This window comes from Chamaea fasciata, unplaced genomic scaffold (assembly GCF_029207755.1).
Source record: "Chamaea fasciata isolate MVZ Bird 193981 ecotype frontalis unplaced genomic scaffold, bChaFas1.0.hap1 SCAF_6, whole genome shotgun sequence".
Lineage (NCBI taxonomy): Eukaryota > Metazoa > Chordata > Aves > Passeriformes > Sylviidae > Chamaea > Chamaea fasciata.
Genome location: NW_027094091.1, coordinates 61,609,643 through 61,752,010, shown reverse-complemented (window position 1 = coordinate 61,752,010; position 142,368 = coordinate 61,609,643). Strand labels below are relative to the sequence as shown.

The following is a 142,368-nucleotide window of genomic DNA, read 5'->3' as shown; positions in this document are numbered from 1 at the left end:
CTAAGATACAGTCCCATGTGTTTTCCCTGTTCAATCAAGTGTGCAAAGACCTGTCACAATAGTCCTTGATGCCAAGAAAATAAAATTTAGGGTAGAATAGAAAACCTGAGTTGTATTTTAATGGCACTGTGTTTGCACCTGCGTTTTTTTCTACTCTTGGTGTTTTATTCCCTTTTTAATCTTTATTGACAATTCATTAAAACCTCATCATCCCTCTCTACACAAAAAGAAGAGCGAGTTGTTATTGTAACTGTCTAGATAATTGTTACTGAATTGTCAAACTCTTAGAAGCGGCTATATATCTTTCATGTCAGACAACTGGGACTGATACAAAAAACATTTCCAGGCTTCTGCAGTGTTTTGTGGTTTCATTTTTTTTTCCCTCACATTTAGAAGAAGACATAAAAAGAATAAGTCAAAATTATAAATTATGACAGAAAAAAATCAACATTTGAATTGCTTGATGTAAGAAAGACCATGGGGCTTGAGGAAAGATTAGAGCAGCGTCAAGCAAGAACAGAAGTGAAAGTTATTTAAAAGTGATAGAAACCCTCTAGGATCTGCAACCCCACCATTGTTTCTGTGTGGAAAACCAGTTATCAGAAGTTCCAATTAGGCTTAATTGAATTCTGCCTTAGCAATACCTAGAATTTTAATTGACTGGGAAGGTGATCATAAATCTCTGCTCAAAACAGAGCTGGGCCACAAGAAATCCCCAGAAGAGCCCAACAAAGTGCCCCGGAGAAGGACCTGCTCATTCTGCAGGCAAGGCTGCCTCTAGACCATAAAACAAACATTCAGACGGGAAAATCCCAGTAAAAAAGCCAGTCCTGCAGACAGTCACATTCCCCAGTGCAGACAGTCATGAATCACCAAGGAGTCCTACCACAAACGTGTTCCTTGTACACACTGCCAACAACATCCTTAAAGGTTGGTTGTTCCATCTCTCATTTGCCTTCCTCTGCTCTTGCACTTTGCACTTTTGCTGGGTGTTTAGTTTCTACTCTAAACTCATTGACACACCCTTGCTACTCCCATGCTGGCCTCTGTTGTGCACATGCTTGTCTCTCACTCTGCTTGTTCCCATTTAGGTCAGGTTACTTCCAATCTGATATTCAGCTGTTCTAGAGGTGTGGAGTTTGCAAACAAAACTCTGCAAGGTCACTGCACTCATGGTATTGAACTGCAATGGTTTTCACATGCTTAATTCCTTGTCAAAACCTGCCCAGTCTCAGATTTAGATAGGAATAACTGAGTAAAAGTTGTGAATTGGGATGATTTTGCTGAATCTGAAATTGCTAAAGTAAAGGAAGCAGGGCAGGTGAGTGGCAGAGCTGGAAAACATATAACAGGGAAGATAAGCTTGCAAGCAGCTGTACCAATCAAAGAGGCCAGCAAAGAATAGAAACAAGATTGGGATAAAACTAAGAAGTTTTAATTGACTGAGGGAACTAGACACAAAGGAAAATTCAAGCATCAGACCTAAATCCTTTTTCAAGATCAAAATGGTCCAAAGAGGAGACAGAAGGAACCTAACTCCAGTTATCTCATCTGGAGATAGACAGAAGATCATCACACAGCTAGGACTCAGGGCTTAGAGAGAGATAGAAGCAAAATGCCAACAAGTGTGGAGAAAGATAGTTCATGGCCCAAAATAAAAGGCATTGCAAAGATGAGCCCAAGGCTGAGCTCATTCATGGCATATATGTGGTACAGAGGCATCAAGACTCATTAAAGCAAAGTTCATCTCAGAAAAAGCAGAACTGCTACACCAACCAGTGAGCAAGAGACAGGAATCATTCTCAAGTCCTCCATGTTATCACTTCACAACAGAGGGTTTTCCCCTAAAGAACTGGGACTTTGTAAACTCCTGGCAATGATGCCTCCACATGTCTCACAAGTGATGGCACTGTCAGGGTATGAGCCAATGGAAGCAACATTTATTTACCATTTATTTTCTTTTATTAAATATTTATTTGTTTTCTATTAAATAAATAGGAAAATCGAGGCAAAGAGTGAATTGTTCTTTGCCACTTCCCAAGCTGAAATTGGACCCAAGAGATGTCTGACAGCAGTGTCACCCAGGATCCACACACCTTCCCAGACACCAGGGAGATGCTCTGTAGTCAATAATGAACCTCAAAAATCCACACCAAACCTCAATTTTCCCTTTCCAAAAGGAACAAGGAAGACTCAAAATGGCCATACAAGTGAAAACTTCCTCTCTTCAAAAGGTTGAATTTTAGAGTGAAGAATTTGGCCATAACATGATCTTTAGGTCAAGACTGCATGCAACAGAGCCATGTATACTGGTTTTGGGAGCAAATTAATTACCCGTCTCCGAGGTGACACTATAAAAAAAGGGCATTACAGTGAAAGCTCTGGAAATGATCAAATGGGTTACAGACAACAGCTAGAGGATGCTCCAGAGTGAGAGTTTGGAAAGTGACTGTCAGCAAAAGTTGAAAGTGACACTCATGGCAGACTGTTTGATGTTACAACGAGCTCTTGGACCCTGAGCATCAGCAGTTTCCCTATATAATAATTTCCCAGCATTTTCCCACTGTTTTCTCTCCAGGAATCATCAACAGCAAAAGGAAAACTGCCCTTGTCAAGAATGCTGTATGCTCAGGAATCTGCCAGGTAAGTCAGCCCCAGGCAATGAAGACAGGCACCCAGCAGGCTGAGCAGGCCACTGCAATGTGCCAAAGAAACAGGCAAGCCCTCCAGGGGTTTAGTCCCCACCAGGCTCTGTGTCACCACACCTGCACTGCCTGAGGGGCTGCAAAGCTTTCTCCCAGGCTGACTGCCATGGGAGTCTCTGTCGAAGGAGGAAGCTGAGGATTGGGAAGATGTCTGTAGCACACTCCGCCCTGCATGCATCAGACACCCACCAGCCTGTGTTTCATCCCAAAGCCAGGGAAGCAGGAACTCAAGTCCCAGTGGGAACTCCCACTTCAGAAGAATAACAGATTTTGAGGCCTTTTATCACGGTAGCCTGGCAGGCAGCTTCCACAGCCGGAGAAGGCAAAATGGGAAAAGCCAACCTCAATGCCTGCCTCCGCCACAGGTACGGGGGTGCAACCACAATGGGCTGCAGTGTCCACAGAGGAGATCAGGCACCACACAAGTGGTGGCAGCAGTACAAGAGCTCAGCCTGTGAGAGTTAAGAGATTCTTCTGACTCTACTGGCCAGCAAAGGCAGCCTACGAAGTAAAAGCAATTTTCCGGTTGAGTTTTTTTTGTATTGCATAAAAGGGTGCCAAGGATGACCTTGAGCCTCTCAAACCTGCCAATTTCTTGCCAGATTTTTAATGTGTTTATACATAACCTGTTTCTCTTAGAAGGCTACTGGAAAAGCAACAGAGGGGAAGGATCTGAGCTACTCCTACTGAAAGCTGAGTGGCTGTTACTGAGACCATGAAGTGCATGTTGGGTGCTTTGTGTGTTTTCCTCACCCCTTCCCTAAACCGCAGAGACAAGGACAAGTGCTGTCTCTGCACACCTTGGCTGCTACTTTGAGAAATGAAACACCTCTCTTGCCTCAGGGGAAATACACCAAATAGCAGCCTTCATATGTGTGGTGTTTCTGATATTACAAAGACAGAAGGACATTTGCAAGCTTTCCTCGTGTATCACAAGAGATACACGAAAGACGGGCCTGTTGTCTCCTCCTCCTAAGTGTCTTCCAGCCCTCAAGGACATCTATGTGCAGGACAAGCCAAGGCACACACAACAAGTCTAACCCACCACGCATTAAAGGACATCATGGAGGCACAGAGCCATTGGATGAGTGATCTGGGAAAAATCCCTGACAAGACACAGGTGGTGTCCCAGGCTTTGGACAAGCATGAGAGGGAAGGGCACAGGGACAAAAGCACCTGCCAGCTCCACTCTCTCCCTATCCCACCACCCTGCTGGCATTCAGAGCTCTCTTTCTCTGGGAAGCATTGCATTGTAAAATATCTAGATTCAAGCCCAGATAGCTTTCAAATATTACTAGATGGCTCCATTTTATACAGTATCTTCCATAAAGCGAGTTATTATTTTTCTGGCGATTCACTCACGAGCAGTGGGCAGATTTTCCCATTTGATGGTAACAGCCATAAATTGACAATACAGACATATCAATTGCATCTCCTCAGCACCCAGATACAGACCTCTAGAGGTTTTGTTGTTGTTTTCCCCAGCATACCAAGAATGTTTCTTTTAAAATATATCTAGCCTGTTTGATGTCATGGATGGTCTATTTCTCCAGGAGCAAAATATCCACTCTGTCATCAGATTCTGAGTTGAAATCAATCCAGAAATACAATGTTAGTGCAATAATGATAGACTTTAGAGGAATAAATCATTGCTTACCTCACCACAAGAGTGGCTCAGGCTACAAAGAGTCACCTATTTGGAACACATCTCCCTGTAATCAGCAGCATGGCTCCCTTCCCTTCCCACACGGGACCAGGCATGATCTCTGTGTACACTCCCTTTTAAGCATCCATGGATGTTTGATGCTCACCTCCAGGGGTTGCATAATGGAGGCAATACATCTTCAGAGAAGAAAAATGACAGCCAGAATAAGAAGACTGAACCAATTCATCACTTAATGCAAAGCGTTTCTTCGCTGCAGCCAGAGCACTGCGCCAGGATTGATTACAAACAAGATGACACCCTCCGTATGGACTGTCTGCTATATTATTATAAATAAATACCCATTCATTTTGGAGCCTGCATTACTGCAGAGAATAGATTATATCTCAGGTACACAGTAAATAAATACCCCATTGAGTACAGTGTCTTTTCCCAGCCAGCAAATGAGTTTTGCCTCGCATAACAAGGTTTTGTAAACAAGATAAGGAAGCAGAGAAACACCAAGAGATGGGGAGATTTGCCAAAAGCTCAACTGATAGCTGTTTCCATGAAAGACATGCTAAAAATTCAGTGAGTTGATGTTAGAGGGCGATCGAGGTGGGGGAAGGCAGTTACAAAAGGCTTGTCCTTGCTCCTGAAAGGGAGAAAGCCCTAAAAGATTTCCCAAGACCTCCAGATGTCACTGAGACCAAAGCAAACCCTTCTGGTTTCAGAAGTTTAGCTGGTTCATGATGACCAGCTCTACTCAGGCAGGCTGCAGCATTCAAAAAAACCAAACCACAGCAGTTTCAAAGGCTGCAGACTGCAAAGTGAACACACTGGGAGAAATCTGGCTTGGCCATCTCCAGGTACTGCTGGAGAACCCCCTGCTCAGCACAGCCCAGGTTTGGTGGACAAGGGGCATGCTCCTCTGAAAAAATTAAAGCTTCTAACATAATCCTACCCTAGAGGGACTGGGAAGCTCAATATTTCCTCTCATTTTGGCTACATGAGTCCAGATGAGTCTGTGGATGTGCAATAAATAAAATATATTTGCCATAAATGGTCAAGATGTGGGGTTGGGGTTTTCCCTCCTTTTTCTTTTCAGTCACTGGAGTGCCATATCTATGGAAGAAGCATAAAGAAGAGGCAGATACATCTATGGGAGCCAGCCCAGAAAAGATCCTCACCCAGACCCAACATTTTTCACTCCCCTTGATGCCCACACCTTCCATCCTTCCTTCTTCAAACTGAACAAGTAAAAACTTTTGAGATAGGTTTTTCTGGGATATGTCAAAAAGAGAACCATCCTTAACCTTCCTACACCATCTACAAAACAAATAAGGATCATCCCGTTTCAAGGATAAGGAGGCTGAAAAAGCAACCCTGTTTTTTCAGGGCTTTTTCAGATTGGAGCTAGATAGAACTGAGTAATTGTGGAAAATTGAAGAAATTATCCAGATTTGCAGCTTCCAGAGCTTCTGCCTTGCTGTGCTTCCCCAGAGAGGCCTCACACATGTGGAAAAACAGCTCTGAAAAGCCACAGTGTTGTTTGCTAATGTTGGTAGCAGAATATAAAGTGGAAACAAAAGCAGCATTTTTATTTCCCTCTCCTTTTTCACATTTTCCTTCGCTTCACCACCAGGGGAAAAGACTTCCCTATGCAGGCACAGAAAAAGTGAAGATAATCAAGCAATTTTCCATCTTCAATCAAAACGGTCACTTCCCCTTTGATTATAAATTCCAAACAAAATTACTATTATTCCATTTCCTTTGAGGGCATTACAAAAAAAAGCAATTGCCATTTTTCGGTTGACTCTGCGGCCACCTTCCTTCCCTATGCATTATTTTCACTCCAGGTCTTTCCAGACACCATTCACAATGAACTGAAACTTAGCTGACATTAAGCTGATCTTTCCATTTCTCTTTTGGTTTAATAGAGCCCTACAGACCACAGTGAGGAGAATTTCAAGCAATCACATGGTTTCCTGTTCCTATTTCCTGTGCAAGAGAATGCTGTTATGGAAAGACAGGGCATCAAACCCTGTGCTGGCAGCACCTTTCAGCTCCCTCTTCACATGGAGCATATCCTCCCAGCCCACAGATGGTGTCCGTGGCTCTGCTGTGCCCTTAGCAAGATTTAAGAGGAAAGCAGAGGCAAGTTCAGAGGTTGCATGGCTCATTGCACTGCTGTGGAAAGTCCCCCTCGTGGTTCTGTCATGCCAATGGAAGTGGAATAGGAAAATTGTTCTAAGTAGCTGCTGTAAGAACAGGGACAAACTGTAGTAAAACACGTGAGTGCTGTGTGTCCTTACATGCAGTTTAGAAACAGACACAAATATTGCATTAGATGAAGGATTTTCCTTGCATCCTAGTAAACAAAGATATAAAGGACAACATACCTCTTTGCTAAGTCTGCCAGTGCCACAGTGAGGGTTTTGGTACCTGTCCCCCATCCCAGGTTGGATGGGGCTTTGAGCAACCTGGTCTAGTGGAAGGTGTTGAAACTAGATGATCTTTAATGTTCCTTCCAAGCCAAACAATGCGATAATTCTATGATCATTCTGATGCCTTAAGTTTTAGCTTTCATGTTTTTCAGATTCTGTGCTGCCAAGGGGTGTAGTTCTGTGCCTCATATTAAGTGCTAGTAAGCTTCCTTCACAGAATAGGGAGACAAAACAAATCCTTTTCCTGCTGGAGACCAAGGACAACTTTCAGCCCAACAGCATTAACAAGGGTGGGCTGAAGGGAGGAATAAGAAGGATGGGACCTCACAACCTGAAGCTGTAATTGGACAATTAAACCCCAATATGCAAATGGACTAAAATTTATAAAATGTAAGGTCTCATGACCAATCAGCCATTTTTGTGACCATTCTCAGTCCACCTTGGGTGTAGCCCTGGTCAGGCTCTTGTCCTGCCCAAGGTGAACCCTGGAGGCCTTTCAATGAATATCTTCTTTATTCTCTGGCTCTGTCTAGTCTCTGTTTCAGGTCAGCCCTCCCAAGGCACCAATTCCACTACGGAAGGAGCAGAGTTGCTGAAGAGATCAATTACATCACATATGCCCAGAGATGCAATCCAAGGCCAGAAGTCCCATCCAAGGCCATACTGAATGGATAGGACTGCTTGGTAGATTTGCATTTGGGTAACAGTGTTGACTATTTCCAAACTTCAAAGCATGCAAGTGTCAGGATATCAAAGAGCCTTCCATGAGACCTGCTTACTCTCTTGCTGTGTATATTAGCCAAGTCACAGGAAAATAAGAAATGATAAACCACAAATGCTTTCTGCTCTGCACCCAGGGTTGATGTGTGACACAGTCAGAAATAGTCCATTGTCAGGCAAGGAGAGATGCAATACCCTGGTGAGACCTGATAAGGCCATGCATATCTGGCACGGCAGTGTGTTTCTATGCTCCATCACCTGCCAAACCCAAAGGAAATAATATTCCCATTGTAGCAAAGCCCAGCTGTCCATGATCTCTTGCAAGGTAAAATCTTTAAGCAAATTCTCTAATTTCAAGGACATCTGTGAAGCTAAACTCACACCAGAATGAAAATATAAAGTAGCAAAATCCAGATTTGCCTTGTTATCAACACTGCCTGAAGCACTACTCATACTCATAATTAGAAGGCTGAAGCATCCTTTGAATTGGTTAAAAAACTGGAGGAAAAGGAGGATCAGGACTGGGATGATGCCACACATGTAATATTTCTTCTTCCAGCTAAGACAACACCAATACAAAGGTGTGTTTGTGGCTAAATGTAGCCAGCAAATACTGCCCATCACATGCACTTAATAGCTTTGTAGTCTATTCATCCTGTCTGCTTCATTAAAGGGTTAATTAAAACTCTTCTCAACCCAGAGATGTTTTTTGTAAGAAACTCCAGAAACTGGGAGAAAACTGTTCCTTCGTGTTGATCAGTGGACTATTTTCTTATTTGTACTTGCTTTTGGTCTGTGCCCCAAGAGAAAGATGAAAACAGGGTCAATCCCATCACGTGCACCTTGCAGAGGCAGGGACAGATGAAGAGATGGCCACTAGACCCCCGTGCCTTCCTTGGAAAAGGCTCTTAGGGCCCTTATTTTCTCAGGCAGCACTGAATTCCTCTCGTAAACTTTAAAGACAAACTTTAGAGAGAACAATTGCATCCTTATTTTGGACATAATTGAAAACATGATTTTCAGTCCCTTAAACACCCCTTCCAAATAACTTCCTTCCCCCTTCCCCCCCCCAGTTTAATCATCTGTTCTCTCAATTTACTAAAATTCTCTGTAAAGACAGGGACATCTAGTGCAGGAAACCTGAATTTGTGTGGATACAGGGCTGCACCTGGGAGAGCAGAGATGCGGGCAGCAAAATGCTGGCAGGAAGATCACCAAGGGTCCCTCACAAATGAGGCTGAACCCCTACCCAGCAGAAACTTGTTTATTCACCTAGCAAGAAAAATAGAGGGCTCCCACTGCACTTGTCTGAGATTAAAAGAATTGAAACTGGAAGCATTATTATAAATATGTAACTCTTTAATCAAAAATAAGCTGCTGCAGAGTTCACCATCTCTCTCAGTGGAAGTCACTAAAGGATTTGGAGATGATGTGCTGAAAAAGATGCAATGCTCACTAATCTATGTGTTTTGGAAAAGCCCCTGCTTTGCCATACACCTATAGGTGCAGCTGTGGAGTCAGCCCAGCTGTGCTGTGCTCACTGAGCCAGCTCGGACTGGACACCATTCAATTAAAGCAATGCAGAGTTCATGCTGAAAGCTACAAAACCATATAAAAAACCCCATCCATGACCTGAAAACATCAGGCATATGAGTTTGTGAGGTTTTTCCCTTTCAAACAGGCCAGGGCTGTGTTTACTTTTCTGTCAAATCCCACTGTTTTCTAGCTAAGGAAATAAATATATGCAGAGTTTTTGTAAACAGCTCTGCCCTTTGCTTGATACCTCACCTGGAGATGCAGGGGCATTTCATTTATCTTGCTTGTCTCGGGGTTAATTTTTGCAGCAGCCAGGAAGAGCATAGCCCTGCAATTATTTGATGGCACCTGACAGACACAGGGTGGTGCCATTTCTTCGGTGCTGCGTGGTCACATAACCATCACCCTGGATTCCACATCGTGAGTAGTCACACATTAATTGTGCACCGATCTGCACACTCTGCTGTTAGTATCGTTGTTACTGTTTTTCCTGTTTCTTTGCTTTTTTCTAGTAAATTGTTCTTATCTCACCTTTTTGTGCCTCCAGTTCTCCTCTGAGTCCCGCTGCAGAGGGAACGGGAAGGAAGCGAGTGAGCAGTTTGTGGTCTGGGGTGTTCCAGTGGGAGCACTGAATCGTGTGGTGAGCAATCACATGTAAATAGTTTACAGCCTATCTTTTAACTCTGTTATTAGTGTCTTGTTGCTACTGATAATTTTCTTACTCCATTGCTGGTTTTAGTAAATTGTTCTTATCTCAGCCTGTGATCTTTAGCTTTTTGTGCCTTCAATTCTCCTCTCCATTTCACCACAGGAGCAGCAGAGAGAAATTGAGCAAGCAGCACATGGTCTGGGGTGTGTCAGTGGGAACATTAAATTAGGGAACACCATTTCTAAACCATATCTCAGAACCTGGAAATGGAGTTGGTCTTCATAATGACACTTAGCCATTTAAATGAAGGTGGCAACACAGGAGGAAAGTTGTTTGAGAGAGGCCATGACAATTGAGAGAGGTACAATCATGCTGTTTCATGAGGACAACCAAATGGTAATTTCCTACATTTACAAGAACAGTCAGTACAGCAATTACAGAAGGTTTGGTGATAATGTGAACTTGGCTACCACTAGTAGCCAGACAGGCTTACAGCCAGCTGTGGTGAGGGCATTTCTCTTCTTGCATGTCTGCCCTGAACTGTACAAAGAATAAGTCCTTCCAGAATTTCTATATCCTGGCACCAGTCCAGGATGCTGCCCATTGGCAGTGCCCTAAAAGTGTCCTGAGCTGGAGTGAAAATCAGACCTTTGCTTTGCTAGACTTTGGATCTTGAATGGCACCACAGGAGGGATGCTCAGTTAGGTCACAGATTACGAAACAGCCTTTCCTCTCCAGGACGCACATTCAAGCCTTGTTGGAGTTGCTAATGATCAACCATCCAGGCTTCACTGCGTTTGCAAGCATGTTTTTTGTTTCACAGGTTTGCTCTCTGCTGCCTTGCTGCTGTACTAGGTCACCAGGCTGCCTCTTAGTTGCCTGGACAGTCCTTTCACCATGAATTTTAGTGCCCAGAGCTTGTTGTCCATGTCAGGGGGAATTTTCTGCTAACCTGGACTCAGCTCAATGGAGGGGAAATGGATTTGGTGTTGAACAAGGTCCTATTTCCTAAGGTGAATGGTCTTTCATAAGGCAGTCTCTGCTCCCTTGCACAGGACAAGTTATCCAGAACTGCCCCTTGCCCATCCAACAGACAGAAACACTGAAATTACCCCAGAAGTATCTTTGGGGATTTTTTAACATCACATTCATGGATCTATCTATTGCCTGACTCTTTCACTGCCCTCACCTTGTCAGTCACTGAGTGCATCCCTACTTTATGTCGAGAGGCCAAGGATGTTTAAGTATCATTTAAACAATTTCAGCAGGATCTCAGAAGAGTCCTGGGCAACTCACCAAACAGGCAAGAGATAATAAAACCAGTATTTCTTCAGATCATTGCTGCCTTGGAGCACTTCTCTGGCATCAGCCAGGGCCAGTCACGGGCTGCCTGCTCCATGCCATACACCCAGGAGCAGGAGACGGAGGTGGCACATGCTCCAAAAGCCAGATCTGAGCTGTGGTGACACAGTGAACCCCAGAGCAGTAAAGCACCAGAACAGGTTGAAGAGAGGGTGGAGGCACTGACACATACATGGCAGTGGAGGGATTCAGAAGACAGACCTGACAGCTCCCTGAAGACAGGAAGCATGCCATGCCATGCCATGCCAAGCAGAGCGATGCTTTCACCCAGCAGGGATCAGCTCCCCATCAGACTTTCTCTGCAAACTGTCTTCTGGACCTAGAGCTACTGAAAGTCTGTTAGGAAGAGCCCTAATCAATCCCCTGATATCTCTGGATAGAGGTGAAATTAGAACTTCTTTCAAGAAAAGAAACTAGAACACAATAAAGGCAGAAAGTACAGCTGTTCTCTGAGGAAAAAACAGATTCACCCAAACTCTGGGGTGTACCCATGGAGGGAAGAGAACCTTTCCATGTCTCCTGAAGCTGCCCTGGAAGGACAAAAGATTTATTCACAATTAAATCTATGCTTGATGCAATTCAAGTAGGGAATTTGCTATGGAATAAGCAGATCATTTTTGCAGAGTGATAAACCTAGGCACAGCCCAGGTGGCCTTAGCCATGACTTGTTTGCATTACCTCGGGAAAGCAACCCCTCTGGCACACAGCTGGGGACAGGACACAGCCCAGATGGCCACCTGGGAAGTGGCCAGTTCCCAACCCATGTCTTCATGGCCGGGACTTAGCAAAACCTTGAGCTTTGCCAACTCACTGCCTGAACCAGGGCAGAGGGGTCAGGGACTGCTCAGCCACTTGCAACCTGGTCCCCTGAGGTCAGGGTGGCTGCAGATGGCACAAGAAGCCCAAAACTCCACCAAGATGCCCAAAAGGAGCTTCCAATTTTGTGTGTCCAGCAGCACCAAGAGCTTCCCAGCCTGAATTTTGGGCTTCCCAACTGCTGCTGAGGCTGGTCAGAGCTGAGCAAAGCCACTGGGGAAAGCCAGGGTCCAGGTGGGATAGAGGGCAGAGCCTCTCAGAGCCCTGCCAGCACGGTTATGAAACACATTGCGGGTCACACTGGTAACAGGGGCACTTGCACAACCAGCAGGGCCAGTGACGCAGGCACAGCTGGATTCTGGCCAGGGCTGGATGGCCACCAGGAGGTGGGAGCTGCCTTAACTCCTGTCCCCAGGCAGCCCAACCAGTGTGCCTCCACTGAGCACACCCCAGGGGAAAGTCCAGCCCTGGGCTTGGCTGCCAGCTCCACTGTGACAGTCCCGCTTCAATTACAAATTTATTGCCTGAAAACTGATGACTGGCAGGTTTCTTCACCGAGGCACCAAGGTACCATGAAACCAGGGTAAGAGACCATGAAAACAGAAGTTGTATTTACCTCCCAAGATGAAAACTAGCATCATTTTACATGAGGATCACAGTGCCCAGCCAAGGGTCCTTGACATCCCTTTGTCAGACCACAGTTCTCCATCACTTTGCTTTTCAACAGGAGCCCCGACAGCAGCAATGAAAGAAAAATGATGCTTATGTCAAGAAGACTGTCCTTATCTTAGCCTAAGATATCCCAAAGCAGTCATTGGGAAGGAGGATGGATCTTCAGCCCCTTGTGTCAGAGAGCAGCAGTTGCAGATCACCCCTGGATGGGCACCAGGGAGGACCAGTGACAATGAATGGTGCTGCTGTGCAGCCTCAGACCCACTCCTGTTGCCTCTGCTTGCCTGTATGCCAGGCTAAATGTGCTAAATGGAAATGAATGATCCTCCCCTTGTTCAGATACAGGTGAGCATTGCAGTGCAATGGTTGCACTGGCTCCAAGGAGAGCTATTCACTGGTTCCTTTCAAAGTCACTAACACACATAGAAAGAAAATAAAATGGCTTTGCCCAAAAAAGTCATCTAGCAGGTCCTTGGAGCACAAATAAGTATTCAAAAAATTACAAAGTGGCAGAAAGTAGATTCAGAGACATAAGTCAAGACAAGATAAAGTCAAGTTAAGACAAAGTCTGGCTGCCTCATGTAGAAGTCTTGGAAATGTTGATTCCACAGGCAGACATCTCTTAGACAGACATCTATTTCTAAATATGAAGTACTCTATTTAATCATCCCAACCGTAGTGTATATTCATATTTGAGATGAAGTGACCTGCATGTTTCTTTAACAAAATGTCAGAAGTGTCACTATCATTCCCTTTTCCTTAACTGCATGAAACACTTTACCATCTGCTACCCAGACTTGCTGCTACTCATTTCTCAGCAAGACAGATACTGGGTTCAAATGGCAGAGCTCCACTTTGTGAAATGCTTGAGTGACAAAAATGCTTGACAAATGAGAGCTGAGGGCTTTGGAAAGCTACCTCAGCTATCTCAGCGATGCTGCCTGTTTTAAACACCTAAATCTCTGCCCTACTTCACCTCAGGTGAACTTGTTTCAGGGCAGCCTCCCTCAAACCTACCATGATCCCCTTGTTTGCCACTAGTCCTGGCTCACAGCTTCTTCCCAGGTGCCCAAAAGCAAGGTGAGGCAGGGAGGGGAGAGCAGGAAAGCACTCCCAGCCTGCTGCCCAGGAAGGGAGGAAGCCCCACAGTAGATTAATGGTGGGGAGGTGAAGGGCTCCTGGTGATGTGACAGGGGAAAAGAGCATCCTCAGGGGCACAAGGCATCCCACAGGAAAGCATCCAGCCCTCCAGGTGATGGCATTGCTCATGGGAGAAATCAGGTGTTGGGATGTGTGTGCACCAGGAAGTTCAAACCCATCACGCTCACAGCCATGTGTGCTGCGCAGAATCAAACTGCCACATACCTTCTCCTGCTAATCCACTGTGACACTCCAGTGACTGCTGTCCATCTCCCCAGAGATGGCAGCTCCAGAGCATGCTTTTCCAAGCTGAAAATGTTGGCAGTTAGAGCAGCAGTGCCAAACACAGCACAAATGCCTTCCTGAGACATGGGATGACTGGTTGAGAGGAAGTGACTAAGGAGGTGGAAGGAGCATTATCCTCAGATCATTATTAATCCCAAGGAAGGGGAGTTTGAGGAAATCATTGCTTTTGTTAGATGCTGGGAAAACTCCAGTCAAAGACATATTTTTTAGTAAGTAACAACAGTCTGCTGGTCCTGAGATTTCCACAGCGTTTGAAAAGGATTAACAGTCACGGCAGGATGTTTGAAACATCAGCATCTCCAGGGTAAGATCAGGTAAAAAAAACTAAGAAAAAGGCATTTCTCACAGCCTATGCTCCCTTTCACCTGGACCCCTTCTCTCCATTTGCTCACTGTTCCCAGCTTGTGGAAACATCAGTCAGATGCACATGGGATAGCTGGGATAATTCCTGAAGAAACTTCTCTCTTTTCACTAAGTCACATGCACCTAAAATTAATAATATATTTTGTGTATTTTCAGAAGGATTTTATTTTCCATAGAAGGCTAGTAGGGCTTTTGAATCACCCCAAGGAATGCAAGCAAACACTGATTCACATTTTGGAGCTAAATCACGACTCTTCCCAATCCTGGGAACAGAGAGGTATGTGTGGAAAACAGCTTCATCAGGGACTTCTTTTGCTTTCACAAATGCTTTTTTTATTGTCGTGCAAGCATGGGCACACTTGGCTAAGGAAAGCCAACACTCAAAAGAGCAGAGAAAAGCACATGCAGTACAGCAGGAAGCAGGAAACATTCTGTCCTTCCTCCTTGGAGATTACATGCAGAGGTGGTTTGGCTTAAACCCAACTACTTGAGTCACCAGAAAAATAAAAAGAATAACAAACATTGCACTGCCATTCATTAGATACTTAAGGACTGCTAAGCTCACTCAGACGTGAGCAGTTCCAAGAAATCTGCTGGAACAAGAAGTGAGGAGGATGAGCAGCCAATTCCAGGGAAAACCCAAGGTTTTTCCACAGGGCAGGAGGGCAGAACAAAGAGCCATCAGGAATGGCACCTGAATGCCACCAAATTCCCAAGAGGAGCTGAGGACTTGGAGCTCAGAGATGGGCCCAGCTGCCTCGTCTCCTGAGCAGGACACAAAGCCAGCAGCTCCCCTGTCACCAAGTGTCTAATCTGTCAGCAGCAAAGCCCCGGCTACCTGTTCCCTTAGCCACTACTGTCAGGGATTTTGCCAAATCCTGCCAGAAACAGCAGGGCCATCAGGACAGCTCATGGATTCACCAACTGCTCTTTCCTTCCAGAAGCATCTGGTCTTCTGAAAGGGGGAGGAAAAGCTGGTTACAGAGGTTCATGCACAACAAGCATAGACATAAACTCTTAGTCACAAGTTTGTCCAGACTTGAGAGCAGACAAGCCCAGTCAGGTGCAGATCCCACAAGGAATCAGGGCTCCCAGTCTTGCATGGCACTCAAGCCTCTGTCTCTTCTATGTGTATTTAAAGTGGAAAGGATATGAATCAGAGCTGAGAGATCTTCAAGGAATGGTCCAGAAAGCAGAGAAATCCAGGCTCCAGCCTTTTCCCTCCCAGGCTCTCCAGCTGCTTCTCCCCCAGCACTCTCTGCTGAGGCCAGGCTACCTTATTTTACAGAAAACAAAACTGGTAAAGTTAGTGAGGTACTAATTACCTACCCGTTGTTTAATCATCTTTCTCGGGGTACTTAATTTGTTTGAAAACATTTACATTAGAGTATTTTGCTTAGGAAGGGCTAGACGAGCCTACACACAACCAGGTGTTAGTTTAAGCATCAAGATCTAAGACCCACCCTTGAAACTGCAGCTGTTCTACAGGTGTCTTTTTGAAGAGAAAAGCAGCATTGAGAGAAAAACATCATCAGTAGAGAACTTGTGAGACTATCATCATTTATGCTTTGATAATCCAAAAGGAAATGAGTAACAAAGACAAATAGATAAAATTACAGATGAGAATAACAGAATTAGCACAAGCCTCCAGGGATGAAACTGGGACAAAATCAGTCAGAGTCAAGAGGGTTCAAAGCATCAAAACGGTACAAAGGATCAAATCCAGCTCTAGAAATGAGACAGAAAAGTCTGAACAAGGAAATAAAGCACGCAGAGGATGGGCAGAAAGAAAAGCTAACTCCATCATCCCAGAAGACTCTAGATATTCTCCCAAGTTGTCTCTGAACCCCTAACAACTGCCTTCCAAAATCCAGGCAAGAAGAGTGGTACCAGGTGATGAAAGAAAGACAAACCATGCACCTGCCTTCAAAGGGGAAGGAAAAGCTCCTTGCACTATGAAAATTGTGGTGACAAATGACCTGACAATGACAAATGTGGCTGGAACAGAGGGTAACACAAAGAAAGACGAGCAAATTTGTGGTGGGCTGTGTGCAGGAGACAGTGGGGAAGAGCTGGGGCAAGGTGAGGCTTGAGGAGAGAGCAAGAAGAAAATATTTAGAAGACATGATGTGAAAGAAGTATGGTTATTTTTTATAGGGGAAAATAAAACCAGCACCATGAAAAACAGCCTGCAAGATTAAAAGACTGCCAGAACAAGGACATGGATCAACCAGTGTTGCCCAAGCCAAGACACACTTCCTGCACTGGGGAAAGCAGGATCAGCTGTTATGCTCAGGAAAGATAAGCACCTACAAAGTCAGAGATCTTATGACATACCAGTGGAAAAGACAAGTCCCATCTTTCTGATAGCATCTTGCATTTACTTCCAGCCCTGAAGGCCAATTTAGTCACTGGAGAGGTCAGAACTCCCTTTCCCCTGTACCCAGAGGCACGCCAAAACCAAAACAGACAGGAGGTTTCTGGGAGATCAGGGAGGTTGTGAAATCCCCTTTGCTTGCAGCTTAGAACAAGGTCACACATCACCCACACAGGCAGCCTGCAGGTAATTCATCCTGACAGCACAAAGAACAGACAGAACTGACTTCTGCTCAGCAGTGGAGCCCAGCCTGTGATGCTGCTGAACTGACACAACTCTTCTGAGGCTGCTCTGGAATGGTCTTTTTTAATGTTTGCACTTTTGAGGATCACTATTCATTCATACTGATCATGAACTGCCTGGCAGTTGCAGAGGTGGGTTGTTGGCTCCATCTGGTTAATGTGACAGGACTAGAAGTGTCCTTAGCCTCCCCCAGTGTCCCTTTTCCTGGGTGTCCCCCATCCTGTTGTACTGTTGGTGCAGTGGGCTGCTGAGGCTTGGGAGCCCACCAAGAGAAGGACGCCCCCAGCACTCAAATAAAACCTTCCACCCTGAAGATCCTGGAGGTCTTTTCTCACCTAAATGATTCTACTGTTCTCTCTTGTTTCCAGAGGACGGCTATAACCACCCTAAGCCCAGTAGGCAGCAAGCTGGAAAAAAAAAAAAAAAAAAGAAAAAAAAAGAAAAAGAAAAAAAGAAAAAGAAAAAGAAGAAGAAAAAGAAGAAGAAAAAGAAGAAGAAAAAGAAGAAGAAAAAGAAAAAGAAAAAGAAAAAGAAAAAGAAAAAGAAAAAGAAAAAGAAAAAGAAAAAGAAAAAGAAAAAGAAAAAGAAAAAGAAAAAGAAAAAGAAAAAAAACCCTTGATAATAAACACTGGAACACCAAAACACAGGGATCAGCTGCTGTGCCCTAATGCCATCTTCCTGGTAAGGGAAAGCCAGAGAAAAAGAGGGATGAGCCAGGGGCGTTTAAGCAGACCCAGGTCTAACGCCATGCAGCCAGCTTGTCCTAGCTCCTGCAGCAGCATCCCTCACAGAAGACATCTGCCTCCCCCAGGCCCCCTCGGTAGTGTAACAAACACAAAAAAATCAAGTATTTCGGGGAAAAAAAAAAAGATACTTTAAAAAAAAATCACATTTTCAGAAGGTGCGGGCACTGCCCTAATTTCAGCACAGGAATTTCGGGCTGCCCTCGGCCTCTCTGGCCTGACACAAGGCGCTGGAGCAAAGAGGACACGGGAAGCGGGGGAAAAGGCCCCCGGCTCCCTGCTTTGGGGCCCAGAACCCCCCATCGGGGCTCGACCCCCTGCTCTCCCCGAGCCCAGCGCCTCGCAGCTCCCACAGGGAATGCCACGCGCGGAGTGCTGCGCTGGGAGAGCGTCCTTCTGCCCCCGCGGTCCTGGGGACGTGGCGAGCGTCTGGAGGGCGATGTGGGTCTCCCAGCGGGGCCGCCTGGTGCCTCTCCCCGGCGGTGCCGAGCCCTGCACGGCCCAGTACGCGCTCCCACGGGTGCCCGCACCGCGATCCCGCACCGCGATCCCGCACCGTGATCCCGCACCGCGATCCCGGGGGGGCGGGGTGGGGCGGGGCGGCCCCTGTGCCGTGACGTCAGCGGGAGCAGAGGGCGCCCCTTGCTGACGTCACCAGCGGGAAACCTCCTCCGGGCCACACCACTCCACGACGGAGTAGGGGAGGTGGGAGAGGCCGCGGGGCGCGTTCTTCCTACCGCAGCATCCCCCGCCACTGGCAGCAGGAGCGGCGGGAGAGTGGCGGGAAGTGCCGCCCCGCTGGTCTTCGCGGGCGGGTTCGGTGTGCGGGCGGGGGTGCCGGGAGGGTTTGTTTGTTCCTCGTCTCTCCCCCTCGGGTGAGGGTGGTAGTGCCCAATGTAGGCGCCGCGCGGGGCGCCGCCGCCTCTATAACCGCGGCCGCGGGGCGGGCGCGGGAGTAGCTGCGCCACTGATCCCTCCCGGTCCCTCCCGGTTCTGCTCCGTCCCGCCCCGTCCAGCCGGGAGCATGTACCAGAGTTCCGCGCGCTGCCTCTGCTCGGCCCTTCCCGGTCTCTGCTGCGCTCCCGCCGCCGCCGCCTCGGCCTCCCGCCTGCCGCTGCCGCGGCCCCGCTCCCACCCGCCGGCCCCCGGCCCCGCCGCCCCGCGGGCAGCAGCGGGCGGCCCGCCCGCCCCGGGGACGCCGCCCCGCACAGGTGGGTACTGACCGGGCCGGGAACCGCGCGGGGCCGCAGCCGGGCGGCCGGTGCCGGGCTGCTGCTGTGGGAGCGTGATCTGGGCTCTCCTGGCCGCATCAGCTGTCCCTTGTCCCTTCGCCAGCCCACTCTCCGGGACTGCCCCGGCCCTTGGGCTCTACGGCAGCGGCCGTGATGCTCGCCCACGCGGTGTGAGCGGGACAGGTGCTGCCGGACGGCCCGCCGGAGCTGGGTGGGCGCCCTCTGGGCCCACGCGTGGGCTGGGTGCTTGGAGTGAACCCAGGCATCCGTGGGGTGATCTGTCTGTGAGCCAGAGGGTGCCACAGTGTCCACATGCCGCATCAGGAGCATGCTCTCGGATAGCCGAGCTGCCCTCTTCGGCGTTGCACTTTGCGTGGGATAAGCTTGACTCACAGCGGGGGCCTTTCACTCACGACGACGTGTGGGAGCAGCCCAGGTTACCTCTGCCAGGCAGTCAGATCCCTGCTTGCCTGTAGCGTTAAATAATTACAGCCCGTTCTTCATCCCTCACACGGGAAGTCTCGGATGCCCTTGGTGCCTGTACGGACACCGCCTTGGCGTGTGCCCCGCTGCTGCGCTCTGACCGCGGGCAGGGCTGGGCCAGGGCAGGGCTGTACACACCGCTCCTGCGGCCGGAGCCAGCCTGGAGCCGGACCGGGATCGGGGCAGGGCTGTACCCACCGCTCCTGCGGCCGGAGCCAGCCTGGAGCCGGACCGGGATCGGGGCAGGGCTGTACCCACCGCCCCTGCGGCCGGAGCCAGCCTGGAGCCGGACCGGGATCGGGGCAGGGCTGTACCCACCGCCCCTGCGGCCGGAGCCAGCCTGGAGCCGGACCGGGATCGGGGCAGGGCTGTACCCACCGCTCCTGCGGCCGGAGCCAGCCTGGAGCCGGACCGGGATCGGGGCAGGGCTGTACCCACCGCTCCTGCGGCCGGAGCCAGCCTGGAGCCGGACCGGGATCGGGGCAGGGCTGTACCCACTGCTCCTGCGGCCGGAGCCAGACCGGGATCGGGGCCGGGCTGTACCCACCGCTCCTGCGGCCGGAGCCAGCCTGGAGCTGGACCGGGATCGGGGCAGGGCTGTACCCACTGCTCCTGCGGCCGGAGCCAGACCGGGATCGGGGCAGGGCTGTACCCACCGCTCCTGCGGCCGGAGCCGGACCGGGATCGGGGCAGGGCTGTACCCACCGCTCCTGCGGCCGGAGCCAGACCGGGATCGGGGCCGGGCTGTACCCACCGCTCCTGCGGCCGGAGCCAGCCTGGAGCTGGACCGGGATCGGGGCAGGGCTGTACCCACTGCTCCTGCGGCCGGAGCCAGACCGGGATCGGGGCAGGGCTGTACCCACCGCTCCTGCGGCCGGAGCCGGACCGGGATCGGGGCAGGGCTGTACCCACCGCTCCTGCGGCCGGAGCCAGACCGGGATCGGGGCAGGGCTGTACCCACTGCTCCTGCGGCCGGAGCCAGCCTGAAATCACCGCTGTTGACTCTGGCCGTGACTCAGAATGCTCACCCGGATCTGTTCCTGCTGAAAACTGGGGCAGCCTGGCAACAGCCAGCATTGCTCCAGACTGCTGCTGGTGGGAGGGGTGATAAGCCAAATTCTTTATCATTGAATGGTTTGGGTTGGAAGAGACCTTAAAGGTCGTCTGGTTGCAGCCCTCCTCTCACTAGACTAGGTTGCCTAAAGCCCTATCCAAGCTAGGCTTGGACACTTCCAGGCATAGAGCAGCCACAGCTGCTCTTACACTGCTTGTAATACAAGGCTGTATTATATACCTGGCATGCAGGAGATCCACTTTGCCCTACTGCCTTCAGCTGGGATTGGGGTGAAGTGAGTTCATCCCCTGTTGCTGCTGTTACAGGAGGAGCGTAAAAGCCAGGCTGGGGCAGGGTGCTTCCCTTCCTCCTGTTGAAGCTAGGCCAGGATGCCATATGGCAGGATTGAAGCTTCATGGCACTACAGGGAAGAGGAGCATATGCATCTGAGAGCTGGCAGAATCGAGCTCATGATTAATAAAGCACTCCTGAAGATAAAGATTTCCAGAGCTTGTGCCGAGTACTGATTCTCTATATCACTGGAGGCTGGATTTGAGGTTCTTTCTTCTTTCTGGTGTTGCCTGTTGAGAACAGGCAGCTTCTGCCTTGCTCTGATGAACTCTCATTGCTGTCCCAAACAGGGCTGTACATGTAGTATGATACCTTGGTAGCACAGATTTTGTCACATGGGGATGCCTGTCAAGTTGTTCCTAGAACTGGGGTTCCAGGGAGGGCATCTCTAGCTGCTGCCAGCCTCTGGGGCTGTGGAGGCTGATGCAACTCCAGACTGCAGGTGTGTGGGGTCATTTACCTGGCAGGAAAGGCCCTGTGCTAAACATACACAAACATACATACACAAACATAACCTGTTTGTCATACACAAACAGGGTAGGGCTTCTGGCTGAAAGTGGGGCTGGGAGGTATGACCTGAAATGAAGGGAAATGAGAATGTTGTTCACCTTACCCAAAAGGTCACGGCCCAATACCCTTCTGCAGCCCTCATCTCTGAGGCAAAGCCCTTAAAGTAAAGTCTCTGATGGCTCATTGCCTGAGACCCTGGAAGTTCATCTCCTCTGTGCTGGATGATGCAAGAAACCTTCCAACTTTACACCCTGTTCTTACATTTAATTCACAGTTTGAATTCTTCCTTGACCTTACTATGCAGAGGTACCACCCTTGCTGAGAGGAAGAGCTTTTTTATTTTACACACCTTGAGTAGTAATTGCTGAGTCGATGTTCCCTGTTACATCACAGCAAGGGAATCACTTTCATATGTGCTACCAACTGCTACAGTGCAGGCTCAGGAGTCTGCCTGTGCCTCTGCCCACACCAGCACCACAGTGTCACAGCACTGGCAGCACACATTATCCCAGCAAGTTACAGGTCACTTAACTTGCACTGCAGGATTTCAGAGTGGTGACCTTGTGCTTGTGTTGTACAGCTGGGCTGCTGTGGACACAGTTCAGCATTGCAGAAACAACAAAATGGATTTTGTGTTTGGAGTTTTCGTGTTCAGGTCGTTGGTCTGGCCCCTGTTCTGCAGAGCACCTCAGTGTCTGTGTTGTCATGTTTTCAGCACTTTGAATACAAAGAACTTGTGCAGATAAGCAGTCATCTTAAGCTGGAATCTTCCCAAGGAGCCCCCTCTTTCAACCAAGAACTTTCAAGCCACTTATACCAGGACTGAAAGTGCTTAATTTATAGTCCAGACCCTCTTTCACACAATCTTCTCTGGGTCCTCAAAAGAAGACTGAAGCTCTTTTTCCTTCCTGAGACATGACTGACTTTAAAAGCTGTCAGATCAGTTCTGGGCCATAGCACAGGTTAGGTAGGCTATGTTTTATGCTCCATAAAGAGCTGGATACACCATGATCCCAGGGATGATGAGATTTATACAACACCCTGGGTTTGTTTGCAGTCTGGCAGGTGGAGGCTGAACTTAGCCTTGATCCTGCTGTAACAGCTGTAAGCTGCTCAGGGCTTTGCCAACAGACCTTTGCCTCCAGCTGTGTTACACCCACCTTGTGCCTCTGACTCAGGTGAAGCCACAAGCAGCCTAAGAGCTTGCTAATGGCTTCTTGGAGGGTAATTATTTCCCATTATTCCTTTGGAGAGCCCCACATGAGCCATGTTCATCCATGGCATGGCAGACAGGGGCTGTACTCAGCTGCTGACAACAACCCTGATGCAGCAGAAAACACTGTGCTTATCTCCAGTTGCAGCACTTAGCTATGGGTTGTACCTGTCCTAAAAATAGGTGAGTTGCTCCCTGTGGAGCATCTATTAAAAGCTGTATTAATTTCTTTGGGTTGCTACATGGCTGCCTGGCAGCCCTGGTTGTGTGTAAACTGCACCCTTCTGTATCCAACACAGAGCGTGCTTTCATTCCTTCCCCCTCTCCCCTCACAGCTGTGTCGGGGTCCTGCTTAGGGATTTTGTGTTTTCCCTTGCTATTAAAAGCCACTTCTTCTACTTCAGCAGTACTTGGCTTCTTGAGAAGAATTGTAAACAGAGAAAGACCACAGAAACTGAAACACTACGCACAGCTTCCCTGGAAAGACATTCATGTGTGTGAGCTCAAGATCACATCTCAGTTTGAGAACTCCTAGTACTTTAACTAAAAGGATGGAGATGAGGAACAACATCCTATATCTAATCTAAATTCCCATTTCACAGCTTTCTTTGGAACTGTTCCATGGGCTTACACATACAAGACACACATTATAGCAAGTACTTTCTAGTGTCTTTTAAATGTATCAGTTTCCCTAAATACAAGGACATGAGGCTTATACTGCAGTCTTTCTTTTCCTCCTGAGTATGTTCATTGAACTGTAAGGGTGTCCATCTTCCTGCCTGCCCCTCTAGCCTGTCATTATCGTACATCTGTCACCAGCTCTTAAAATTGGTGGTGCTGTAGTTCAGTCTGCACATGGAAGTGTGTTGGGTAGCACCCCAGATCTGCCACAAGATGTGAGCACAAGATGATTTCATCCTCTTCCTTTTTAAAGTAACTTAAATGCACAAATAAACTTACCTAATAATGACTGTGGGCCAACAGCAGTGCAACACTGAAGTTCTTTTGCTTAAGATTCCCCTTGTAAAAGGCATTGAGAGTAAATAAGTAAGTTGAGACAACAACAGAACTCAACCAGCATTGCCTCTTATGCAAGTTGCTGTGGTGCAAGCACAGTCCTTCCTGCCCATGTTTGAAGGAGCAAAACCCTCACCCTGAAATAGGGTTGGAGAGCTCTTGCACACAGAGTGTAGAAATTCCACAAACTGCATAAGCCAAAGAGCAAAACAGCAGGGACACACGTGCATCCTCATCCTGTGGCAGCTGTGACCCCATGTGGGATGGGGGGACCTCCCTGCAGGAGACACAGGGCTGGGTGAGGGCCAGCTGCATTAGCAGGGAGAGCCAGGGACAGCAGCTTGTGTGCAGGTCATGTGGGTGAGATGGCCAAGGAACAGGAGGTGGCTGGGGCCCAGGGAGGGCTGCAGGGAGTGCTGGAAACTGCCAAGCTGGGGCACAGCACAAAAGAGTGAGGAGATACAGGGAGAGAGGAGGGTGAGGGGAATGAACATAGGGATGTGGAACTGGGAGACACTGCCTTCTCCACTCCACATCCTGAGGTCTAAGCCAGCAGAAGCATCTGGCTGCTTCATTGCTTCATGCTCATGACAACGTTACTGCTTTGGGGATAAATGAAACTGTGATCAGAGGTTCCTATTAAATACTAACCTGAGGGAATGAGTCACCCTGCTGGCTGTCCTGCAGCCTGGAGGCGTCCCAGATGGGCACAGGGTACCAGGCCATACAGAGTGCCATCTCCATCAGAAGCAAATGCTGCACATGAAATAAGGAGCAGGCAGCATTTGTCCACCTGCTGGGCTCTCTCCTCTGTGAACAGGGAAAACGTGTGCTCTATTGTGTCTTCTACAACATGTGCAGAGTTAATCTTAGCCCTGCTGTTCTGGCTGAAAGACTTCTTTATTGCCTTAGAAGACAGCACCATGATGCCCTAAACCAGGCTGTTTGCAGGCTGCAGGCCCTGGTGACAGACACAGCATGGGACAGGACGAAACCTATCTCTGCATCCTTCTTATTTTGTCTCAGACTCAGGAACAGGCTCCTGCACAAAGCACCAGTGGCTGGCACTGCAACGAGGTACCCAAGTGATGACAAGAGTTGTGGTGGACCCTCTCTAACAGCAGTTTTTCCCTTGCAGTGTGTTCCATGGGCAACAGCACCAGCCGGCTCTACAGTGTGCTCGCCAAGACGCTGAGCAGTGGTGCCGTGTCCCAGCACCAGGACTGCCTGGAGCAGCTGGACTCAGCACAGCTGGATCCTATAGACCCCAAGGATTTGCTGGAGGAATGTCAGATTGTTCTGCAGAAGCGGCCACCCCGGTTTCAGAGGAACTTTGTGAGCCTGAAGAAAAATACTGCCAGTAACCACCGCCCCATCCGGGTCATGCAGTGGAACATCCTCGCCCAAGGTAGGAGATGCATGTGAGCTCAAGGTATGACCTTGAGACCAAATGCAGCAAGGAAAACCCTGGCAGAACAAAGGGAGAGGAGTGAACTACATGAGATACAACTGACTGAATGCTAGGGGGAATATTTCGAGCATTTTGAAATAGTGGCATTCCTTCTGTCCCTTAGGAAAGGAAAAAAGGTCTCTCCTTGCAACTTTGATGCCAAAAGTAGCCCTGAATTCCTGTCCTAACTGAGCACAGTGTATTCTAAAAGCTGTGACCCATCAGTTTTAGAGGGTTGTTAACCCCAGAGAAGACTCATCTTTTTCCTAAGTTTTATTTGTAAAGTTTCTCTTCTGATTACCTTATTGGTGAACTATCCAGAAATTCAGGTCTGCTATGGGGGGAATTCTTAATGATTCAAAGTAATTTTAACTGGTAGTTTTGAATCAAGGCTCTAAGTTGAGGAGTGCAGCAGCCTCATCTTAAAATCTTTTGGTGTGGGAAGTTTCCCTCATAGGGACTGCCTTAACCTTCTGCAGTTAAGTCACTTTTAACCCACATCATTTTATTTTGGCTTAAGCTGCAGCAGCCACATGTGGAAGTACTTGCCCTTGTGTAGTGGGCAGAGAGGGAGAAAGTCTTTAATGTGTCTTTTATCTGCAAAAGGAACTTTTTTTGGAGTGGCTCCAGTGACTTGAAAAGGGGTTCTCACGCCCACTGGCAAATCTGGTACCCTTGAAGTCACCAGCTACTCCAGAAAAACCTGTGACCTGCACTTAAACTGATAAAACCTGGAGGCTGACAGGCTGTTTCGGCTATTGGTAACTTTTCGGCTTTTTGTCCCCCCTCCCTGCTAATTCCAGCTCTCGGGGAAGGCAAAGACAACTTTGTCCAGTGCCCCATGGAAGCTCTGAAATGGGAGGAGAGGAAGTGCCTCATCCTGGAGGAGATCCTCGCGTACAAGCCCGACATCTTGTGCCTTCAGGAAGTCGACCACTACTTCGACACTTTCGAGCCGCTCCTCAGCCGCCTGGGCTACCAGTGCACCTTCTTCCCGAAGCCGTGGTCTCCGTGCCTGGACGTGGAGCGCAACAACGGGCCGGACGGCTGCGCCATGTTCTTCCTCAAGGAGCGCTTCGAGCTGGTCAGCAGCACCAACATCCGGCTGACCGCCATGAAGCTGAAGACCAACCAGGTGGCCATCGCCCAGACGCTCAAGTGCCACGAGACCGGCAGGCTCTTCTGCATCGCCGTCACCCACCTGAAGGCCCGCACGGGCTGGGAGAGGTTCCGCTCCGCCCAGGGCTGCGACCTCCTCCAGAACCTGAAGAACATCACCCAAGGAGCCAAGATCCCCCTGATCGTCTGCGGAGACTTCAACGCGGAGCCGACCGAGGAGGTGTACAGGGAGTTCTCCAACTCCAGCCTCAATTTAAACAGTGCGTACAAGCTGCTGAGCCCCGACGGACAGTCAGAGCCCCCCTACACCACCTGGAAGATCCGGCCCTCCGGGGAGTGCCGGCACACACTGGATTATATCTGGTATTCCCAGCATGCCTTGAATGTGAACTCAGCCCTGGGCTTGCTGACTGAAGAGCAGATCGGGCCCAACAGGCTGCCCTCGTTCAATTACCCTTCCGATCACCTGTCCCTTGTATGTGACTTTAGCTTTAACCAGGACCCTGACAGACTGCTGTAGTGTCTTGGAATGCCACCTGGTATTGCAGTGTCTGAACTCACCAGTCTTTTAGAGAAAACCCTTGAAGCTAGATGCTACTGAAAGATGAGGAAATACTGTTGACTAACCATTATTTCAGGCACTTGTTTGGAGCTACACTTGCTGTTCAGCCCTCATTAATGTGCAGCCTTCGAGGGAGGAAGAAGGAAGCCAGTGTGCTCGTCATGTTCTTCTTGCCATGTCATGGTTTGGAAACTAGAAGGCAAATGAGCTTTATCCTTTCACTAAGCCCCCTGTTTTAAGGATTTAATCCTCTAATGAATGTGGAGGCCTTAGTATTTAAATCAAAACACTTGTGTTTGTAAAACAACTTGCCCTGACAGCATGCTAATTTTATTTATTTCATGTTAAACTTCTGCAAGTACCAAAGGGAGTGAGGTTCGACTACCCAGTGAGATTATCTTAAATCTTCTTGTGTTGCAATATGAAGGAAGTTTAATGCAGTTTAGACAAAAAGCCAAGCTCACAGTGTGGTCTTGTCATTTTTCCATGACCTGAGATGACAAATTCATTAGAAGTGAGGAAGGCCCCCTCCAGTAAGAGCAGGTGAGGAAACAGAGGCTGAGTATGACCTAGAGTAATACCCTCACTTTTCCAGAACAATGTGCATGTGTCTGTCACACACATACAGCCTGTAGGCTCTACAGTGACTGTACCTTCATGTCTTCCGTGCTTCCCTCTGGAGGACACAGATAACCAGGGACTACTTCTTTCTCTGCTTTGAGTATTACTTTTCTAAATGGTTAAAATTTGTAGTCTTGTCAATCTTGCTGTTTCAGTAAAGGGCCAGTCTTAATGTTGAAAGATTTTCCTTTATTTATGTTCAGAACCTAAAGCTACACTGGAATCTGTTATAAGATAAAATTTATTTATTGAGAGAAGTTGGTGATCCTGCATCTGATTGGAAATCATAGAGTAACAGTGTTCAGGAGCCTCTTCCTAGGACCCAGGGAACCTCTGGGCTACAACAGAGGTCTGTTAGTAGAGTAACTCCTGTGATGCTCACTGGTGACACAGGAATTGCATATATGGATTGTAAACATGCCATTATACCAGAAGCTAATGTAGGAAGAGGAACAACAGTTGGAGTTGGGCTGACATTTAGATAGTTGGGAAGATATGGCAGGGCAAATAAAGCAGTATTTCCATGTGAAGTAGGGTGCACAGAACTCTTAAATGTTCCAGGTGTTTATTAATAAAACTCTTTGGAAAAAAGTAGTATCTCTGCAGCTGTCTTTCTCACTTTGCTGTCCCAAGTTCCTGTTGCCAAGGAGGTGACCTGTCTCAACTAGTTTGAGCTTCAAGTTGGTGCTGATGCTTCCCCTTCCAGACCTAACCGTAGGTGGGTTTTCCCCCACCCCTAACCCTGATCTCAAAGTGGCATGGCTGCTTTACCTTCACAGCACACTCTTTCTCCCACTTGGAATGTCCAAATTTCACAAGTCTGAAGGGAAGGGAGTTATGCTTAGCTGTTAAGCTGCTCACTCTTCTAGTTAGAGAGGACACCCACACCGTAAATATTCCCTTTTCCAACAGTTGTGTGGAGCTACAAACCTAGCTAGTCCTGCAAAGTGACTACAAAGTGACCTGCAAAGTGAGGTGCAAGAATTGCTCCCTGAGAGCTGCAAAGTGTGCCTGGGAAGGCTGACCCCTTACAAGATGCAGCTGTATCTGCCACTTTCTTCTAAAACCTCATTTGAGGAGAAGAAACAGCACAGGTGTGAGCTTCACACAGCCCATAAATTACTATATTGCATTGCAGAGAAGGCAATTTCAGAGCCTGGTGAGTGGAAGTCCCAAATTCCCACACAAACACACTCCTCATCAGGCAAACAAATGAAGTGCTGTTGTGCAGCTGTAACACACTCTGCGTGTGTTCCTGACTCTTGCAGGATGAGGGCAATGGTCTGCTTCCAAGCAGAGGCTCCTTTAACCAGCCTGGGATTTATGTGGATTTGTCTTTTCCCAGATAGAAAGGATTTTACCACCAAAGAGACAATGGCCTCGGTGAATACTCATACCAGGCACATGCAACATGCCAGCACCTCCTTTGGCTGGAATTTCAGAAAGAGCAAACTGTGTCCCCGGAAGCCAGAAGGATGGCATTTTTGGGCGAGATTTTAGGCAAGAGATGCAACACTCCCAATGCCTCACAAAAAGACAGACCTTTGAGCATTGCTGCCATGTTTCATACCAACTAGGCACTGACAGCTTCCTTTTTCTGGTGCTGGCTGCCCTCAGTTGTGCAGAAGGGGTGAGATGCAGTGCTTCTCCTTCAGGATTATTTTCTCTTAGGACCTTCCCTCCAATGGTCTTGCAAGGAGAAATAATACAAGTGCCCGTTAATTAGTATCTGTAGTCATCAACACTTCTAAAATTAACATCACAGTGTAGACCTGTAAGACCTACCTTTAGCAGGTCAAATCCTTGCTCATCTACCACAAAAACTCACACCAGAAGCTGGAGCTTCCATCCAGACTCCTTTTGGCAGTTTCCGGAAGAAACTACACTTGTGGTAGAGAAAGCCCTGACTTGAGAGCAAAGATCAGGTCTGTATTAATTAAACCATAACCAAAAAAACCCCCACCACTCCCACCAAAAAGCCTATGATTTCATTTCACTTGTATAAGCAGCTCCCTTTTCCTCAGGCCAGTCAAGGTGTCCATCAGTGTGGCACCTGTCCCACTGCCAGAGCATAGAGCCACAGGCCCGATTATGGGAGGCTTTTTACCAGCAGGAACTGAACTATCACAGCTGCAGAATTCTCACTCTCACAGTGGAGTATATGGTATCTGTATGGTTCTTAAGACATTTTAATTCATGTCCTTGCTTGCAACGCTTAATTCTCATACACAAGAAACCAAACAAACCATGATTTGTATGATACTGTCATCACTGCAGAACCTCTCCTTAAGTGGAAAGGGTTGGGATTCTTCTTTCATCCTGGACATGTTACAGTAGATGTTTACTGCTTCAACTCCTTAAAGGGTAATTTTGAAGGCAAGGGGGGCTGGAATAACTGAAAAGGCTGGACACTAATCATCTTAAGGCAATTCTTAAAACTGTCCTACTCAGAAAATCCCTGCTACAGCCCAACGATGAACCCTTTCTGCTGTATTTTAATAAAAAGGCTGCAGAAATTAACTGGTAAGTTCCCAGGCAGCTTCAGTACATGCCATAATTTATTTTGCAGACAGACTCTTTTGGAAAACTTAAATGGATTATTGCTTTTGCTTTGCTTTATGCAGCAAGAGGCAAGCCTGCAGCACTGAAATACATTTGCCAGCTATAAATATCAGTACACTGAATATTTTTTCAGAAGAAGCAGAAAGGATTTTTTTTCCTATATAGCAGTACGACTCTTACAGTAAAAAATGTCTTCCAAGCTCTTCTTATGGATATATGCCTTATAAGCACACCAAGGCTAAAATAGTCTCCACAGATCCCTTGCTTTCATCTTGAATAAAGGCTGCCTCAGCTTTGGCAGTGCCACTTTTCCGTCATTCTCAAGCAAGCTGCAGGAAGAAGTGACCCACTTGTTTAATTTGCTGAGAGGCAGAAGCTGTTGCAAGCTTATTAAAACACTATCTCTCCTGGAGAACAATTAGATTCCAAATACATTTGGATCTTGTTAATAAGCTTAACACCTGCTATTTGAACTGTCTGTACAAGGCAGAATGCACTCAGCTGGCTCTGGCAGTAACAATCTCCACATGCAGCTGAGATCCCTGCTGTGCATGTCGTGCTGAGTACCAGCTTGGGGCTTCACGCACCTCTCCATTTTCTCCTCAACTTCTGACTGCCCCTGGCTCACTCATCCCTGAGCAACCCAGATGCAGCTCTCCAAAGCCCTAAAGTTGATGAAATCAATTAGCAGAGAATGCCAAGAGCTCAGCCTTCGTTTCAGCACACTTTACCCAGACAACCTGAGTTGTGTCGAGGCCCAGAACCCTTCACTGGGAAAGATGTGCAAGAGAGGGTTAACAAACAGTTCTCTCTGCAACAGGATTCCCCTTTAAACTTTTTCTTATTTTTTGATACTCAGACATTTATTCTGAGTTGCAACTCACAGTTAAGACTTTTTTCCCCTGTGGATTACACAGCATCACCCTTTTCATTCTGTAACTTAAACAGTGGATTTGAAAAATAGAAATAGCTTCTATCGGCAAAATCAGGGGTACCAAGTCTGCGTACGTCTCAATGCCTTCTGTATAAAGCACACTCACTTCACACAAGTTTTATTCGACCCACACATCTACGAGTTCCTGCTTGCCAATGATGGACTCTTCTACATTAGCCACCAGATTCAGATGTAAAAGGGAGTCCTGCTTTCACACGTGTATGAGACAACACGTTTTTCAATGAGATTGCCAAAGCCTGGGAGTACAGCTAGATACTAAGTATTGCAATGTTCTAGTGTTCATTTCAGATGTTACAAACCTGACCAAAGTGCCCTCATCCTGAGGTCACTTCCTCCAGTACCACCAGTAAAAACACACTAATTTACAGAATCGGGTTAAGTCCCCTTTTGTTTCAGTTACAGCACATCCTCACACAGACTGGGATTCTCACAGCACCCCATGAACTCCAGGTAAATAGCCTCTGGCAGCCAGCATCATGTGCCACTCAATGGTGGGCAGGGGAGAGAGCCAAAGGACCATCACTGGCTCCATGGCAAGGCACAGCAGTGGCAGTGTCTCAGAGCTGGCCACCAGCTGACTATCCCACCACTAGTGGAGTTGGGTGCCTTCATTCCTCTAGTTTCTGCCATTACATAATGAAGTCTTGGCATTAAGAGAAAAAGGTCATCAGCTGGAGATCCTTATCCAATTCCAGGAAGATAGTTTGTCCCCATTTGACTTCAAGTGTATCTAAATTAGGTGTTGGAAAGGTCTTAATTACAAATACTCAATACAGATAGATCATGATCTCTTTCAGACACACTCAAACAACAGCCATTTAGAATAGGGTTTCTTACAGACTGGACTTACAATCATAGGTTTAAAGAGACTTGTTTCTCTCTTCCTGTCTTTTGATTTGTTTCAGATTTGGCTCAGATTTGTTCCACCTGCCTCTCTTTACACTGCTCCATTTCCCTTTACGCAGAACATTAGTGAGTCTCAGACTGCCAAATTAATCAAGTGATTGCCCAGCTTCCCCCACTTCCCTTTCCTACCTCTTTCTTAGGAAAAAAAAAAAGTCCTCTTTTCTCTCAATTTCCTTGTGTGAAGGGGTCTTTGTCCTCTACCCCATGCCAGAAACACAGTTCATGTGTAAGAACCTTTGATTTATTAGATTGCTACAAATGGAAGGGATTGCTGCCTTATACACATTTTTTTTTATCTGCTTCAGTTTCATTTTGTTCCTAAACTCCACTTCCCTGTTGAAGAGGATGAAAAGGAACAGTTTTTCCAGAAGCCTTTCATAGTCCCCCACATGCTGGCCTGGCTGTGTGGAGCTACTTCTACCTTTCTTACCAGCTGAAGGGAAGGATGGGCCTTGCTGCTAGGACTCTACAAGTAACCTGGTTCCCAGCATGTAAAGTATTTCATCCTGGTGTCTTTTAGCATTACAGAAGACTTCAGCTCCAGACAGCTGTTAAAACTGCTGCACCAGGCATGAAGTACTTGGATGACCATTTAGACTTCAATAATTTCAAGATGACCCAAGTTCCTGCCCTGAAGACTTTTCAGGGCTTATCAGTAGGAAGTGGGGGTGCACTGGGCACCTGACTACCCACAGCCTGATGTGCCAGTGTGGTGCCCATGAAACCAGGGTAAGTAAGGTACATTTCAGGCCATGCACATGGACTGGAAATACAGAGCTAATATCTGGTGTAGTTGGAGGAGCAGTCAGGTAGTTCACAGAGCTCATGTGTATGCTCACCATCCTGAAAATGTGTAAGAACCAGACCCCTGCCAGAAGTTACCTCACCAGCTACAGCAAGCTTCACAGGTATTTAAACCGAGTGAGAGAGCTGGTCAGCCCTCTGAAGCAGGGAGAAGTCCCAAAATTTCACACTGTTTCATTTATATTAGGATGAATGCCTGGAAGATTCAAATAAGAAAAGAAGGTTAACAAGTTAGCAGAAAGGAAGAAGGAAAAAAAATAAAAAGCACACCAAACACCATTAAATTTTCTTTCTGTATTTCAGTAAAACCTACTTGAATACACTTTGAAACAAGAGTACAACAAAATAGAATATACTTCAAATGTTGAATATACAAACTATTATAGTTCGTTCTGAACACTGGTACTTCCCTCTTAACTTCAACTAAAAAAATTTACAGGTTTAGAACTACCTGACAAAAGCTCATGCTGGGCGTGACCTTTGAAGAGAGAGTAGAGCTGAAACTGAAATGTATGCACAGATGTCAAGGCTAAGTGAGAGAAACAGGCATGGTACAGCAGAAGGCAGAAAACCTGCTGCTACTTTGTCCACGATTAAGAAATTTAGACAGACTTTTAACTACCATACAAAATATGTTACATGTTATTCTATAACAATACTGTGCTAGGTACAAGGTTTTTAAAAAATTTGTTTTAATAAAAAAGCTTTACACAAACAAGCCATTAGCTTATTTCAAGAAAGATAACTGAAAATCAGTCTAAGGCTTTCAATTTGAATCTGCTTAAGCTGTATGATACAAAAAAACCTCTAGGCCTCTGTCTTCTTTTAGAAGCTCTTTAATCTCCTTTATTTCACTTCCTACAATAACTAGTAGCATAGTTTTTCACATAGCACCAGTTGAGTACTGTGGGCACACAGTAGTAATCGCTGGTATGCACATAAAATGCATCAAATTTGCCATTTGTGTAACAATGAGACTTTCCTCTCCCCCTGAAAACTAAAAACCAAGGCAAACCTCTCACACAGCTCTCTCTTAGTGTTTCAGGTCTTAGTGTAACTTGGTAACCGGTAGCGTAGTGAAATTATTTGGTCCCTTTTCAGTCCCTCTCTCTTTCCTTCTCCATAGGTTCAGCTGTTTCCCAACTGGAAGAGGCAGTTCTTATCAGCATATCAGTGTGGTTTAATTCCCACTGAAACAGGGGAAAGTATTTTTTTTTCCTAGTAAGTCTTCAGCATATGCATGTTTATTAACATTCCAAAACTCGCCTTTATGACTTGGGGGTGGCATCCACACCCTTCCCCAATTATGTCAGTATATTCAAAACCGTAACAGTTACAAGTCCGTGCTGGAAGAAACCCATTCTTCATTTCTCACATGTGATGATTCCTTCTGTTTTCACTGTTACAGGAAGGGCAATAGCTGAGGGTGTACTAACAACTACTACATGGGTCACAGTCTTGCTTCCATCCACTGGCTTCTCCTCTTTTACCAGCTGCAGTGTTTTCACTTCACATTCCTGTTTGGAAGTGGCTGTGTCTGATTTAACTTCTGGACCTTTGAGAACTGCACTAATGACCCTGGGAGGAGTCTGGCCAGAGGCCTGCTGAGCAGGAACAGACAGTCTCATTACTGGTGTCCCATGAGCTATGGACACTGGGGTTAGTGCTCTAACAGCCAATGGGGCTCCCACAATGTTGATACTTCCTGACCCGGACAGGCCCGTTTTTGTTTGCAGCTGACACTGCGTGAGTTGCGTGGCAGGGATGGTGATGATTTTGGTGGGCTGCATTGTGATTTTGTCTCCATTTTCAGCAGAGGTGGGCATCACAGTAGGGATTGTCTGGATTACTACCTTTGGAGTTGTTGCTGTGGTTGGACTCGTGTTGGTTATTAATGGTGACCCTGCGTTTACTGACTGCACTGCCACAGTTGAGATTTTCTGTCCCAGCGAGGTCATGACAACAGGCACTTGCATTGCCACACGAACAGTCCTACAAAATAAACACAGGCGTTCAGGCCAAAACACAGGCCACCATTACAGGAGACAACAAGGACAGACAATTCTAAGAGAGACAGGTTTTTAACTGGTTCTTAAAAAAACCCAAACCATAACAAAAAAGCCAAATCAGCAAGCAAAGAACCCAACCACAAACCTTTTGCACACCTAGCGATAGACTTCGGAAATTTAACAGCCCCATTAACACAAACCTGGGAGCTGTTGTTGCTGGGACAGTAGCAGTGGTAGTAGAAGGATGAGATGAGGATGTGTCATGAGCTGGTGAGGCAATATTCACAACTCTGGTGACTGCTTTTTCTGTTCTGGTACAGCTTAACTGAGAGGAATTTTTTCCTTCACGTGCAGAAGTTGCTGCCTTTAAAAGGTTTTCTGCAGATAAAGACACTCTTTCCAGGGACTTTTCATCTGTAGGCATCGACAAATCTTCATTGCAGGACTCACTTTTGTCATCATCTATGACAACTATATTTTTTGGCATCTCCTTAAACTGATACACAAGCCTCTGTCCCTCAACTTTTGCCAGGATTCCTCTTTGATAGTAGTATCTGCAAGGAAAGTACAATTAAGTAGGAAGCAACATAGTGACAGACTTTAAAGAAAACCTGGTTCTGTGCTAACAAGAAAACCAAAAGTAATCTCAGTAAAATGTACAATGTAAGGAGGCATGGCAAGAAGCTGTTAGAACACAGTGGCAAAGGATCTGAAAAATCTACCTGAAAAAAACTCAAATACACATTTCAGGAATTAAAATTGCAAATTTACTGGTAACATAGAAAGTTACAGGGACTACAAGACTGCAGGCTAAAACTTCAAAATTTTTAACATTTCAGAACCTTTATATTTCTATGAGCAAAATTAAGAATCAGATTTTAAATTGTAGTAGATAACTTAAGGATCTAAGAGGGTATTTTTTTACCTCAGAGCTCTTCCCATAGTCTCATAGTTCATGTCAGGTTTGTTTTTGTGTTTTCCCCAGAGTTTGGAGACAGCTTTTGAATCCACAAGTTTAAAGATTCCTTTCTCTCTCTGAGTCCATTTAATATATCGAGGACATGTGTTTTTGTCCTGAAGAAGGTCCAAAAGGAACTCCCATAGGTACGTTGTATTTCCTATAAACAGAAAGCATTTATGAGTTAGAAAACCACTTTTAAAAATAACAGAAAGTTCTCCACGTGACCTGCATTACAAGCAACGTTACACAGAGGATGTAGCCTGCACATATTCATTCATTCTGTAAAGTTTAGTGAAGTTTCCATAAATATTTACATTCTGAAAGGAGCTAATCCAAGTGATCTGCTATACAGCACAGGAGCCTGTTCAATCCAGCACCCATTCTCAGCTCTTGAAAAGAAGTCAGTACCTATCTATTCTGCAGGATGAGCACTAGAATTTTCTTCTCACATTTGATTAAAGAGGGCATGAAAATGCTAGGATATTTTATGACACTGCAGAACAGGAGGATATAAATAAGTAATTTTTAAAAGGCATACAACCTGCAGCAACAAACCATCTCAACTGTGGTTAAGTTTGTCCAGGATCTGGGGCTCTCACACTACCTGGTGCCAGCCCCTGTTCTGACCCTCCCCAAATGTATGCTGCAGAGTGACCAACATCCTTCTAGGTCCTACTTCTTGAAAGAGAGTATTCACGGGGCAGAAATCCCATGTACCTTTCTGTAATCAGGGGGATATAAAATGAAGTCAGGCTAAAGAATTTAATGTGCTTGTCAGGTATTCAAGAGGTGCACCATCTTCACTGGAGACGCCCCAGGAAGGGGTTTGTGACTATCAAGATGCCACAGAACGTAGCACAGGGTCTGTCTGCACTCTGACCACACCATATGCATCTATGGAAGAGGGGAAGAGAACCCAAAGGAAAAAAGCAGATCACATTTCCAATTTGTACAGCTGGAAAAGACTCCTCAAGTTTCTGAGAAGGGAGAACTAAGACAGATCCACAAGAATAATAACCTCAAAACATCAATAATAGTTCTTTACCTCCAAGGACATGGACCAAATTATATTTCTGCTTGTGTGTGATAAAAGGACATTAATTCCTGAGATTTAATGGCCTAGCATAGCACTTGTTATGCCATGCAAAGATAATTTTAAAAAATAAGGCAGATAGAGACCACTACAGATTTTGAGAAGTCAGCTATCTTTGAAAACCTCAAAGGGTAAAAAAAGATCACAGGTTCCATCTTTTGGAAAAGCACCTCATAGAGAAAAACTGTGCTTTACAATGTGCTCCAAACAACAGCAAGTACTGACTCAAGAGCTACCAAAATCCAACCAGATTTCAGAGCCATTTGACTAAGACCTATATGAGGAAAGAGTCAACAAAAGAACTGAGGAATCTTTAAATCATCCTTAATTTTAGGGAACTAATCCCTGGGGTTTTATTCCTTAGCTCCTTAGAAAGAGAATTTCTGGATCGACCACCAAATGCTGTAGGTCTGCAACAGAGATTTTGCAAAAATGTAAGTGGGCTTCAGGATTAGAAAGCAAGCAGGAAATTCAAGAGAATAAATAAACTGTAAGACACAATTAAATCAGATTTACAGCTGCCTCACTTTTCACCAGAAAGTACCAAGAATGCACAAAGGAATGCCAACAAGGCATCTCCTTTCCAAATGTGCACCATCATGTCTCCTTCTCCACGACTTAACTCTGATAGTACTGAACTGTAGAATAATTCCTGGTTCTCCAAAAAAATGCTGCATACGAAATAGCCTACCTTTGCAAGTCATTTTTTAAAATAAGCAACAAAAATCAAGAAAAATCAAGAAAAAAGCTAATTTATTCCAGTTGTAGTATAAAATATGGAATAAGATACTTCATGAGAACAAGAGACATATGTAGGTCATTAGGAAGGGTCATAGACGTTAAATAAATTTAAAAGAAAGCTAAAAAATCTCCCAAAAACCACAAAGCAGTACCATCCCCACTTAATAAACAGGAAGCTATAGAGCTGAATTCACCAGCACAAAAACGAGAACAGAGAGAAATACAGGCCTCCTTTTTCAAATTATTCGTGCAGGAATCTAGGACCTGGGACAATTGGAAAGTACTGTTCAGGTAACAGAAAGGTGTAATATTAAAATCTGAAATAGAAAAAAAGGTAAGGATTCAAGAAGACTACCAAAAAAAAAACCAAAATAATTAAACAAGATGTATTTTTAAAAACAGCAGATACAAAATCTGCCATCTCCACTGAAGTCCACTGCTACACCAAATCTAAAGCAACTGTGGACATTGCAAGGAAGTTTAATCAGTGATTGCACTGGTTTCCATGAGCAAACACCTCCATGAAGTCAGTCCCATTCTTCCTTGCCCCACCGACAAACATGATGACTCAGGAGCTGTAGCCAGATAAGGAATTATGTAAACAGCAGAGACCTTGCTTTCAAACAAACGTCAAATAATAGTGGAGCTGACCACAGCAGGCTCTTTCAGCTAGCATGTTGCTACTCAGAGTCACTAAACTTTGTTACTCCCAGCTATAGCAACATCTCCAAACAACTTTCAGTGCACTAAGAGGAGAAGAGATGCAGATTTTTCACCTGTAGCCAGGGGAAGAGCTGATACACTGCACACCACCTGAAAGGTAACCTGTGAGCAAATGTCCCAGTCTGTCTTCTTGCTGAATGAATAGCAGGGGCTTGGAGTCCAAGAAAGGAGCCTCTATTTATGAGGAGAAACATTAGGAAACTAAAACTCTCCTGCACATAATTCTCCACTCTACCAATACAGAAACACATCATCATTTGTTTTTCCCCTTAAACTAAACTGAACCTATTATTCAAGGAATTTATTCCCACTGAAGTTTGCCAATTAACTAAGAAATCGTATTTCCAACCATCACCTTTCTAAATGCTCATGTGCTGCCTCTACTTGAAAGTAAGTCTTACAGCAGTAGCCTAATAAATTATGTGTGTAGCACTAAGTTGATACACAACACAAAAGACATCACAAGTCAGTAACCACAAAGTAAAGCAAATAAAAAATGAGAAAGCCTATTAATTGTGGAGTACTAGAGGAGATTCCTAGATCCTTGTGCTAGATCTTGTCTAAAAAAACTTGAAGACATTGAATAAAACTCTGATAAAGCCAGTACAATCTCATCCACCACATTTTTAAAGATATGTACATTTCCTGGGATAAACAGAATGCACATCCACTGCTAATTTTTAAAGACTCAATGAATGGAAAAACATACCTTTGCCTTCTCTAGGTTTCTTCTTTATACCTAGATCTGGAGACCCATCAGATAAAGTTGATTGCTGAGTCCTGGGTTTACGGCCAGCTGCACATAATACACAGGGAAAAAGAAGCATTAATCAAATGTGGAGTAAAGTTTTATATTTGCCTCTGCTGAAAAAAGCTGTTTGTGTATTTTTCCCCTGCTGTTTCCTTGCTACAGGTATGGATAAACTTAGGTTCTTAGATTATTACTGCACACACAGGGTAACGATCATTTGGTTGCTTACTTCATAGGCAGATTTAACTCAATTGCAGACAAGTTAATCTGCATTTTTATTAAATCTGAGATTCACAGATCTTGGATTTGTATCATTTTGACACTACATTGCATTTGTTTCCCTCTAAATTACAAGTAAATATTCCACCCCAATATGTGTGGAAACTCTGTTGAATCAATATTCCTAAAACTACGTGAACTGTATTGATGCCTCTAACGATACTGCTAGATCAGAGAGAACCTCTCATGTGATAGCAAAATGCATAGAAATCAAACACTGTTCTGAATTGTTTCTCCTCCAAGACATGCCAATGAGACAGGGAAGACAAAAACTTCACAAAGAAGATCTTACAATTTTGTAAACTGATTTATGTTTTTTTTAAGTTAGCATTTATCCGGTTATGTCACTGCATGAACCCCAAGTCCACCATCTCACCAAATTTATCCATATTTCAGACACCAGTGGTTACCCACCACAAAGTCATCTTTGAATACTCTGTCCTTCCTCCATGTTGTGTTAAAATACACAACACATAAACCATCTTCCTTCATGACTTGTCAAAGCCCTCTTGCTCCCTCTCTTTTTCCTTGGTGCAGAACCATTTTTCTAAGAACTCACATTCCAGACTCCCATCAATCTGTTTGTATGAGCAAAGAGATCAGATCACCCAACCCATCCTCCCCGTACCAACTGCCCCATCCACAGCAGTGGACAACAGAAACAAAATTTGGAGATTGCTCCTATGAAAAGCCATACGTACCCTTTTTCTTTTTCATCGGTTCATGGATATCAGGGGAAGTTGGAACAGGAGATACATCCATTTGTTCAGATTCCTCTGTTGACACTTCCACCACGGTTTCTGTGATCACATCAGGTCTCATGGCTGCATGGATAAATTCTGGGGTGGACACACAAGGAGGGACAAAAACTTCCACTACAAGAGAAGAAAAAAAGAATATATGATGAGGTCTCTACCTGGTGTCTTACATAAAATTATTTTAAACAAAACATATACAATGGTGTAGCAAATTCCTGCTCCAAAATCCTGTCACCTTTAAAATCAATCCAACTCCCCAAAACAAGCACACCTGTCAGTAGTTTTAGGCAAAAACAAGTACCTCACCAATATTCTTCAGAACTAAACTCAACTTTAATTTAAACAAATTAGAGCTTCATCTTTGATCATTACTCTGATCTCCATCTCCTATTTTGTAGCTTCTGCATTTCAGTTTGACCATTATTTCAGCCAACATATATTAAGAAACTTCAGAAGGGACATCAGTTAAAGTAACCATCAACGTTAAGGTTTGGTTTTTTAGACTGGTAACACTTTGCAACACATTGGTTTTGGGTATTCTTTCTAAAATAGAAAGATGAATAGAAATACTTTTTCCTTAAAATAACTCTTTATTTTAGCAGCTTAAAATGTCAGGTGCACAGAACCCAGAATGGCTGGTGATAGAAGAGGACCTGGTCCAACTCCTTGCTCAGGCTGGGCCACCTACAACTGGCTGCCCAGGATCCTGCATTTTTCGATATCTCCAAGGATTGAGTCTCCATGGCCTCTCTGGTCAATCTGTGCCAGATTCTGTCACCTGCATAGTGAAAAAGTATTGCACGATGTTTAGGGGGAAAACTTAATTTTAAATATGTCATTATTCAACAACCCGTCTCAGATGAATGACTCAATCTGTAAGTGTACTTACTGCAGGGTGGAGAAATCATGTAAAACTCAAACAAACCAGTAGTTTTTAAATATGCAGGCAAGTGTTTTAAACAGCATACAGCTCTCCACAGAAACAGGTTTCCCACTTTGCTTGTTTTACTGATTAGTAGAAGGAGAAGTGGCTCCCAGAGCAGAGACTGCAGCTGACATACCAGGACTCCTGGCATCTCTCAGGCAGGTAGGAGACTCCATATGAAGCAAGGCCTCTGCAGCTTCAATTGTCTTATCTGTGCAGTGCACATTACTGCCATGAACTGATGCTTCTACTGCAGGAGGATACAAAAAAAATTATGATAACAGGTTACTTATAGAAGTCCACATGTATCCTTGTACAACTGTACTTCTAAATCTTTAACATGAAAAAACACAAGATATCAGAGGTCTTCACACCTTTTATACCTCCCTGTCGACAGAAATATTTAGGGAAGACATAAGACGAGCAGAACTGACACTGTCACTTCCTAGATTAGATTTCTGGTTCACAAGCAAGCTCCTCATTTCCATGAAGAGTTCAAGAGTTTACAGAAAGAAACTGAGATTTGTCTTCTGCTTTCAAACTCACCAGAAAAAAACAGATTGTGATGAGGATGAAACAAATTAATGCAGCAGAACAGAGAAGTTATATCATCTCCAACTATTACCCCATTAAAACCTAAAGGTCACCTCTCTTCAAATTTTCAGTCTATTGGATAAATACATACATATATATGTCTATGTATATACATATATATATGTAAATACAAGACTAGTTTCCAAAACATAGATCCTGCTTTGATTTCTGACATTAAAAGTAATTGTGAATTCATTTTAGCAGCTTGGTTGTTAAAAAAACCACAAAGCACAACAAACAGTATAAAGGGTGTGTTTTATGCAAAAACTAAGGGAAGAAGGTAAAAACAGTTCTTTTTTCAAGTTCTGAAAGCTTAGGAAAACGAATTAATCAGAAATAATACAACTTCAAGAGAGTACTGTTTTGACACACTGCAGATCACAGCACCTTGAACAGAGCAGCAACACTAAAAACACCCCAAGGCACCATGTAACACTAAATTCTGTTCACAGCTAACCCCATATTCTCACCCTTGACGAGGTTTTGAACAGAGGTGACTGCAGGAACACCTGCTGCCCATTCTCCACACTCTGGCCAAGGTAGCTGTGTCTCTTCACTTGCTCTTTCCATTTATGGCCATCTGCTCTAAGCTGAAGCACTCCAGCAAGGCAGCCAGCAACCAGGAGATCTATCTTTAGCCTAAGCAGAGTCACCTATCTCTAGTATCACAGAACTGAAGAGGATTGGGGAATAATTCGCTAAAAAAACTTCAAGGCACCTATGCTGTAACTGAAAATGTCTAAGAAATAACTCGAGGTTTGTTTAGTGAAAAGCAGAGAAACAAAACACCAGTTAAGGAAACACAGAATACACACAGATTCCCTGCAGGCTCACGTGGGGGTAAAAGCCTTCCTGCATACTGCAGTTTGTTCAAATGCAGGACTTAAAAACTTGGAAAAACCTACCAGCCAGCAGAATAAACAGACCAACCAGAAGCTGAAAGTGGATGAAATGTGGAAGATGTACAAATTCAAAATTACAGGTGACTGAAAGTTGTTGCTGAAGCAGCCTGCTGGCTGGCTGCTGGGATTCCCACCACAGCCTGTCAGCTGTGGCCCGGGGCGCTATTTCGAGGGCTTTATCTCTTGGAACAGTAGATGCCTGATAAAGCTGACATTCCAACACTGCTTCACCCCAGGCTGCAAACAATGAAAGCCTACCTAAGAGCACGGGAAAATCAGGAAAGGCTCTTTACTGTTCGCTCCGTTCCTTGGATAATCAGTGGCAACCAGCATGAATTTTGCACCATGAGCCTTTTCCCCAGCTTCAGACCCTGGATGCTCCCCATGCTTGACCAAGTGTTTCCTTCCCAAGCAGCTGTTTGGGCATATCCAAAGTCAGAGGCTGACCACCTGCACTGTAACAGGGCAGCCCTGCAGGAAACCCTCTGCCTAAACATTTCTCTTTATAAATAAAAGTTTCAGTTGCACAGAATTTGATGACTAAGTTTCCCTCACCTATCTGATAAAAATTTTCACTGATTATCAGAATACAGGAACAATATTCAGACAGTAGCTAAAAATGTATAAATTCTACAACGCTAGTGAAATTAGAAAGTCCAAATCAGTATTTAATATGTTATTATTTTAATGCATGCAGTAAGATTCAAGGCATGTCAGCAAAGCTTCTCCAACCAGACAGCTGCTTCTGTGCCCTTAGGTTCAGTATATAAAGGACTTTTTGTAAAGAAATTCAAACTTAGTAGACAAATTTCAATTTTAAGAGGGTACTGAATCCACTACTTCCTAAATGCTTGAAAGTATACAAAATTTTCCTACAGAGAGGAGTTTAGATGCTGCACCACAACTAAGAGGTACTTAGCAGAGGGCAGGAACAAGGTAAGAAAGATAGCAGAAAGCCATCTAGGTACTTTCCAGTACTAGGATATTGTGCTGAAGGACCAGAATGGAGGGAAATACAACCAGCATTAGGAGCGGAGACTCCAAAACCATAACAGCAGAGCAAAGGAGCCACTCGACTTCTCCCCTAAGCAACCCTTCTATTTCCAATAAAAACAGCACTATCTACTCCACAAAAGCCTCTGATGTTTGCAAATACACACTTCACAAATACATTTCCAATGGGAGCTACTTGGGACTCCACTAAAACTGTCACCTAAAAAATATCAAGCAAAAAATAGTAACACTTCTGGCTTTGGCTGGAACAACACATGCTGTCTGTCTATCATGACAGCTAACAAACTAACCTAACATTGCCAAAAGGACAGCTCTTAAAACACACACTAAATTCAGTTCTACTACCAAGTTTCAAGTCTTCCCAACTAATTCTCTTTTACCCAGTACATGGTTTTCCCCTACCCAGTGAACATCAGGAGTTTTCAACTGCTCACAGGCAATGTTTACTGCACCAACACAGTGGGAAGAAAAAAGGAGAATTTTGTGTCTTAACACAAATTTATGTAAAATATCTTTCTGACATGCTAGAAAATGTCTAATAGAAGACAGCATGTCAGAGTGCTCAGAGAGAAGACATGACACTGAAAAACAGCTAAAAAAGAAATCATAAAAGATGAAGTGGGGGAACAGGCTCTCTCAGAGAGGGGATGGGACAAGAAAAGAACAGGCAGCTCTTCTTGCAGATGACTAGATTAAGTGTCATCAACTAAATTACACTTGTATCCCAACACTTCTCACAAAAAAAAAAGGGGGGGGGGGGGAAGCAACACAAAGGAGTAGGATTCCACAATTTAAAAAAGACAACTTCCCAAAACTTTGACACACGAGTATCACAATGGGCAGAAACATTTCTAATCCAAGACTGAAGTGCATAACCAGTTCCTCCAAAAATGCCCAATTCTATTTCTATTATATTTATGCTATCAACTATATGCAAGACCCCAAAGCTAAAAGAGACTGCACTGTTCCAGTGAAGAGTACAAGGTGTAGGTCTGTTACATAATACAATCATTTCAGAAAGAACTGTCACTGGCCCAAATGAAGCAACGTAGTTTATGTGGCTGGAAGTAAATCTTCCACACTTTGGTAACTGAGTAACCTGAGAAGTGCCCTTTACTGATCCAGAACACATCAGAGCTAACACCAGCACATGTCTTCCATTCTTTTAAATCAAATCTCATCTTACTGCTTTTATGAAAGAATCTGAGTCCTTGGCACTTTATTTTAAAATATGTTATTTTAAAAAATTATCTATTTACAGAATAAAAACCAAACTCAGAAAACAAATTCAAATCTAAAGTGTAAACAGAAAACTAGGCTAGTTGATGTCTATCCTCACTGTTGGCCTGATGTCTTCTAGCTCCACTTTCTACCCAAATAGTGTGCACAGTAGATTTTTCAAGGTTCTCAAGACCTGTTACAAAACACCAACCTTGGTAATTAAGTCTGAGAGGGTTGTACTTCAGCTTTACAGAAAAAAAAAACAGTGGCAACACATCTATTTTGTTACAATGTAAGGTTACCCCCCTTTTAACATAAAACTAACACAATTAATTAAAGCAATTTATGAGACTGAAGAAAAGGACTGAAATTTTCAAAATGGAACCCTTCTGCACTGCACTACAGCCCTCCCTTCCCCACCTTTAACCTGAAGTGCTATCAAGGTCTGCATTTACAAGGCCAAGACTTAACTGCAGCACCTGCAATAGCTTACCCTTTAATACTATCAGGGAACCAAACCAACATTTTAATGAAGAATTCACAATTCCAAGCATGGAATTCAGTAAAGAGTGACTACACATACACTAATAAACCTCATTAAAGTTTACTGGCCTTCACATGCTTGTTTCATTTTAGCATTTAAAAACAGCAGTGGAAGTTAGGAACAGGGCTGAAATGACATCTTAATTAAAAGCAGTTGAACTGCCTCCAGAGGTAATACCCAGAAATCTTTCTGTATGCAAAACTTGACTGGAAAAAAAAGCATTCTTCAGTTCACTGCTTGTTTTGTGGTAGACATTTATGCAGAAACCAAAAAACAATTCCTTGGGTTTTTCAGTATTTCCCTAAACCTGCCTCTGTTCAAGAATCTCAGCTGCACACAATTTAAGGATGATGCCTAACCCACTGCATAAAGACAAATCAATAACAAAAATGAGGGCAACCATCTCAAAACACTTGTTTCACTGTGAGGGACATGTTATCAGCCCAATATTGACAGAAATATTAACTACAAAGCCAAAACTTATTTTTGTCAAGTCTTTTAGGAGCTGCTTCTCCAACTGGCAATTAAAATAACACTAAGAAGTAACAATTCCGGTCCATCTTCCCACAGTTACTAAACACTGAAATCTTGTCAACACTGAAACCAGTGGCTGTGGGAAAAGGCAACATATAATTATTATAATCCCTCAGGATAAAGAATTCCTCACTTAAATCCACGTGATATCATCTACATATAAAACTGAGTAAACAGATATGGTATCTTGATAGCATGATGATAGGAATACTAGACATGCCTAGGTATCACTCACTGCGATGCAAATATGGGGAAAAAAAAGGAATGAAATTGGTTGGGCTAATGAGATCCGTATGACAAAGTACATCAGAGAGAGCAATGCAAAGGTAATTCATTATTTATCCAAGGGCTTGCTCTCAAGCAATTTAGTTACAGTGACTTAAGAAGGTGTTGACACAGTGCTCAACTACTTAAACGTTCTCTATTCACAGACAATCAAAAGCAATAAACAACTCTCCAAGTCTGCAGCAGTGAGACCCGCAGAAACGAGAGTTGTTCTACTGGCAAAGTGAAGCTCCATCGTAGACCCAAGTGTGAGAACGCTTAGGACCTACTCCCCTTCTGTTATGCAGCCCAACAGATCTTCACTGTTTTGTAGTGGGCTATTTTTGCATGTCTGGGGTGTGGGTCACCCCCCTCCAAAAAACCCTGGGTATTTTTCGACATTAAATTAAAAAAAGCATGATGATTACGTGACTTGGCCCTTTCTGAAAGCTGGTAAACGACAGAGCATTTACCTTTTAGGCCTGTAAAAACCCACTGCCATGGCAATGCAAAGCCAGTATTGAGCTTGACTCTCTCTCTGAAAATTCATGTGCAGCTACTGCACAATTCATTACCTATTAATGCCCTACACTGTACTGTTTATGGTTCCAATGACTACTTTTAGAAGTTGAACTCTACGTCGTAAAGGCAAAAATAGAATCGGATCTGGTACAACTTCGGTGGAGAACTGAGTGCTTGACACTGCATTTGAGGCTTCGGTCAGTTGTAACCTTGCTCGTTCTCCAAGGGCTTTACCGCACTTTAAGACAAGTCCTAGGATCACCGGAGTATCGTGTTGACAGATTTAACAAAACGCAGAGGCCAAAGCATGCAGGACTCTGAACGCAACGCCGAAGAAGCGCTACGGCTCGGGTACACGGCCCACGTCCCGGCAGCGGCCGGGCCCGGAGGCTGCAAGGTCTGACAGTGCGGAGGAGCGGCCAGAGAAAGCGCGGCACCTGCCCGGGCCGGCGGCAAGGAACGGAATTCCCTACGCCTCGCTCCTCCTGGCCCCGCCGCGGCCGCGGAGTCGCCCGGAGGCCGGGCCCGGCCCGTCGGGGGCGCCCGCAGGCAGGTGCGGCCACGTGCGGCGGCGGAGCGGCCACTTCCGTGTTTACAGTCGCCTTCCCTCCGGTGCCGCGCGCGCCTCCGGCGCCGCCGCCACTCCCGGGCCCGCCGCGCGCCCATTGGCGGCCGGCGCCCCTCCCCCGCGGGGCCCCGGGAACGCGCCGCTTCCGCTACGCGCCGCGCGTGGGGGAGGGGGCGCCGCCGCCCCCCCGCCTCGCACACGTGGGGCCGCGGCCCTGCCGGCGGCGCCTCCTCCCGCCCCGCCGCCGGAGCCGAGTTTAAAAGGGCACGGGGGGCGGGCGGCGGGGGACGCGCGCGGAGGTGCGGTGCCCGGGGAGGCCGGGCCGCGGCCCTGCGCGCGGTGCGCGGCGGCGCTCGGCCCGCCCGCTCGGACGGCGTGGCGGCGGCGCTCGGAGCGAGGAAAGGGCCGGGAAAGGCGGGAGGACAACAGCCTCGCGCACTTCCTGGTTCTCGCCCCAGCCTCCAAAAGCCCGCTAAACTCCTCCGCGCGCCCCGCCGCGACTCCCGGCGCGGGCGGCACCGCCGCGGCCGCCCGCGCCTGGAGGCAAGCGCCGCGGGCCGGCCGCTCGCCGGGCCGGCCGCTACCAAGGTGATCACTTCCTGATTGCCCTCCATTGCCTCCCGCCCGCCGCCGGAGCGCGCCGCGCGCCGCGTCTTCTCCCCCCCCCGCCCCGGCCCGTCCCCGCTCCCGCCCCGCGTCGGCCCGGCGCGGCTCACCGGCCCGAATGAGGAGGTCGAGCTGGTTCCTGCGCCCCTCATGCACGGACGCCGCCATGTTTACGCTGCCGGAGCGGCTTCACATTGACGGGCGGGCGCGCGCAGGGGCCGGCGGCGAGGCGCGCTCCCGCGGGCGGGCGGAGCGCTCACCGCCACGGCGCGCGGCGGCGGGAGCGCTTCCTGCGGGGCGGCGCGCGCGGCCCTTCCGCTGCCCGCCCCAGACAGGAAGTGCCGCGCCGGCTCCCGCCGCAGCGCCCGCCGCCCGCGGGAGGGAACAGCCGCCGGCCGCCCCCGGGCGGGGAGAGCCGCCTCCCGCACGGCTCCGCAGCCGCCCCAGGGCAACGACCTGCACCGAGCGCCTTCCGCGCCATCTCGCCGCAGCCCTCGGCCATCCGCGCCTCCGCCCCCCGGTGACACTTGCTGACCGGGGCAGACCGCGTAGCCGGGATAAGCCGGACGGTCCTCACCGAGGCAACCACTGACGCATTAACAAGATTTCTCCTTGACAAGTCCCTGGGGCCCCTATGTTAGTAACAACTTGCCAGAAAAGCTCGGTCCTCCGTGCCTGGAATCCACCTTATCTCCATTAGAGTAACAGGGCTTATTCAAGTTAGCCGGAGGCCCCATCCATCCTTCCCCTCTGAAAAGACTTGGGGGGTGAAAAAAAGTTTCATCGCTCTCTTAATGGAGAAAAGGAACAAAACAAAACAAAAAAACAAAAAAACAAAAAAAAAAAAAAAAAAAAAAAAAAAAAAAACCCACACCACACCAAAAACCACCAACCCGAACCACTATTACCACATTTTAGGGTTGCATCTTCACCCCTGAATCACACCTGTGTCAGTAACGCCACAGCATTACCTGCCCTGGACAGAGGCACCAGTCAGGAGAACACACTCTCCACACTTCCCACCCAGTCCGTGTGCTGATTACTGCCAGGGTAAAACTTCAGAGCTTCATGCAAAGAGCAGCTGCATCAAGAAAAGCCAAGTGTGTCTTACACAGAGCTATGCACGGAAATGACACACAGGAATTCCTTCATTAACACCACACACACCTGAGTTGGGCTGCATTGTTAAGCCAAGGATCTAACAAACACCTGCTGCCGACGGTGCCTTCCTTGAACACACATCTTCACAGCTCCATTAAAAGAAGGTGAAGGAGTCCAGCTGCAATCTTACAGTACACAACCTCTTCCCCTCTCAAGTTTCAGTAGTCCTAGGACCTAGATCAGAAGGAACAATTTAGAAGCAATTTTCCCCAGGGCCAAAATCACAAAATAGTATCCAGCAAAAATCAACTCCAGCTGGTAAATTCAGTGCTTCAAACTCTTGCTAACTCCTACTCCTCCACTACAACTCTCAAAACATTACAGGAACACATTTTCATGACTGTATTTATACATAATATTTATAATACACTAATAAAAAATCAGGCATTTTGTAGACAGCAGTCATCTATTCCTGGGTGTAAGGAATTAAATTTGTTCAGTGCCTCATCAGATAAAGAGCAAGACCTGCAAGCAGCATCATTCATTCTCACATTCAGACCACAATATCAAAGGGTAAGTCTGTGCTAGAATTTTGCCAGTCAAGACCCTTCAGCAGCCAAAAGCATGGACAAAAAAGGCAACTAGCCAGCTGTGAGGGTAAAAAGCTCTCATGGAGATCCAGCTTTGCCAACAGCAGAGTGCTCCTGTCAGCTTTTGTTATTCAGAGAGGTGGAACTGCAGAACTAACAAGAATCCCTTCCATCAGCGTATTTCCACTAGGGGACTCTGCTGTATTCTCCAGCCGAAATTTCCTTAGTGAAGACAAGCCCAAGGACAAGAAAAGGCATTTTAGGTAGGCACACGCTTAAATATGCAATAAAATTTAATAGTCCTTCATTACAACATCCTCAGATTGAACTGGAAGCCTTACATGGTGTAGTTTAGCAACACCCTGGCTTCAGCTTATGTACAGAGTACTGCAATAACCATGTAGTCCTGTCACTTTGTCCTGTGTACCTCCTGTTGTTAAAAATTATAATTTACCCACACTTCAAGCAGTAAAATACAGTTTAAAAGCTTGTCTGTTTAGATCCAGAACAAAAGTTGTACTGAGATGCTAAATGCCTTTGAAGATCCACACCCATGTCAACAGGAGTTCACAGTACCATACTTTGGGAAAGGTGCACTCATAGTATTTTCCTTTTTTGATTGCTGTATAATTCAGTGAGGATTGTTTACTGACTGCAGCTTTCAGTCACAAACTGAAGTGTTTGATTCATACCCAATAAAGTTTTGCCTGAGATCCGTGGACTCCTTGAATAAGGGCATGCAAGTAATTGGCACTGTGTAACTTTTGACAAACCCCATAGGTCCAAAATGAAAAAAAAAAAAAAAAAAAAACCACCACCCCAAACATGAAGTTCTTAGTTTAATACCACTGTCCAAGTAGGATTTATTTCCTACTGCAAGCACAGGCTTAGCACAATTTTTGCCAGTGCCCACGAAATGGACTTGAACAGCTGCACACAAGTGTTCTGATTCTTCCCTCTCTCTGAGCACACACAGACAGAGAACATCACTGGATGCCCAAGGGATTCCAATCAGTGGAAACTGAAAAGAATTTGAGCCTCTGCACTTTTAAGATTAATATGCAAAAAGCCAACAAATTATGAAGTGACCTGTGCACACCTTATCTATATTAAATCATGACATTATCTTTAAGGAGGAATGCAGCTTTCTCCAAAAGTCCTGCAGTTTCATCTGTTTAAATTATATGATTTCTAGTATTTTATGAATGCTGATTGATTTGTCATGCTAATAAAATCTTATTATTTCAGGGGAAAAAAAGTCAATAGGAAAAATGTAAACGTGCATTTAACTTTTTAATCTCTTTTAAAGCCTCCTTTTTAGGCTAACAAAGAGGGATACAAAATCTACTCAGTGGGTGGCCCAATGAAGAAAAAAATACTTACTGTAATGGAACAGGATCACAGGAAATTGCAGAAATTTTATTTCTCTGGCATGAAAAAAATAAAAATAAAATGTAGTGGAACAGACTCATGACCAGCATCAGTCTTTGTCAGACAGAAACATGCTTACTTTATTGTTGAGGGGGTTTTTTTGTTTTTACGTTTTAGTATCCAGAGATTAAACTTGTCATTTTTTAATGCACAAGTTCAACTGTCAAGATAGCCAGGTAGACCTACATGCCACATTTACCAACTGCCAGGAAAAAAAGCCAGGCAAAATGTGTAATAAGCTGGAAAGTTCACATTCAAAATTACGGTTCTAGTTACTACATTCCTGTTTGATATAAGTTTTAAGTAACTTCAAGACAAGTGAATTGTATCCTCATACTTGTATAAACAGAAGAGTAAAATATCTATCAGGTCATGCTTTCTGGTTAAGGGATATGGACAACTTTGTCCACAATAAAGGAAATGTATCACTTCTTCTCTGCAATATACACCAGCTAAAACTCATTTTGATTCTTTTGAAAAACTGAGACACACCTCAAAAAAAAAAAAAAAAAAAAAAAAAAAAGCAGCTGGATGTGACTATTTGCATCCCAAACAGCAGATGTAAATTCGAAATATGAAAAACTGGTGGGTTTCATGGGATTCGCAGATTGGAATAGAATCATCAACAATCTTAAGCATCTCATTGAAAAGTCCTCAAAACTAATAAGCATTCAGTGCTTATAGAGGAATTCTCCACTCCCATAGCCTCCTACGCAAAGCTGTGTTTCCTACAGCTCTCACAAATACAATGAAAACATTCTTTGGTAACAGACCAGTTTCTCTTGGAAAACTACTTCACAAGCACTGTAGCTCAAAATGCTAAAAGTACAGCCTTCCAATGGCACCTTTTCCTTCCACTGACAGCAAATAATTAACCAGAAAGAAAAAACTGTGCTCATTTAATTACTTTTAGGCACAGAGGATTCCAGTTGTATTCCAGTGAGACAAAGCTAACCTGGGAAAAGGCAATTATCATAAAAAAGGCAAAAGAGGGAGGGGGAGGAGGAGGTGCTCTGGACGTCAGAGCTGAGATTCTTCTGCAAGGTATGGTGGGGACTATAATACAACAAACTGCTTCCCTATAATTCATGAAGTGCATGGGGGGATGCAATATTCACCCACAGCCCATGAGAAAAAGGTCCTCATGCTGGAACATGTGGGTGCTGAAAAGCTGTGAGCAGGTGAGAGGCTTGAAGAAAGAAAACCCTTGCTTTCAGAAATAGAGGAAGAGAAGCCTTGCTTTTATACTAGAACAGCTCATCCTTAAAAAGTGCACCCCATAAGCTAAATGGCCCACAAAAAGCAGTTGTGGGAAGACTACTTTGCCCATGGAAGGAACTTCATGTTGCAAGCAGGTTCTGGGCAGACTGTTAGCCACAAAAGTTAAAACCAGATTGGAAAAGCTCACAGAGAACTGTTTCCCATAGGAAAGGGCCCATAGCATAGCAAAAGAGATTCCTTTCCCTAAGTGAACTGAAGAAAGATTTTTCTGAGTGACAAACTGACTAAAAATCCCATGTTTTGTCTCCCTGCGCTGTCAGTGGGAAGGAAAGAAGGGCTGGGGCGTGGGAAAAGTGTTCTAACAGTTTATTTTTAGTTCTCATTATCCTCTTTTAATTCTGTTAATAAATTTTCCTTTATACCTCTTAAAATTTTAAGGCTGTTTTGCCCTTAAAGTGTTTTTTTCCTAATTCTTATCTCACCCCATGAATTTTCTTTCCCCCTCTTCTGCTTAACTATAGCAGAGGAAAATGAATAAATTATTTTCATTGGTGCCCTGGCATTCGGCCAGCATCAACCTGTCACAGTCTGAGGGCAGTATTTGCAGTCTACACCACATATTGCAAATGATAACAGAGTAACAATCCTGAAATGCCAATCACTCCAAAAAGCTGCAAGTAATTTCAGAAGTCCAGGTATGCCCTGTCTCAAGTGCCCAAATCATCTACTAATTTTAAGGTTACAGAAAGGTCAGTTTTGCCCAGGATTGCAAAGAAATTCCCATCTAATAATTACAGAAGTAGCTGCTGTCTTCAATAGGCCAGCACTGTTGACAGCTATTACTGCATTGCAAAGGTAATAATACAAAGAAGCACTTTTAACAGTTAAATGCCAGAAAACATGCAAGGAAATGCAGCCATCTGTTTTATCAGCACATCAATGTAATCAATACCATCCACTGTGGATTCAACAGTAGAAAATGCCCAAATAGCAAAATAACCACAAAGTGTCCCTGGAAGACACAGGAAAATACTAAGAAAGCGGTCCATGACTACGCCGAGCTCATTTTGTTGACAACACCATATGAAGTCTAACAATACCAAAGCCAAGTGTGTGTCACAATCTGCACCTTTGAGTGGACTCAAGATCCTGATGCCACTGTTCATACAGCGGTTAATGATTCCAAACAGAAAAAACAAATGTATCCCCAGGATTTGGCACTACCTCTGACAAACTGAGAAAGAGTTAACCAAAATAGCAAGTGTCTACACTCCAGCAGTATTACTTGCGCATGCAGAGTAAGAAAATTCAGCTGTCTTGGGAAAAAAAAAAAAAATCAATATTTACACTTCCCTGCTTTATAAGGAAATTCTTTCTTCCCAGGGCAGTCTATTAGACAATGGTAAGTCAGGTATTTGCATAGCACTCTACATGATTTTACAAAATTAAGAGTATTTGAGACTGGCAATAGGCTGACATATAAACTGAGCCACACTTGAGCAATTTCTCTGTCCCAAATGTATCATTTTGAAGTCCTTAAGGCTTTTCTGATAACAACAAACACCTATAAGTCCACTGAATGTTTTTTAGGACTAAATGTCCTGCTCAAACACATGTGGCTTTATTCTCATTCTACATTTTGTTGTCAATTACAACCTCCCTTTAAATATGTAGATAACCCTTAAAAATCAATACTTGCAGTAGTTTGTCACTCTATTTTTGGTCAATAAACACCACTAACTCTTGTGCACTCATACCACAATGGGTTTGGATGCCCCATTGCATTCTAATTTTAAGGTAAAAACCCCCAAATTTTTCAGCTTCCATTAGCAAAATGCTGTGGCTGAGTCTTTAGAGTAACAGCCTACAAATTCTCACTCTCAGTTGCAATTGGAGTTGGGAGTTTAGAGGAGAATCCATCTGCGCATCTGAAGTCCAACCCATAATGCCCCACGCTAGCACACCATTGAATTAGCCTCACATCAGCCTCAAAAAATAAAAATTATGCCTCAAATGTGTAGTTACATTAGGCTTTTTTACAAAACAGTCTTGCAGCATGCTTCCAGTATGAATGGAGCACTGAATGCTGCGAGGCAGAAACCTGAAATCTATAAAGAACTGGACACCACAACCCAGCTTTGTTACTGTTACGTTAAAATACCATCACCCATGGAGCAGCTGTAGAGCTCTTCTCCATAATTTCTCAGAAAAAGGAACACCAACAAAGATGACATAAAATCTAAGCTGCAGTTGCATTTTGTTTCTGAATTAAGAATGTTACTGAAAACAGATGTATATACCCTTGGCATAAGTGCTCCAAGCACTACACAATAGCACGTGCAACAGGAGGGGAATAGTTTTGCCTCACTGCCATCAGCATTTAACATTCATAAATGTGAGAGGTTTTTTAATTAAAAAGAACATGGCAGATCCAGATTCTGCCCTTGGCTCAGCACTGGCTGTCCTTATAGTCCACACAGGCTCAAATCCATTCACAGAATAGCAAACCACAAGTAGAACCATTCAGTGCATAGCACAGATCACCTCTTTAGTGCCTTAAGTAAATTCTCCCACAGCAGCTTCCTTACACCATTTTCCACACAGGGTACTGATCCCTATATCTGGAGGCTAGAATAATGCTACATTTTAATAAATTATGAAGCTTTAGATTAACTGCAAAGTAGCCCCAGGCTATTTGAATGTGTGTTGCAATGCCACAAACCACATAAATCAGTAGTCACTGGAATTGCCAGTGAACTGTCACAAGAAAGGGAAAACATCAGGTCCACAGCCAACAGGAAAGATACTGACAAAGGGGGATGTATTATGTGAAAAGGGATTCTTTTCAAGTACTGCCAAGGATTCTTTAAGATGGGTTTTAGTATTTACCATGCTGTCTGTAGAACCTAGAACCACAAAAGGTATTAAGTCTACTCATTCTTGGTACATCAATGATAATTTTATCAAATAACACGAAAATTTTTGTAGCAATTAATTCTGTCATTTATGAAGGTGAATTTATTTAGACTACTTTAGCAATAACACATTTTTCTTCTAAGATGTACAGAAATGAAACTGTTGCACCTCTCTAAATTGGGATCGTTAGCATAATAAAGCTATGTACTTCAAAAAATTAACACCTTAAAATGCTCTTTAAACATTGTACCTCGTTCACTGCCTTAGCCTGCTTTCTCATCAACAATTACGATGGCATCTGTTTCCACCTCCCTCCAACATTAAATTGCTACCTACCCACAGCTCAGCATCTCTACCACAAAACTAAAAGTTTAATAACAGCACACACAGATTCACTGTCCTGCAATTCACTGCTAATAATGGTGCATTACCAAAGGGAATGTTTCTCGGGGCTTTCACACTTTCTCTCTGCCCATCTTACCTCTGTATGAGAAACAATTCCGAAAGACTCCTGTCTGTGCCAAAACATGTGGGTCACAACTCATGCCCCACAGGACTGCCTCTCTCACAACAGCCTAAACCAAGCACTCCTCTCACCAACACTGACATTAGCTCTGTGCAAGGACCACTACTCATTGTCATGTATAATTACACCATGAAAACCACACTGGATTAAGAAGTGTATACACTACACAAATAATACTTAGAAGATGGACTTTAGGAATAGGTGTGCATTCAGTTTTAAAAATCGTCATTAATTTTAATTTCTCTTTCACTGTTTATTGGTATTGCACTGCCCATTAATTCTTAGATCAAAACCATTAAAACAAAACAAAAAAAAATTTAACTGATTTAAATATATCATCTTATTGTATTAAATTTTTAAGAACATATTAATGTCAAACTGTGAAAGACAAAAGCAACAAAGAAAACATCAACAAACTACATGCAGTCAAGACAGATCTCTTACCATCTCCAGCCAGACATCAAATTATCAGATCAACTGCCCTATAAATCTTAAGACCATATTTTCAAATATCAAGGCTTGGAAGCACCCACATCCCTTTCTTTGAACAGCAGCTTACATTAAACTATTCCTATGGAAGAGCTACAAGTTTTTAATTGCAGTTTCCCCCAGTTTATTATGGCCATAAAATTATGCTTAAAAACATAAAGAGTTCATTTGCAGCAGCTCTTTATCCGAAAATAACTGTTCTGCTTGCCATTAATCTACTAAAATCTTACAAGAAACAGCATATTTAATGCTTAAAAAACAACTTCTGAATACAAAGACCTCCAAAGTATAAGCTCTTAAAGGTTTTCAAATATAAACTTAAGTTGTAAAACTCAATTTGGGAAGAACAACTACACTTCTCACTTACCTTAATCTTAAAAGTTTTGTTACCATAGTCAAAAATTAAATTTAGGAAATACATTATTTCATAACTTCTCTTTATATTAATTTGTTCAACTTCTAATTAGCATATTTCTTTCAAAACACTTTTCAGTAAACTGGAATTTTAAGTGTTGTCCCAAAACCTGCATCATTAGTTCATCCTCACCTTGTGAAGCTGATGCCTGTGATTTTTGCTGCAGTGCTACAGGGTAACATCCAACTTGAGAAGGATGTATGAGCAATTGCATCCTCTGTTTACTGAGAAATCTGCACTGAAACTTACCTAATCTGATGGGAATGCATAGAGACTTAATGGGATGCCAAGTTAAGCAGCTGAGACAGTCTCTCACCTTTGCTTTGCTTTCCTGACATCATGAATTTAAACTCCAGCTCTAAATTAGGCAGTCCCAGGATGTGAGCATATGCTGCCCATGTTAAGTGGGTCTCACCAGCTGAGCATGGAGTGCCCAAGAGGACCTGTCCTTTGGTTGCAGTTCTATGAACTCCCTGCTCCAACACTTTGCTAACCCAGCAGAAATTTAACTCAACAAAAAAAATAGAACAGTTCAGGGTCTCCTTGCTATTTTTCTTCTTGTAAAATTAACAGAGAAGTATGCGAGGCAACACAAGAGAGGACAGCAGGAATCACAGCCCAACAGTCAGATGTTATCAGGCTGCTATAGCAGCACAGCTTTGTTTCTGCAGACACTTTAAACAGACTTTGGTGCCCCTCAGAAAATGCAAACCTCCTGATCCTGTTCTTTGGAGAGAGGGTGTATAGAAAGATTTGTGCTTATCACTAAACAGTTCAGCTTTCACAGCAAAGCTCCACTCCTTTGTTCATTCCTAACTTGTTATTTTATAGATAGATGTGTTAATTTCAATCTATTGGGCTTTTTGCCCATAAAGTGATGGCCCAACTCCTGCAACCAAACCAGCAACTCTTGCACCAAAAAGGCAGGATGGGAAGGGACGCACAGGAAGGGCGAAGAGTTGGAAGATGGGGTAAATAGAGCCACACATTCTCTATTTCCAGCTACCCTGCAGTTGTGTGGCTCACACACAGTGTAAAACTGAATTCTAACCAGCCCCCTGGCTCAGCTGATACATAAAAACTCCAAGTTTAGTTGTCTAGTAAACTCCCTGTGTAAGTATGTAGCAAAGACATAAATGGTGATCTGACTGCCCATAAGGGAGGAGACACAGTGTTACAATGCAGCACCCTGAATGTAAAGTGGCATTTTTACCTGCCAAGGTAATACTGTCACCAATGAAGCCTAAGCAAAACTAAGCTTAGAGAAAAGAGATGTGAACACATGCCAAGACCTCCATCCCATGGGTAGACACATTACTTGGGGATTTCTAGAAGTACAAAAACCTCATGGAAGAAAAGAATTAAGTAAGTCTACCTGTTTCCATAGTTTCAGTCTCAATTTCTTGCTCCTCTGCTACATCTTGCATCAGGTAAGTCTCATCATCATAAACCAGGACCTGTGCAGCGTAACCCTGTTCTAGTCTGGCACTAGGAACTGGCTCCACAACCACTGCTGGGAATTCAGAGACTGGCTCATTCTCCTACAGAAAGGAAAAAAAATAAAAAAATAAAAATAAAAAATTAAAAAAAAAAAAAAAAAAAAAAAAGGAAAGAAAATAAAAGAAAAAAAATGCTCTAAATACTGCACTATTGAACTCTACATCAGTACATTCCTCTCATGTTCCTACATTCTTTACGGAATAATGATAATAATTTTAAATATCTTTAAAAGAAAATTTTCTTTCAAAGCAAGAGATTTAAAGAATAAAAGATAGGTATCAGCTATTAGAGGGGGCATTCTAAATCTCAAAGATATTTTCCTGGGTTTAACGACTTAAAAGTTAAAGCACAAGACAGCTTTAAGATATTAGAAAAGAGCACACTTTCTAATGAAGACACTCAGCTGTGGGAAGTTTTCTCCTCCCTCTGCTTGATGAAAGCTAACAAAGACCTTGACTGCGCACTGCAAGATACCTACATCTGACCTGTGCCTTATGAACACGTGTTTTGGGTTAAGTGCATAAGTTATTACAGAAGAACTGACTACTTCAAAGCCTATATGCTCATCTCTACTTATTGAAGGATCAAAATGTCTGCAAAAACACATATCATCAGTTATAGTGTTGCAGAAGTAGAACCCTGCCAGTATCTGTTTATTAAAAGCTACAGGAGAGCAGAATATATTTATTATTTGTTGATAAGAATGCAATACACAGTAAAATATGCTGTGCTGGCTAACCTTAAAAGGCGTTCATGTATTGCTCTGCTCAACTTGTTCTATACTTCAAGACACATCTGAGATCTTTAAAGAAAGCTTAGCATAGAACATAACTTTGTAAACCCAGCCTACAGTTGTACTGCAGACTTCAAAACTTTCTGCTTTCACTGCTGTCATAACAAAATCTTCTGCTAAAAGATATTTGAAAAATGGCTGCCCTCTTCCTCCTTCCACAACAATCTCAGATCCATTTCATTTGTTTTCACAGCAAGTTTACAGTGAAATTTTCTTTCCAATTAAGACAAAAGGTTTCAAAGTTTGATAGTAAATAAGTGCTATTTACTTTTCTAACCTCTTGATTTTTTATTTCCTTGCTGTCAAACTCCAGGGCAGGGCCTCCATTGTCAATCACTACTGATGTCATGGTGCATCCCCCGAAGATTCTTTGAGAACTGTTCTCTCTCTCAGGATATCAAAGGCTTGAATTCACAATCCACTGCTCTTAAACAGCTAGGCAGAGGTTGCTGAAACACAAAATAATTTTAAGTTATTTGCATAATTTATACTCAAAAGTCTTCCAATGTTTATGAAATCTCTTGCATGCTGCATCTCTATATCAAAATAGGGCATCAGCAAACACTGAGATCAGTGCTTTATAAAAAAAGTCTGAATTTGCCCCAACATATTTAATAATACCCCTCCATTAGAAGGCTGCAACAATCACTGAGGTTTCCAAGAAAACAAGATCATCTAATAGTCATTGAAGAAAAAAATTATCATCAATACTCCAGTGGGCAAAGTCTATGAGTCTGCTTTTCCACAGCAGGAAGCCAGCTTAAACTAAACTAAACTAATCTTGCGCATTTAGGGAAACACTTGTTTGGATTTGTGCAGAGTAACTGGGCTTCCTACAGGCAAGGTTACACTAACAACAATTACAAATGCTGATCTCCCCAGCCAGGAGCAAACTAAGCAAGGAATAAGCACGATACATTTCAAAAGAAAGAAAAAATATATACAATTTAGGGGGGAAAAAAGGCTCTTTTTTCTCACATAGACAGTCACTTTACATGACAAAGCACGACTCATACCTAACCATATTTAATTTGCAACAACACAACCCCCCTCACACACAGTTTATTTTCCATTGCTTCACTTGTAAAGCTAGCACCACTTTTTGATGAAGAAGAAAGCTAAGACCTCCTCTGCTCCCCAAACAAGACTCGGGCTGGAAAGCCTTTAACAGGCATTAACACACACCTGTCACCCTCCAGATTTTCAGAACAAAAAGCCTACTCCTTAACTATCAATTATTCCAAAAGTCTTTAAATTCAAAAATATGTAAAGCAGAAAAACAACTGTTTATTAATACACTAAAATAATCAATCAGAAGGAAAAAAAAATCTGTTTTGTTGCAAAACCTTTTCTTCTACAGTTTTTCATTTACATACACAATAGAAACATTGCCAATGAATCATAACCCAAAATAGAAGTCCAAAGAAATTAAAATGCATTTTAATTTAGAAGCACAGACATTCCAGGCTGCTTCAAACATCAGCATTATCCCTGCAAGTCAGACTTGTAGCCACACGAACATACAGGGTTTCATTTGGTACCTCTGCTTAAGCACCTCACAAAGCTAATTCCATTCTCATGCAGAATATTAATGCAAACACTAATAATAAATATTAATGCAAATAAACAATCATATACTAGACCACATCTACTGCGTATTTATATTTTACATTATATAATCCCACACAGGTGGCCAAGTAACTGCAGCAATTGAAAAACACCCAATACTGTTTACAAGATCAGGATCTCTCAAAAACATGTTATTTCTGTCTCCCAGGTTACAAAAGGTTTAGATTACTTTTATGTTGATCTATCTCTACATGAATCACTAACTTGCCATAGAAATGAAGTTAAGGCAATTCCCAAAATAAGGGAACTTAAATGATAATCCTCATTTCCCAGTTGGGGCAGAAATCCTCCTAAGGACCTTACAGGGCAAAGGAAGTACAAAGAAGAATGTGTGAGATGCTAAATCTCAGCACTCACTAAAATAATTGTATCTTCAGACTGAATACGTGGAACAGTCCTTCAAGGTACTCAAAGTCTTTGTTTTATAGGATTGGAACTTCACACCGCCCCTCAGTCAGCAATGTTTTCAAAACTCTGCCAGGGTAGAGAAAACAACAAGCCCACTCCTCAGCAAGCGAGAAGGTAAAAGAGTTACAGTTCAGTCTGGTTTGGAAGTTCTAAGTTAAAGCAGACACTCAAACACACCCACACACCTACATGCATGTGAGATTCTGACAGAGACAGCCCTTTCTCAATAAACCAGCATTTCCCTTCTTCCCTTTTCCCCAAGAAGTATGTCTCTATGGAAGACTTTTTGCTTCTCCCTCAAATTTCAGGAGGACACTGAATCTATTCCCCATCCTCTCTCTAGCAAATCTCAACTCATTTGATTCCTGTAAAAGGAAAACGCTGCCTGGTCGCTTCTAGGAATCAGCTCAGAAATTCACATTTCCCAAGACTAAGTGAGCCAAAAAGGCCAAAAGACAATTAGACCCAGACTCTTAAAGTAAGAGTTGATTCAGGTTTGTAAGAGACCAGGCTGTCCCCAGTGATACAATTAGCCAGCACAGAAGCTGGTTCAAAGTACTAGTTTTGAATTACAGAACAACCTGCAGAAAGATTAAAAATGAAAACAAAAAATGCACGCTGCAAATTTAATTCCTCTCTGGATAGATCCTTACAATAAGGCAAAATACAGAAAAACATCAGTAAATTTAACCCTTCCAAAAGAAATTACCAAATCATGTTGTTATAGTTATGATGTCCTCTCCTGTTCTTCCTGGTAATGGAAAATTCAGAGAAAAAACTAAGTCTGAAACATTTGGAAAAACCCCTTACAACCACAAAAACATCCTTGCTGTTATTTTTATACATATCTCATGGGAAAACAAAAATAAGTCTACATGCTCCCATCACCAAATAATAAAACTCAAAACCCCAACCAAACTAAAAATTCTTAATCTTGAATACTTTGCCTCACCAGCAAGAAGTTTCTATTTACAACTACAAAACACACAACAAAGACTCAAATTCTTTTTTATAACTTTCACTGGTCAAGACAACCAATTAGAGCAAGTCTTCAGAGGCTACAGGGCACTTGTCAAAAAGGCTGCAAAATACCAGCTCATTCACATAATGAATAGTACACTTATCTGACCTACATTATGTATCCAAGTGCATGTCTACAAGAAATCCAAACTGTTCTCTGTGTGTTTCTGGCAGAAAGCTCAAAACCACTTCAAATCACAACTGGGATGAACACATCCCACCAAAAACAGTCTCTTAAGTTGATTCCCTTGTGCATAACCACATATCGAGTTAACAGGGAAGCAAACATGCAGCTCAACAGAGTAAAAGATAATAATTAAAAACACTGTGGAAAGGCTGGTAGAGAAGGTCATCTCTTCTAGGCCAGACTACAAGTGAAGTTATTTCGGACTGATTTCAAAACAAAACTCTAAATATAACTCTGCAAATAGCTTTAGCACACTTTCATTTTTACTAGAAAAGAAACTAGCAAAAAAAAAAAAAAAAAAAAAAAACAAACACCAAAACCTCAAAACACAATGCTTGAAAGAAGATGCCGAGAACAAGACAAACACACACAAGTCTGGGCAGCAGTGACCAGAGGCAGCTGCTCCTCCAGCACTCAGAACCACCACAGAAGTACTTGGAACAACATCCCCCTTTTATTCAGGTCGCATCCTAAATCCTGAGGAGAGATTTATGTAGATACCTACATAGAGGCAAACACAAGTGCAGGACTCCAGCCAGCAGTTGCATCACATACAGCTTTTTGGGGTTTTGGATGTTTTTTTTTTTTCAAAACAGCCTTCTTTTGGCTTAATTAATAATAATATTAATTTTTTTAAAAAAAGTTAAGGAAGTTGGCTTGAAAATTAAGTTAGTTACACGTGCAAAAATCCACCGGTCAAGATCACTGCAGAATCCCATGAACAGGAGCAAGGCTTCCTGAGTGCACTAAGGTGTTCTTCCAGAGGCAGAACCTCAAATACAGCAGTAAATGCCCTGATACACACAAATGATAGCGCATTCTGTAAAACATCTCATTTGGACTGGAAAGTCTTTCTAAAGACGTTTTCCCAGATGACATTTACAGCTCTGGATAGCTGATTCACACTGGCACGTGCAGAAGAAACGGCAAATTGGCTTTCTCTTTCTGAAACTCAACAAGTCCAAGAACTGAAAAATTAGTTACTGAAAAAGCTGTCCGAGCAGGAAAAGAAACCCCTAAACTCCTTGCTGAAGTTTGTTGCAGGGGTTATATCAAAATTAGGATACAAAGTAAATCTTTGAATCCACAAGGTCAGGGGAGCATGCAATCCATGCAGTACCTTACAATCCATGCAGTTTACAGTTCCTTACAATTTAGACCAAGCACTAAAATGTCTAAAATAGAAATCAAAACAAGGGATGGGCAAAGTAGCCCTAGCCACAACAGACTTCATAAATTTTCATACAAAAAAGCAATAAATTTCTCGTTGAATGCACAGAAACAAATACGCTGAATCAAATTAATGATGCATCAAATCCAGTAAAACACTAGAAGATGTCCTTCCATAAATATAAAATTCCACGAGCTGAACATCCAAAGTTTGCTCTGAAACCTCAACAGCTAAAGCTGATGAGCCCCAAAACATGTAAGCTTATAATCACTTAGAAACTATTAACGTTCTGCAAAAAGCTTTGTGGCTTCAGCAGGCTTCTTCTGGACCTTCCTGCACCTCATCCTATTAGCAGGCTCTCTTCCCACTGCTCTCTATTTAAAGATACCCTGGAACCTTCTCTCCCCTCTGACAGAAGTCTCGCATACTTTCCCTTGATTCGTACCACTCTTTTCCAGAGAATTGATTGTTGGTCCTTAACAATCATTTCCACTCCCCCACAAGCCAGAGTAGGGAGGAATTGTTCATCATTTCACATAATAAAGCAGCGGAGACAATTGAATTAAATGGTGAGGATGCAAGTCTAAAAAACAAACCCCAACACACACATTCTAAAAAGAAGCAGCATGCAAAAATTCCATAATTAGCTCTGACAGCACATTCTAGAGGTCAAAAACTTGTCAGATTTAAGTTAGACAGCTTTATGAAGGTAAAGCCCCGGAGCTGCTTATGAGACTATTGAACATAAAGATGTGTGTAACAGTCTGAACTTTAGGCACCTCCTGAACCAGACACTGCTGAAACCTGAGAGATGAAGAGTTTGTCACTGATGGTACCACGCAAAAGAACCATCCTTTTTACAGCACCTTTCTGAAAGCAACTAATCCTGTCCACTATAAGAGATGGAGTGCAAGGAGAAGGAAAAGCAACGAGGACTAGACCCAGAACCTGTTTTTAAACATACAGTAAGGTCGTGCTGTCTTTGCTAAAGAAGTTAAATGACTAAAGGAAAGTCACAAGAAAGGTAACAGTAACCGGCCATAAGGGAGGGAGCAGGCAGAATGAAAAACTGAATTATTCAAGTCGGCAGAGGCAAGAGGGAGCACATCCAAAAAGGTAACAGCTAAACACGAACCGGGTTCACCCAGCACGACGTTTCACGGTCATGGCATAATGAAAAGTAAGCCAGACTCGTGCTGTTTACCCGCGGTGCAAGCAGCGCAGGGTGCACGGCGATCCGAGGGACGAGGCACGGCAGAGGCGATCACGCATGACAGCGAGTGTCCAGCACACCCGGGCTGCCATGTTCTCCCGACGCCCTGTGTAAACAAGGCGCTGCCCCTTGGCGCTGCCCCAGCCGCCTCCCGCTCCGCCGCCGCCCCGCTCCCGGCGCAGCCCGGCCCGGCGCGGGAGGCTGCGGGCCCGGCGCGGGAGGCCGCGCTGCCTCGGGCTGTTTACCCTGACAGCGCCGGGCGCCGCCCGCCGCCCCCTCCGCCGGCCGCCGACCCCGCGGAGAGCGGGGCCGGGGGGAGCGGGACGGCCCCGGCTCCTCCGCCGCGCCCCGCGCGAAACCGAAAGTGCGGCTGCGGAGGGCGGCGGGCGGGAGGTGCCGCCGGAGCGACCCCCGGCCCCGCCGCCCCGAGGCCGCCCCACACACCCCGGCGGCCTCCCCCGAGCCGAGACAGCCCCGCGGCCCCTTCGCGGGGGCGGCCGCCGCCTGTCAGCGCCCGTCCGCCGCGGCGGCAGCGGGAGCCGACGCCGCGCCCTTACCGTGCCCGTGCGGCGGGAGGCCGCGTCCGTGGCCCGCCCGGGCCGGGAGCAGGAAGCGGCGGCGCCGCCCGGGCAGAGCCGGGCCGGGGCCGGGCCGGGCCGGGGCCGCCCCGCGCGGGAGGGGCGGGGGCGCAGCGCGCGACCTGCCCGGCCCGGCCCGGCCCACCCCCGCCGCCGCCGCCGGGCGCGCGGGGGCGCTGCGGGCATGCGCGGCCGCTCCGCGCCTGCGCGGGGCTGGCCCGGCCCGCGGAGCTCCGCGGGGCGCGGGAGGGCGCGGAGCGTGCTCGCGGAGGAGAGTCCCCTCATCCTTCCCTGCTCCCGGCCGCCGGGTCCCCAGCCCAGAGCAGCCCGTGTGCGGGACGCAGCGAGCGAGGCGGAGGGAAGAACGCGCCGGGGCGCCGCTGCCCCTCCGCTGTATCGGAGCAGGTGCCTGCGCGCACAGGTCGCTCCGGTGCGGCGGGCGCGGAGCGGTCCCGGCAGCGGTGCTGCTGCCGTGCGCAGGAGGATGGACTGCCCCGGGTGTCCGGCCAGCTGCGGAGCCTCGGGCGTGCAGAACCAGTTCCGGGCAGTGCTGAAATGCCGGCCCCCGGCTCTACCCCGCCGCAGCCGCCTCGCAGAGCGCATGGGTTTGAAACCAGCCAGATTCGTAAAGCAGTTCTTGTTGTTCCGTGGCAGTGCGAGGTGCGCTGTCAGACTCTGCTCTCGAAGCAAGCATGCATCGAGACTGTCTTGATCTAGCCTGGTCCGAAGTTTTGGACAGAATTGGTTTTCTCCTTTACTAACATCGGGCTTCAACCATTATGCCCTTCTTGGCATTTCACAGAAATAAACAGAAGAGCTTTAGCTGAAGAGGAGGCACTACATTTTCATTAGACAGAAAGAAACCCTTACATTGCCAAGGAGATTTTCTGCAATGAAAAGCCACTTGCTGTAGGAGCTCTAGGATGAAGGGTTTGTTTAGACTGATATGGGCCCCCTGTGCCTGTGCGTTGCAAGGGTCTGATTTAAGGATCTTCCTTCTGACAGGAGCCCGGTCCCTGTGACAGGCAGTTCAGTCACACACATGTGCTCCTCACCTCCACCTGCATGCCAGAGTACCTCTGCTACATCTCAGTTTCCATCTGACTATCCACATCTACTGCTCCTTTGGCACCCTGTGCATCTCCTGCTTCACCAACTCTGATTGCCAGTCTTCAGCTGCTGCCTTATGCATGTTACCACCAACTGCTCTACTGCTCTGGCTCCTATTCCTTATACATTTGAACTGAATATTTCTTCTCTCTGCATTTTCAGGGCATCAGCTTCCTTTCCTAAGGAAATTAAATCTTTCAGGAGTCATTACACTCTGGAATCTGGCTGACTTCTACAGGTTACGTACAATTTGAGTTTTCCAGGATAAATATTTTACTGGGGCATGGCACAAACATCTCCCTGAGATTAAAGGTAGCCCTAAAAATACCAGTCCTGTGCCCTGAAGCATGGAAACACTGGTGATTCTTTCTTTCCAAAATCATGTCAGGCATTACTAATAATAGATGGTGCTACCAGCAGCCTCTTATGTAAGGGGCCACTACTGAGGTGTAAATTTAAATGAGCTGTGGCTTTGTAGTAAAGCACACACCTTAGAAAAATTGAGCTTTTACCACACACTAAGCCTGCCAGATATGTAATAAGGCATACTCTTGGATTTTGCTCCTAGTTTATATTAACAAATAAATTTTCAGTTGTCTGTCTCCTCTTTAAAAGGCAAGAGGTATCACTTTTAGGTCTTTGTTTACCTTTAAAATTATATGGGGGAAAACTGTATCATTTATTAACAGGATAGCTGACATCCACGCTGCTGCTAGAAATTACAGTATTCAGTGTTTGCACGTTAGAAAATGTAATTATGTTAATAGCCTAGCATGTAAATTGTATCAAAATATAACAAAGATGTAAAGTAAATATCTCATTAATAGTGGATGATGGAATATAGCAGATGACAGTTATAAAATAAATGGAAGAAAAGAGCAAGTCAAGGGAAGGGTGGGGTACTGGGGGGAAAAGATTAAATACTACCTGGCAAAAATTGCCTTGTTATGGAGTGGAAACACATCCATCTGGATGGGAATTTTAGCCTTCAATGACAGTATTTTTGCAGCCTGGCAGACCTAAATGCTGTCAGTTTCATCTTTAGCCCTGACTTGATGTGCTCACTTTCTGGATTTTGAATGTTTGGGTTTGGTTTTTTTGGTTTTATGTGGGGTTTTTTTTCCTTATTCTTCATTCCATGGGTCCAAGTTAAAACTCAGAAAAATTAGAAAACCTCTTGCCTTAATCCTTTTCATGGAAAAGAGCAGACAGCTTCATGAAAACACAGACCCGCTGTCAGCTGAACGAAAGCCGCTTCGCACATCTCAGTAGCTCCCTCGTGAGGTGGCACGGCCATCACTTAGGCGTGCTCTAAAAACAGACTTTAGGTGGTTCCTTCTGTGAAGCTGATTTTCATTTTGCCGCCACCTGGCCCATGCAGCCCTCTTAGGCTGGCCACTCTCTGGATGCCCTAGGACATGCTGCTGTTGCTTTGCACATTGCTGAAGATGTCTGTGCCAGCAGGAAAGAAATCTTGCATGGTCTCTTTGGGATTAATGTTTATTTTGCTGCATGTATTTGTCACAAAAGTGGTCACACTTCACTGGCACAACTCTGAAACATTTGAGTGGTCTTGCTTTTATAAAAAAAGATGATGTCTAAGACCTTACCAAGCTCTCACAGGAGAAAAAGAGGTATTACATTGTGAGCTGAGAGCTCCAAGATCACTGCTGGTGGAAGAATCCCAACTGGAGGTGGCCGTTTTGACACATCACTGATAACTGGAACAGGTTTTTAGTACCACTCCCAGGCAACACTGACTCCAGAAAGGGCCACATGGATATCCACTTCATATGTGACAGAGGGACAACTGTTTCCCCAAGTCAGGGCATCATAGAATGGTTTGGGTTGGAAGGGACATTAAAGATCGATCATCTAGTTCCAGCCAGCTTTTGGAGTTATTTTTGCAGGGATGTGTGACCTAATTAGAGGTTTTTAAATGTGTTGATTCACATATTTCTGCTGGCAAAGATAAATACCAGATAAATAAAAGTTCCATCTGTGAAGAATTCCAGATCCAACAGAATGAAGGCAAAGTTTCAGACTTGCTGCTGGGTTTCTGTGCTATGAAGACACATGACTAGTGTCAACTTAACTCCCATTAACTTAAACTTCCTATCTAGCCCCCTAATTTTATTCATACTGTAAGCTCCTAAAGCAGCTTTTATTTTACTGTAATGGCCTTTAAATTGCACATTTAAGCCTAATCTTTTCTGAATTTCTTCCATCTCATTTATAATTATCCCTTAATAATGTACAAGTTAGAATAAAATAAAACCTCAAACCAAAAAACCCAAACACATACCTTCCTTTTCTTAAAGCCACAATGCTACTTTGCTTGTAAAGTAGGTAAGAACAAGAACCTTCTGATCCTCAGCAGGGGTTGTAACACCACTGATTACACGGGAGTTGCATGATTCGAGCAGGGAAACAATGCAATGCTCAAACAAACCTGTTTCAGGCAGGATTTTATTCTTGAATAAATTTATTCTGCTTTTAAAAAAGAAAGAATTGCATGGAAATAAAGGACAAAGTGGTTTGTTGCTGTATGCTAGACTTTAAAGTACAGCAGTTGCAATACTTTAGAAAGAAAACATTAGAATCAGTGTGAAAGAGGATTTTACCTCATTTTCACTTAGAAAATAGATGGGGTGTACATGGCATGTTGGTTTTCTTTATTTAGAGGTGGCACAAAACAGAATGTCCGCTTCTCAAACAGGGAAACCATTTGGAAGTTGTGGTGGATTGCAAGAAGAAATTCCGTACAGAGACTAACCAGTTTGTTATGTTGCTTTGGTTTAAAGAAAAAATAAAAAATAATTGTCCTCAAAGACATTTTTTTTTTATTCATAGCATAATACTTGAGCATTGAAAACTACTTTTCATTTAGGAGCAGCCAAGCTCTGCAATTCACATTGACAGTGGCGAGTGAGGATATCTCAGAACTGGTACAGAACACAAGACTCTGGGAAGAGATATGCAGAAAGGGAGTGGGGTAGAAATCAAGCCATTAAAGGTTTCTCATAAAGTAACAACTTCAGACACTTGAAAGTTCTTTTCTCTTTGTTTATAACTAGAACTGAGTATTTTGTGTAACTTCCTGCTGCTGCCAGTACTTGTAGTAAGTGAAGAGGGGTGAGACTGCAGAGATATTGGTTTCATAGAACTTCATTGATAATTTAAATGGTAACAAAGACATTCACATCCAGCCTCACTGGGTTCCCAGAGGCAGGAGCTGTCAAGCCTTGAACACTTACTCCAAGTTTGGCACTTCTAAACAGCCTCAGCACTGAATCTGTTAAATTGGAAATTAGTCACTTACTAAAACAGTGGAATGAAAAGTATTTGTATTATTTGGATTTTCTACTAACAACAAATAAACAACAAAAACCAAACAAAAAACTCAAGCCAGTTTTCTCCAGTGGGAGAAAAGCAGACATAATTTCTTCCGGTATTGTTCAGCTCCAGGTTTTGGGGATGAGGAATACTTTCTCTGTCCCAGGTTTTAGTAATCTTACTGCTTTTGATTTACTGCCTTCTTCTGCTTGATGATGTGAGTTGTCCAATGGTTAATTGTGCTCAATTAGCCCTCACTGGAAAATAACATTTCCCACTAACTACTCAGAAAGAAGATAGCCTTATGCAGGAAGACGGAAGCCAGAAAAAAACCAAAAACAAACAAACAAAAAAAACATTATGGGGGGGGTGATCAATGAACCTCCACGGGTCACAGTAATTTAATTATATTAGTGCTAGAAAGAGGAAGTATGATTTTGATACACATTACTGTCCCTCCTCTTCCACTTCTCTATATTTCCCTCTTTATTGTTTGCATACTACAGTCAATGCTGAACTGAGAAGAAAACGCACAGGCAGCTGGGCTTCCAGAGATGAAACACAGCAACTACAATGTATAACATTTTTCCTAGGGCACAAGCAGAGCTCATGTATATATATGTATTTTTAAGATCTCTAAGTCCTGAAGGTTTTTAAATGAGGAAAACTATGTATCACTAAAAAAAGCAAGATTGTTAGGTAGTTAAGAGACTGGATCTGCACATGAAATCTTAAACAAATAATAATTAACCGACCACACAAAGAAGAGTTTTGTATTGCTCAGAAGTTTCCCGTTTGTTATGCAGGAGCTGTTGGGCATTAATCAAAATCAGCATTTCAGAGTTTGCTAAGGTCATTTATTTCAGTTGAGTAAAGTATCAGGAGGGAGTGGAGAACATCTGCAGATAGAGAAATGTCCTGTCCTGCTACAACGGGAGTCGGGGAGGATTCTTTTTGGTAGATTTCTTGGAGGACACGAAGCGCAGATGCGGCAATATATCTGAGAACCGTTTGTTGATAAAGAAAGATAAGTGTTCCTACCGAAGGGGGATAGAAAAGGGAGTAGAGAGAGGAAAAGAGAGAAACAGAAGACAACGACAGAACGCTACGGCCAGCTCGGCAGGTGGAGCGTGCGTGCCGCAAGGCGCCGTGAGCCTGCGCGGCTCGGGGGGCTGGCAGCGCTGCCGTGCCGCCTCCGGCTGCTGGGCGAGGCGGGGAGTGCAGTGGCGGCCACGGCAAGCGGCTGCGAAGCAGGTGGTGGCGGGGGTGGCTGCCTCGGGAGGTGCGGACAGGAAAGACAGGCGAGGGAGAGGCAGGCCAGCAGGGAGAAAAAGGCGGCGGGGAGGAAAGGCATCGCCCCGCAAGGGGGTGAAGCTCGCTCGGTGGCAGCCCGGTGGTGGAAGCGCTCTCTGCTCTGATTGGCTGCCGGGCGCAGTCCCCTCAGGGACGGCTTCCCGCCATTTTCCTCCCTTCAGGGGCCGCGATGGCGGCGGTCTCGTCCCCCGCGCACGGCCGGGCTGCCACAGGCGTGTGGCAGATGTTAGGGCTCCCCGCAGGTGTACAGCCTCCCATAGTATTCTACGCCCCGTGTCAGAAAATGGATTTATAACGTATGGCGAGGCGTAAATGAAAATTAAATTGGTTTCTCTCGATGTGAGGAACGACGCTCACTTTTGAAAATTTTAAAGGTTTGTTAAAACCTTAACAAAGCACAACAAAGGAAAAAAAAAAAGAGCAAAAAGGAAAACAGAGGACCTCTAAACAACAAATCACAATAACATAACCAATTCATCTCATAACCATTATTCATCTCTAACGCTCAATAAACCGCAAGCAAACCACGCTGTTTCAATGCACTGTTTAATTACCTGCAGTTCAAGCAAGTAGCAGGAATAACTCGTAGCATAGAAACCTACAGTTTTTGCCCTTTTCCCCCTCCAGTAAAGCTGGAGGAGGCAAAATCTCCTGCAGTATCCCGAATTAAGGAGTAACGCCCAGAATGCAGGAGAATCCAGCTACCCATGGTTATGCTTGGTGCCTGTTGCTTTGGTATGGAATTAACTTCCGCCATCCTGCACAGCTTTCATCTTCTGCAGCAGGTGAGCAGGGCGAGAAAGAAAAGCACACAACCAAGTAATACCTTTCTGAAGAGCAGAATTATCTGTGTCACAACAGGGATGACACTCTATGGAAATGTGCCAACTCATGGGCAACACACAAAGTGAGCTCCAATGTCCTTTAACATAAAATTCCTCCTGTCCCTGTTTGTCTTCCTCTATGTGCCTCTGTCCTCTGAGCTCTCCTCTCAGTCTTTCCTAACCACGCACAGGGAGGAAACAGCACCTACAATAGCTGATTGCAGCCACAAAAGTGCCACAAAGCTGCATCATATATTTGCTTATCTGCTGCCAAACACCACAAATAACTTATATAAGCTATAGATTTCCTCATTCATCACTCAGCTGATAGGAACTTTGTGGTCCTCCCACCTGCCTGGTAGAGCAGAAGTTGGATTGGCTAGTTGGCTCAAAAATTTTGAGGGAAAGAGCCCAACAGGTGAGGAAAAGAATCACAGCACATTCTTGGCTGGGTTGGAATTCATTGGGGTTTTGTCTTTGTTTGGGGGTTTTTGTGGTTTTTTCTTTCTAGAAAAACAGGTTTAAAAAGTAGTATCACATCACCAAAGCCTGTTGCACAGACATAAGAAATCTTGACTGATGTATTTCAATCTCAGATTTTCCAAGTGCTGAGTACCAGCTTGCCATTTGAATTACAATTTTTAGTAATTGTCTTAGGTTTTGAAGAAGCAAATAAAAATAAAATTGATATTCTATACCTACATCAACACAGGCAAAAAGTAAAGCTGAAATTGGTAGGTGGACTTCGTTATCTCCAGAACTTTCAGCTTTGTGAATAGCTGCCAGCAGCAAAAGGCTGTCACCCGTCAGAGAGCTGAACTAGAGGGACTAACCAGCGCCAGAGGGAGGTGAAAATCCTTGCCAGGTCTTTTCATAGATGGTTGCTGACAGCAAAGGAGCAATGTGCAGTTTGGACAAATTTGTGGAATCTCCAGCTTTGGTCTGGTCTGTGAAGGGTATTCTCAAGACCAAACCTTTCCTCCAATCTCATTTAGTCTTGCATTATGTCTGTACTCTGCTGTGGCCTTGTTCTCCTTAATGATCCATTTCAACAATATCTTTCAATATTTTCCATGGTTCATCACAGCCTTTGTGTAGCAACTCAAAGATTCACTTTTTTTGAAAATGAAGGACAGAAAATTATTAATTTATGTGGCATTCAGACTCCGTAGTAACAAGACTGAATCAGCAATGGCCAGACCTCTGCAAACTGCAAAATATAACTGTTGTTACTCTAAGAGAATCAAGTGCTGAAGCAGACCATGCTGTGCTGCATGTCATCCCGTTTCTTTTTTTTTTTTAATTAAACCTGAACAAAACAAAAGCAAAAAGAGAGGAACTCTGGCATAAAGCACATGTACAGGCTGTTTTGGGACTCTGACATTTTTTTGAAGCTGAAAGGATGAAAAGCTTTGGAAACCACAGTTTGTGATTCAGTCATTCAGGCAGCTGTTCCAGAGGGATAACATATTTTGCCATGTCCCAGAGCGGTTCCAGGGATAAAGAGCCATTCAGAAAAGCCTACCATTTCAGAAACCCTACTGTTGGATGCAGTTAAAATACCTTCTTTTACTTGGAGTTAGTGAGAATGAAGAAATAGAACATTCAAGTGCATACATCCATCATAGCATGTTTAATCTACAAGATAAATAAATATAGACTCTTATCCACAATATCAGTCTAAGATCTTTATTCCAGTAGCTTTGTCTACAAAAATTGCTTTTATCACAGAGGCTTTATCCTTTAAGCAGAAGGCTATGGTTTGTCTTCTTGGGGCTCAGGAGCCTGCTTTTGCCTCTGCATTATTCCAGTTATTCCTAAGTAGGTCCAGGAGCAAGAGGCTATATTTTTGTTGGAACACTATTATAAGTTTCTGTCTGGGGGAGGGGGAAGGAGCACGTGTTGCTTTGTGCTGTGGGGAGGAATGTCATATTGCTGTCATTTCCCTTTCAACATTTTCCAAACTTCTGCTTGAAAAGAGTCAGAGACACCTTGTGGAACACACTTTCTATATAAACAGTACATAATATACCTTATTTGGCTCTGGTTTAGAATAATCTCAGTTCTGTGATGGCTGCAGTGGGGTTTCAGTATTTTGTCTTAGATGCACGCTCGTGCACGTAGCACACTGGAGGGTTGGGAGCACAGTGGCATACAAACACGTATTTATTCATAATAAATGTATTTTTTATGAAGCTAATGCTGAAAAAACAAGGTTATTTAGTTGTTTGGTTCTTTCTTAGTCCCTAAGAATTCCTGTCCATTTGAACACCTGTTCCATAGCCCTTCACAGGGATTTTGCTCTCTGTGTGCAAGATCTTAGAGACAGGCTTTGCCATGGCTTAAAAGGCTTGTGATTTGTACCAGTCTGAAGGTTTGTACCAAACCTTTGTGCTGTTACATTACCACTACACGCCACTGCCAAGACAGAGCAACACAGAGAGACCACAGCAAGCTGAAAGAGATTTGGGAGGAGCAGAGCCCAGCACACCCAAAAGGCAGGAGCCACCACTTTGATACATGGTGACACCACCAACCAATGCTATTTTGTCATGCTATAAAAGTCCCTATTGCTACTACCACCAAACAGGTTTTCTTCCTGCAGCAGGAGCCTTAAAATGTTTACTCCTGGATGTTATTGTGCAAGGAATGGTAGCATCTGAAACGTTTATGCAGGGAGAAGGTTAGATCATGTGCAGCCAGATGTCCTATGCTTACAATCACAAATACAAACTCAGGAGCAAACACGTTGTTACTTTCCCTGTGATACAATTTAAAGATGCTAACAGGTACTTCTATGATATTTTTGACTTGATTTTAAAACGTTTTGCTTACATTTTACCATGGAATGTTACAAAGGTGTAACTATGCACAACAGTTTGGAGCAAAAGTAAGAAATCAATGTACCTATCAAGACAGCAAAGACATAGAAGGAGTTCATCTGGCATGGTTTAGTTAAATCTACTGCTTCTCTTAGCACATATGTTTAGGACATGCTGAGTGGCTTGGCTGGATGCTACTTTCTACAGCAGAGATGTCAGTCACAGAAGCGTTTCTCTAGGTAAAGTAAATCATCTCTCGCAGCACTGGATGCTGGCCGTAATAACCAGTGTGTGGTAGGACAAACTGCACGGTTTCTTTTATGTCTTCAAGGAAGAGTACGAGGTTTCACACAGGAATCAGCTGGTTTGATTGCCACAGATGTTTGCATTAAACTTTACAAAGGCATCCACGCTGCTTGCTGGGAAAAAGAAAAAAGAATCTGATTTAGAGGAAGCAACAAAAAATGATGTTTAGGAACAGACACAACTGAGCAGGTCTTTTTCTTTGCAAACATTCAAAGCACACTGTAAATTTGACTGCAGGTTACCAGTTAAGTGAATTACAGGGTATACACAGCACTGATGTGTAAATCATGCTTATCTGATGGCTGATGGAAACCTGCTCTGTTGCCATCACCAAAGCCCAGTTTCAAGGAATCCCTCATGTTCATCCACATTGCTCTGGCATAGGTGAATTCCCCTGCATGCTGGACTTCCTAGTACAAATAGTTACATGCTTAACTTTAAGCACAAGGTAAACCAATTGTTTTTGCTGAGATTACTGATACAAGTAGTTCCATGGCAGCATCAGTTTGGGCCTAATAGCCACATTCAGTAGAATGGCTGAAGATCTTTACTCAGGCATGCTCTGAGCATCAACTTAGGGCTTTATATGAGGATTTAATCCATTACCATTTCCTCTATCCTTTCACCAAATAATCGGTAATTTTTAAATTTTTTTTTTATCTAGTTAACTAGATACTGATTTGATTCTCATATCAACATTCTTTTAATTTCATTTCCTTTGCCTTGAATTCCTTAAAAAGTATAATGTGTTTTAATGCAAAGTCAAAGTTAAACTTCATACTCCAAAGTGTTTACAATCAAAACACCAAGGAAAAAAAAAAAAAAAAAAAAAAAAAAAAAAAAAAAAAAAGAATTCTTTCCTGACTGGGAATACAATGTGGTTCAAGACTTGTAAATTGGTCAAATGACAGCCCGTAATCTTCCAGCACCAAGTAGTAAAATATTTCATAAATCTTTTTCCTCTGGCCAACAAGATCAGATTGAAATTCAATAAGAGGCCCTTCTGTAAACTTGTGTTGTTGTATTCATAAAAAGGGGATTCTTTTTTTTTTTTTTTTTTCAGAAAGAGTCCAAGCAGTTTAAGCAGAATTGAGTGGACCTGTACACTAGTAGATTAATGTATTTTTTCATCTATTTTCAATATTTTACATCAAAGGTATTTCCTACAGCTTGCCTTCCCTGCCACCCCCACCCTTTTCAGTTACCATCTCTGCCTTCATTAATTGGCTGTAGAGGGTATTTGTTGTCTAAATCAAAATCTGGAATAGCAACAATTTGTAGGGTTGTCAGATGTTTACAAGGGGAAAAAAAAAGATTCCTAACTCACTTGCCTTCTCTGTACCACAGCATTTATGTGTTCCAGAGCAGAGAGAATTTCTTGGTTATTTGGTTTTCTGATGTGGTACCCTCAGGTAACCTTAGCTTTCAATTTGAGCAAAAATTAAAACCTTGAGAGACACACGTCTGCAACTTTTCTGACAATAAAAAAATAAAGCCACATGAGAAAGACACTAGCAAACTAGAAAGAGTATTATATTCAGTATTTCTCATTCGCACAAATTGAAAGTGCAGAGAGACTAATAATGAAAAGAAATTATTTAAAATAAAACAGTCCAGAGGGCTATTGCTTTATTGTATAGAACAATAATCCAGAAGTCCAGCAGCCATATATAATTTAAACCAAATATCCAAAGAACATTTATTGCCTGGAAGAAAGCTCCAACTCTCAGGTCTTTATCCAGTTTGCATGGGACTAAGATAAAGCTATAAGTACACAGCATGACAATTGATACAGGATTTGCTCCCAAACTTCTAAAAGATGCTGGCAGTAGTTCCCAAAAAATCAGAAATACTTCAATAAAGTTCTTTTTTGTTGAGAGCAGAAATACAAATTCACCATAACAGTGCATGTGCACTTACCACATGCTGCAATTGGCACTAACTGAGAACAAAAGATAGGTGAAGAGCAGAAAACCACATGCTGCAACTGTACTGTGTACCTTTAGGGCTCTTTAGCAACTTCTTCAGCTGCCTTCTCCTCCTCAGAAACTGAAAATGGAGACAAAACACCAATGAGAAACACTGGAAATTATTTATTCAATGACAAATAGTCAAATAAGTTGTTTCCCTTAGTCCAAAGAACCCTTGGACTAAAGGGATAGAATTCAAAAAGCTGTATTAGGTATGCAGGCATTTTTCCTTTCAGCTTTTTAATTCTAATTTTAAAAGAGTTTAGTGGCCAAGCTTCTAAACTCCTGCTTAAAATCCCCACGGTGATGATTTTAACACACATTTTTCTTTGCATTCAGTTACATCATTCAACTTCAATAGCAATATGAGATTGTTTATAGTTGCATCAAAGCACTGCAAGCTTTATTCATACCACATGTGCTGTATTTTTCTTTACACCAATGCAATTTAAGAAAATTCCGTCTTTCAAATCAAGACAGATGTTGAAAAAATGTGTTATATGCAGCACAAGGAGAATTTCTTGTTCTTAATGAAGTTCACATCCAGCCACTTACTGAGCAAGGCACTGAGCTCACCACACTGCCACGATCAAATTTAGCAACTTCTTATACTGCACTGCACATAATTTCAAAATGAGATTTTTCTGCTAACACTGTGATGCTAAACACAGCCACCATGGGCAGCCACACTGCATCACTTGAGTTGTGCATGCTCCCGCAGCTGGTTCAGTGCACACCACCACCAGCACTTTACAGACACAAACATTTCAGACCCAGCTGGACTCCTGCACCCTCTGAAGTTTGCCACAACTCCTCAGCATCAGCATCCTGGCTCTTTGTGTCAGAAATCTCTTGAGCAGCTGAGGCTATTCCTTTTTTGTCACTGTCCAAGTTTTCCTCATGGGCAGAAGAAGCTGCAACATCCAAGACTTTACTCACAGTTTCTGTGAATCAAATTAGAAAGGTAATTTTCTTCTCTTTCCATTCACCATCATAAATGAGGGTGAACAATCAAGGCTCACAAAGCATGAAGTACCTGCCCAACACATATGCTTGAAGAAGCTGAAGACAAAAGAATCTATCAGATGATTAAATTTTATCATGCAAATAAAACTTTGCAAATGGAATTCCAGGGAAAATCTGCCTTTTCCCAATCCTGGAGCAGAAACTTAGCAACTGTATCTATTTTAATGTATTTAGATATAGGCAAATATTCTCTAATGTATATATTATCTCTTCTAGATACTGTTGCGTTGTTTTCTGATTTCTGTCAAATTCATGGGACATTACATCTGCACTCCACATAACCTTGGAAAGACACCCTGGGTAGTTTTAATGTAAAAACAATCTAGCATCAGGCTGAAGATTCAGGCTGCAATTCCATGATTGCCAACTAGCCATTTTTCAATACTCCTTTAAGCATAAAGCTATCTGCCTCTATAAAAAGCCTGTAGTAGGTAATATTTAGTAATAGGCAGTCTCTATTCACTCTGCAGGAAGACTGAACACATCGCCCATAAGCTGCATGTTAAATTCTACTTGGGTAAATTCTCTCTTACCCTGTTCTTCTAACCTTCCTGTCAGAGGTCTCCATCATCACACTCCTTAACTGCTCAGTAGGAGGTTTGTCCCTGACTTTCTTGTTTCATCTTATACTAAGCTACATGGATATTAAACACAGCTAAGTAAACAGCTTCTTTAGGAGGTCAGTAAATGCACCAAATAGGAGTTTTATAGAGCTAGCATCCCATACCTTTCCCCAAATTTCACCTTGCAGCTAGTTAAATATAGCACATTCTGAACATCAGTTATTTACTTTTCAGAATGCTTTCTGGGTTTTGAAGAAGCAACAGAAAAATAAATGCTTAGGAATTGGCACTTTTGCCTTTATAGGGAAGAGCTATGCAATAGTACATTTGAAATTTGGAACTTTGGATATTTTACAACAAGCAATACTTGATGTAATGCCATATATTTGCTATGGTAACAAGCTGCTGGGTTTCAGTTTGTAACATCAAACATTCAACTTATATTACCAAAAATTCTCTCTCTGGCTGATAGTATTTAACTTTTTTTTTCATGTGAGTGTTTTAATTTCTTTAGCAGTAAGAAGAGTAGATCTAGAGGGAGGGAACTAGAGGGAGGCAACTAGAGGGAGGAACGTGGTCTTTTCTGCTTTTTAACAAAACCTCTTTTCCTTTGGATGGGAATTGTGTTTATTTGTCATCTATGTGAATACCTGCCTTGAAACCAAACATTAACGACTTGTACTGAAAAAAATATCTCTGGTCTGAATTATTCTTTATGGCTATCAGAAATCCTCCCAAGGTGTTAACCCATATCTTTGTGGAGTAGCTGTCACTGCCTAAAATACCAAGGGTCTTGTGGCAGGCATTGCCTTTTGAAAACCTGTGTCTGTAGAATGGGTGTGGTATGTTTATACACAAATTGCCCTTGGTTAGGGCACAAATCTTCAGCTGGTGCTTGTATTCAAGTAGCTTTCCTATCCATTCCGTGAGCACATGTGGCTGGAGTTCTGTAGGAGCCCCCTTCCTGGTGCCACAGGTCTTTTGGGGAAGAGAAACGTGACAGTAGCTGGTGGTCCCAATGTACATAGCTCATGGCAGCTTGCACATTGTCGCTGTCCTTCAGGCCTTATCTCTAGCAAAGTCTAATGAAGATCATCTTGGCATTGTTATTTGTCATATTGCATATTGTCCAAGTGTCTTCTGGTTTTTAGGACACCATGAAATTAGGTAACAGTCTCCAACCTCCTGATGGCTACCCTGAGCATTCATTTGACACCAAAACAAATCTCAGTCTATTTTTTGGTGGTTTGTCTTGAACAAATGCTCCGTATTCCATTCAAAAGGCCAACACATTTTTCTCTGTCCAAGGGAATTGCTGGGATCCAAGGGCAAGGCCAGATGAATGATGCCCTGGCAAGATGAGTATGAACCCCCTGCCTGTCTTAGGTTGGGGACTGTCATGTGGATCCTCCTGCAAGAGGAACATCAGGCATACTTGCCTGAGTCCCTCACATCCTCCCCTACTGATCAGCTGGCAGCACAAAGCCTTACAAAGTTTAGGCATTTCTCCTTTGTGTTTCCCTGGATGTTAAATTTAACCCCAGTGCTATTCACACCCTCTCTCTTTTTTTCTTTTTTTAATCTGCATGCACTTCATATTTTGTGAATCCAGTTTAATCTCTTGCAGTTGTCCCATGTAAAATCCTGCAGTAACACCCTATTTTATACAAGATATTTTAATCTCTGCCTGGTACAATGGTGACTCATTTTCCATAATCCTTGGATGAAGGATTTTCTCTGTTCAACTATTGCAAAGTTGTTAATAAGCCTGTCATTAACTTGGCAGCAAATAATGGATGTAACTGAAATCACCCCTAACTTTTGTTAATTAGTTAGTTAGCTTAAAATATTGCGCTTCTTTATTTTTTCAAAATAGTTGTAGAGGGGTTACAGTATCTTCACTGGTTCTGTGTTTTTTCCTGAATGATGATTAGTTTGAAAACCTGAAGTCCCTGCATTTCTTCATGCAGTGATGATTATGATCCATTTTGTCTATTTATGACAGATTTCTTACAACTTCTACAGGCTGTCACTGAACAAAATAATCTGAATTGTACAAATGCTTCTCTGCAATGAGGACACATGGTATTTAATATTATGCTTTCCACTGAATGCCCAGCTGCTTTATTATCCCCATAGAACAATACCACTCCAGCTCCTTAACATCTTTACCGAAACACCCACTTGCAGCATTCCTGCCAAATGGATCTCAGTCAAGTGATAATTCCATCCCGACCCATACAATTTAAAGCCTGCCAAAAATTACTTAGCTTCCCTTCATATCCACAAAAGTGGGGTTCATTGGGCTCTTTCTTAATTCTCTGGAGGAATTAAATAATCTCTGGGGGAAACTTCCCCCTGCACACACATATCTTTCATCAAAAGCACTGGAATTAAATGGCTTCATAATTTTCCTGCTTCATTTGGTGTGTTGTGCTTCCCCCCATCCTAGTTGGATATATTATTCTACAGAATATACAGAATAATACTCTACAGTATACAGAAAGTATACTTCACAGTGTCATACAAGGTATTATATTGGTGGCAAAAATCTCAGCCTCTGTGTATATTATTACCTGGGGGGGTTTTTTGTGGGTTTTTTTCTGAAAAGTTGATATTTTTTCTTAAGCTTTTTCACTGGTTATTTGTCAATTTTCAGTTTCCTCCTGGAATAAGTAGCTGAATCCCAGTATTGCTGGCCACAGCTTCCTTCAATTTTGCCAGGCATGTATATACACCATAGCACTTACAGGTCTGAATTAGGAGCTTAACTTTCCTGTGATTTCAACAAAGGACACTATAAAAGAACTTCAAGCTTCAGAGGAATCAAACTAATCACATTTACTAACTGTAGCCAAGGGGCTTTGCATATTGCATCAACAGCTGTTGCCAAAGCACTCAGAAGGATTTGGACATAGCAGGGATTTTGAGGGCAAGCATCCCCAAGGTTAGTTAGAGGCACAAAATACATCCCCTACACAACCCTCAGTGTGTAACATCTGTGCAATATCCACTGCTGACGTGCAACAGGGAATCCCAACCAAAACACTTCCTGCTCCTGCCCAGGATAGCTCCAGGCTTTCCTTAGCTCCTCTGCTTTAGGAGATAACCATTTGGAGAAGAAATTAATGCCTCCTCCCAAACTGCACTTGCAGGAACAGAACACGACTGGGCAACATTACACATGCACCTAATGCAATACCAAACCATTTCTGTTGTGGAAACACATCTGGCTTGAGTTGAATAAATACAGAAAAGGAAATTGATTTTACAGACAAAAGAAAATAGTGGATTTGTTTTGAAAGCTTGTGTTTGCTGCTTTTTTTTTTTTTTTTAAATAAGGCAGCAGATTTAGGAGGCTCCAATAGCTTATTAGCACAATATCCAACATTTCACCTAGAAATATAATTTTTAGGAAATCATCCCTATCATTTCAGTAAAAAAAAGCTCATCAAAAACTGCTTCCTATGTAAAGCAGTAATTCCTGCAGTCTTTAAAGACGATTTTTTCAAGTGCTGACCTTGCAGCCCTGAGAGTGAGGGCAGAACTATACACTTCTGTGCACTTACAGTAGCAAACAGTCCAAATACAGGGTGATTCTGCATGCTCATGATGGTCAGCTTGAATGGTGTGAATATTTGTGAGCTCAGCATTCCCCCAGCAGAACAGAGTGGCAAGATAAGCAGGGACTTGTGTGCCCTGTGTGACTGACTCATCTTTGCTGCAGCTGATAATAAAAAAATAACACACCCAGATTGACTTTCTCCTGCTAATAATACAGGAAACCTCATGCATGTGCATTGACTTTCAGAACCCAGATCCTACTGCTTGCATAGCCCCAAAGCCTTCAAGCTTTTAAAACAAGATTTCCAGCTTTCCTGGGGCAGTTTTTATGCAGAATCAGCCTGGATTTTTGTCTGGGATGTAAAACTCTAGTGCAAAATTTGGCCAGCTCACACTGGCAGTCATGTCCTACCAACTAGTAGAAAACATGCTATAAGATGAACTTGAAGCAAGGAGGTGGAAGAGGTATAAACTAATTTGTATATTATATTTTTTAATCTTACTGGATTTTAAGCTTACACCTTGTGTTTTTAAGTGTTTTTCTAAGTATGTTTTCCTTATTTGCAATAGAGATGAAGAAGACAGCTGTTCCAGATTTTAAAATGAAAGCTATAGTCAGTCTTTTCCTTGCCTGGGGAGAGGTGGGGATTCCTTCCAGCAGGCCAGACGTTTTATAACAAGACCATACAAGATAACCCCAGCCTGCTCAGGAGTACAGCCTGTATTTCTTCCCTCAGTTTTGCATTTCATTACCAATACATTTAAAACTAACATATTTTGATTCTAATCCTAATTCTTTGATTCCTTTAGAAGTGATCTTTCCAGTTAGAAACAACAACAAAAAAATTTAAACAGGCACTGGTATCCTGCAATTTTAAAAGATATTTAAAAATACACGTTGTTGAGTGAATCACTTTACTTAAAGCAGTATCCTTCACATGATGATTTTTTTTTCTAGGCAGTCAAGATGAGGCTGGTATCTGTAATGCCAAACACCAGGTTCAATTACTTTAAAAATATTCTTTGCAGAAGAATTTGGTTTTATAAAGCTAAAATAATACAAGTTAGCCAGCATCATACAAATGGAATCCCCCCGGAGCACACAAACCAAAGCTGGAGTACAAAACAAGGCTTTGATATTTCAAGCTGCCTATAACATAACCAGTGTCAAACTAATTCCAAAGGCAGAGAAGAGGGGGGAGGTCAAATTTAATTGTGAAATTAGAAACAGCATTTTATTTACAGTCTTTTAGAGACCATCTTACATTAGAATGTGATGTTTTTGTTTACAGAAAGCTTCCTCAGTCAGGTCCATTGAAGGTCTCAGGACGTCCCCTGAAATGTTAAGATAAGCAGAGCAAAATTTTCCCTGTTTCTTTTCATAGTTTAACGACCTTCTAATGGAAAACTGGCAGTGGAGTAGAATTGACATTTAAAAAGTCGAATTCTGTCACATTTAGAAAGTAATTCAAGAATTTTTCTGAGAAAACCTGCAAAATAGAGCACAAAAATCAGGGGCACTTGGCTCACTCAGATCTAATCCAGGGGAGGAGGTAGCAGTAGCAGCAAGAAACTGATTCCCTTTAAGAGCACCTTCAGATCTTTTGGTTCCATCAGCCTTAGGGAAAATGGAAAGGGAAATTGTTCCAAATCCTGAGGTGGTGATGACACCTAAGATCCCCTTCCATGCTTTCACCTGAAGCCACCTGTCACCCCAGGCATGGCTGGCTTGGGTTTCACACCTCCTCCCTCTGTTCATGGGGGCTCAAACCACATCAGTAGGAACAGAGGGAAATAATCACTGAGGCAGTTTGGGACAAAACAGGCAAAGCTCTGCAGCTGTCCCTGTAACATGACCAAGTGCTTCAGGTGCCATTGACCAGGAAGGTCAGCATGGAGGGCTTGCAGATACCCACCAGGAACAGCCCATCACCAGGAATGTCACTCAGGACCATCTGAAATGCTCTCTCTCTCTCTCTCTCTACTCTCTCTGGCATTTTATTCAGTGAACATCTAGGATTCCAACCAGCTAGAGCAAGTCACCCAACCTACTGCTTGGAAAGGAAAAACACTTAACACCTCAACACTGGGCTTTAAAGGAAAAAAGATACCAGTTGGTTGACCACAGACTAATGCCCAGACTAATGCCTCTCTACAACACTGTGAAATCAGCACTTCAGCTCCACACAGGAAAAAATGAACTTTTTAGTTCCAAACAGAGTCAAGGAAATAACAATTACTTAGAAAAGCACGGATCATTTTTCACTCTGATCGTTCCTATCTGTGAATGCACAGGATAGGAACTAGTGGGGAAACTGATGAATTGTTTGTGGAACTGCCCTGGCCTGATCGTGCTGTTTACTGGGACACAACAGGAAGGCAGCCTCAACCTCAGCCCTCCCTCACCAGAGCCCATGGGCATCAGGAGTTTTGTCCCTCTGGCATTCCAGCTATTCCACAGGATGAACACAAACCAAAGGCTCAGAGCCCAAGGTCTTTGATGAAAAAAGGAAAGCTGGGATTTCTAATAAATCTTCCACTATACAAATATGACACCTTATCCTTTTTGCCAACCATCCACAAGCAATCCAGATAAAAATCCATGAGGAGAGCCTAAACCATGGCAGTATGAAGTGCATTATTAAGAATAAAAGTTCTCTTCACTCCACGCAGAAAGAGAAACATGTTCAGTCAGCCGAGCACATCACAGGTTGTTTGTGCCTGATGTAGGTCACCAGTTTCCAAGAAAAGCCTCATTAGTTCATACTAATGACCAGAAGACTCCCTTGACGAGAGTTTATTCTACAAACAACGATTTAAAAAAGATTCAGAGATGCCTATAATGGTCACAATAAAAGCATAACAGGGCATGTCACATTAATCCTGAACAGTTTATAATACCTCATAAAACTTCAAGAATACTGTTTTATGTTCTGTGGCACGGAATTGTAGCAGTGAGAAGCAACTCACCTTGTTTGTTTGTTTGTTTGTTTGTTTGTTTGTTTGTTTTAAACATAGAACAGTCTTTAGCTACTGTTGGAATGGATCACAAGGAAAACTAGCACAAGATAATATAAACCATGTGTATGAAAACACCCTAATAATTTGATGTATTAAATCCTTCAGGAGTTCTAAAAAAACTTCTAATTAAGACATTTTCTTTAACATTCCTCATAAAAAAGTAATGCACCAAGTTTTATCCATTTACACGGTTTTTAAAAGAGCAAAGTTGTTGTTTGAAAAGGATGTTTTTCTCTGCTATAAGAAACGTTGCCCAAAAATTAACATCAAAATCCCCATCATTCCCATTCTGGTTTGAACTGCCACCACAGGAAAACAGCACGGGGTGCCTGTTGCCATCTTTTCTCCAAAGTAGAAGACTAACAGTATTCCTGTGGTTGTTGTGTTTACAGGAAAATTGCAAACACAGGTAATAGTATATACAGTAAAATGCTAACAGATTTTGTTGTCCAAAGTGAATTGTTGCTTTCCAATTTAAATACATACAGTTACTTAAAGGTTCTTCTTAAGTCTTGATAATGAGCTATTACTACCAGTAAAAGCAGTACATCTGTTTTCTCCTTAATAGTGACATTCATTTAGGCATTGTTATTCACTGTATGTCCTACCAGCTTTAGTATTTTTTTGAGAAGCTACTTGCCCCCTTGTTCTAGAATAGACAAATAGGAAGACAGTTCTTCAAGGCAGTTCTCCCCCACTTATTTGTTTGCACTCTTAGCTGGGAACATCTAGGGGTTTTTTCCGTTTTGCCAAAATCTTACTCCTTCAGCCCAATGCATGCTGTAAAATTCTCTTTTTGGCAAAGCTGATCAAAACTGAACAGTCTCTCCATGTATCAACTGGGGTCTTCAAATGCTCACAACTACAGATTTTTTTTTCTAAATATTGTTCACTTTCTTCCAACAGAGATTTTCCAGTCATGCTATGATGACTCATCTAAAACTCACTTTTATGAAGGAAAAACTGAAAGAAGAAGAAAAAGAAGAAGAGACTAGTGGCCAGTATATCAGAGAGATACAAGAAAAGTGCAGCAGACCAAGAGACAGATAAAAGAAGGTGATAAATGTGAAACAGAAATGCCCAACAGAAGTTCCAGATACAGATACTTCCCCCATAGGGTAATATTTATGTAGTACAACTTAGGGCCTAATTTAGCTAGGTCAATCTATCATAATCAGTAAAGAGGAAAAAGTCCTCATTCTTCCATCTCACACAAATAGATGCCTAGAAGGATGTGTCTGTTCCACTGAGCAACGTCATTCTGAAAGCCTCTGAATAAGTGTGAGCAATTGGAAATCACCCTGAGGACTCTTCAGTAATTTTCTAAGTACTAACAGAGTCAGCCCACCCAGAATTTGGTAACTCACCAAACCAAGCCAGCGTGCACTGATTCTATCGGGTGCTTTTGTCTGCTTGGCATCACTGGATGATGGGGTCAGCAAAAGTCCTGTCCCGAAAGCAGCAACTCCTGTCCAGAGCAGCCTCCATTTGTTTCTCTAGGCTGCAGACAACTGGCATTGTAGTGTATTTGAAGCTTAGCATGGAAAACACTGGCACATTCACACACTAATCCTCCCCAAACCCTGTCACTGACTCAAATGGCCTTGGAAATAGCAAACAGAGAAGAGACCATGCCCTTCAATACTTTCAAAATTAGAAAAAAAACCTAGAGAAGTCAGGAAGAAGCCTGGAAAAGCACAGTTTGGGGCTAATTGCTTCTCTTCTTTCAGTTGATAAGGCCAAAACCTCAAGCCTCAGTACCAGAGTTGGAGAATAGTTTATGGTGGCAACCCAAACACCAGAAGTCACAGATGCTACAACCTTGCCTAATCCAAATAGCAGTTGCCAATCTGTGAATTTTACAGCATTTGCTTTGTCTGAAGAAACACTTAATTTATGGTCCCAGACACAGAGTACACTAGGAAGAGAACAACAAGAATTTAACCAGCATCAGGCAGTAACCAAGAGCGACAGCTCAAGCAATAAAAAGGTAGAGAAAATTAGAACTTAGAGGAAGTTAAAAGCTTGGAAACAGAGTAACATCGTTCAGTACTTATTTTGGTAACAGTATTTCACAGAATTCCAGATACCAGCAATGGATTGCAAATTGCTTAGCCTGATTAAGTATTAAGCATCCACCTCCAGGGCTGAGTTGTTTGTTTTTTTGTTTGATATCTGTTTTTGTTTGGGGGGGGGGTCATCTATGTATAATCATAAGTTATATTATCTGTATACAGGAGCTGGAGACAAGCATCCCTTCATAGATTGCACTTCCAAACGTTAGAGAAAGCCTTACAGATTAAAAGAAACAATGGCATTTGAAAAAAGCAGAGGTTCACTGGTAACAATAAAAATACTTACACCTTCATCTGCAGAAGTAACACCACGTTGCCAACAAAACTAGTAAAAGCTACTTAAATACATACTTTTTTTCCAAAGTTCTGAAAGAAAAATCTTTCTCTACCTCAGTAAAAGTGGAGCTATGCTATTTTTTTCCTCTAAATGGAGATAACATGAATGATAAAGGTGGTTAAATCCAAAACTGCAAGTTATATCCAGAAGAATTTTAATTAGAATTTTTTTAAACACAATAGCTGTTGGCTGCAAGTAGTCACTGAACAAAATGGTACAGAGAGAGCAGAGAACTTTTGAAACAAACCCCCATCTTCTTGTGTGCATGATGCCAGTAGGAACTAGTTTTTATATAGCTTAGAGGAAAGGGATGCTGGTCTAGGCCTGTGTGTCAGACTAGGTCCAGCTGGTGGCCTTCCTTCCTGCAGTCAGGAGCTGGGAAGAACTGCTCTGGGGGCCGTGCTGTTCTTCTGCAGGCAGGCCCAGGATGAGGAGAGCTGGACAAGGCAGCAGGGAATGCTAAGGAGCAGGAGCCTGTCCAGCCTGCCAGGCCAGGACCTTAGTTACACGGGGTGTAACCTCATGTGAACCATGGTGATGTCCCCAGGGTTCCCCACCTTGGGCACACCTGTCACCAGCAGCTGTTCACAGCAATCTGCACTGGGGACCAGTGGCACAGGACAGCTCTGCTCAGGGGCAAGCTATAACATCCCAGGAACACCCAAGAGACCAGGCAAGGAGAACACTCCCTTCATTCAATTTCTCGACAATTTTACATCCCAAAGGTTTGCTTCTGCTAGCTTTACCACCCAGCCAAGTATAACCACTGCAGCAAGGTTTGGTAGAGGACACCTGGGATGACCCTTAGACCCCCTTACAACTTTGAGTCTGGTTCTTGTGCTGTTTTCTTCAGTAAGTATGTTGTCAGAGATACTAGATCTTAGAAATCAGAAATTTCTAAAGAGCTCCTCCACTTCTAGATAACACCAGCAAGAACTAACAGTTCTAAGCCATATTTCTTATCAAATAGTGATCATTAAGTGCATAACATCAACATGTCCAGAGTGAGATCCTCAGACTTAATCACAGGATCATCAGAGAATGATTGGTTGGGATGGACCTTAAAGACTATCTTGTTCCAATCCCCTGCCATGGGGAGGGACACGTCCACTAGACCAGATTGTTCAGAACCCCAAGCAACCTGGCCTTGAACAATTCCAGGAATGGAGTATCCACAGCTGCTCTGGGAAACTGTTTCAATGGCTTCCCACCCTCACAGGAAAGCATTTCTTCTTAATATTTAATCAATGTATGCACCGTGTTTCTCAGGGAAGATCCTAGCCTCCCTTTCTCAGAAAAGAGCTTCTTCAATAAAATGGCAGAAATATTTACCATACAGAAGATCTTACCTTATCCAGAAATTAACAGTTACTCATAGATAAGCACTGTTAAAGGAATACACAACCACTTCCAGACACAAGCAAGTGCTTATGAAATGAAAGTGAAATTTTGCAATTGCTCTGTAGAGCAAGAAATACTGCAAGACATTTTCAAACATATCTCTCAATGGCTCTAATTCACCAGATTTAACATACAAGACTACTTTTCTCAATGAAGTGGTTTAAATATTCCATAGAAATGGAAATTTTTAGGGCTGCAGGTATTTTAACTACTACCTTATAAATATTTTTATATGTAAGCAGTAATAATCATTACCAAGGTACTTACTTCTACTTTCTATAAACTGTATTACAGCAGATCAGACTAAGTATTGCTTCAAAATGTTATTTATAATAGATTGTTTTAGAGCCAAGCACAGGAACTATTCACATTTGAATTAAAATTGCATTCATACCTAGACCTTTCATAAAACTGAGCAATTAGAAGTGCTGCACTATTTCTCAAGTTTTTTTGTTAAAAAGGCAATAAAGATTCATCCATTTCTCATTGGAGTCACCAAGGAAAAAAGTGAAAACAATTCCAAATTTGCCAACACCTTTGACTGTACTATGACAAATGCCCATAAATTAGCACTCAAAATACTTTTAATCTCAGTTTGATCTGTGTTTTAGACATATCCTTTCAAGATGAGTGGTAAAAAAAAATCCTTAAAAAACTGCCAAATTAAATTATAATCCTGTATCTTGTGCATTTTATGGATAGTTCTGCATTTGTATTATTGTAATTTTAAAAAAGCACAATAAAATAAAATAATTCAAACACCCTGACAACTCAAAATACTGAATGTTTTGCCACTTATCAATTTCAGTGTTTAACAACAATTTGGTGTATTGTTGTGTTGTGAAAATCTAGCCTAATATATCCTTAAAATTGAGACCATGACAGCATTTTCTTTGCTATGCAAGATCCTGTTTAAGTTACATGGAGAGAACAGATGTAATTATTCAGTGTGAATACCTCTGGAATGGCTAATGAACTGAAGTGTTTAGATTCCTTAATAAACCCTTGAGAACTAGATCACTGAAACAACTGCTTAGCTGACCACATTGTATGCTCAACTTAATATCTTAAGAAATAGGATGGGGTAGTAAAATAAGCATTTGACTTGTTTGAGACAGTAACTCTGGTGCCAGAGGCAGGATGCTTTCAGAGACACTGATTTAATAAACTTAATTACCTTATGCTCAGGATATGTCAAGTTAATGCCCGAATTAGTTTTTACTGCAGGACAAACGCCCTTAGGAACACCGATGCTCATTCTTAATGTTCTGTAAGAGGCAGAGCTTTAGAACCCACAACACACACACTCCAAAACCACATTCATAAGTTAACCTTGAACTGCAGCAGCTTCTGAATTAGCAGCAAGTTCCAAATTGGCAGCAGCTTCTGAATTAGCGGCAGCTTCCTGCTGTGCTTCCTCCACAGCATGGGATACCTCTGGGGCCAGTAAGTCGTTCTCCCCTCCAGCTTCTGGGGATACCCCAGAAGTCTCATCCTGTGCTGTAGGTCCAGCACTCTCATCCTGTGCTGCAGGTTCAACAGCGGCTGCTGCATCAGCCTCTTCCTTGGCCTTCTCTGCTCCAGTGACTTCATCCGTCTCTTCTCCATCACCTTCTAAGGATTTATTCAATACAATAAAGAGAGTAAAATGCATGCATGCAACAAAAATTTCACCAACTACTTTTTTTTTTTATCATCATCCTCAATTAAAGCGGGAAGCTAAGATTTGGGATCAGAATTAACTAAAAAAAAAAAAGGATCAATAATTAATCCCTCATATTGTCTAATGTGGCATCAAAAACTATGTGTACAAGATGAGGAAACCATATTCTTAATTACTGAGTTTCATAACATCTTTCAGTGTGATAAGAAACTGTGGCTTAAAGCAAGTGTTGGGGGTGCAGGGAAGGATAACAAGGGACCTTGCCAAGTGTTGCTTCAAACCACTCTGCTGGAAGGGCAGTGATGGTACCCACATGGGTGCCAGAAGGAGCATGATTCTGTGGGATTACCACATGGGGAATAAGACATTTGCTCTTATATAAGTAAGAAAATAACTTGCTAATATTAAGTGGTCAGAGCTCACTTTCTTACATGAGACATGACCGCTACTGACTATTTTCTTTTTACATCTCACAACTCTCTTTTAAAGACTCGTTTACAGCACTGTGTGTCCAATTCCTTAGAACCTGAAAAACAGTGTTTCCCAGTCATGCATCGCTTCAAATTCAGCTGAGACAAGTCAACAGCACAAAGCAACAAAGATGCTCAACCACCATGCAAACATGCACTAACATCAAGTTCACAAAGGAAAAGTTAAAAACCAACTGTTAATCACAGGTTCACCACTGGAACCAACTCACCATGAGAAAAAATAGAACTGGAAATAAAGTTCGTAATACAGTGTAAAATACGTGAGAATTGAAAAAGAAAAAAGAGCTTAAAGAGACATAGTCAGAGTTTGTTTGATTCTTTTGTATCTGCTTAAAAACTAAACAGATCAGTTTTATTTCTTGGTCTTCTTATGCCAGTGAAAGCCTATCCTTTTGTGTTCAGGTTTCAAGACAAGTCCATTCATTGCTCAGTAAAAATCAAAATTTTGCATTATGCCACCTGATCATGTCCCTTTAAGAAAACACTGAAAAAACACCAAAATTAAATTCACTACACAAAGAACAGGCTAACAGCCAAGCTCAGCATTCAGTACACTTTATTGGATAGTCAAAAATAGAGTGCATTAATTCAGAACAGCCAGCTTCTCCACCTCAGAACTGCCTTCTACAAAGCAGATTCAGTAATAAGCTCAATATGGTTTGGCCTTGCAAACATAGGTAGCTCTTTTAAAGTCTCACACGAATGGAGTTTTACAAGAGAAGGTATAAAAGTCATCCCAAGGTAGGCTGCAATGTACTCAATGGTGAACGACTGTCCTTTGTTTGTATTTAACTTCCTCAGGTTTGGAAAGAGATTTCCCTTGTGTCTGGAAAGTGTAAAAGCATATAGATTAGAAAGTCTGGAAAGTGTAAAAGCAGAGTATAGATTAGAAAGATTGAATCAGCTTGTGACAAGTTAAAAAGAAAAGTCATAGCTTAAAAAGAAGGAAATCAGGAACAAGCTTAAAGGTCTCAAACAACAAATGGAAGACAAAACTCAGTGTTCACTAAATAAGCAAGTAGAACATCCTGCAAGCCAAACATCATTTTACATCTCAAATGATGTCCCAGATTTTCTACTCCTACTTTGAGTTAGGCTTCTTCCAGGGACTATTAATATCCCTCCCTTATTTGAGAGTAGCTTTCAGTTAAAAAGAGGCACAGAAAGTTTGCTATCAGATCTCTTTCTAAATGTCTGTTAGCATTAATCAAAATATCATTAAATATAATTTCAACCCTCTAATAAACAAAGAACTCTAGAATGATTGTTTCTCTTGTTTGGACAGACTTGTTCGCTATGTACTGTTCTCTGTAATAGGCATTTTGGGTTCAGGCATAAGGGGAGAATTCTCCCCCACATGAGAAACCACAAAAATCCTACCAGAAGAATCTCTTATCAGCTGCTCCCCAGTATTAAGTTCTTCCACCTATAAAGTTCTTTTGCCATAGGCAGCAAATGCTCCATAAACATGCTGCTTGGCACTCTATCCATCACTTCATATGGATACCAGCTCTGTTTTAGAGCTTATTTTCAGCTTGATTTAATGTGCCCCTTAAAAATTATCAGAACATTTTGAGAACAGAATTTTTAACTGCTCTTATCAGCAATGCTTACTGTGAAAATGTGTAAGGACTGACTCTAAAGAATGCACAGGGAAAGAAATTGCAATGGCACTTCTGGGAAAAGCAATACTATGCTAGCACTGTGACAAGATAAACACAAAAATATGATTATGCAGGGAACGGGAGAAAAAGGGGAGGAAGAGGGGTGTTAATTCTTTTGAGAATGCACACAGAGGATTCTGTAGGAAAAGTAAGAACAGAACTGATGCTCATTCTTAATGTTCTGTTCTTTTGGGTGTACACAGCTGGGAATGAAGAAGGATTTTAAAAAGGAGCTGATTCAACGGTGGATTTGTACTGTGAATTGGAATTAGCTGCTCAGAAGTCCAACTAAAATCTCTGGGTTGAGCATTAATTCAGAAGCCAAATACTGAAAATAACACAGGAAACAAGTTTCAACTGTATTCACTGAGTGGCCTTAGAAACATTTTGGACTTCTTACTATCAATAAAAAGGGAAGCAGCAATCATCTGCCACTGGTTGTGACATTTATGTGACTCATTAAGCAGCACAAAGCAGCAGATGATGGGATGTCTGGAGAGGACCCAAGATCAGCTGCTGAGCACTCAGTACTGTGGGTATTTCACTCCAGCGTGTGGGTAGGCCAGGGCCAAAACTCAGTACCTTAAGAGAAAAGAGGGAATACACTGACATCACTAGGAATATGTCGGAAGGTTTGCTTAATGCTTCCCTGATCTCCCAGCTATGGCAGTCAGAATGTAACAAGGTTAATCCTCACTTCGCCCCTGAACAGCAGGAGAGCAGGTCCCTAGGAGAGATCTACTTTGGTCCTGGTTACATTTTTTATTTAAGGGACAATGAAGGATTGCAAATTGTGGTTGAATTCCCAGCCACAATTATTTAAACAATTGTGTTTTAAAACTATACTGTGTTCAACTGCTTTCTTTTTTTGGAAATTAAGGTATTTGACTACTTGAAATTGTAAGTAAGATCTGTAATTTTAAAGTTCTGAAACTAAAGCGTATTTTGTAGAAGTTCGAGGCTAACAATTTTTAAAGAAATAATTATGGAGACAGACAATTTAAACCATGTTCTCACACTGAAAACAAAATCTAAACTCAAGATATTTTATTCAAATCTATTCTTTGTGTGCATACAAATACATTAAATTAATTCCCTAGACGTCAACATCAAAAAAAAAGAAAAAAAAAAAAAAGAAAAAAAAAAAAAAAAGGAAGAGCTTCAAGTGCTCTGGCTTCAATACTTTATTTATTTTTAAAATAACAACCAAATTAAAATATATAAAGAAATTTTATAACTGCTGAAGAAATTTTCCTAATTGCTTTTCCTAGCAAGGCCATGCTTGCCAAAGTTCTACCTTTTACATCAATGCCATAACACTAATTGATGTAGACAGGGACAACATTCCATTGCAAGTATTTGAACTAACATGGTCTAATTATTCAAGCATGAAGAGCTAAGGAAGGATTTGCTATACATTTAGGTAATGCCTGCATTTCATTTAACCCCAAATTAGAAAAGACAAAATCAAAGTTGTAGCACAAAAAAATTGATCCAAGTTAAAACATTTTTTTTTAAATGTAGGGTCTTTTTTTTCCCTATTGAACTGTATTTCCTGATAGCATGTGGCCTGAAGCCAACCTGTTGACTGAGAAAAAGATATTATCTTCTCCCCCCCACTGAAAACAAAAGAACAAAACTGATTTTGACAGCATTACGTGTTCAGTCAAGTTTCATTAGGCTTCCAGTAAATCATATACCCATTATACCATTAATAGTATTCACACATCAACTCTTTCCATCCAAAGAGACTCCACAGGTGGATCAAACACCAGATTCACTGCCTGAACATTAAGGCCACTACCAAAATCTGTGCAGTAGCAGCAGCAGCTTTATAGCAGAACAACACTGCACAACCACCTTTGTCTTCACTCCCACTCACTCACACAGTTCAGACAAGAACTTGGACAGTGCTAAAGCCTGTTTAGACAATCCAGAAATCTGTTCCAAATCCTCATGTACCCAGGGAACAAGAGAGAAGAGCTTAACTCACCCTTCCTTGACCAAGGATTGCTTTTCCACTCCTCAGCTCTCTCATGAAGAGTATTTGTATGTTCAGTAAACTTGCTGCGGGATGAACTGACTACTCTGTAGGCCTGAAAGGGAATTAGACCTGAATTTACAGCTACATCCCTACAAATATACCAAACACAAAGAGGGGAGAGGGAGAGAAGGGCCTTTAAGCAAGTGCTACTGCCCATCTTGAAATGCATATACAATTTATCCTAAGCAAGGTTAAAAAAAATTAACAGTCTGCTATACTAATATATTTACGTATTTCATATTTCTCCATTGTTAGAAAGCAAATACAATACACCAGGCAGCTTTTGAAGTGCTGCAGCGTTCCAGGAATTAAAAACAGTGTTTTAAAAGATAGTTACATAAAGATTATTATTTTTGTAATGTGGTTAAAACGTGACAGCAAGAGAATATGTTATTCACCCAGAAATGCAATCGTACATGCTTGATATTTTTGAACAAATAGCTACTTACCACTCATGAGGTTTACTCTGTGGGACAGGGAAATATGTACCTCTCTGGGGTGTGCTAGTCACTATGTCAGATCTTGGGGAAGAGGGGTAGAAGTAAGCTATAAAATGGATAATTTAGGGATGTGAAGCACAGAATCAGATATATTTAGAAGCAGGGAAGAGAATGGTTACTGAAAAGCTTAACAAAAGCAGATGCTTATAAAATTTTAACATGCTTTCTTGAAGTAATTAATATTCTTATCTTCTTTTTCTGTGCTCAATCTAACAAGGTTCGTATCTTCTGCTTGCAGCTTCAGACCCCTTATTTCACATCTGCCTAATTGATATTGCTAATTATAATTTCTGGTTGACAAGGCAAGGCAAGGGGTTAGAGACAGGTGCCTTACTCCATCTTTGGACACATTCATTTCACATAGTTTTAATAGGCTTTCCACTAAGAATGACCCTGCAATACATATCAAAGTAACAGTAAAACAGGCAAGCAATAGGGCTTTCAGCTTCACTAAATTCTCTTAAGCTGATTTCTAAGTTAGGCTGCACTTAGCTAAATGCCACAACATCTACATTCATTGATGCTTTGCATCTTGACCATACTCTTTAACCCAGAACACACCTTACACCCTGCCAGCTCAGAAAGCACAAACTGCTCCATCCCCAAACACTTACATAAAATAAACCACCAAAAGCAGCAACACCAGCAAGGAGATAGATGATCATGCTGTCTCCCGAGGAGCCAGGAACTCTCCCAGATGACATCTGGCGAGGAGGCACTATAAAAACCATTAGGTAAAATGATGTGAAGTGCTGCTAAAACATGATCACAAAAAACAATGATGGAGTCTGAACTCTCTATGGTAAAGAATTATTCCAGACGGTTATAAAACAGAGAGGTACAGCTTATTGATGTATCCTATGACTGAGTTACATAGGGTGTGGTGCTCAAATGAATAAGGTCCATGGCTGAGCTCTTCCTAAGAGGTGTTTTTCTGTGAACTACAGTGTCTGCCATCAGCTTCCAAGTACTAGACACAGTCTATATAAACTAAGGAATGTTTAAAAAAAATAGAAACAAAAAGAAACAAAAAAAACCAACAAAAAACAAACAAACAAAAAAAAACCCCCAAGGAATGTAAAATAGTTCCTGACAAAGGTAGGTAAAATAATTAATCTGTCCTTATTCCTTATGATCAGCAGAAGTAATGAATTCTTTCTTCAGGTTCATAACAGGGAAATTTTAAAAAAGCTTTTTTTGTTTGAATTCATGTTTTTTAACTCTCAGACTGCTGACACTTTGATACATACCCTTCACCACATGAATTGGCCAACAGCAGTGCTACCCATTCATTTGTTATAAATTGATTCTTACTACACTCTTGGATTCATCTGTCCATCTCAAAAAGAGACCCATGAAAAACACATGTAATTCAACATGGTCAACAAAGCTTTCTGCTGAGTTTTGTGACTTGATCACAGATGAGAAACGTTTCATTGAAAAAGTGAAAAATGAAATAAAAATATATGAAAACGAAAAATAAAATGGCTCTGAGCATTACAATTGACAGCTGCAAAAAAATAATCACAATGTCAAAACATTGCCATCGTGTGCCGGATTATCTTTAGCATCATCTGTCTCATGACACACTTCTCAGTCTCCTCTCCCATGGCCGAGCATCCTAATGGATTTGCGTACATCTATATTTTCGTTCAGCAGCAGTGTGTCCTTAACCCTCTCCCCCGGGGCTGCTAGCTATTGCAGGACAGTGGTCTGCAAGCTGCCATCGCCCAACACGGCCGGCAGATTTATTTTTTTTTTTACCACTGGTTACACAACCCCTGATGCGCCAAAAGCCACGGATGGTTGTGGCACGCCGGCTCTGCCGGCAGCCCTCCCGGGGGATACGGAGCCCGCTATTTTACACGGAAGGGAAGGCAGCAGCGCCCACCGCGTTGCCATGGGCGGGGGTCGGGGGTCCCGGGCCGGCTCGGCCGCCCGGCGGGGGGCGGCGGAGGTCTGAAGCAGCCGGTGCCGGAGCGCAGGATGGCCGAGCAGCCGTGCCCAGCTCCCGCCCGCCCCCGCCGCACCTGTCTCGCCCCCGCCCGCGACCTTGGCGCGTCCCCTCCGCCGCCGCCGCCGCCGCCGCCCGGCCCGCGCCCCCTCACGCCGTCCCGGGATCTCTGCCCGGCCCCGCGTACCGCGCTGCTTGAGGCGGCCGGCGGCGGCCGGAGCCCTGCTCAGGCGGGAGGCCAGCGCCTGCGAGGCGGCCCGGCACAGGGACATGCTGGCGGACGAGCAGAACGGAGCCGACTCCCGGCTGCTGGGCGTCGCGGGGCTGCGGCGGCGGACAGCGGTCCCGCCTCGGGCGCCGCGGGGGCGGGTCGAGCCGCAGCCCCGCCCTGCGCACCTGGCCGCCGGTCCCGGCCGGGGCTGCCGCGGGGAGGGAGCGGAGCCCCGGCCGCGGCTCTCGGGAGCGCAGCGCGCATTGCGCCGCGCCCGGCGCTGCCGGCACCGACCGGCCCCGAGGCAAGGAAGCGGCTACTGGCGTTCGGTACTGCCTGGGACAACAGCTGCTACCCGGGAACAACAGGGACGGCGTTTAGGAGAGGGGAGAGAGGGAGAAACTACTGTTTTACTTAAAAAGGAATTTCTGCACAAGAACAAAAATGGAGAAATCAACTAAATTCACGGCGAAGGGCACTCAGGTTAAGCACGGCGCCGGAGGCGTTCGGCGCTCGCAGTGAAACACTCGAACGGAATCGCTGCTCTGGGATCACGTTGACTGTCACAGCCGTGGGCGTCTCTGGGTCAGACCCGTGCAGTTACCCTTGTCCTACCCACATGGTCAGGCATAAGCCCTGATTCTCCTCCTTCCTCTGCACAGAGCTTCTCTGTCCCCTCAATGACCAGCTAATGCCGTATTCCGCCGACTGCCATGGTGCCGTTTTCCCGGCCTTTGTCCTTGGCCGACCTTGGTGCACGAAGAGGGGCAGAAGTGCTCAGAAGGCCGTGCTCACACCCAGGACTGACACGGGCTGTGCAGTCTCACCACCGTGGGCACCTTTCAGCAATGGCCAGTCCCCAAAACGCTCAGAGGATAACCCGTATTGTATCATTTGTACAGATCCTATTCTTAAATTTGCTTGTTTTATAAATTTAGCAGTCAAAGTGACGGCAGAGCAAGAATACACTTCTGGAATATTTACTGAACTTCATGTGATGTCCAATTTTGTAATGTACCTTCCAGAATAGCAAATACAGTTTTGAAAATAAGACCGATAAACTATGAAATGGAAATGCCACATAAAATGAGACCAGGACAATGAAATATAAATGGCAAAGAAAGTAATTTCAGGTTTCTTCTAGACTTTATTTTAAATTATGCACAGGAAATGTATGAACATACAAGTAATTAGGTAACTTTTTACTTCTTCTGTGCTCATTTTTTGGTAGGACAACGAACACAGACACTTTGCCCTATTAGTACACACCTCCTTGTGACCACGTCATCAGCCTAAGAAAGAAGAGAAAAAAATTGTTAGCAGTAAGAAAAATAGATGTGGTGAAAGTGGTCAGAAACATCTCACAGCATCCTGCATTTTTATCTGGAGAGGAATGTTTATGGGGAAAAATAACCACAGCACCCCAAGGTTTTCTATAGCATAAGGAATTTTTCCATGTGGCATATTAATTGCTCTGAGGCCATAATGCCCAAAGACTTCTTAACTGGCAGAAACACAAATTATGTCTTTTATACTGAAAAGGGAGAATGACCACATACACTTTGCGCTATAGAGCACATCTACAGGCATTGACTTACATCATTTTATGTGTAATACAGAAGTGAAACTGAGAAAAAACATACCCCACTATACACGTTAAAATAAAAAAACAAGAAGAAAAGATAAGCCACCATTAGAAACTCCTGTTTCCGTGCCACTGAGCCATTTATAAAATATTCAATTTACAACCTTCATTGTAGACACTGTAAGAGATGTGTTATTTTCTAAGAATATGCATGTTCAAAACAGAAAGCTGAGAGGGAATACACACACAAGTGAATATATGAAAATACAGAAAAGCCACCTTATCATTTTAAAGCTGGGAACGAGTTTAAAGAATAGCAAAAACCAAAATGCAAAGTACTGAGGAAAAAAAAGAATGTCTGTTCAGTATCTTGACTCCTAGAAGATGTCAAAGATCTTCAGAATTTGTGTTCAGCTAAGTCAAAAGCATTTGTGTGAGCACACTTACTATGAACATTCTGTACACTTATGTCCTCTTGCTTGTTTTCTTTTCTCATATTCCATTAGATGGTCATCATGCTGCTTGATAAGCTGTAAAACAGCAGTGTATTGTAAACAGCTACACAATTCACAGCTGCATCCAGACAACAACAAGAGTTCTACAGAATATAAAATGCCTGTTATCAGAATACAAACCAGTATGGAACTGGGACCATCCAGAACACAATATATGGGAATTTATCAAGTGAAAAGGCTGTGGAAACAAGGCCTCACAGGACAAACATTTTCTCTTGACCAGATGGGGGGAGCTCCCACTGCCAGTTAATTCACAACCCCCAAAAAAGGGGAAAACTCCAAAGGGAATCCATCCCACCCTGAAAACACCATCACCATGGGAGTGCTGCTTATCCTGCACAATTCCTCATGAGGCTACTACACTCTGCTTGCTTTAGCACCAGAAAGTCTGTGAGTTCTCTGAAACAGAGAATATCCTACATCTGCACTTGGCTCAGGAAAAAGGGGTCTTAGCCATTGAAATCAGCTAAAATCATCTTAACCAGCTGAAAAGTAAAAAGAGAATTGGTAGTCTGATAAACGCAACATTAGCTGGGCACATCCCTAGATCTTCTTTCTTTTTGGAAAGACCATGGAAAAATCATGCCAAAGCACTAATCCAACAAGCTTGAAGAATTAATTCTGTTGTGGCTGTTTTAAGTTTGCAACAGAGAGGAGCTTAAAAAGGTGTTCATTTCTTAAAATAAGAGCACAACATAAAGCTGGGAAAACATAAATAATGAACATAATCATGCTTCAATCTTGACACCTGCTATGACCATCCATTACTCCAATAAACTCAGTAGGTTGCAGTCACTGCATTCATACTACTATTGTGATTTTTAAGGAACAGCTAAGTTCAAGAAAACCAAATGAAAACACTTACAAAAGCCCACAAGGCAGCACTGGTACCAAACGCCAAGCCGACTCCCAGCCAGTTTGGTTGGGCATTATTCGCTTTTTTCGCAACAAATGCAGAACGAGTAAAAGCTAAAAAGGCACAAGATTACAAATGCATTAACATTTGTCAGGGTCAGACTACCAAGTACTTACTGACATGCACGCAATCAGGGGAAAAAACCCCAAACCACAACACAAACCCCAAACGAATGCAATGACGAAGTGGTCTTCGTGACATTGTTACAGCCCATCCCTTCGAAGGATCCCGCGGCTTACGCTCCCTGATCCGCGAGAGAGGGGACGGGGGACCCAAAACAACTCGAAAGCAGTGCTTTTTGCCCGTTCCCAGCCACAATAAGTACTTCCCCTCGCATCTTCTGCCCTGTAAGGATGCCGCTCGCTGTCCCCTGCCCAAAGCCGCCAGCTCCGGGCCCTTCCCAGCTCCCATTGCCCGCTAATGGCGCGCGCTCCTGGCACAGCCTTCCCGGGAAAGGCGGCACCGCCATCGCGGCCAGACATGGTGAGCCTCCAGCCTGGAAGCAACACCAACTTAGAGCAGATAAATAAGAGATGAGAAAATAACTAACGAGCTTCGATTAAAAACAGCAAAAGGAGAGAAGCTGCTACGGAAGCTCCCTCTAACGCCAGAGGCGGACGGGCTGGCGGGGATACCGCCGCCTGCACAGGCGGAGGAGCTCCCACGGCCCTCGGTCACTGGGCCGGGCTGGGTCGGGGCAAAGCCTCCCAGCCCGCTCCGAACGGGCTCTCGCGCCGCCGCCGCTCACCAAGGCGGGGTGGTGCCGCCGCCGCCAGCCCCCAGCGCCTCACCGCCCTCAGGCCCGCCGCCATCTTGTCGACCGGACGCGGCTCCGCCCGCGGGGGTGGGACCGCCCCGCCCCGCCCGTGCCCCGGCCCCCGGGCGGGCGAGCGCCGCCGCGCAAGGCCCGGCGGGCCCTACGCGACCCCATGGCCCCCCGCCCTTCCCCGCCCGCCGCCGGCCCCGAGCAGAGCGGCCGCCGGCCCCGAGCAGAGCGGCCGCCGGCCCCGAGCAGAGCGGCCGCCGCGCCGGAACCATCCCGGGCCGGCGGCGGAGCCCTCATACTTGGCGGGGCGGGGCCGGCGCGGGGCCGCGGCGCATGCGCGGGGGCGCCGTGACCCGGCGGGGGAAGCGCCGCGGAGCCATTTTGGCGGCGGCTCGGCGGCCGCTCGGGACCACGTGAGCGCGCCCGGGGCTGGCGCGGCGAGCCCGGCGCGCGCGGCGGCCGGAGGCGCCGGGAAGGGCCGGGAGCGGCCGGGAGCGGCGGGGAAGGGCCGGGCCCGCGGCGGCGCGGGCGGCGGGAGCGGCCGTACTGCGGCGGGGAGGCTCACGGCGGCGGCGGCCGAGCGGCGGGGACGGGACGTAGTCCGCCCGCCCGCCCACTCACTCTCCTCCTCGGAACCCCTCGGCGGCGCCGGAGCCGGCAGCGGGGAGGATGCCGTCCGTGAGCCTGCCGCCCAAGGAGAACGCGCTCTTCAAGCGCATCCTGGTGAGTGGCGGGGCGGGAGGCCCGGGCTGCGGGGAGCGCGTTGAGGAGGCCCCGGCTCGCAGCCCGGGGCGGCGGGGAGCGGGGCCCCGGCTCCGGCTCCTCACGGCCGGGGCAGGCCGGCCCCGGCGCCGCCTGTCACCGCGGCCTGTCCCGCCCGGCCGCGCCGCGCCGGGGCCGCACGGCTCCCCGCTCCGGGTGCCGCTGTGAGGCATCCCGGGCTCCGGGAAATACCCCGCGGCAGCCGCTTCATTCATCGCCCGCCGTCCCGCCGAGCCACCCAGCCTGCGTTCGCTTTATTATATATATATATTTTTTTTCTTCTTCTTCTTTTATGACTCGTTGTTTTGCTGTAGACAAATAACCGTGTTTGTTGGTCGGTGGGAAGATGGTTTTCGAAGGAGGAAGTGGAGAAGGATGAAGGTTTTGAAGTCTTCCCGAAGTTTAATTCGCAGCCGACTTCTGTGGGAATTTGTCAGTGGATTTTGCTGGGTGGCGGCTGGCATATGGATGAGAGAACGTTCAGTGGAACTTAGGCAATAAGCCTGGTTTTCAGGATGAGGTTAAGGTGGTCTACAGCCCAAAAACCAGCCAGGTGTACCCAATTCAGCTACATCGTAAGGGACTTGTTTCAGCTTTCATGTGGTGTTGCAGGAACCTTGCGTTTCTAAGGACAGGGGTTGAATTGGAAATGTCTTAAGTTTGTTAGTGAGCAACTTCAGTGGATTTATTTAGAAGATTCCGTGTCTAGATGAGGCTGTTTTCTCTCAGAAGTCAGTTTTGTCTAAAAATCTCTTGTTGTCTTTCAAAGAGACTTACACTACTATTTTGAGGCATTCCAAAGATCAGAAGGAAGATGAGTTCTGTTGGAGCAACAGCATTCTTAAGGTTCTGTAAACTTCTGCTGCTTAGGTGGGAGTGATGTGTAGTCTTCTGTCACTTCTGTTTCCAAAATATTTTATGAAAATTGAGCATGTAGAACTAGAAAGCCCTATGAACAGGCATGAGACATGCAGTTTCAGTTAGGGTTAAAAAATAAATATGATGGACTATAAATCTGTTTGCTACTTTGAGAGATTCAGTTTTTCTTCCAAGTTGGTAGGACCTTGTACTGAGTATGTAGTTTTTGGTGTGTTACAGGCTGGGAAGGATCTAACCTTGCTGCTCAGTGATCCATCCTCCTTTGCATTGAGGGTGGTTTGTGTGATTACAGGGCACACTGAATCAAGGAGATTGTGTGTAAATCTGAGCGGGTTTGGTTGGGGTTTTGCTTCTTCTTTTTTGTTTTTTTTCTTCTTCCTGTGCTTGGATGTTTCTTAAGTATTTGTGTGGAGGGCAGGAGCAAACAAGAAATAAGAGTGTCTCTGGAGAAAGTGCTGGCTCAGCACCCTTGCATTCATAACTCCATTCAGATTTAAAAAGGTGTGCCCCAGTGCAAGCAGATTTCTGTAACTTTTTTTTTTAAACTGAAAATCTTTAATAAAAATCGAGGAGTTTGAGGTGTCTGGATAGGCTTAAAGCTGTTGTGTCATTGTGATCTTTTCTTGTGTCTCATAGGGATGAGCTTGTGAGACAGAGGTGTAGTCTGGTATTTAAGACTGCCTTGTTATGAGGTATCTTCATAACAAGTGGTGAATAGAAAAGGCTCAAAGCTGGTTTTCATCGCACTGAAAATTTTGCTAATGAACTCCTTGTCTGCCTTGTTACAGATAATGACCCTGCTTCGTGAAGTTTGGGTTATGTGTTTGACTTGAATTACTGAGACATCTTTTAGGAAGTCCTAAGTGCAGACCCTGAGAAAAATTACTTCTCCTGTGCCTTCACACCGCTCATCCTGCAGCCTCTCCTCATTCCACACCATCTTTTCTGGAGACTGCAGCCCTTGATCCTCTTGCAGTGTGCTGTGGGAGGCTGAGGAGCAGCGGGAGGAGCTGAGGGCTGCCTGTGCAGGACTGAGCCCCTGGCCAGGCCTGAGGTGGTCCTGGGTAAAGCCGTGCTGCTCCTGCCCCAGCCAGGCCACCTGTCCTGTCCAGCCTGCCTGCATGAGTGGTTTTCAACAGATGCTTTGGGACCTGGCCCGAGTGTTACTGAAAGGATGCAATACCCTACAGATACATAATTGCTGGTACACAGGCTGTTAACAGAAGTATGAACCCATTCCCGTTCTGATTTTCATGGAGATAATAAACACAGGAGCTAAGTGGATAACTGCCTTGTATTTTTGCGAGTGAAGCATAAAATTGGGTTTTTTTCAATCTGTTTTTGTGTGTGTTTTCAATTTCTGAGGCCTCTTTTTTTTTTTCCAGATGTATACCTCTAACACAAATGTTACCAACCTGCCCAGCTTTGCATAGCAAAGGGCAATAATTAGCTTTCAGAGTTTGTTTTTTTAGTAGTAAGCATCCTGCATGGTCAGTACCTTTCTCATGTGCATGGGTTTGCTCACAGGCCAACATTTCCACTTCCCTGACAAATTCTGAGTTCAGAAGCGTGTACACTTTGTTTTTTGCGTATTCCAACACACTATAACTAGACTAACCTCTTCTAGTCACTTTGCAGGCACGTGGAGGTTCTGATAGAAACATTTTTTCCATTTGAAAGACATTTTACAATTCAGAGTTCCTGTAGTACAGCAGGAAAGAGATCTGCATGATTAGCTTGAATAAAAAAAACCACCCACAGCATCAGCAATCACCGTTCTCCTTAAACTTGCACTTCCATTTTAAAAAAGGTGTCTAGCTCATATAGTTTTTATAGTTTTAACTATTTGCTGTTAGGTCTACAGGTAGATATTCCACTGCTCAGAGATTCTGAGGAATTTAGGGGCAAAAGTGGATCTCAGCATTTGAATATCTGAAATAATTGAGTCCTTATGGTTCTTTTGAAGACACATAATTTCTAGGCAGTCCAAAATTACTGGAGGAGAATTCAGGTGGAGGCAGAGGAAAGGGTAGAATAGTAAACACAGCACAGCAATGGGTAAGTTGGCATTTTGGTACACAGAAGGCTGGATGCACTATGGAGTAATGGAAAAAGTTCTCTCCACTTCCTTCCCCCCCCTGCCCTTTTCTATCAGCTGTAGAACCAGTAGTTGTAGGAAGTGAGATTGACTGATTTTTAATTTATTTTTCATTAAATATAACTGATGAACATTCCTGGCATTTTGCCAAATTATTCATCTGCTGTATCTGGTTAGGTACAGTTCAATGGTGTTCAGTTTTATTTCACATACCCCAAAGGTAATATTCAATTAAGTTTTCCTTGGATGTAGAAGTTAAATATATTGAAAAGGTATTGAAGAAAAACTAAATACAAATCTGATAGAGGTGGCATATATTTTGTGGAAGAGTTTTTTCAGTCCCTTGAAGCATCAGGATGAAGTTTGTGGAGTTCTGGCAGACTAAGGTGGTGCAGGTATTTTTTCACCATGCCTAGTGAGCTTAGCCTTTAATGAGCAAAGAGAAAGAAAGTCCAGGCATTTAAGAAGTGAAACATCATTGTGTTTTATGTTGGAAACAAGCAGTGCGGTTGTGTAAGTGTGTTCAGTCCTTGTTTAAACAGTTCCAGTGACTCACAACTCTATTTTGTGCTGTAGGAGTTGTGCACTGAGGGAGAAGGTGCCTTACTGGTCTGAGCTGGTGTGTGTTTGTGTGAAGATGAGAGTTTCCCGGTTGAGGACCAGGGATTAGCCATGGCCATTTTGACATGTGCAGGCTATTCTCCTTTCATCTCTCTCAGTTTCCTCAGGTGCTGTGCAGGCTTGCCTGGGCATGGCCCGGTGTGCTGCAGTGGGGCTTTGCAGTGACCAGGGTGTTCACCTCCACCTGCTCATTTTTACCTTAGCACTGCAGTGCTTGGGGGCATTGTCTTTGTGCTGCTGGTCTTCCTTTCCATGCTGGCTTTGACAAGTGTTCTCCTAAGTGATGTAGGAGCTTCCTGGTGATAAAAAGCCTGTTGAACAACCTCTTGTCAATGCCTCTGCTGTAAATATGCCAAGTCCCTCATGCTGGGCCATCTTCCTGTTTCTTCATTCCAGAATCTGCTCCCTGTCCCTCCACTTTGAAACTAGACAGACCAGTGCTTCTCCTTTACTAATACTATCATCAGCACGAGTCCTTTAAAAACAATGTTCTGTCCATTGAAATTCAGGTGCTGTCTTTAAGGTTGCTTAGGTGGCAGACTTTGAAATCTCCTCTTAAGTCATCTTAATTCAAGATTAAAGACTTGATTTCCAGAATTTCACTTTTACCAACAACCTAGTAAATTACTTTGCTTGCAATCATTGTTCGATTTGCATGGCTGTACAGTAATCAAGTGTGCACACCGCTGGAATTTGACCATGTACTGTCTTTCAGTTGAAATATGGAATTGCTAACAAGGCTCTTCCAATAGCTTGTCTGTTGAGATGTCATTCACTTGGTTTTTCTTTGCCAAGAGGAATACCGTGCTTGGTCCATAGTAGTAAGAAGAGAAATGATATCTTGGCAGAAACACTGGAATGGAAGTAGAGGATAGATTTGCTGCTCTAAGCAAAATCATTGATCTTATTTTTCAGTACTATTTCTCAAAGCTCCGTAAGAAATTAATTACTGTTTGAGACCTTAGGATGCCATTGAGGATTCACTTGAGTAATGCATGTGTTTCTAAAGCCTGTTAATGAAATTAGGCCTTTTTTTGTCACTGGGGCTGTCAGAAATTGTAGAAACATCATTCGCTACTGTAAATTTCTGAGGAGCAGTCTGATTTTACTTGTTAAAAGACTCATTAGCAGAAACATCCTCAGTTGTAAGATTACAGCCACTTTTATGTTGTTATGGCCATAGATACTCTTAATTGAACCCAGTGGTTTTAACTGGGGCAAGGGAGTTAATCTGGTTTATATGCTACTACCCTTTGTTTTGGTTAGAATTTGATGAAGCTGTGCTTACTTCTGGTTTTGAAAGGTTTTCTTAGTAAGATTTTGTTGATTGCCCTTTTTCTGGGTGTCTCAGGTTTAAATGTCTTGTCCGCAACAGCACTGTGTCAATGCATAGAGAATTACACATTTTCTGATTTTGCTGATAGGGAATGGAAAGGAAATTAACAATTATTCATTGCCTCCCTCAGAAGTGAGGTCATTGAGATTTGTTGCAGGGATTTCTGTTTGCTTATGTGATACCACAGAATCAAGTTAGCGAACCTTGTCTCATGTTGAAGAACAACCTTTCTTATCTTAATAGACCCATTAAACTATTTCTCAATGCTCAGTGCTACCAGACCTCTTCTTGCACAGCTCAGTGCTAAGGGTGAGGAGTACTCTGGGTGTAATACATGGGTAGAAAATGCCAGTAGCTTCACCATGTGTCTTGGATAATTTTGTGAGATACTTAAACTCAGGTCTGAGTCCAGAACAACTGAGGCTCCTTTAGAATTTTTTATGCCAGATCTTGGAATTTGAATAGATACACTTGGCTGTTTCAGATATTCATTTAAAACCAGACATATCCTGTGCGTGCTGGATATCTTGTGAGATACAGTCAGTTTCTTGATGAGTTCCAGGGTCATGAACAGAAGTCAGCGTATTTTAGTTGACTGGACCAAATTCCTGGTAATTCTCTCCAAGAAGAGATTAAGGTAAGCAAGTACAGGCCAACAGAACTGGTGTTGAATAATGGATTTTTTCAGCAAGTCTGTCTTCAGTAGTCGAGGATTTCTTATCTTCTAGAAGAGCTGTAGTTAACTATTTGTCAGCCCCTGTTTCCAGCTGAATTTTGTTAAATACAGGAATCAGACCGATTTAAAAGCATAGACATAGCATAGATATTTTTTTTTCTTCCTTAGTATTAAATGAAAACGTACACATATTTCTTATATGCTTCCTAACTGACTTGAATTTTGACTTTTTCTGTTCCTCTGGCTGTATGCTACCAAGCACCACTAGTTAGGAAGATATCAGTGACCTCCAAAAGGTAAGGCATGCTGTGCAGAGGGTGATTTCTTAATCCCTTGAACCAGGCAAATGCTGAAGCTGTTTGTTACATTGAACAGTTCAATTAATTACCACTTGAGAGCAGTGAAAGAGGATAGTTGGTTTCAGCTTGACAGCAGAAAACTATGCAGATTTGCCCCAGAGTTTTTCAGCATTAACGTAGCTGCAAGATTTGTGTGGTTTCTTCAGTCCTTGGGTTTATTACACATCTTGTGTTTGTCATGAAATTGAATTGGTGTGTGTGGTGGAATATCTTTTGCCTGGAGCTGCTGAGCTGTTTGATATGGTTAGTGCTCAAAGGACCCACTAATTCATAGTGGGTAGTAGCTCCTAATGCTTCCAGCTTTCAGAATCTTCTTTACTACATTTGGCTTGAATTACTGCACCTTAGTGACTTGACCTGATCTTGTCTACCTGTAGAGAGAGGAAGTGTGCTGGAAAACAGCCTTGAGCTGCCCAGCACCTGAATTTACTGTCCGGTAAGTGCTGCATCTGAACTGTGCTGGAAGAAATAGATAGAGTGGCAGATGTGCATGTCCTGTGCAGCAAGTGCACACCTTAGGTAATGCAAAGGCCAAGGATTCCAGTGCTTCCTGCTGCCAGAGGTCTCACAGCATCCCAGTTGCCATGGGATGCCCCAAGTGTACATCCGTGACTGCCACTGGGAGAAACTGTAGGGTCCCCTGAGAGCACACTGCTGTAGTTGAAAGAGTTTGTTGTAGTATCATAGGATAATTTGGGTTTCGAAGGTCATCTAGTCCAACTCCTTGTCTGCCGTGGATAGGCTCAAGCCTCAAAACCTTAGGGAAGTGGACAGGAGAGTGTCAAATCTGTGAATTGTTTTGTTTGGGCAGCCCTTTCTTCTTTGTATTTCCTCCTGAGGACTTGCAGATGCAAGTAAAACATTGACCTGTGGCCATGTGTAGATCAACTGTCCTGGTAACTCTTGTATGTGATAGGAAACATTCTGCAACACATTTCCTCTGTTGATGACACTGTGTCACTTGCTGAGGGAAGAGGGGCTGAGTACAGTGAACTACAGAGAAGTTCAGTTTGGATCTGTGCTGTCTTTTGGGGCTTAATCCCAATTTTGGCACTCATTTGGTGAAGAAAATCATATTCTTCAGCTGGCCTGTCACACCATTGCCTAAATTAGGATGCTTGCTTTTAGAGCATTTTGGGTGAGAAGTGATTTCCTGTGGGGGTTTTGATGGGGCTTTTTGTTTGGTTGCTTTGGCTTGGTTGTTTTTAAGTATTGGGGCGTAGTTTCCATTCATTTCACTTCAGTTAAATTGCAGATGTGAGGTGTTAGGTTGGAGTAAAAAGTGTGACCTGGTGAAACACGGAGTCTTAGAAGAGAAGACAGTTCAAAGTTCTTCATACTGTTTTTTTTTTTAAATTCTGCATCTTTAATGGAAATCGCACGCTATTTTTGGTTCCTGTTCAATTTCAAAGGGCATGACAATTGGTAATGTGATTCCATCCCGCCCACCTGGTTCTGCTGTATCGATTTTATTCTCACACTGCTTTCTTATAACCAGTTGTGCTGATTCAAGTAAGAATAAAAAGAAAGCAGCCAATAGTACCCCAGTGTTCCCACTTGTCACTTGGGGTGTAGATGGTACCCTCTTGTCCTTGATAATTACTCTTGAGGAAAAACCTCTAGTCTTGCATGCTTCCAGGTGGGAAAACAAAGGTGGTTTCTCTTTTTTGTTGGTCTTCTGTGAGTGTCTTCATCTTGCTCATGAAACGCTTTTGAGTCTGCTTCTCTCCTGTTTAATCAGCTGCAAAATCTAGGCTGGATAGACTCCTGTGAGACTTTTTGTTCTGTGTTACTGCTGCAAATTAGTTTTAAAACACTCTTGAATCAGCTAGGTTGTACCTATGTATTTTCTCAAGTGTCCCTGCTTGAAAGGGAGTTTTCTATTTTATGTCGTGGTCGAGGTGATTGTGTAGTTTGAGTGGTACTTGGTGGCAGTGTAGATTCACTGGGAAGCTTCTAGTCAGGTTCATGGTAACCCCTGATGTTATGCTGAGATAGAGCTGTTGAGCTGATGTTAACTGTTGATGTTGCTGAACATACAACACACTTCAGTCTGCAGTGTAGTTATTATAAAATGTCTTCTAAATAGCACACTGAAGTCTGGATGGCTATTATTTACCTTAGTTATTACATGCTTGTAGGATGTGAAGACTGCTTTGTGATCAAAGAGGAAATAATTAGAGCCTACTTGAATACATTTCAAAAATATAAAATCTCTAAAATGCTCTTTTGACAATGTATTTGTTTATACCATATATAAAGAAAACTGCTGAATTAAGTTTGGGTAAAAGTAATTTCTGCTGTTGTAAGCAGCTCTTAGTGCTGCTATGATCAGTAGCGTGGCCCTTGTATAACAACCTTGGTGGTTACCTTGTTCAGGAATCCATGTCAGTGTTTACTACCTGTAGGTTTGGCAGCAAGGTTTAGGGAGTAATTGGGGGAAGATTCAAAAATGGAAAGCTAGGACGGAGGGAAACAAACTTCATGTAGCCATGAGCTGTGGCTAGATGTAGGTGAACTGTAAATAGTGGGAGTGTTTTCACTTTTCTTCATGGCAGCCACCAAAGAAGAAATGTGGAGGAATTTATTCACATTTGGCACAGTGAGCCATGTGCATGTGTAAGGCATCTGCTGGCCAGAGGCTGAGTCTGCACAAATGCCTTAATGCAATTTAGAGAACACCAGAATACAAGCCTTCCTTCCACCTCAGGCTTGGGATTCTAGAGAATATGGGCCATATCTGTTCCTTAAAATTTCCATATCAGTCTGTCTGGTGATTGCCATGCATTCTGATCCACTGAATAAAAACTTGGTGGGGAAAGCAATGCAAATGCAAATTGTCACTTACCTCCTGTATTCTTGCATGACTTTGAAGGAGTCATACTTTGTGCCTCATCTTACTAGTTCTTTGTAGAATTGTATTAAAGCAGATGTTATTTCCTTGCTATAAAGATGGAAAGTTAGCTAAGGGGTATAAAAAGAATCTTGGTGTGTTTGGAATAGGTTTTAATTCTGGCCACAGCATGTATAGAAAGGCTTGTTAGATATCTGAAAAGATCTGGTAACTTATTAAACGAAAAACTTCGAAGGGCAGGAAATGTGTAATAGATTCAGTACTAATGTACAGTCAGATTCTGTTCTTCTGAAGCATTAGCCTTCTTAACCTTACTCTTTTTAAGTTTAGCTTTTATGTTTTCTCACTGCATGATGTCACAAGCTGTAGCTGCAGCACTTGTCTGTCAAGCATCACAAGCATGCTCTCACTGCTGCCTTTGAAGTTTATATGTGCAGGAATTTAGCTTAGTGCAGGCAACTGTGCTCTTCTAGCCATCTCTGGAACAGAGAAATATGTTACTTCTGCAGAACATCTGTCCTAAAGCAGGAGTTGGAGCTCTGGGAATGAATGACTGCTACAAGCTATTCATCTGGGAGGAAACAAGCTACCCGGATGAATAAAATTCCTGTTTCCAGAAAGCCTCTGTCTTTATGTCCCAAGAATACTTGACATATCACCATTCCTGCTTTTGTGATTTTTTTAAATTAATTTAAATTGCTGGTTCTTTTTTATCCTCTTACTCAGAAACTACTTACTTACTTAAGGATCATCTTTCCCAGGCTGTGTATATATTTTCTGTCTGCTTTTTATTAGAAGATTTTTGTTTGAATTGTCTGTTCCTTGAAACTATAGGTTCGCTGAGGTTTGTGCCATCCATGGTTGCATGTGCTTCTGTCTTGGCTTCCTTCTGTCTCATTCACACTTTGATTTAAGCTTGTTAGCCCATAATCTCTCTGGAGAATGAGTTAAATATGTGCACAGCTTCAGGCAGGGGAATCTCAGTGGTGCTGTTGGGCCCACTGTGAGGAAGTAGTCTCTTCTTTTCTGAAGAACTAAATGTGACCTCGATTTCATTTGTTCCTTTCCTTCCACTGTCAAAACATACAATATTATGTATGTAGAACACATACACAGAATAAGGAAACTCATAAAATAACAATTTGAAATGTTTGCATTAACAGAATAAAATAAGCTTTGGAAGTACTAACTAAAAAACTTGGAGAAACTGTATACAGGAAATCATTCCAGCTTGTCTTGACCTAGAAATAATCTATCAAAGGAGACCTTTGATGCTTCCCTGGGGAATATACATAGCCATGTCTATATACAGAGCTATATTCTGGAGATAAAACTATATCCAGTTTGTTTCCTGATAATTTGTTGGCCCTATCCAAGTAGTTTCTGGGTTATGAGAACCTTTCTGTAGATGTAAGTGGATATAAACTTGTAAATCTTTCCTCCATGAAGCCTCAAGGAAGAATTTGTTACAATTCTCAGTGAGTTTGCTCTGTTCCAAAGTACCTTGCATTATAAGTTCTGTATCACCTCAGAAAATTTTATGTGCTAATATTTCCTGTCTCTAGCAAATTTCACATTTTGGGATGTGACTTTGCTTAAACTTCAAGGTGAGTGCCTGGTTGTTATAGTACATTAAATGGAACCATTTAGTGATAAGATTTCACATTCATAGCCAGCATCTGAGCAAGCTATGCTCAAAACCAGACTGCAAAACTCCAGAGTGCCCCATCTGCTTGTGACAGTGCCTTAGTTACACTGCAGACACATTCTTCAGTTGCTGTGGCTTCACCACTTCTGTGACAGGTTCTGCTGCTTTCACAACTACCTGGGTGGGGGCAAATGGAGGTTCTACTTTTCAGGGAGGAGGCCTGGCTGGTAACTTTTATGACTGGTGGTTTCAATTTAAAAAAAAAAAAAGAAAAAGTCTGTCAGCTCTGACTAGTGGCTGATCATAGTGACTCAGCCAGCTACTTGAAAGCTGATAATGACTGGAAGGTGTAAGTAATACCTAGTCAAGTTTAATATTAAAAAAAAAAAAAAAAAGTTGCCTGTACAGATTTCCTCTTACCTAACCCTTAAAACATTCTTTTGCTATGTGCTTACAGTGCTGACTTTTCCTGTCCTTGGTGAGCAAAGGGAGTTGTCTTTTGGAGGTGTTCAAAAGTCTGGGTTGGACGGGGCTTAGAACAACGTGGAGTAGTGAAAGGTGTTCCTCCCCATGGGGGTGGGTGGAGCTGGATGGCCTTTGAAGGTCTGCTCAAGTTAAAGCCATGCTAATCCTTTTGTTGGTCTATTCCTCTTGGAGTACATCTTGCCTGCTCTCTCTGGGCATCTTCCTTCTCCCTCCTTTTCCATGTGGGCCATTCCCTTTCCCCTAAGGGTGGTGGCAGTGTAGGGGGAGCAAGATGGGTGGTTTGTGATGCATCTTGGTCTTCAGTCATATTATTTCAGCTGTGTGACTTTAATACTAGGAAATAATACATGCACTTAGTGTTTTACCATGTTTTTTACACCTTTGAAGTTTATTGTTGGTATTTCCAAGAGAAAACGAGACACCAAATAGTGTCTTTCATTATGAAGAACAGCATAAAATGCAGAAGTTGTAAATATGCCATTTTCTTTTTTAAACATTTCCCCTAATATTAATGTAACTTTTTAAAGTTTTATTTTTAGAACCTTCTGCTTGAAGGGAAGACCTCCTGGGTCTGCCTTTCCTAAATATTTTTGTTGAGAGGGCTTTAAGAACACATGGTGTCCATATGTGCTTATGAATGCTCTTGGATAATTACTTTGGAGCAGCATGAGGAAAGATGGAATCCTAAGCAACAACTTTTTTAGAAGGACTTGAAAGTTCTCAGCTGTACCCAATTTTTATACCCCTGTCAGCCAGCCTGCCACCAGAATGGCTTGACCAGAGTCAGTGAGGTCCTGTTATGAATGACTTCAGAATTAATAACAGGATTAATATGATGTGTGCTCCTGGGCTCATAAATGTTTATTTTGTTACAATAAAATTAAGTGTGAGAGGTTCCAAGCATTTGCTGAAGTGACCTAAAATGTATGAATTGGTGTTTATAATGTGATTTCTTTTGGCTTATATTTAAATATGAGCCCAAGAAGTATATTTACATAAATAAAATACTAAAACTGGTTTTAAAAGTTCATGCTGTGTGCTGTTGTGCATTGCAGTCACTTCACATAATGAATGAGACTCAGACAAAAGAGTTGGGCTAAGAAAACAGTAGAGGAATGTTTCAATTTCCAGTATGGCAAGATAATGTTACTGTATACTAGTTTTGAAAGTTTGGCAGTATGAGATACATGTTGTAATCAAACTGCTCCTAAGAGGTTGGTTTCAGAGGCAGTTTAAGCCAAGTTCCAATGATCTGTGTCTTTCCAGCTTGCATGGTGGTTGGTTTTCTCATGGAGTTGCTATCCAGGATAATTGGCCAAAGTGGGTTCAGTGCTTAACAATGTTACAAAATAAGGTTTGCTTTTATGTTGAAGGAGAGTGGAATCTCTTCAGGCGCTTAAGCTTCCTGTGGTGTCTTACCTGAGAGTCTGCTGTATGCTGATATGTCTTCACTTACATGTTTAAACTCATGGTGTTGCTAACATTTTTTTTCTGGCAATGGAAAGAATTTTTAAACTAAATAAGCTCAATAAACAGGGTTCATTAAAATGTTAGTGTATTTTCTAAAATCTGTAGCTGTACTGGTGCTTAATTTCAGGCGTGCATAAATACTTCCACTCTCAGTTTTTTGAATAAACTTATTTTGTTCTTCAACAGAGGTGTTATGAACATAAGCAGTATAGAAATGGGCTAAAGTTCTGTAAACAGATCCTTTCCAATCCCAAGTTTGCAGAACATGGAGGTAAGTTTTCAAATGTTCTCTTTTTTGCTGTACTTTACAGTAGAGTAATTATTTTAATGTTTTATTATTATTTTAATGTTTTATACCCCTCCACTGCTAACTTTTTGCCCATAAAGCAATAAGAGCATCCAGAAACATGTATTAGGCACTTACTGTTGTTAAGATTTGTCATTTTAAAGACTGATCTTACCAGTAGTCATAGCTTTTCATTCTTTTATCATTCAAGTCTAAGATTCATGGTGCGAGTTTCCTAATACAAGTATGCATTAATTAAATCACTTTTCCTGGGAAATTGATAGTCACTCACATAAAAGTGAAAAACAAAAGGAAGAGGCTGAATATTGTTCAGTACTCTGTCAGCTCTGTGGGCTGCTACTTTTCTGAAGGAATAGTCTTATTTTAAAAGAAAAAGGTGTTTATTCCTTCGCTGTATTTTTAGTCAGCTCTTAATTCTGAGTTAAGTCTCTTTGCACGGTTCAGAAATGCACTGTGGGTTTTTTGCAACTACTTTGGTATGGGTGGATGTGTAGAAATGTCAGAGTTGTGAATAAAAAAAAAAATCTCCAAATGTTTTTAGAGCAGACAGATTTAAAATAAGGCATTGCTTCATATTTTGATGGAAGTAATATAAAAGGTTTATTGCTGTGTATGATATACTTAAGTGAATAATCTGACAGTAGAGTTTTCCATGTGAGAAAAGAATGTCAAATCTTGATAATGAAAACTGTATCTAAACTTGCATTTATGCTATGTTTAGGATTGCTGTATGAAGCTTTAAAAGCGTGAAAATGAATAACTGATACTTATTTAATGTTTTGGGGTTTTTTTCTTTTGTAGAAACCTTGGCAATGAAAGGACTAACATTGAACTGTCTAGGGAAGAAGGAGGAAGCTTATGAACTTGTTCGCAGAGGCCTAAGGAATGACTTGAAGAGTCATGTCTGTATCCTTTGGAAATAGGGTTTTACTGAAAGGTTGATATCTGCAACTACTTGATTTATAGAGTAGCGGTAAAAACCACTTTAGACTTCAAACTGGAAGTTCAGAATTTTCAATTTCCAGTAAGTATTTTTGTCTAAGCTATCCAAAGGGCAGATGCTTTGCAGTCCTTGCAGTCACAGTTAGCTCACACATTATTGTGGCATGCATTGTGTATTTTTTGTCATTAATCTGCAACAGTAAACCAATGGTGGGCATTTAAGCATGTGATTTGCTTTGGAAGCTTGAGTAGCTGCCATTACATTGTTAAAGACTGGTCATACACTTAGAGTGCAGGAAGTAGGAGCACTTCAGTTGTCTAAAATTGTATTCAAGTAAGCCTAATAGTGTTTTCAGAGATCCTGTTAATTTATTTCCTCCCCCAGTATGTGAAAAGTAACATTTACAGCATATTATATAGACTGTATACATATAGCTGGCAAAGTTCCCACAAAAAGAGTTGTAATGTTCCTGTCCATTTATAAAAAAGCTCGAGAGCTTGTTGCCAGCTGTCATGTTGGAGCTCATGTTTGTGTCTGCTCAAATTCAGTGGAAGCCTTAATAGAGTTTTCCAGGTTGGCATGTCTATGGCCTTCTTCAGAGGTCAGACAAGAAGTATGATGAAGCTATCAAATGCTATAGAAATGCACTGAAATGGGACAAAGACAATCTTCAAATCTTGAGAGACCTTTCTCTGCTACAGATTCAAATGAGGGATCTTGAAGGTTACAGGGTAAGTATGCATACTGCATTTAATCAGCATCTAGGGAGCTGCTGCAAAGGTGGCAGATTGATTAATGACACTTTAAAAAAAACCCAGTTCAGTCCAGTGGGTTAAAACTATATGCCACTCTTCCACTTCATGAAAGTAAAAGCAGATGTGCTACTGAGCAATTTCTATAAAATACAAAGACTTAATGGCAAATTAAATGTTGCAGTTTCAGCTCAGTGCAGAATTGCTTGCCTTATTGGGTTTGTATTTTTTTTGGATGCTATATAACCCAGCTGTAGACAATCTCCACTCTTGTTCTTTTCTTGAAAGGATTCCTGTAGGTAAGAGGCAATGTGTTCAGAATGTGACTTTTATTCAAGCAAAGGAGTTTGTATTTTTTAGTAACTGTGTACTTAATATCCCTCCACCTTTACATCAGTGGCCCCCCATTTTCTCTTAGCAGTAGGTAATAACAGAAACATGAAGCATCATATTTTGGTTCCTGGCCAACTTAATCATTAGTGAATGACAGCTCCATTTTTGTCAGGTTTTTATCTTTTTATGTTTCCCTTGAACTTCTGAAGTTGTGTTGTTTAAAACACATTAGTTGGTCTGTACGTGTATTATTTCCTTTTCAAATTAGGGTAACATTAGTATACCCAGGAGCAAGTTCTGTGCTCAGTTGTGTGGAACCATCGGCTAGCACAGGTCCTCAAAAGAACTTATTCCTGAGTCAGGACAATTCTTAATCACTGATTTTTTTCATATTAGTAATCTAGAAATTTGGTTCCACTCTTGCTGAAACAAGACAGCTGAAACTTAGTGTAGGTGCCAAATGCACATTTGCAAAATATGTTGGCAGACTTCTATTTTCTTGGCCTCTGGATAGATGTGAGTACAAATTCTGTGATCTCTAAACATACAAGTAACACATGGTTACTGAATGCATTAAGGATTAAATGTTAGGACGCTTAGAAGTCAGTGGTTCACGGCTCATTATGTGCTGGTGTCTGAAGAATATGAATTTGCTCTCAAAACTGGGAGTAAGGTTGCGGGTTTTTTTCCTTGCTTTAAATTCCAGCCTCTCCTACTTCAAAATATTTTGAGTGATCATCATTCTATTAAAACAGCTGTAACTAGTTTTAGTTACGTGTTAATCCCTACTTCTGACAGCTTAGACTTTTTCAATAGGAAGTAACTCCTTTTAAGTTACATCAAAATGCCTTTCAGAAGTCTGCAACAAAACAAGTTATAGCATTTTCCTCAGATTAAAATTGCATGATACCAAGCAAATCTGTTGTCTTTTTCAGCTGTAATTATCCTCTTGCCAAAGAATAGGGACGTGTTTGCGTGACCTGTGTTGCCTAAGAACGCTTCCAATTATTGAAATACATGTGTACTTTCAAGGTTAATTTGAAACACCGGTAAATGTTCCTGCAATTCAAACCCAAGTATCCTTAATTATGTTCTGTTCATAAGTGGTTAGACAGGAAAAGCATGTGTGTCATACATTAACAAAATTAGTCTGACTCATCAGAATTTGGTTGGACGTGTTATTTTGTGAAGGTTTTTTTTTTTAATTCAGTGAACGCCATTATAGTTCAAAGTTTATTCTTTCTGTGGTTAATAAGATGCATATAGAAAACTATTTCACAGTGACTTCCTTAAATACTAGAATATTGAAGACAGAATATTTCCTAATGAATTCTACAGAGCGTCAGAGTAAAGCCAGGAAAATTAGCAGCTACTTTTTTTGCAGGAAACAAGATACCAGTTGCTTCAGCTCCGACCTGCACAGCGAGCATCATGGATTGGTTATGCCATTGCTTACCATCTGCTGGAAGACTATGAAATGGCAGCAAAAATTTTAGAGGAATTTAGGAAGACACAACAGGTAAGAGGAGAACATGAAATTGGTTTATAGAGTGCTGCTTAAGCCAAAAATAAAACATTGCTTTCATGATGAGAAAACTTTATGCAGTTTCTTTAGTCAAATGAATTTGATGCCAAATTTTAGAATTAGAAGGCTGAACTGTGTCCTGTGTCTTGCTTTCCCGTGTAGACATCACCTGACAAAGTGGACTATGAGTACAGTGAACTGCTGCTCTATCAAAATCAAGTTCTCCGGGAAGCAGGGCTGTATAAAGAAGCCTTGGACCATCTTTGTACCTATGAAAAGCAGATCTGTGATAAACTGGCTGTTGAAGAAACTAAAGGTAACAACTCACTTTCTGAAGACGCATTCAAACACACAGCATACAATGGGGTGTCCACTGTCAGCTTTTCCCATCTTTTGGGACTTTGATTTGGTTTTAGCTTAATTTATTTAATTTTGCCGTTGTAAAGGACTGCTTGTCTCGCAGTTTATTCAGTCCCTGTCATGCTCTTGTCCCAGATTGGTAAGACATCAGTGAACTACAGACATGCTGTTCTGAAACTTTTAAGATAACAGGCATTTCAGACAGGAGATCCTAAGTTGATGTGCTGAAGTTCTGTCTGAGTAGTGTACTCACACCTGTGCTGTTAAAGCTTTGATAGTGGCCCTTACAAGGATACCACGTGCTGAAAGGGAAGAATCATCTTTGGCCAAGCAGAAGGCTTTTAAATGTCCTCAGTTACCCTTGCAGTATATAGAAATAGAAACAGGCCCTTCAGTGAGGCAACCCGGCACAGGCTTCTGTTGTATTATTACAAGCCTGGTGTATAATCCTATAGCAGATCAATACAGTAGTGTAGCTTATTATATTCCATAGGTGGATTTGCAGTGATACAAGTCCATTCTAACCGCTCTATTAACAGGTGCGCTTTCTTAAAGCATGCTTTATTCCTCTTCTGCTTGGTGCTTGTACAGTCTTTCTGTGAAACTGCCAATCTATTGAAGGTACTTCTTGTTCTTGGCCCACACTGGAATCTATTTAAATTATTGCTTTAAGTAAAGAGAAGAAATCCTTTTACTCTAGTTTGTTCATGTAGATGTTGTAGCTAGTTCCCTCTTTCTGCCAATAGTAATCTCACTGCCTTGCAAAAGGAACCTAGGAATTGAGTAGTGACAGTATTATGGGAGGTGTGGTGCTTCCTCAAGGAAATTGATTTCAGATGACTCTCCAAGGTAGCTGAATATCTTACTTCATTTGCATATAAAAGGAAATGCATCAAGAGACTACAGTAGCACAGATCATTTTTGAAACACAGTAGCAGGACTTTTGGGGGTGGGAGTATTTTTTTTGTGACTTTATTTTTTTTATATGAAGGATCTTTTGACATATTTTATGTTCTGTGTTGATGTACTGTGTGACATACTTAGTGTTTGAAGGTCCAAAGTCGGGAGTGAAATAGGTTTTTCAAATAGGACTTCATTAAAAATAAACCTGAGACCAAAACACAAAACCTGCTAGCAAGTTACCAGACAAAAGGATGGAAATACTTTGCAGTGTGTGTACTTTCAACAAGGTACAAGGGATTAATATTTTGGGGCACAGCTCCCATTGTTGTTTGGTCTGGCTTGGCTGCTGTGTTGGCTTGTCTCCTCCAGAAGAGCCAGGTAATAAATGAGTGTGTACAAATTTTAAGCACACATGCAAAAGCCACTGGGGATGAAGTACAACTGACAAACACTGAAAATTGTATTGGCGTTTGCTGCTGTTAGAAAAAAACTTTCACCTCAGAAAAAGAATTTAAGGTTTATTTTCCCAATTCTGTCACTCTCAATGAGTGAACTATTGATGTTTTCCTGGGCACTAGATTCTGTGTGTAGTCCTCAAGTTATTCTAACTGTGGAAAACACCATCACTTGACAAAATTTTGTTAATTGTGCAACGCAGGGAAGAAAAAAAGGTAAATTTGCACTTTCCTCTTGAAACGGGATAAGAAAATCTTGCCTTAGAGTGACAGTGCTCACCTCTGGTGTGGAATCTGTTCATGCCTAACATTTGCCAATAGCAAAGCTTTGTAAAATAGTTTTCCATTGTGAAATGGGAAATCGACTCCTGTTGCAGTTCCAGCATTAGCAAAGATGCTTATACAATTGTTAGACCTAATCTTTATCAGTTTTAATTTGTATTCCATTAAAAGGAAACTTGTCTGCAGAATCTTGAAAATTCATTCATCAAATCAGTGGCTTGGTTAAAAACACTGAAGTTAATTTCATGAAATACTAGACTGAAGAACCATTCTGCAGCTTGCAGCTCTGCAATTTCAGTTTGGTTTTCAAGAAGCTGTATACCTCAAATACCATGTACTTTTTTTAATTGCCTTCTGCAGTAAAAACTGTGCTTAAAGTAACCAGTCACTTCAGTAAGTGAGATAAAAAGATAAATCACATGCATTTTGCATTAAATTTTCAAGTAAGTTTCAGGAATTATGGGCCAAGTTGTAAAATCTTACTATAATCACAGCTATGGTCAAAGTAAAAGGATGTCTATCAACTAGTTTGTAATGCTATATGTAGTGCTTATCTTTTCTAAGGAATTAGAATCTGCATGGAGTGAAGGATCATCCTTTTTCTCTTACTCTAGAGTGATAAATGTTACACTGCTTTAGTATTTTGTTACCTCAATTTAAAACTTCTTGTTTTTCCCACAGGAGAACTCCTGCTTCAGCTTGGCAGACTCGAAGAGGCAGTTGAAGTCTACAAGGGTCTGCAAGAAAGAAATCCTGAAAACTGGGCTTACTACAAAGGCTTAGAAAAGGCACTTAAGCCAGGTAATGGTTTGATATCTTGTAGTAAATAAGCTTTTTCTGCATATTTCAAATGAATATATGTATGAGAAGTTTGTATTGCTTTAGATACTAAAACTATTATTTATCCTCATTTAAATTTTGCGGTTTAGTCATAGTGTGTACATATGGTCATAATGTTGGGATTTCTTAAGACAGACTGGAAATATTTCTTGCATTGTTGTTACCTTGTCTTATCTAAAATCATAGAACCATAAAAATGCAGTAGTCTGTGTGTGGTTGAAAGAATAGAGTTATTTATTTGATGACAGTTTTAATTTTGAATTTTTCCTTTACTCTGTATGTTATCTTAATCTTATGTTGTAGCTAATACAACTGAATGGTGGTCTTTAAAGGTTTTAGACAGCAATAAGGCAGGAACTCTTTTTAAGATGAGAGATAAGCAGTTAGTATTCTAGTGCTGGAAGAGGAATTAACAGATGCTGAGTTCCTTGGAGTCATTAATTCATTAGTTTTAATAAGAATAAGGAGGAAATTCTATTACTTAGGAAGGATATAGCCATTATCTATATTATATTATAGTTGCTATATATTCTGATTCTTTTTTTAGTCAGGTGTAAATCACTTTCTGTGCCCCCCTTTTCCAGGAAGGGGAAAGTAAACTCTAAAATTCTCTTCCAGCTAATATGATGGAGAGACTAAAGATCTATGAAGAGGCCTGGACTAAATACCCAAGGGGACTAGTTCCAAGAAGACTACCATTAAATTTTTTGTCTGGTAAGTGCATTTTTGCTGAGCAGGTAGTGATCAACACTTGTGTTTCTTAGATTCTGATTTAACAGTATAAACAATCTGCAATTGATAAGTAATGTCTGGTAAAACAAAATCAACAGGTCTTTTTCCTCTCAAGGTGAAAAGTTTAAGGAATGTCTGGACAAGTTTTTAAGGATGAATTTCAGCAAAGGTTGCCCACCAGTCTTCAATACTTTGAGGTCATTATATAAAGACAAGGAAAAGGTAAGTGTTCTAACCAGTTTTTACATGTTCTGCCTCATAACTGTGCTGTATTGAAGAGATGGAGGAAATCATTTTCTTCAGTGTTCACTCCATCAGCACTGCTTTAGATGACCTGATATAGCTGGGAGAAAAGTGGAGTACATACATTGGCCATACATGTGCAAGCTGGTAAATGTAGAAAACTTATTATCTAGTAATTCCAAGCTGGATAAGTGTTCACCAAGGGAGGCCTGGTCTTAATTTGTTAAAAATAAGGTGAGATTGAGTACATTCTCAAACATAATTAATTCAGGATATTGGAGAGTTTTCTTACCAAAATAACTAGTTTGGGTAAAACCAAGTAGCTCAAGTTGAAATAAAATACTATCTGGCCCACAGATTATTTTTTCTGTGTTTTATCTTGCATGTGTAGGTGGCAATCATAGAAGAGCTCGTGATAGGTTATGAAACCTCTCTAAGAAGCTGCAGGTTATTTAACCCAAATGGTGAGTGCTGAGACTGTTGTGTTTCATGGAAGTAGTGCCTGGTTGTAAGCATTGTGTGTCCATTCACGGGGGGGAGTTAGGGAGTGAAGAAACAGAGCTGATGTGGATTTCTTCTGTTTTTCCCCTAACATAGAACTGAGCCATAGCTGTCAAATACAAAGTTTGTATTCAAAATATAGTCACTTGTTCTAAATTTTTTTCATGGATCCATGAATTTAGTCATCTCTTTGCAGTTTTGAGTTCAAGTATGCTACTTTTAAGACTTGAGTTTATCACTGTTCAGGAAACTGAAGTTTGAAAGCTGTGTCACATCTGTAACTACAGAAATATCAAAGAAAAGACAATATATACTGATAGTACAGTCTTCAAGGAGAGGTGTGGTTTTGAAGCTTTTGCTGGGGACTTAGGTTTTGTGTTCTTTGCATATCTGACTGCCCTAAGCAAACAGATTTAGGAACAGAATGCAACTCCCTTTTCCTTAAAACCACAGAAAAAGAAGCGAGCAGTATACACTTAGCTCTTGGATAGACTTAAAAGCTCATGTACATACCTGTAGCCAGTTGTTTGGAAGCTCTCCTAGGTCTGATAGAGAGGCAGAATTAACTTCAGTGGCTGTGTTTAGAGCATTCTACTTGTGGTATGTTGTTGTAGTGATAAACTGAACAAACAACCTCTCTCCATTTTACTCCTGCCAGATGATGGTAAAGAAGAACCTCCAACCACTTTACTCTGGGTCCAGTATTATTTGGCTCAACATTATGATAAAATTGGACTGCCATCCCTGGCTCTAGAATATATAAATGCTGCTATAGAAAGTACTCCCACTTTGATAGAACTCTTCCTTGTGAAGGCAAAAATCTATAAGGTAAGTTTGACTTTATTCTTAGTGACCAAAGGTTATTAGTTTGTTAGGAATTTTAGTGAGTTTCTAGGTAGGGGTATTGTTTAGCTACTTTCGGTGGGGTTTTCTGCTGCATATGAAAAAGCCACTATGAAGGTTTTTAGCTCAATGAAGGAGAAATGTACAGCAAAATGTGACTTCTCGGTTTAAAAATCACGCTGATAAATTAGATTTAGTCTTTAATTTGTTCTTACCCCTGTGTTTTTTTGGGGGTAAGAACAGATGAAAGACTGCTTAAAACAATTTCTCAAGTGCACTACGATATTATATCAGAATGGGTTTATTCAAACTGGTTCTTTAAGTAAGCGTTTTCAGGAAAAACATTAAATGCTAAAAGACCAGTAATTCCATAATGAGGAAAGGTATTTAACTGCTTGGTTTTCTTTAAAGATGTGTTGCTTTTGAAGAAAGCCATTTATTTTTAAAAAACCTACTTATATCAAACAGTGAGCCGATAAAACGTGTGTGTTTTATAATTACTGAATCTGACTTAAATTTCTATCTTTATAGCATGCTGGAAATATTAAAGAAGCTGCAAGGTGGATGGATGAGGCTCAGGCTTTGGACACTGCAGACAGATTTATCAACTCCAAATGTGCAAAATATATGTTGAAAGCAAACTCCATTAAAGAAGCAGAAGAAATGTGTTCTAAGTTTACACGGGTTTGTTGCACTTAACTAGAGGTCTTTGGAATAATGTGGACCTAATCCCCTGTGGAATAACTTTTTGTTTTTAACTTTGCACTCGGCTTCACTATCATATTTAAGTTCTGTTTCAGAGCTACTATGGTTGCTTGCTTCAGTTATGGTAGTCCATAGCAGGGTTTGAATTAATCTTGGATAAGCATGATTCCATAGTAATAAGTGAAAACTCTATAAAGCTTGAATTTTGTTATTTTTGCCAGGCAGGAAAAATACAGCATGCCTGTTTTAGAGAGAACTTCTGAGAAAATAATTTTTGCACAATAATCTTTAGGTTTAATATTGATTCTGTAGGATACTTGAAAGATCTGGTAAAGTTGTCCATGTCTCTTTTTTTCTAATGGTAGTTAAGTTAGAAAATTCAGATGTCTCTTGGAACATAATTTTTGTTCAGCTAACCACTGAGAGCCTTTGTGAGGTGTCTTCCTTGTGTGAACAATGTTTCATCTCCAAGTCCTTGTTTATCTGTGATGAAGGAAAACTGCATGTTATGCCTGCTCTCTTTTATTTTTCCATGTTCTTACACATGACCAGTTATCTGGAAGAGAAGTATTTTGTTATGGAAATTACATAATTTCAGTAATCCCATTTTGATAGGTTTGATGGTCACACAGGTTAGTCACTTTTTAAAAATGTACTTTGATATTATTCTTTCATAACTGTAAGTCAGAACAGCTCAGAGAAGTCTCTCCAGACTATTTGTCAAATGATAGTTTTGGAATACTGGTTGTGTCATTTGTGTGTTGTCTATGGGAGACAGGCAACATGGGATCTACCTGCACAAGTAAAGCCTTTTTCTTTGTCTCATTTTCTCCTCTCTTAAAGAGCAGGAGAAACCTGGAATATAAGGTAGGTTGAACAGAGCAGGGAGAGTGGTGTTTATAAAGGAAATCTGAAGATCTTGTGAAATGAAGGGTATGTGCAGACTGCCTTATGGGAGGTTCTGTTTTATATATGCTCAGTAGCTTTATGTGGGAGTTTTGATGCAAACCCACTATGAATTTAGGTTGATTTGACCTCCCTCAATGCCCTAAGCAGCTCTAAGATGATGTTAAAAGGGAAGCATACCAGTTACCCAAAACTGAACTTGAAAAATATAATTTGATGATGTTGCTCTTTAGAATCCTGTTTATTTCCATTTGTTCTTATGTTTAGTGCTCAAATACAGCCTTCTTAATTAAAAAAAAAAAAAAATAGAGGAGTCCTAGATTAAGCATAATGAAAATAGAACTGACACTTTTTCTTCATTTTTAGTTGCCTAAATCAGGCTGTTTTGAACACTGCCTTTCTTTTTCATTCTAAGTTCTATGCATCTGTGCAAGTATATATAAATATCAGATTTGAAAGACAACTGTAATCCCCTTTTTTGAACCAGAAGATGTCAAAGTTAGCAGTATTCCTTTTGCCTTGCTACTCCTCTGTAGTACTGATTGTATTAGGAATAATCATCTACTGCTGCTACTGTGAGGATGCTTAGCTCAATCAGCAGTTCTCTGGAAAATACAGATGGCAGTTTTAGTTGAGGGGGAAAAAAAATCCTGCAGGATTTCCTGCAGGTGTCAGTGTCTTGCCGTGGGCTAGAACTGTTCTGCTATTTTTTCCATGCCACAGTGTGTTAATTGTGTGCACACAGTATTAAAAACACTGAATGAAGGTTTCTCCTAACCTAAAGATGAAGAGCTGTCACAGTGAAATGGTCAATGCCTGGCTCTTCATTGTGTCTGACTCTTCCAATAGGTGTAATAGATTTTTCTATTTGTTTTAACTAATCAACAAAGCTAGTCAGTTTTAACTGTGGCATTTCCAACTTTCAGGACTCCAGTTCTGAGATATAACATTCATTTCCTTTATTTGTGCTTTTAATTAGGACAAGATAAAAGAAATAGCAGCTGACGAATCCAGTGAGATTTATTTTTGTATAATGCTGTTTTTGCTTTTAGGAAGGAACCTCGGCAGTAGAGAACCTGAATGAAATGCAGTGCATGTGGTTTCAGACAGAATGTGCACAAGCCTACAAGGCAATGAACAAATTCGGAGAAGCACTTAAGAAATGCCATGAAATTGAGAGAGTAAGTATTCAGCCCAGCTGCTTCGGTTGGAAAACAATGCTGTAAGTTTACAGTGCTGATATGTTACTTTCCTGAGTAGTAAGGGTGCATTTCATGTAGCTTCAGGAGAGATTTCATGTTGGCTACTGGCAAGTTTATGTAGTTACATTTCCTCCTGAAAGTGCCATTGTAATCTATGTATTCTGATAAGATTTTATCAAGTTATTTGAAGATCCAGATGAGAGCAGAAAACTGTCAAAAAGTATTTCAGTTCTGGCAGTGTACATAAGAAATGGGTATTTAGGTACAAACTAAGAGTATGTGTACTTTAAGTTCAAAAGTGAGTGGATGAGCCGACAAGCCCATCCTTAAAGGACGGATATCAGTTACTATTAAGGCACTGTTTCAGAGGTACACAATAAATGTTAAAAAAATTTCCAAAAATATAACTATCATCTTAAAAAAAAAAGCAAACAAAAAACCCTACCATTTAAAAGAAGCTATTGCAAAAGTAAAGGCTTCTTAAAGTAGAAATTTTATTAAAAAGAGAGAATACTTACACATTAAATGTAGATATCCATACTGAGGTAAACAACAAAATTTGGATGTACTGCTTTAAGGAGAATCAGTTACGGTTTTGAATTTTTATAAGCACATGGAAGTCTAGAAAAAGGACCAGACAGTTGAGGGTCTAAAAGAAGTGCTGAAAGAGCAGAACTTAGGAAGCTGGGCCCCTTTGTGAATCGAGAGGTGTTAGAAGACTTCAGCACTGCTGCCCTTATGCACGGAGGACCCAACCCTGGAATATTCTCTGATTTGAAAAAAGTGATATTAAATTATCAGAGTAAGCTGGTGTAGTGAAAGGTGTCCCTGCCCATGGCAGAGGATTGGAAGTAGATGACCTTTAAGGTCCCTTCCAACCTACACCAGTTTGTGATTTGCCAGGACCATGATTTGTTTGCACAAATCCTTTAAATAAATTAGTGTAAGATTCTTTTGTGTAAGAAACTATTGGTCCTGTAAATTGTCTTGGGTACCAGAAGAGGTCAGCAAACAAGTGATCAAAGTGGTAACTTTGGCCACCCAAAAAAATATTTCTAGGGATTTAAGTCACTATGTTTAATTTATTTATTGGATTAATTGCTTGAAGTTTAACAATAAGATAAGCAAATATATTGAATTTATCAACAAAGCTGTTGTAACAAAAAGCAGTGCCTTCTAAATCTTTTAGAGGGGCCATTTATGCAAAGGGGGCAGTCTAGTTGATAAAATGTGTTACCGTTTTCAGAAGCACTTTTTATCTCATGCTTCACACAATAAAGGATCTAAACTATCTCAGAAAAAGTAGGGAAGTTGATCTCGTGGATTCAATATTTGATTCATGGCTGAGAAAACAGAGTAAGAGCAAATAATCGGCTTTTGCAGAAAAAGGAGTTTATAATGGAGACTACTAAGGCATCTCCGTAGTGTCTTCATTATTTCATCAATAAATGATCACAGAAGTGGACTGAATACTGCAAGGACAACACCTGCTGTGTCTCAGTACTAAATGATTAAGCAGCCCATGAAATGTAATGTTCAACAGTGTAGTCAGTGACAAATTCTCTGCCTGTGCATAAGTAGTAAAAGGTCTTACAGTAATTATTGCTGCTCAGAAATCCTGAAACCATTACACATAATGCTGCAAAAACTTCTGTACTGTAGCAGCAATCAAAAGGACACGTGAGGAATTAAAACTGAAGAAGTAGTACTTTTTGCTTCTTAAAAATGTGCTAGTAAAACACCTGCTGTGGGGTAACTTCCAAAGGAAGAGACTGCAATTAGCTTGTTGTGCTTACTCTTCTATCCTGAGCTTTGACAAACAAAGCTAAGTTTAGGATAAAGTTATATGAGATCATAAGTACTTGGAGAAGTTCAAGAGGGGAATGATTTCACTGCTTCTCAACCAAAAACAAGGGGACATTAGATGGTATTTAAAGCAGAGCTTGAACAAAAAGTACTTTCTCACATCATGTCTGATTTAAATGTGGAATTCCTTGCCATAGTATTTAGTGGAAATTAAAATTATAATTTTGTATTAAAAAAACTAGAGCAGTTCACAGAAGAAAAACTCCACAAATTATGTTTAAATACAATGAATATAAAACTTTTGTCCATTAAACTGGAAATTCTCAGAGGTAGTTACTTTTAAGAGACTGTGAAATTGGTGTATTTTGGTTCTGGGCTAAGCTGCCTTCTGTCCTTTTCACCATGACTTTATTTCTGGAGAGTTTTGTTAACATCTGTAATAGTTAAGTTGTATTTGTCAAACAGTAGGCTTTTACTAAATTATTATTTTGAAAGTCCAGGTTAGTATCTGATTGTTAATACTTGCTAAATAATATTATGTTCCATTGTGCCAGCATTTTGTAGAAATCACGGATGACCAGTTTGACTTCCACACTTACTGTATGAGGAAGATCACCCTTAGGTCTTATGTGGACTTGTTAAAACTAGAAGATGTGCTTCGACAACATCCCTTCTACTTCAAAGCAGCACGGATTGCCATAGAGATCTATTTGAAACTTCATGATAATCCCTTAACAGATGAAAATAAAGAACATGAGGCTGATACAGGTATTCAACCCTCAGGATTTATTCATCGTGCAGTTTCACTAATTAGTGGGTATTTTAGGAAGGTCGAGCATTTGTTATGGTTGTCAACTGTGGTAGCCAAAACTGGACTTCTACACAACTCAAATTGCAGCTTGGACTGCATGGTAAAGTAGATGTTCTGCTGGAAATTAAACTAATGTTTGCTTTTATTGTGGTGATTAGAAAACAATGATGGGTTTGTAGTGAGAGTTGTGACTCTTAAGTACAAATGTTTGTGTTATGGAATGACTGCAAAACCATGAATTCTCATGGTGGTTGGTCCGTGGAATAGGAGATTGAAGCAGGTGTGCTTTGTAGTAGCTCTTTCTGAGCATTTTATCAGTGTAGAGAAATTTCATTAGGTAGCAACTTAAATTTTGTGATCTCTTGCTTCTGATGTTTAAATTATCTAGTTATTTTTTTCCCCCCATTTCTGCTTTGAGAGCAGCTTAAGCGGTTATGGCTTGGGGCACCTCAAATGGTTCGAACAGAAGATCCTTCAAGAGGAATTTGTCAAGTACTAGTATTTTTCATCTCATTATACTATCATTTTAATTTCTGTCTCCTAATTCCACTAAGGAATTTGTGAATTCTGAAGCATCAGCATAGACTATAAAATATTCTATCCATAGTAAATAAGCTTTTACAGAGGTAATGACAGCATTGCTCGTTAGTAGATGTGGATTAAAAAAGGTGATGTTGTCTGACAACTGCGTGATACTGTTAATACTAGACATCAGTGTTGTGTGGTTTTGTCCTTTGTGTGTGTACAGCAAATATGTCTGACAAGGAGCTAAAGAAGCTACGAAATAAGCAGAGAAGAGCCCAGAAGAAAGCACAGCTGGAAGAGGAGAAGAAAAATGCTGAGAAGGAGAAGCAACAGAGGAATCAGAAAAAGAAGAAAGATGATGATGATGAAGAAATTGGAGGACCGAAAGAGGAACTTATCCCTGAAAAACTGGCAAAGGTGCTTACCAATGTAATAATAAAGTCTTAGGAATTTCTAGAAAAGTTGCAGTGAGCACGCATAAAACTTAAAAGCCATTCAAATAACTTGTTTATTTTTTTGGTATGGCATCTCTTCACAGGCAGCATTTTAAAAAAAAATCTCTTTCTAGGGCTAGTTTGTTAGATACAGTGTCAGTAGTGTGGAAATCACAACTTTTGTGCCTAGTTCTTGAAGGCAGTAATTGAAGTCATAAACATTTGCTACATGTGGAATTATCTCCATGTGCCTACTGCACTAACTTGTTGATTATACCCTATTTCTAGTTGGTCGTGTGGAAGTCTTTCTATCCTGTATGTGAGGTGATTATCATTCACTCTTTTATGCCCCCTGATACTCTTTTGTTGCCATAGCCAGCCTGTGAAAGAGGAAACACTGAAGCACTGAATGCTTTAACGGGATTTGTTTGTGTATTTGAATGGGGAAAAGAAAGGAATAAAGAAGCTGTAGTAGTAAATAGTAGAGTAGACTGAGATGGATTTAGAAATCTGGATTAAAAACTACAGACATATAAAAGGGAGGTGACCCAGAAGACTCTTCTTTTAGCAGAAGTTACACCTATAAGGAGTGGGAAAATGCTCAAAAAATAGGAGTGAAAGATAAGAAAATTATAGAGACTGGAAAAATTCATGTAGAATAATAGTAGTATAGATTACAAGTGTTTATAGATCCAGTATTCTGGATCTGTTTTCATAGTGTTCACACTGAAATGAGTCATGTTTGCTCTTAAGGGGATATTTGAAAGTTGCGTCAGTGAACTTCACTCTGTAGCCAGGAAACAAGTGACTTAAACTTGACTAGTTATTGAGAATATTGTTGGTATTTCCATTGTTTAGTTCACTGGTTGCAAAGAGAACTACTTGCAGTGCTAGCCAAGATGGAAATGCAGCAGCATGTATTGAGTTCTGCAGCAGAGGGATGTCGTGGGATAGCCATGAAAAATCTAGCCAGACCCCAAGATTATAATGAATAGTTGCAGCTGTATAATGCATTCCTTTGGCAAATCTAGTTAGGTCTTTAATATACAGATGTCAATATAATATAATTCCAAATTCAATATCACAATCATGATATAGACACTTCCAAATATAGCTGGTTCCAAAAGACTGTTTTTGAAATAGCTGGTCACTTGCGAATAGTTTTCCTGGAACAGCTGCCCCTAGACTTGTTCGGATATGTATCTTTTGGCTTGGCTTTGAAATGAGGTTTTATAGGTTCCAAATAGTTTATGTGCACAGTGTGTATGTAAAATCAGCAGCATGTAGAAGCGATGTGAGTGTTTTTATGATAGGTAATGTAGTTATATTTAGCAGGAAGGTGTCCATTGCGATCTTTACCTCAAGTTATTTGCAACAAAGTTTATCACTTCAACGTTGCTGAATTTGGTATTGGCACAGAACAAAATTTGTATTTGCTTCTTAGAGAGTAGTTTCCATTAATTTAAAAAAAAAAAAAATTAAGGAGAACAGACAGTTCTTGTTTGAGTAATCCCAGACCTTGATGTGCAAGGTGGCTGGCTGTAAAGAAACCTTGCACGGAACTAATTTGTGTGAAAGCTGTCCGTTTACTGGATTATACTAGCTAAGATCAGGAGACCTTTTTCATTATCTAATTACCCCGAGCTTGCTGTTGGTATTTTGGCTGGGACTGTCACCATGACCTGGCAGCTTTCAGGAACCTGTCTGAAGCTCACATGAGCAGAATGTCATGGGTGTTTATCAGTCATTTACCATCATCTCAGGCCCATGTGGGCAGCCACACTGCCCTTTTCAGTGCAGCTTCAGCTCCAGTTGTGTTCACTACTGGTGTAGGATAGAAGGAAAAGACTTGTGTCTCTATAGCAAAACATGATTTGTAGCCATCAGAAAGCAAATATTTGGGGCTTTTTAGTCTGTGTTTAGACATTGAGTGAAAGTTGCAAAATTTGTAACAGAAGAGGTTCTAAGCATCTTTGGCACTGCCTTAGGAGAATAACTCTAATGTGACTCAGCAATATCTGGTTTTTGTTGTTGTAGTTACTAAGTTTGAACTTTGACTTAGTTGTGTCACTTCCTTGAATCTGTAGGTTGAAGCCCCTTTGGAAGAAGCCATTAAATTTTTAACACCCCTGAAGAATTTAGTGAAGAACAAAATAGAGACTCATCTTTTTGCCTTTGAGATTTATTTTCGAAAAGGTAGGTGAGAACACTTAATGAAAGTAAACAATTTGTGAATCATAAAGGTGTATATTGGAATTTAAGCAGCAATTATTTATGAGGGGTGAGGAGCCCATCCCTGTCACAACACAGCACTTTTCACTGGACCAGCACCCCAACAATGAGCTCTGAAAACCACAGTTTGAATCTTTGTTGATTATCCACTTAATTCACTTGTTAAATAGATGCATGTTATTAAAAATAGCTTTTACAGCACACTCAAGTGTAAATTCTTCTAATCATTCTAATTTCAAACGCTAAATACTCCTGTAACACAATGCAGAGAGTTCCTACAGGTTTTTGAACATTTGTCAACACTTTTTTTTTTTTTTTCCCCCAGAAAAGTTCCTTCTGATGCTTCAGTCTGTGAAGAGAGCCTTTGCTATTGATTCTAGTCATCCTTGGCTTCACGAGTGTATGATTCATCTCTTCAGCAGTGGTATGTATCTGTTTGGTAGGACTCCCATCTGTGCACACTGCCAGGTGATGCCAAACCTGCAGTCACTGATTTTTAACACAACTAATTCAAAATATTTAAAGCATGTATTAGAAAGCTTTTTAGACAGCTGATTCCTGCTAAAATTAAGCATGGTTATTATGACCGCATCTGGATTTAGGGGTCATTCCAGTATTGCTAAGAATTTTTAAGACTGTGAGCAGTATGTGAAGCCTGAAAGAGAGAGGCAGTGAAGAAATGGAAACCGCAGAGTGAGGATTGTGGCTTTTCTGCTGACAGCCTGTGTCAGCATGCAGGGAGAGTGCTTAGAATTCTGTCCTTATTGGTAAAAGTTGGAAGAATTCCCTCCCTTCCCCTGCCCCAAAGGTCACCCTTTCTGATGGGGGCAACAGAGTAGACACATTTAAGAACAGACTTGTATGACATTACCCTTTGAGCCTAATAGGTTTTAATTAGTGAAGAGTATACTAATGTAAAGAGAGCTTTGGCTTTTTCTAAGCATCAGAAAACTGACACAGTTAAGCTGCTTCTAACCACATCCAATATTTACCTTTTCCAATTTCATGCATCTTCCTTTGAGATACTTTCCAATTATATTAATAATGTAAAAGTGGAAAATGCTGAAATAAATACATAAATCATATTCTATTGTGATTACCTGTGCTCACCTCAACTTCTCTTTTCCAACAGTATCCGAAAGTAAGGATCTGCCTGATGCTGTTAGAACAGTGTTAAACCAAGAAATGAATCGGCTTTTTGGAGCAACTAATCCAAAGAACTTCAATGAAGCTTTCCTTAAAAGGAACTATGACTCACTGCCACATAGGTTATCAGGTATTTTGCCTTTCTCCTTGTTTTGCCCTACTTTTGTATTTTCTGTGCTTCTCTGGCAGTGGTATCTCAGTGTCAGCCTCAGTGACGTAACAATCACTCCGTCACTCTGGAGTGCTTTTCTTCTCTATTTGTGTTTTTCTGACAACATGACTGCCAAGTTGTCTGTGCTTTTCTTTAACTTTCTCGTTGTGCTGCCGAAATGGAAATGTTGGAACCTCTGCCCTGTTTCTGATGTGTGCAGAATGTTTGTTTTAATGCTTTGTTTGGAGCTTCCCTTCTACCTGCTCAGATGTCAAGCTTTATGCTCCAAGTTGGTTCCATTTTGAACTACTGCAGGAGAGTTCAGTCCCCCCCATTCCTCATGTTATCTCTATCTTATGCTTGTATTTAAGATGGTTTTGGTCATCCACTGGGTGATGAGTCTTATTTTTCCTCCTGTAGCTGCCAAAATGATGTACTATTTAGATCCTTCCAGTCAGAAAAGGGCAGTGGAACTGGCAATGACCCTGGACGAATCCCTTATTAACAGAAATCTTCAGGTAACATATTTATAAATTCTAGACAGCTTCTGTTTTCTCTGTAGTGGCTTTAAGCAAATTTTGGAGGTAAGAGGAAGCTGAAATCGTTGCTGTGCCTTACGGTAAAGAGGTTGAGTTGTGAGAGAAAGGGGTGTCAGGTTTGTCTGAACTGAAATACTTAATGTCCTTTTTTGCACATTTAAATTAATTTAGTTTTATGATAATATGAAAATAGCAGAAGCTATATTATTGCTACAGGTAATGGGAAGGCTTACTAAACTTGGGAGAATTCACAAGGCAAAGGAAAAGGTGGTAGTTTGTCTGAGCTTTGGCTGCCACACAGGCAACTGTTCTCAAGAAAAGGTGTGGCACAGACTCTGGGAAGGCTTTCCATAGTTAACTTTCTGCAAGCTGTGGGAATCACTATAGGTTTAATAAAAGCTGCATATGCACAATTTTGCTTTAGCGTGTAGTTAAGTGGAAAGCTCACCAAGTTTTGAGTCATTGCTCCATTCTGGTGGTTATGGAATAATTTCCCTGTGACACTGCCTCTATGCCCCTTTCCCTATTCCCCCACCTTCATCTGGGATGACTTGTCAGTTCTGACTCACAATTTACAGTAGTCTGTGCACTCAATTTTTTAGATCTGTTGCAAGAAAATTTGGTAAGTGTTACTTTAAAATTGTTCTTTTGTGGACAGAAAATGGAGTTTCCGAAAAAACCCCACCTCTCTTAGGAAATACAGTGGGTTCAATAGAACTTTAATTGTGAAGGATTTTAAGTTCATAGCAGAATTTTTGGACCAGATGGGCGGGTGGGGAAGACAATAAAGGACAACTTGCCTTGATTTGTAGATTTGTTCAGGATGTTTAAGATTCAGATCCTTTCTCTATTGTAGCTGTTGTGGTATGGGATACAAACTCAGGTCTTTTATATTCTAAGTTCAAATTTAGCATTTCTTATGAAGCTGTCTTGTTTGGGTGTTCGTTTTTGGGTTTGGGCTTTCTTACTGTTTGAGTGGTCTCAAAGATCTTAATCTGGATTATCAGTAGATATAGGGAACAAAAATTAATTTGCCTTCTATTTGCTGGTTTTTGCCTGTCAGTGGGATTCTGGGAATTGGACTGGGGAATGATGAAGTGTAACCAAAAATGCTTGGTTGTTTTGGAGGTGCAAACTTGGTAAGACTAGAAAAAGCTTTTGCAAACTCAGCACTGCATAAACGTCCTGTACAGTGCATTGTGATAAAACTGAAAACACTGAATTTAAACATGTTTGATGCCAACATTAAGGAAGAGTTGGACTTCTACTAAACTTCAGGATGAGAAATTGAAAGTGCCCTAAAAATGGAGAATCTGAAGGAGTCTAGGTGTTTGTTGAAAGGTATTTTTGTGTGCAAAGAGATCAAATTTATTACATTCCATTGTAGTAAAGACCAGCTGTTTGGAGCACACTAAAGGCATAAAACCAGATATATTTCATCCGCAGTGGATTCCAGTGTTACAGAGAGCAAATGTGAGGGAAAGGGGTCGTTGAGGAGAGCTTCATAACCCTACAGCAGGACGACAGAGCAGTTAATCCCAGTACACAGAAGAAATAAAAATTGTCCTAAATGTCAGAGAAGCAGGAAAAGACTGCCTGGCTATGCTAATGCCTGCACACAGCAATGGGCAGGTAATAAATGCTGCCAGGCTTTAGTGGAGCTCAGTAGGTTGGTTTCTCCATGTTTGTAATGCAGGCTGTAAAAAATTCCACAGGAAATCTCCTTTTCCTCTTCTAAATTGGGAAAAAAAAATGGACAGGAAACTGCATATATCTGAAAAATGTGGTAACATCAGAGTAATTTGATTTGATTGAAAGGTGTGTTATGTGCTGCCGAAATGGTAAGCGTGTCCCAAGAATGGTGGGGTTCTTGGTTGCCACTTAGCCAGAATAACATGTTTTTAGGAAAATAAGAAACAAGTGACAAATTAGAATTTCATTTTACAGTCAAGATTTCTAGCTGTGTTTTACATCCCTTTTTAAACTTCATTATTTCAAATCAGACTACACTGGTACTTGATACTGTGTTTAGTTAAAATGTCATTTGATGTTGAAAGGTATGTGGCCCTTGGGGCAGATTTGTGGTAGAAATACTATTTTAAATTTGTCTTGTGGGATTATTCTTATCTCAGACAGCAGAACTGCTGTTTGAAACCTGTAAACAATAGAAGCTTTTCTTTGTAGCATTGGTTTGTGAGTGTTCAGCTGAATGCTTAAGAAACCATAACACTTCTTTATTTTTCTCTTTAATTAGACTTGTATGGAGGTATTAGAAGCTTTATGTGATGGTAGCCTTGGAGACTGTAAAGAAGCATCTGAAACTTACAGAGCAAATTGTCATAAGCTTTTCCCTTATGCTTTGGCTTTCATGCCCCCTGGATATGAAGAGGATATGAAGATCACAGTTAATGGAGATAGTTCTGCAGAACCTGAAGAACTGGCCAATGAAATATGAACAACTTTATTGGAAAAAAATGACGTTGGACCATATCTGGTGTATAATATTTTTGTCACGCACCTGCTGAATTGTTCTAACTTACACAAAGAACAGAAGGAAAAAAACCCCCGTTGCCTTCAAATAGTTTTACTTTTTTTTATCCTGCTGACAAAGTATATATATAAAATATCTAACATATTACTGGTTATAAGTTGTTTGGTTTCTTAAAAATTAAAAGCTGCTAAAATTGAAAAAAAAAAAAAAAAAAAGAAAAATGAGCAACCCTTTTCCTCACCTATCCACCCATGTTTTTAAACTAATTTATATGAGACCTGGAGGTGTGTAGCCCTCAGAGCAGGTGTGTGGCAGAAATATTAACTTTAAATTTGTCTTGTGAGATTACTGTTATCTCAGACAGCAGAACTGCTGTTTTAGCACTGGATTCTTTCACTGAGCACAAAGTTGATGGGGCTTTAGCATCCGACTGATTTTGATACGGGGGATGATTGTGTCCATAGGAAGTATGCAATGTGAATCAGAATATACAGAGAAACCTGCAACATACTCCTTGTGTTGGGGTGCTTGGACATACGGATATCAACCAGAATTAAGAAACATAGTGTGTTCAATAAGCTTGTTGTGTCTCTGAAATTCACTGTACACGGTCAGTTTGGTGTTCTTGCACCACAGTTTTTACCTGAAGGAACCAGTTAAAAATGGACTCTCTTGGAATTAAACTTGGGGTGGGGAGGGAAGAATCAACATTGCTGTTCGTGAGATGAACCTATCAGCATAGGTTGGCCAAACTTTTTAAAACTGTAATGCAAGAACCAAATAAAATTATGCACTGTGATGTGGCACCAATTAGAAAGATCGCATGCATTTTTCACGTAGAGTGAAAACAAAATGAGAACATACTATGGCTTGAAGTTGCAAAGAGGAAAACTCCTGACTACCATTTTGACTGATCAAGAGACTAATAGATTAAAACCTCAGCAGGCCTTGTTCACGTTATGCAGAAAAAAAAAAAAAGTGCTGCAGTTTAGATACCTCTGGAACTTTTCCACAGTGTCACAGGTTTGTAATACTTGAAGCCCTACATTTCTAAGAATATATTTCTTGCTCAGTTGTTTCAGGCAAGCCCAAGACTTTGTAACTTTTAAGGGGCCCAAGATTTTTTTTTCAATAACAGACCAGCTTCTTATTCCTGCAGTTACAGATGTAATTTCCTTTGTCAAACATAAGGTACCAAATATAATGCAATAAAACGTTTTGAAAAACAACTGTGTGAATATTTAAACCAATCTATGTTGTTGTACTTTGACAGTGAATGGGTTTGCTAGAGTGCAGCTCAGGGTTGGCTTACTGTGCTGTCCAGTCATGCTAACAATGTCACTGCTGATGGGTGGTCATTGAGTATAAAGTGCAAATGCATTCTTTGTAAATACTGAATGTCTGGGAAGTCCTATAACACAGTGCTTTGCTACTTGGCTTTTAAGTTCCACCAGTGTTGGGATGAATTTTGTTTTCCAAGTCAAACTTCAGTCTACAAGTCTACTGTGTTAATAATATAGATAAATGCTCAAATGTTTTCTTTTGTAGGCTCATCATATAAAACAGATTAGAAATAAACTACAGCTTACAAAGTGAGTGCCTTCTTTGCTGCAGGAGTTCAGTTACAGAGTATCTGTTGTGTGGATACACAGCCTTCCTCTTCCACATAATGGAATTCAGTGATTGACATGTACAGTTACGAGATCCCGGAAGACTTATTGGGGTTTGTAGTTTTCTGACTGTCAGAGTAACAGGCTTTTGTTAATTGTGTCTTCAGTTCCACTTTCTTTTCATGGTTAGCCTATCCTTGTGTACGTTTGCATTATAGATCCTGTCAGAAGTGTGGGTTGCTGTATTTGTATATTTAACCTGCTGGGCTTTTAGGGACTAGAATACTTACAGAGCCTTTAACTGACTCTGGTATTGATGTCTTGATCTCAGTTGTTTCTGCAGCCTGAGATACATGGACTGCATGTCTTCTGCAACTCCTGGAGGTGGTTCTTACCTACACAACCTGCAAGCTTTTGGCCTTGAGTATTGCTGCCCATTTTTGGCTGCTGATGCTTAAGCTGGAGGCAGATGAGTGCTCTTTTTTTAACGGATTGTGAATTGCATCAAGCAGAATTTTTTTTTTTCCCAGATACTGGGGCTTTTGGGTGCTGCCTATAAATGGGATTATTTTCTTTACTTTTTCACTGCCTGTTTTTGCGTTGAAAGGGATGAACTAAAAGCTGGAAGTTACTTCTTGTCATTATTGTGCAAATGGGGAAAAGGATGTTCAGTGGGCCTTCCAGAAGTCTCCATCTACACATCTATTTTGATTTCCCTAAAGACACTTCATAATCCTGCTGAGAGGCATCCACACTGCTTCAGAGATGGTGCTTTTGGATTAAAGAGGTTACTCATCCCCTTCGAGAAGACTGCGAGCCCAGGACAGGAAACTAAGCCAAGAGTTTGCCTGAAGATGGAGGTTGTTTAATTGGCAAAGAAATTGTTATTCCTTCATTTTCACATCTGTCCTGTTAGATGCAAGACTTCCAAGAGCTTCTTTTAAGAGCTGGAAATTAAGTTGAAATCCAGTGCAATGAGTTTTCTTTGGTAGCAGAGTGCTGTGCTGCAATGGAAGCTTTCCTTTGTGTGCCGAGATCCAAAACTGTAATCACCAGTGCTTGGCTGCCGAAGCAGTTGAGCAGGGAATGCAGCTGTGGTCAGCGACCTAGAGCATTGGCATGACACAGTTGGGTTTGATTCTTCATGATTTTCACTGGAAAAGGAGAATTTCACCATCAATGGAGCCATTGGTGATGACACGTGATACGGGTATCTTTCCTGGGGACAAAAAATGTCCAGACAATAAATTTGCCTAGCTAAGAGAAGATGGTGCACGTTGCATGAAGCAATGCCAGAGTTAGATGTGGGCTTAAATTGGAGGGAACTTGAAGTTGTGGTTTCCCCGTGATGGTGGGTGAGGTACTTTCTCAGTGTAGAGACCAAAGCCTGCAGGCACATGTGTGAACAAGCAGGTGAAAACTTACCTGTTCAGTAACTAATTTCTTTGCATATTAAATGCCTTAAAAGCTATATTCGAAATTTTGGGGGTTTTTTTTTCAGTAGAGGTCTTAATATTTGCATATTCATAGGGGGAAGGCTTGTCCTGTGCTGTCAGCCAGAACACAGGGTAAAGCTTGTCACCCAGTTTTCCCCTAGCATGGGGAGCAAATTTAAGTTTCCCAGGGAGGTCTCTAGGGCTAGATGAGGTGTTAATGATCAGCCTGTTTTATCTTCCTTCAACGTTTGGATTTGCCAGGTCTGGAGGTGCTGCAGCCCTAGCAGTAGGCTCTGGAAGTAGGGTAGCAACTCACAGACTGCATTGTGTTTTCCCTGAAAGAAAACACCCATGAGGGCAGAGGGGGATCAGGCCTGAGGAGCCAGAGGTGCAAATACAGTTTCAGTATCCCGTGAGCAGGATAAATAAGAAGACCTGAGGTCTCTGTCTAATGTGATGCTTTTGGTGGTTGGAGCAATGGCGCTGTCATTCCTGCAGCATTCACATGCTGTTGCCACAGTTCTGTTTCGGACACATAATATTAATGCCAACAAAACCGCTTGATACCGTAATCCAGCTCAATAGACCCGGATAAAAATTTTATTTTTCCTTTTTTGTGATTGCTTTAACTGTTAGTGTTCTGTACAGAGTATCTAGCTAGATTTGAAATCTTTTCCCCTAAGGAATTTTGCTTTACAAATGCCGTTTTTACCTAAGTGTAATGTAAAATAGCTTGAACTGTGCAGAAGTCAGAGTTACACTTGTGTGATGACACAGTGTTTTGGGGTCCTGTGAAAGAAAACGGTGCAAATGTAGTGTAATTACAGGGTTGTATCAGTAATTGATTTGAGCCCTCTATCGGCTCATTAACGAAAGGTCAAGTTCCAGTTGGCGGAAAGTGGTTGCTGAGCTTGGGGAAAGGCTCCTGCTTGCAGGAGCCTTCCAGTTATCTGCTGTCCTGGGATGAGTGAAGCGCAAAGGGCGTAAGCTTTTACAAAACCTCTGGCCATGCTGTCATGATGGTATTTCCTGGAAATTAAAGCTGCAGTCCACCGATTTTAATGGCTGTGTTGGCCAGAGACACTTTCCAGGAGCATACAGCCAGCAGTGGGAATGGCAAGGAGTAACTGATAGAGCAGCTTGCCAAAAACAAACTGTAGTGAGTAACTGATAGAGCAGCTTGCCAAAAGAAGACTGAAGTGAGTTATAAGGAGGTGGCATACCAGAAATTCCATTTTAGATTAAATATAAAATAGCTTTTTTTATTACTGGGAAAGATGACTGAAGCTGTAAATACTATAAATGCAGTCTTCCCATGCCAAGGAAGCTGTAAACGTGTATTATTTCTGGAGTGGTATAAGCAGAACCACCACAGTGGAGACGGATTCAACAACGCTCCATGTTCATGCTCCATGTTCGTGTTCCAAGGCAACTTTGAGTGCTGTTCTCCTTGCATGGTTTTGGATGTCTCCATGGTCAGCTCTGATTGGCTGAATTAGTTGCCACCCAGCTAACTGGCCAGTGTCTGCCGGTGTCCCCAGTGGCCCAGACTGGTCAAGTTATATAACCAAGGTAGTTATATAATTATATTTCAGTTATAAAATTATAATTAGGATTATTTGTGACTGTGAGGCCTCCAGGCCAGCTGTTAGCCACCACACAAAACCAGTAGTCTGTTCACAAAGACTCTAGCTCTGTATGTTAGTCTTCATGCGGATTGTGGCAGAAAACCGGGAGGGCAAAAATTGTCCACTTCACAAGAGACAATATCAAAGAGTTTGTGATATTGCAAAAGAAATATTGCTACAAAATCCAAAGCATCTTAGAATAGCTTCCCTAAGATATTTGTTTTAATTAAAAAGTGTTAAACCTGCTAACTGTTTATAATGAAAGAGGAAGTACTTTCACAAGATATTTCTGCCTGGCACTGCCCATTCAATATCTACCTCTACTAGTCCTAGTCTAGTTTGGCTACTGCATAATTTTAGCCATTTAGCATAAAACAGATGAAAAAAGTGTCATTTACCTGGTCGGTGAATGTATGATGATGGATAACATTTAGTTTTAAACTGTAATGCAATAAACCACAAAAGTTAGTGATTAAATCCTGTTGTTGGTTCCGTGCAGCGGCATATTTATTGCTTCATTGCTGATCCGTTAAAAAAAACAAATCTTGATTATCAACTCCACCAAGTTACTTGCAATTGTACTGGGATTTGCTTTCTCTTCCAGCCTTCCTAACTGGTTAACAATGTTGTACTGTGTTTTTACGCTCTTCTCTGGTGGTAGCAAATATCAAAACTAGCAGGAAGTCAATCAAAGAATAAAAGTGCTGAGTTTTGTTTGTAAATGAGTGCTAGTGTTTCCTTGTAGGGTTCAGCGTCCTCCTTGGATGGCCCACCAGCTTTGTAATAAAGGATCCCTCGGCCAGTTCCCTTAATTCCCCTTGTCTTCTTCCAGGCTGATGAGCTATTAATGGGAATGCCGATCTCCAAAAAGGGAAAAAAAGGTCAGTAGGAAAAGGCTGTGACTCCATTTGGAGTCAGGCTGGAAAAGAACCACCTTGGGAGGGAGCTGTCTGTCCTAGCCCAGAAACTAACTGTATGTACAACAAAAAACCCCATCCTTTGCTATTTCAGGCTACAAAGAGCTGGTACGGGGATTTGGATAAATGGGTGTTCAGAGGCAAGCCGAAGGAAGAAATATGTGCTGTTTTCCTCAAATACAACTTTTGGGGGTTAAATAAAGTAAGGCTTCTCTTCCCCACCCAGAAACCCTCCTGATCCCAAAGTTTCCTGATTGTGTCCCAGAGTATCTTGCGATTTTAATCAATTAGCATGCAAAATAATACGGTAATGCTGACAAACTGTAGTAAAAGTAGCCATGCAGACTGCTGATACAGCAATACAGGATCCTGTAGTGTGTTGTGCACCTGGCATTTCAGATTCCCCAGGAAAAAATGTTTGTTAACAAGCGTGTGTAATGAGTAACAGCTCTGATTAACCCTGTCTGCAGGGAGCACCAGGGCTGCAGCACTTGCAGGGTCTGTGGTTGTGGATGCCTGCAGGGAAGGTGGATGTTGTTGGAACCCTGAGTACTGAGAATTTTGAACTTTCTTTACGTAACTTCAAATATTGTATCACTGGTGTGATACTGAAGTGATGGCAGCAATATCCTCATATTCACCCCTTTGGAAGGGAAGGGGGAGCTTGTTGCAGGGAGGGCTCCTTTGCACAGATTTTGCCCTACTTGGAAACCACCACCCTTAAAAAATAGCATCCCTTCCTCTATCCATGTCTTCATAACTTCATTGTTCTGTGGGAGGGGAAGGGCATTTGTGCTAGGAAACTGCCTGCCTTGAATTTTTCTTACTTTGAAACTGCCCCCTTCCATTCCTGGGAACAGCTCCTCATGGTTTGAAGCACAGAAGA

At 42.4% G+C, this 142,368-nt stretch overlaps 5 protein-coding genes across 17 annotated transcripts; 2 read left to right on the top strand and 3 right to left on the bottom strand.

The window, feature by feature from the left end:
• Window positions 1–18,406: 18,406 nt before the first annotated feature.
• On the top strand, window positions 18,407–27,919 carry NOCT (nocturnin). 2 transcript variants are annotated; one of them, XM_066186630.1, is made up of 3 exons: window positions 18,407–18,426; window positions 24,720–24,989; window positions 25,835–27,919. In XM_066186630.1, the coding sequence occupies exons 2-3, from the start codon at window positions 24,728–24,730 to the stop codon at window positions 26,668–26,670; spliced, it is 1,098 nt and encodes a 365-aa protein (XP_066042727.1). In that variant the 5' UTR covers window positions 18,407–18,426; window positions 24,720–24,727; the 3' UTR covers window positions 26,671–27,919. The 2 variants fall into 2 exon arrangements, with proteins under 2 accessions (XP_066042727.1, XP_066042726.1); XM_066186629.1 differs by lacking the exon at window positions 18,407–18,426 and adding an exon at window positions 18,693–18,932.
• A 4,916-nt stretch (window positions 27,920–32,835) lies between these two features.
• Window positions 32,836–64,854, bottom strand: ELF2 (E74 like ETS transcription factor 2). Of its 8 annotated transcripts, none has more exons than XM_066186620.1 (9): window positions 64,737–64,854; window positions 58,820–59,000; window positions 57,634–57,799; window positions 40,937–41,050; window positions 39,819–39,992; window positions 38,797–38,883; window positions 35,495–35,687; window positions 34,770–35,123; window positions 32,836–34,552 (listed from the first exon to the last, which is right to left on the bottom strand). In XM_066186620.1, exons 2-9 carry the CDS (start codon window positions 58,898–58,900, stop codon window positions 33,925–33,927), a joined length of 1,797 nt encoding a protein of 598 aa, XP_066042717.1. In that variant the 5' UTR covers window positions 58,901–59,000; window positions 64,737–64,854; the 3' UTR covers window positions 32,836–33,924. The 8 variants fall into 8 exon arrangements, with proteins under 8 accessions (XP_066042717.1, XP_066042718.1, XP_066042719.1 ...); XM_066186621.1 differs by having other exon boundaries at window positions 58,829–59,000; XM_066186624.1 differs by lacking the exons at window positions 58,820–59,000; window positions 64,737–64,854 and adding exons at window positions 48,737–48,904; window positions 50,644–50,687 and having other exon boundaries at window positions 32,837–34,552; window positions 57,634–57,710.
• An 8,162-nt stretch (window positions 64,855–73,016) lies between these two features.
• MGARP (mitochondria localized glutamic acid rich protein) lies at window positions 73,017–97,054 on the bottom strand. Of its 3 annotated transcripts, none has more exons than XM_066186636.1 (6): window positions 96,930–97,054; window positions 95,403–95,506; window positions 94,238–94,340; window positions 89,759–90,040; window positions 76,470–76,518; window positions 73,017–74,582 (listed from the first exon to the last, which is right to left on the bottom strand). In XM_066186636.1, exons 1-5 carry the CDS (start codon window positions 97,012–97,014, stop codon window positions 76,472–76,474), a joined length of 621 nt encoding a protein of 206 aa, XP_066042733.1. In that variant the 5' UTR covers window positions 97,015–97,054; the 3' UTR covers window positions 73,017–74,582; window positions 76,470–76,471. The 3 variants fall into 3 exon arrangements, with proteins under 3 accessions (XP_066042733.1, XP_066042734.1, XP_066042735.1); XM_066186637.1 differs by lacking the exon at window positions 73,017–74,582 and adding an exon at window positions 75,761–75,944; XM_066186638.1 differs by lacking the exons at window positions 73,017–74,582; window positions 76,470–76,518 and adding an exon at window positions 76,941–77,383.
• Window positions 97,055–98,080: 1,026 nt separating this feature from the next.
• Window positions 98,081–101,022, bottom strand: NDUFC1 (NADH:ubiquinone oxidoreductase subunit C1). Of its 3 annotated transcripts, XM_066185043.1 has the most exons (4): window positions 100,718–100,825; window positions 99,919–100,022; window positions 98,986–99,068; window positions 98,081–98,245 (listed from the first exon to the last, which is right to left on the bottom strand). In XM_066185043.1, coding segments are annotated over exons 1-4 (252 nt in total). In that variant the 5' UTR covers window positions 100,782–100,825; the 3' UTR covers window positions 98,081–98,244. The 3 variants fall into 3 exon arrangements, with proteins under 3 accessions (XP_066041140.1, XP_066041139.1, XP_066041141.1); XM_066185042.1 differs by lacking the exon at window positions 98,081–98,245 and having other exon boundaries at window positions 98,985–99,068; window positions 100,761–101,022; XM_066185044.1 differs by lacking the exon at window positions 98,081–98,245 and having other exon boundaries at window positions 98,985–99,068.
• A 257-nt stretch (window positions 101,023–101,279) lies between these two features.
• Window positions 101,280–137,120, top strand: NAA15 (N-alpha-acetyltransferase 15, NatA auxiliary subunit). The gene is made up of 20 exons (XM_066186619.1): window positions 101,280–101,458; window positions 114,111–114,195; window positions 115,033–115,137; window positions 115,748–115,905; window positions 117,644–117,778; window positions 117,947–118,100; window positions 120,466–120,585; window positions 121,243–121,338; window positions 121,472–121,578; window positions 121,991–122,063; window positions 122,759–122,928; window positions 123,475–123,627; window positions 125,607–125,735; window positions 128,117–128,330; window positions 129,122–129,315; window positions 131,420–131,528; window positions 131,890–131,988; window positions 132,697–132,840; window positions 133,282–133,379; window positions 135,655–137,120. The coding sequence occupies exons 1-20, from the start codon at window positions 101,405–101,407 to the stop codon at window positions 135,853–135,855; spliced, it is 2,598 nt and encodes an 865-aa protein (XP_066042716.1). The 5' UTR covers window positions 101,280–101,404; the 3' UTR covers window positions 135,856–137,120.
• The last annotated feature ends 5,248 nt before the right edge of the window (window positions 137,121–142,368 follow it).

Excerpts from the sequence above, each read along its gene's own strand:
- ELF2 (XM_066186620.1), bottom strand. The coding sequence starts at position 58,900 with ATGACATCAGTAGTGATTGACAATGGAGGCCCTGCCCTGGAGTTTGAC. Across the intron at positions 35,688-38,796 it reads GAAACCTAGAGAAGGCAAAG|GAAATACAACGTACCTATGG; the intron begins GTATGTTTTTCC and ends TTCTGTTTATAG. Across the intron at positions 34,553-34,769 it reads CCAGCAACAACAGCTCCCAG|GACTGTTCGTGTGGCAATGC; the intron begins GTTTGTGTTAAT and ends TTTATTTTGTAG.
- NAA15 (XM_066186619.1), top strand. The coding sequence starts at position 101,405 with ATGCCGTCCGTGAGCCTGCCGCCCAAGGAGAACGCGCTCTTCAAGCGC. Across the intron at positions 101,459-114,110 it reads CGCTCTTCAAGCGCATCCTG|AGGTGTTATGAACATAAGCA; the intron begins GTGAGTGGCGGG and ends GTTCTTCAACAG. Across the intron at positions 115,906-117,643 it reads GGGATCTTGAAGGTTACAGG|GAAACAAGATACCAGTTGCT; the intron begins GTAAGTATGCAT and ends CTTTTTTTGCAG.
- NOCT (XM_066186629.1), top strand. The coding sequence starts at position 18,746 with ATGTACCAGAGTTCCGCGCGCTGCCTCTGCTCGGCCCTTCCCGGTCTC. Across the intron at positions 18,933-24,719 it reads GGGGACGCCGCCCCGCACAG|TGTGTTCCATGGGCAACAGC; the intron begins GTGGGTACTGAC and ends TTTCCCTTGCAG. Across the intron at positions 24,990-25,834 it reads GTGGAACATCCTCGCCCAAG|CTCTCGGGGAAGGCAAAGAC; the intron begins GTAGGAGATGCA and ends TGCTAATTCCAG.
- MGARP (XM_066186638.1), bottom strand. The coding sequence starts at position 97,014 with ATGTCCCTGTGCCGGGCCGCCTCGCAGGCGCTGGCCTCCCGCCTGAGC. Across the intron at positions 95,507-96,929 it reads CGGCCGCCTCAAGCAGCGCG|TGCCTCCTCGCCAGATGTCA; the intron begins GTACGCGGGGCC and ends TGGTTTTTATAG. Across the intron at positions 90,041-94,237 it reads CAATCCTTGGTCAAGGAAGG|AAGGTGATGGAGAAGAGACG; the intron begins GTGAGTTAAGCT and ends ATAAATCCTTAG.
- NDUFC1 (XM_066185042.1), bottom strand. The coding sequence starts at position 101,007 with ATGGTTCCGGCGCGGCGGCCGCTCTGCTCGGGGCCGGCGGCCGCTCTG. Across the intron at positions 100,023-100,760 it reads TGGCGGCGGGCCTGAGGGCG|CTTTTACTCGTTCTGCATTT; the intron begins GTGAGGCGCTGG and ends GTGCCTTTTTAG. Across the intron at positions 99,069-99,918 it reads GTGCTGCCTTGTGGGCTTTT|CTTATCAAGCAGCATGATGA; the intron begins GTAAGTGTTTTC and ends GCTGTTTTACAG.